Source organism: Diabrotica undecimpunctata, chromosome 2 (assembly GCF_040954645.1).
Source record: "Diabrotica undecimpunctata isolate CICGRU chromosome 2, icDiaUnde3, whole genome shotgun sequence".
NCBI lineage: Eukaryota > Metazoa > Arthropoda > Insecta > Coleoptera > Chrysomelidae > Diabrotica > Diabrotica undecimpunctata.
The window spans coordinates 149,542,156-149,678,443 of record NC_092804.1 but is presented as its reverse complement, the minus strand read 5'-3'; the positions used below and the strand labels follow the sequence as shown (position 1 = coordinate 149,678,443).

Below are 136,288 nucleotides of genomic sequence, written 5' to 3'. Positions count from 1 at the left end.
TACAGACTCCAGAAGTTTTTCATATAACTGAAAAGAAAAAATTTTTTCACTTAAGGCCGATTAAAGGCCTGAGCCCGGGCTGCTGAAGTAGGTTCAGGGTTCCATAAAGATATACCTTTATTTCGTCTTATTTCCATACATTCTTGTCCAGCCTTTTGTTTTTGTGTGTGAAATTTATGAGCAAAGTTGTTTTTCTCAGCAAACTGAAAAGCTAGTTCTTGGACCAAAGCGCGCGTCAACCTAAATAAACGAGATTCACGGAATTTCAAATGCTGCTTGTCTTTCCAGATCACAAGGAAAGGTGCATTGAATATTCACTCCAAGATTGGCGATCAGTCTTACACTTATAATTGCGAGGCATTTTGTTATATCTGTAATAAAATAATACCTAGATTGCATTTTCAGTTCATTACTGTATTCATAGGGATAAAATGGCATACCTAGTCATTATGTCCATTGTTCAACTACGTCGTTTTGTCCATATAGCGTTATGAAAGAAAAAAATGAAAAAATAAATTCAAAGAGTGCTTTTTTTTTGTAGAATAAATTATACCAGAGGCACAACAAATCCATTAATGATAAAATAAATACAAGAAAAATAGGTAAAACAGTGAAAAACTTACCATTTATACATAAAACTTTTCGTCTGTACAAAAACTTATACTGTACAAACACCTATAACACTACTCGATAATATCGAAATGAGTGAGTGAGTGGGCGTGAACCCGTTTTCACTCGCCGTTCAGATTCAGATTCAGAAATTCAAACATATTGTGAAAAAAAGGCCAAATTTTTTTCTATATTATTTAGTAGGTACATAAAACTCAAATACCTACATTACATTAATAATTTTTTATATTTTATATTTTTTATGTTTATTTTATATAATTATTTTACACTTTTTAACATATCGAAAGTTCATATGCAGACAGTCATTCTGGTTTTAATTGTATGTAACGTTTGTTTATGTTTCAGGATTTTCATCAGATGTAAAGCAGCTATATTTATTAAAAAACTACATCTTCGCCGCATGCTGCAGTCACAACTAAAGTAGTTTTCATATATTATGAATTTAGTATAAAATTTAGAAGTCACCAATAAATAGATATATGCAGAATAAATGATTATATGATTAATATTTCATTTTTATCACTTAAGGCTAGTTTTTTAAAACTTAAAATTTTGGAAATTGTTGAAGATGTACTAACTGACATAGAAAAAAGAACGCCCAGTAATACTAAATTTATTACAACAATTTTTTGTATACATATCAGAAAAATCCAAGTGTAAGAAGTAAATAATATCTTGTACCTCCACGATGTGTTCTGCTTTCAAAAATAAGTTTGGGCACAGACGTCCAGACTCCTTGCATCTTGTACCAAAGCGCTGTTTGAATCGGTGGAGAATGAAGGAGTAATCGGAATAATCTTTTTCCCATAATGTCTTAGCATGTCATGGTATGTTCGAGTATCTCTTAGCAATACCGCTTGTTGTATGGTGTAATAAAGATGCTCGTTAATATCAAACTGTTTAATGTTCTGTAGAAGACTCTTCGGAATAAGACTAGTAGTTAAGAAGATTATAGGTATCGTCTGGATACCTACTCTTTATTCTCCATCGAAATATCTAAATATATCTTCTTTCAAGATTTACAATGTCTAGCTAGATATATTGGCATTGTCTGTATATGCCACAAAAATGCAAATATTAGTGAACATTTTTCTTTCTCTATTTATTGGGGTTTTCCTAATATTTTAGTGTTACTTAGACATAGTTTTACCAGCCTAATTAATTTAGAAGATATGCTCAAATCTTGCATTGCCTTCTAAAGCTTGTTCCTGGTTATAAGATCGCACACAATATCTTCCGAATATTGCTTATTATATATCGTCTGATTATTACAAACCTGCGGCTCTGTTTGCTCTATTCACTTGATCTTACACTGCTGTTTCGAGATTTCCGTAGGCTTGAACGCGTATTCAAGATAAGTAATAAGCAACTTTGCTGACTTTATTATCCTCCTGCTGAATGCTTCTTTTAATATTTATTTTATTAGTACGATAGTAAATATTTCCAGCTGTAGCATTTATAGTCTATTCTTTTAGTGCTTTTCGATATCTGAATATCTCTTAAGACATTCAGAGAGATCTCTTGAGAGATTTCTCGAAAGAACTTATGAAAGAAGAAGAGTAAAATAGAAAAAAATTGTAGGTAAGGTTAAGTCATATGACAATCTATCAAATAAAGAAACGAATGCGGAAGAATTAACCACAATCTACGAATGAAAAAAGTTCTAAGGAGATAGTTACAATTATTTCGCAGAAATGAAAAGCCTTGATTACGATTTCTTATTTTTAATTCTTTTTTATGTGATTTATGTGATACAGTGATTTTTTTGAAAAGAAGTAAGTGTCTGGTTAATTTTACGGTGTAATCAGTCATTTTATCATACTTATATTATTTTCCTACTAATAAAACTAAAATCTCCTTTATGTATTTTTACCGGAGTAGTTGAGCAATACGAGTAAAACAACGAGCTATACCCTTTGAAAATAGACGTAAGCATCTCTCGTGATCAGGATTTTTAACATAATTTAGAAGGCGTACACCCATATACGAATGATCTGCTTTTGTAATAAGCAACCCAAAGGAGAAATGCAGACCACTTGAAAGGTTAAATCGTGCCAATTTAAAATTATTCTGTTTATCATAAAAATATGAAATCAAAACAACAAATCAACAGATATTTTGTAATAAATTACTTGATATTTCAGATCAAATTATTGTTGAAATGGAAGCAATGATTAGTTGCTAATATTTTTCCAATCACTTGTATTAGTTACGTTCCTTGGTCATATTAATATTAAGCATAACACAGGGTTGGAACAGCAAGATTTTAACATGTAACATGTACCTATACCAACGCTGCAAAATATTTCGTTCACCTCTCTATCACAATGTTTAATTCCAGAAGAGACTTGAGATTTTGAATTTTGAATAGGTATTTAACCAATATGAAAATGTTATATTATATAAATATCTTTAGTAATGTACAAAATGTGTGAGACAAAAAAGTAAGTTAAAGTTTAAATACACTACCTTACCAAAAAATGAGAATAAAAAAGAAGGCTATCACTCATCATAATACAAGTAATTCCTTGCTTTAATAAAGAAATAGCATGCCTGGCAGTAGAAAATGAAAACTGGTAGTGGTGGAAAGTACTGGAAATTTACTAGCTCTCCATCGATCTACGGAATAATATCTATTGTTATATCTATTGTTGTGCCGTATTTGTAAGAGTATAACTCTGTTTACGATATAAAAAAAACTTTGTGTCTACGCCATTTAAAAGATAGACACTAAATTCCATACTAAATAACACATATTCATTTCTCAGCCTGCCCTGTTTGTATGCACCGACCGAGAAAATAGGCGATTTAATATAAGTCAAGGGTAAACAACCTGCTGCCCGCTGGATGTCTTTTGTCTTTTGGAAACCACCAAAAGAATATTCCAATGCACGTATTTCGTATCATATCTCACAAAAGTATCTTAGTAATAATTCAACTATCGTGACAATGTCTTCCAATGATATATTCGTTTTAAAAATCACGTTAAGCTGATTTTAAAAAGCGCGTCCCCGATCTGCGCGCGCGTGGATAGCTGTGAGCTCATGGGTTGTGTTTGTGTTGCCTGAGCGCAACCTGAGTAGCAAGCTTGCGACGTAGTTTGGCGTGTGATCACTTCCATTGTAAGCGTTATCGCCGTGTGACTTTTAAATACACATTAATAAGTGTACAAGTTGCTATAACCAAATATTCCTGTCTACTTTTTTCAGTGCAGTAAAAGTAAGCAAACTCAGCTTTTATTCTTTTTAATTAGTCTATGATATTTTGTATCAGAAAGTAATGTAATAATGATTTCATTTTATTGATTCTTTTAGTTAAAAATGAGGACGTTGGACTAAAGAAGAGAAGAGTCATTTGCAAAAAAATCGAAGACATATTCTGATAGTGAAATAGTTAAGAAGTGTTTGGAGTGTGCTGTTGAAATTCTGTGCCTAGAAAAGGAAACGGATTTCTCAAAAATAAGCCTGTCTCGTCAAACTATTACTAGGCATGTCGACGACATTGGAAAACATATTGAAGACAATTTGAAAAATCGAGCATCCAAGTTCATATTTTATACTCTATTATTGGACGAAAGCACATATTTAACATATACTGTCCAAGTAGTAATTTTTATCAAGCGTGTTGATATCCATTTCAACATAACAGAATAATTAGCGGCAGTATATCCGCTTAAGGATACTACCTGCTCACGATATTTCTTAGAATCTGTTACGTTGATATCGAATCGCTTTTCGTTAAAACTCGACAATCTGTCTGACTTACTGGAACAGACGGTGCTCCAGTAGTGGTTGAAAAACATGAAGATTTAGTAAAATTGAGTGCAAAAGAGCCCTGCAAATTTGGTAAGAGTTAGATGCTAAATTTTCATTTTATTATTCATCAGGAGAAAAGTACTGTGTAAAGTACCTTAAAGTGGATCATGTCACGAAGGTAATCATCAAAACAGTGAACATTGTTAAGTCGAAAGGGTTGAATCGCCGTCAGTTCCAAGAGTTTCTCAAGTCTTGGAATCTACAGTACATATAATAAGGTTACATTTTATAAACACGTAAGATGGCTGTGCCAAAATGTTAAAAAAAGAGAGAGTTTGATTCGTAGAAAGAAATGCAAGTAAGTCATAAAACATTCTATAATTTAAAGACAAGGAGTGGGTTAGCGACTTGCATTTCTGGTCGATATCCATCTAGATGTGGTTAATACTCGTCTACAAGGGAAAGATCTACTAATTAATAACATGTATGATCTTATTTCCGCATTCCAAATGAAATGTAACTTTGGGAACAACAGATAAGAACAAAAATCTTTACTCACTATCCTACATTGTCGTTGCCGCCAGGCGTTACACAAATGGCGGCGGAAAAATACACTTCGTTAATATCCGACTGGAACTTGGAATTTGAAAACCAATTTTAAGATTTTAAAAAGCATCGTGTGCTTTTTGCTGCATTTGCAGCAAAACACCATTCTCCGTAGACGTTAATTTATTACCAGGAATTTTGGAACATTCTTAATGTGCTATGACACCCAGTTAAAGGATAAATTTAATCAGGTTGATTTAGAAGAGTTTTATAAAACATATTTGGACAAGGAGAAATATCCTGTATTTTACAATAATGGCTTGTTAATGTTTTGTATTTTGAGAATGTTTTGTAAGTCCCACATTTGTTTATAATTACCGTTAAAAATTAATTACAAATGTTTAACATAGAGTAAACAAAGCATGTAAATTCGACAATAGATTGTATATTTGTCCCCCATCTGTTATCAATTTTGCCATTGTATTAATTACAAATGTTTTACACATAGTGTACAAAACATTTAGATTAAGAAAGATATAATAGATTATTGTAGATCCATTTAAGTGAGGTCATAAGACACCTACAGCAAAGGTCATTAGTTAGGTGCAGTACTTGATTTTATTAAAGGTAGTACATTGCACTATAATTACCATATATACGCAATACGTAAAATAGGAAGTGAGTCGGCTGGCAATATGGAATTGGAGTAATTGTAAATACCTACTGAAGTTTCAAAGATATATTCTACAGATATTCTTAGACATTTAGAAAAAAACTAGTTACAATTAAATCTTTTGATCTAAATTTTATGTGCGCCCTGTTATTATTATTTAATTTTATTTATAAAATTTATTGACGAAGACGTAAATATAATATAAACCAAAATTTAAAAATAAAAATTTCACCCCTTTTCTACACTTTACGTAATATGTTTGTACTTTATGTGAAATATAACAATTATCCAACGTAGCGAGCATCATAGAAAAGGCTTTACAAATTTCTTTGCTTTGCAAAAAACTAGCTCCTCGCCCTAGCTTCGCACGGGTGGTGTAAATAATAAAAAAAATAAGACATAATCGTCCAATTAGAAATAGAATTACAATTAAAATACAAAAATTTGATCATACTTAGATACTTTATAGTAATGCCTTATAGTGTACAATATTTTTAGTTTTTCTGTATAAAGAAAAACAAATAGCGCCGGTGGTTTGCGAATCTCCAGCACGCTACGTACAACTACCCGTGCGAAGAACATGGTAATTCCTTGGGATTTATTAATTGACCACATTTCGCACAGAAAACTCGACACTTCTTCTTAAGGTGCCTTCTCCATTACTGAAGGTTGGCTATAACTACAGCAAATTGCTCTCTATCTTGAGCTGTTCTTAATATCGAATGTGTGTCCATGTCTGTCCAGTCTCTTACATTTTTCAGCCAGGAGTATTTTCTTCTTCCTGGACCTCTTCTTCCTTCCACTTTCCCTTCCATTATAAGTCGTAGGAAGTTATATAGGTGTGTCCAGTCGTAGGAAACTGGACACACTTAACTTAAAAAGCAGTCAGTTTGCGTTAGTGGTATTCTTGAAATAAGTCTAGTAGCTCCAATCAAATTATTTATAATTTTTTTAACAGCCAGTCTTCAGATTCAGAGATTCAGTTTTCGTAGCATGATTATCACCGATGCAACCGTGGGCTGTAAATTATGTGGCGGTAATCCTAGTTATTTGCATGAATTTAGGAATTCAGTTATATAATTGATTACCCCGATTGTATATGTGATGGAATCGATCGACTTAAATGAGCGTATTTGTTCATTACTTTGACTCTGAATTTTTATATATCATCTCTGTCCTTATCTTTTGCCGCTAAAATGGTTCGTTCGCTTAACCAAGGCATGAATTTTGTAATATTTCGGAATATTTTCGAAGTTAATTCTTCTTCTGACCTTATGAATTGAAAAAAAAAATGGGGAAAACGACATAAGGCCCGTAGAAGGATATAAAATAATTTTTTTATTGTCACTGTCTAATAGTGACTTTGAGAAAACTTCTGTCGATATAACATTGTGAAATGCCACTTACGTACATATTCATTATGAACTTAAATTAAACCATAAACTGAACTAAATGAACCATAAATTTGATACCTTTAAGTCATCATTTATTTTATCAGCAGCATTTATTTATTATGTTGAAATACGTAAATTGATTGCAGACAATGAAAGTAAACGCCTCGACTTGATAATCAATAAGATATATGACACAGGTAAAATACCATCGGACTGGCTAAAATCAACATTCGCAACATTACCAAAAAAATCCAATGTAAGCATGATGTCTCATGTCCTTAAAGCTTTTTTCAGAATCATTCATACACGAATTTACAAGAAGTGTGAGTTTCAGATGAACGACACTCAATTCGGATTTTGAAATGGATTGGTAATACCAGAAGCTCTTTTTTCCTTATATATGTTAACATATCGATGCAGAGACGTGAATGTAGATGTATATGCATGTTTTATTGATTATCGAAAAGCATTTGACTGCATTAACCATCGAAAGATGATCGAAATTCTGAAAACAACTGGAATTGACAAACAAGACTTGCAAATTATCTCAGAACTATACTGGCACCAAACGGCAACAATTGAAATAGAGCACACAACATCCGAAGATAAACGAATCCGACGAGGAGTGCGACAAGGTTGCGACTTATCACCACTCTTATTTAATCTGTATTCGGAATCTATATTCATAAAAGCATTAGACGAGGTTCAGGGTGGAATCACGATTAACCCAACCAGCATAAACAATATCAGGTACGCTGGTGATAGCGTCCTAATAGCAAGCAACACACAAGAACCACAAAATATAATATATGCGTTAGTTCGTCAGAGCGAAATGTTCGGTTTACATCTAAATGTTTCCAAAACTAAAATTCTAGTATTTTCAAAGATACCAACAAACCTACATTTGTATGCCAAGGACATAAAAAGACAAGAAAGCAAGGACAAAAAAAGAAATCCTATCACAATGGATCAAGTCAATATAGAAACGGCCCTTAGTCCCGGGCACCCCTTAAGTGGGGAGTGGGTGCTAAGAATCCCCTGGTTGCCACAAATATTTAGATCTAAGCATGATAAGAAAATTGGTACATGGAATGTACGAAGTTTATTCCAGGCCGGAAAAGTAAATAACGTAATTAAAAAAATGCAAAGACTCAACATTGACATACTTGGATACAGTGAAGTTAGATGGCCCAATTTAGGCAAGTGCGAAATAGAAAACCACACAATATACTACTGTGGAGATACTATAACAAGAAACAAAAACGGAGTGGCTATAATAGTAAATAAAGAAGTTAACAAATGTGTACTTAGTTTTATAGGAATATCAGATAGAGTTGCAGTACTCAAAATTAATTTATCCAAGCATATACTCGAACTTCGGAAAGCTCAGAGTAGGAAATAGAAATATTCTATGAACACTTTAAAGAATCCCTAAAACATACCAAAAAACAAGAAGTGAATATCCTGCTAGGAGATTTCAACTCCAAAGTAGGCAAACGAGATGTTGGCAATACTGTGGGACACTTTGGACTAGGAACGCGAAATGATAGAGGAGACCGCCTTGTTCAGTTCTGCCAGGAAACGGATAGTGCAATAATGAACACCTTCTTCCAATTACCACCTCGAAGTCTCTACACCTAGAAATCTCCAGCTGAGAGCCCAAAAAAAAATGATTAGAAACCAGATTGACTACATCATCATCAACAAACGATTTCAGAATTCCGTAAAATCCGCAAAAACATATCCGGGAGCAGATGTTCCATCAGACCATAATCTTTTACTAGGACGTTTCAAACTCCACATGAAAAAAGTCTATAAAAGAACAGCACAAAAACGTCCGGACATCCCGAAGTTGAAAGATAAAACCGAAGACACAAGAAACGAAGTCAAAGAGAAGATCAACAACAAAATAAACAGCACGGTAATCTCAGATATTAATCAAGAACACATAATTGTGGATGATATGTGGAATAAAATCAAAAATATCTGTAATTCAGTAGTAGATAATAAACTTAAACCAGAAAACAATATAAAGAGACAGCCGTGAATGAGACAAAAAATATTAGAGCTAATGAAAGAACGAAGAAAACACAGAAATAAGAATGAGGAAAGGTACAAAGAAATAAACAATATCATTAAGAAATCGAATAAAAAACCAAAAGAATCATAGCTACAAGATCAATGCATAGAAATAGAATCCCTAGAACAGAAGCATGACACTTTTAACCTACATAAAAAGATCAAAAACTTAACGGGAGGAAACGGATCACGAAGTGATAACTTAATACTAGACGATCACAACAATCTGCTCTACTAAAATGAGAGAATACTTGAGAGATGGAGGCAATACATGGAAGAATTATTCAAGGAAGAGCAAGAGACAGAATTCAGTGTTTCTGGATGTTCAGGACCAGAAATATCGCTCAGTGAAGTAACATATGCAATAAAAAGACTAAAAACCAACAAAGCACCTGGACCTGATAACATACAAGCTAAAATATTGAAACTATTTGAAAACAACCAACTCAAACTCCTAACGAGTCTACTGAACAAAAGATATGAAACAACAGAATTTCCTACAGATTGGCTAGTTTCCACCTTTATCCCTTTCCCCAAAAAGGCAAATCCCACCAGATGCTCTGATTACAGAATTATAAGCTTAATGAGCCATGCACTCAAAATCCTTCTTTCTGTCATTCACTCTCGCATATATAGAAAACATTAGCAGTGTTTAGTTTGGGTTTAGAAGCGGACTGGGAACACGAGAGGCCCTATTTTTCATACAAGTATTGATACAAAGAGCTCGAGACGTAAATTGCGAAGTCTACGCATGCTTTATAGACTGAAAAAGCATTTGACAAGGTGCAACATCAAAAATTATTTCAGATACTGAAATAATCTAGCATTGATGACAAAGATTTGCGCCTAATTAAAAATTTATACTTACAGCAAAGGGCAACTGTACGAGTAGACAACGAAACCTCACAAGAATTCACGATAAAACGGGAAGTACGTCAGGGCTGCATTTTATCACCGACGTTGTTCAACACTTACTCGGAAATGCTGTTCAGGGAAGCTATTAATGGTTTAAGATAAGGTATAAAAATCAATGGTGAAATCATAAACGATTTAAGATATGCGGACGATACGGTTTTGATTGCTCATAATGCGGAGGATCTGCAAACATTAATAGACCAGTGGAAGCCTGTGACAGATACGGCATGAAATTAAACTGTAAGAAGACCAAAATTCTTGTAGTAAGTAAAAACGACGTAATACAGCACCAATTCACAGCTAATAATGAGTCCTTGAAAATAATCGACAAAATTACGTATCTTGGATGCAGCCTAAATAGGGAATGGGACCACTCACAGGAAATAAGATGTCGTATAGAAAAGGCGAGAGCTGTCTTCAATCGCCTCAGGAAGATTTTAGGTAATATGCACCTGAACATTGATATAAGAACACGAGTCTTGCAAAAGCAGACAAAAGCACGTTGACACGATGGCAAATAATGACCGAGTTTGATGCGAAATAGATAAAAAACGCAGCATCAGCGAGTACGTGAACATCTTCTGTAGTAAATTCAAACGTGACAGTCTTCTTCATGGACGTATAAATAAAGATCTTATCCTATATTAATAAAGATCTTGTCTTATAAATCAATTATTATTTATATGTCCATGGTCTTCTCGATATGTAGCGCACAATATTCATCTTTGCTCGGGTAAACTTAAAAGCATCGATTGATCTGAGGTGCCATCTCTTAGTTAAATTGCTATTTAAAATGATTGCTTTTATGTCATCTCGTACCATTTCTTGATTAATTTTTTTACAATATTTGTCTTATATATGTCGCTTATTTATTTTTATTTATTCTATTTGCATAGATACTGGTTAATATGACGGAAAGGCAAAACTTGTTATTTGACGTATTTTCTTACAGTTTTTTAAAGATTATCTTTTACACACACCTTTTCCTGATAAAACACAACAACAAAAGAATTATCCAATTTAGCGCAGTCCTTTTGAAATTATGTACATACAAACATTTTGGTGATTCATTTTTATTTATATAGATTTGTTATGCCTTTAGTGTTTTAATCCAATCTCGAAAGTTTTTCAGTCAAGAAATTTGTTTTCTGATATATCTCTTCGAACTTTTACTTTTCCTTTAAGATTCTGTTTAGGTCTTTGTAAGCATCTACCAAAATATAGATGATGTAGTTCCCCTAAAAAATGTCTTCACTTCTCTTTTGATCTGTGTTCTTTATTGACCAGCTTAAATGTGAATTCTTGATGTATCAAGTTATCACTTAGTGTAAAAAGAATTGGAGAGTGATCGGAGTGGATATCCCAAGCTTCTTTCATTTGCATATAATAATTTATGGATACATTTCTGATTATAAAAAATAAGATCAGGAATTCAGGTCTGTAGGTCAATATGCTTACTTTCCAGTTAACAGGGTTTGACATTTGAGATTGTTGCAAACTGTTAACAGTTCTTTGCCTTTAGCTGTTGTTAATCTAGATCCTCACTGATATTTATATAATCCCCCAATATAACTCGATAGCCTTGGCTAACCAGAAATTCAGCATATAGTTATCTTTTTATAGCATGTCTTGGTGGACTATATAGAACTGTGAGTGTGACCCATAAGTCTTTATTTTAATTTTAACAGATATTGCTTGTATTTTTATCGTTTCGTAACACTTTTGTTCGTTATGTAATATGAATTCCTATATTATAATAATACAACATTCTCCTTCTTCCTTCTTGTATGTAGGTTTTAAAGCCTGTTTCTTTTTTAATATTAGCCTCCTAAATTGTTTAAATTATCGTACCATCTTTTTCTTGGTCTGCCAATACTTTTTCGTTCATTTGGTAACTTATCTCGTGCTATTCGTACTAACCTATCCTCTGCCATTTTACTAATGTGTTCGTTCCACTCCTGTTTCCGTTTTGTCACCCATCCATTTATGTCTTCTATATTGCATGCTCTTCTTATGTTTTCGCTTCTCTCCGTATCCAACAGACTTTTCCCTAATATTCGTCGGAGTATTTTCATCTCTGTTGTTTTTAGTAGTCGTCTCGTTTTAGTTGGGTCAGGTCTTGTCTCCGTCGTGTATGTTAATATAGGTCTAATTGCTGCTTTATAGATTCTTGTTTTTGTATTTGTCTTAATGTGGAAGAACAAACACCTAACTGTTCTTCCAGATTGTGTCATGAAGAGATCCCGCCGCTTTACTTGCTTTTAAGCTTTGTTGTCGTATTTCTTCTTCAACATCTCCGTAACTAGTTATATCTATTCTCAGATATCTAAACATTGCTTTCTGCTTTATTATTTTCTCATCAATTTCGATTTTACATCGTGGTGGGTATTTAGATGTTGTCATACATTTGGTTTTTTCTGGTGATATCATCATATTGTATTTCTTGGCTGCTGTATTGAAGATGTGTGTTAATCTTTGGAGCTCGTCTTCTGTCTCGGCGATTAATGCTGCGTCGTCTGCATAACATAATATTTGGATTTCTTTGTTCTCCATTCTATAACCATGACCTTTACGTACTGCTTGTATTATTTTGTTTATTATTATATTAAAGAGAAGTGGGCTCAACGAGTCAACCTGTCTGACTTTTGCTTGTATGTATTTATCTTTGCCTGTATTCGATTATGGAAGTAGATGTTTTCGATGGTTTGTGTAATATTGATTGGTATGTTTTTTATACAGTAGGTGTATGACGTCTTTGACTTTTCATGCGATCTAAAGCCTTTGTCAGGTCTATAAAACATAGATATGCTGGTTTACTGTACTCGATGGCCTTTTCTGTGATTTGTCTTAGTACAAATACGGCGTCTACGCAGGATCTTCCAGATCTGAATCCTTGTTGAATGGCTATTGAATTTATGGCTATCTCTACTTCCTGAAAACTGATTTCTATTTCGTGACTTAATTCAGGTACGTTATTGGGTTGATTAATATTTTCTTTTCCTTTAAACAGTTCTGTCAGGTATCTTTCCCATTCGTTTGCTGGTATGTTATTGTATTCCTTCAATTCTGCCATTTCTTTCCGTTGGTTTCTTATGAATCTCCATGTTTGTTTTTGTGTACTGTAAAAGTCGCTTTCCATCCTTTTTGCAAACTGTTCCCAGTGTTCATTTTTTGTTCTTCTTACCAACTGCAACTGTTTTGTTTAATTTTGTATTCTTCTATAGATGTCTCGGTATTCTAGAGTATTATACAACCAATATCCCTTAAATTTAGTAAATGATTCCTTAGTTAAATACGTCTCAGCAATAAGGCATACATTAAATTTTTGTAATTCCAAGATTAAATTTAAATACTAGCATTATTTTTTATATAAAAGCTAATACAATCTAGATAGAGCTTTTTACATATGTATTAAATAAATCAATAGGTACGCGGATATCTGTTATATATAAAACTTACAGGCTCATACATTCTCTGAATAAATTTCATTCACAGTCTAATGTCAACTTGAACTGATTGAAATATCAAGGTTGTTAGACCATGGCTTACTTTGTTGGGTGGTACTACATACTGTATAATGTACTTAGGTTTTCTTAGTTTTAAAAACTGTTTGTCTAATCCGAATAACATATATATTAGATAAGACGATAAGCTAATTACTAGTGTTGGTTCATTTATTATACCGTGGAATCGGTAGCATAATGTTTGATTTCCATACATTTTAATTTTTATTGGTTAGTATATCTGTTACTATGCTCGTAAAATACGGAATTGTTGTTTTAAGCTTCCACTTGCGATTTTCTAGTCGAGGCTAATAAAAAATTGGATTATATAGATTCTAGATTATCTACAAGGTGTTAACTCCAAGATTGATAAGTCGCCTAAAAGAAGCTATTTTTAAATAAATGTAATGAAACTGCTGCATAATTTCCCGAGGAGCTTCTAACAATAAAGTTTTCTAATTTTAACAGTTTTTTATTATCTTAAATTCTTTGCACATTCTGTTTAATATCTCTACACTCATTATTCTACTGATCCGTGATATTCTGTGCCTTCTCCTATGACAATAAATCCCAAAGGGGTTTAATTTTCTTAGTTCTGATTGGTTTGACGTCCATTGTTTCAAGAAATACTGCAACATGTGGACCAAACCATCCAAAAAACAACCACAGAAAGAGAAGTAATAAGAGGACTCACAGGTCGAAAAAGCAAATTAAGACTAAAAACGAAAATAAGACTGATTAACAGCATCATACTTCCAATAATAACAAATACATCTCTATCATGGGAGCACATAAGTAAATCAAACAAAAAGAGGATATAAGCAGCATATATTAACAGCCTCAAAGAAGCGGTAAATATACCCTGATACGTTTCTGAACATTTCCTGTTCAGAGAACTGAAACAAATAATGGTGACAGATACGATGGAAAAAAAAAGCCAGAACACAGTTTGCTGAGCTAGAGAACCACCCAAGCCCGATACTGCGAGAGATAATAAGATATAATGCGTTTTGATCGATGTAAACACAAAAGACCAAAACAGCAAATCCTGGCCAACATTAGAAGTCTAGAAAATCGTAACTCTATCAACAGAAGACAACCCAGCATATAGCACTGTCAATTTTTATGATGTCTAATGATATTACTTTTTAGACATCTCTCAAAAAAAATTACAAAAAACTTAAAAAACTGCTTCGACCACCAAAAAAAATTACAAAACAACTAATAAAAAGGCGAAAGCCACCAAAAAAATTAACAAAAAACCCTAAACCCAGGTACGAGAGGCCCACATCCTCGAGCGCCAAGTCGCCGAACCTGCTTTGATCGGGATAGGTAATCGTGTTGGAGTTCTTGTACCCAGGACTTCCACATGATAAGGACTTTGCTCATAGTTGTGCCCCCATCGCTCATCAGAGTGCTATAGGGGGAAAAGGGATGATCTGGAGCTTTGGGGCGCGGTGGAGTGACTCCTGAGTACAAGAGTTAATCCTCCTCGCCCCAACGAATTGTAACACCCGAGTGTCATTCTTAAGGGGTGTACAAGACTCACAGGCTGCGTAAAATCAAATTGCTTGCTTGTTTGCAATGGAGAAAATACGTAGCATGGTAACATTCTCGTGCGAATCTCTATCTTAAAGTTGCAGTTTTAAACTAACTTCTTCAGTTGTACGCATGCATTTCTTGAAATTTTGGTTCTAGACATTCTAGATTTACATCCTTTTGTCTGGTCTCCATCTTCCGGTAACCATTTTTCAATATATTTATATTCTGTTCCTCGTTCTATATTTCCGGATTGTTTTAAAAATATCATTATCATCAATGGTGTTACAGCTCGTTATGAGCCCAATGATTTTGTTCATTGTCCCTATCTCGGGCAACTTTTCTCCGTATTTGAGTTTCGGTCTTCCTCTGTTTCGTTGTTCCACCAGTCTTCTTCGATCAAAAACTTTTCTGACTGTTGAAAAGTTGTAGTGCCTGCGCTATAATCATTGCTCCTCTCCCTCCCTCCTTCCACCCTCCATATATTCTTCTCATCCTGCTATGCAATTAAATCTGTTTCGAAGGAAATCAATTTAGCATCATCCAAAATGTGCCAGACAAAATAAAAACTATGTTCTTATGAAATTTGTGTACTTGCTTGTCCTTGGTTTACATATGTTTGAAACTATCACACATGTATTTCCTACTTGACGCCATTCATTTTTAACGTGCGACCAAAATTTTTAATTGATCGAAAAGCATAAAAAATCTGAAACCGTCGAAATGCCTAAAGAATGGGAAAATGTAATCAAGAATGCTAGGAGCAAACCATCACCGCTTACCCGAACTGATATTAATCAGTCTATGATATTTACCTAACATTTCAGAAGCAGTAACTCCATTTATTCTTAGATCAGCTCGTCCTCCAGTGAAAACCAAAACTGCGTGAATAATGAGATATTCAGTTGATGAACCTAGGGTTGTTTTAGTAAGACAGACTTATACAGGTAGCTGGGAAAAATCCCTTATAAGAAACAAACGTGGTATACCGAAAAAGTTTGAATTTAAACCGTTATATAGTATGCGTTTAGATATTCCTCAGGGAAAAAAAGAAAACTTAGAGATTTAACCCAATATTTGAAAAAAACAGAGGCTCAAAACTTTAATAACGAAATTCTCACAGAATCTGGTCATCAGTCTGAAAAGATTACCGATTTAGACGAAGACGATAACAGCAGTGGTGTAAGTGATGAAGACTAAATATTTTGTTTCAAATTTCAACAATTTCATATTTAAATTTTTTCACATTTCAAATAAAAGTTTTCGTTCATTTTTATTTTGGTTTATTACTATAAATATCGTTTTTCCTATAAATTAATGAAAATTTCCTGCAAAAACCCCATATGTCAAATGAATAAATGTCCTTCATAAAAAAACCAAATGGAAAAGTAATGTTATTTATATTGTAAACTGTGTGTAATCATCAAAATAATAAATCACTAATTTGAGAATATCCGTAAACTTAATACGGTTCAATTAAATAACTTTTTTTAAATATCTTCAATGTTGTAAATAATGACAAATGGAGTTTTTGCAAAGAACGCCTTATATGCGTCATACTTGTGTTATAAAATTAAAAAATTACCAAAAATAGATACAGAATAACCTAGTTTTAAAACTAATCCATCTAAATGTTTTTATTTTGCCGGAAATCGAAATGTTTCACCTCACTTTTTCTATCAAGGTGAGAGGATATATAATTCGCTTCGACAGCGTCAAAATATGGGTGATTATAAATTGGTTAATCAAGAAAACAAGATAAAGGGCGTGCCACGGTATGCAAATTTGGGTACGCCTACAAATTACTCCCTAAGAAAAAATTTATAAAAAAGCGCAAGTAAAATGGCATAGTATGAGACAGAAGTAGATGGCCTTAATTTTGAAACGTGACTCTAAGGTCAGCACTCTTGATTTAATGTTACTAAGATTGAAATTTCATATGGCTGCTGCTGCCTACCTGCACCAAACCAGATTTGGTTCGAAGCGTGTAATCAGATATCTCATTAAATATGATTTGTTGAATGAGATCTTACAGAAAATAACTTAATTACTAAAGATTTTAATTTATGTAGACTAGATAGTTTTTAATTGATTCTAATACCTACTTAGATGCAATTAACGGTTCAATATGGAATAGCTTAATAAGGGTAGCCACAAATTTATTGGCGAATTATGCAAAAACGAGCAATCATCGTAATTGCCCCAATTTAAAAAACATACACCTTCCCACATATGACATTGCGATTGATTTAAAAATTATAAAAAAAACACTTTATCCACGATATATTTATTTGTGTAATAAAAATACAAAAATAGATTAATGTGTTTTGTCTCTCTTACAGGGATTTAAAAGAAACTAATAAGAATGATTCAATATTCAAAAGTAATTAAATTAAATGTAACTAAAACCATATAATATACATTTAACAAGTGGAGAAAAATATTTTAATTGGTATGAAAGAAATTCTTCAAAAATTAATAAAAAATATATATAGGTACATAGTTTCAACAGGTATACATTACCCAAAATTCTCGTCATAACGTTGACATATATTCTTTGTTTTAAAAGAGATACTGTTTTTTTTTAATATATAAAAAATTAAGAACTAAAAAATTTATTTCTAATTAAAATATATTAAACAATTTTAATATCGTGTATTTTTATCACGGGCATCAATGAAAGCTTGGATTCGAGCCTGAATACTGCTAACAAGTCGATAAATCATTTCCTGTGGCAGATTCTCCCAGTCTTCTCTACAGGCAATAATTGTAAATCAGTGATGGGTTCTAGGAGGACATAACCAGCTCTGGAGAGCATATCCCATGACTGTTCAATGGGGTTCATATCTGGAGACATCGCATGCCACTCCAAACAACGAATACCTTCTGTTTCAAGATGGTCATTAATAATAATCATAAATATGATATATATAATATATATATATATATATATATATATATATATATATATATATATATTCAGGGATTCCACAGTATTTACTGCCTTCACTCGCTCAACCGTTTTCTCTCTCTGTTGTCCCATTCTCTATCGTTTAGGTCTCTCTTACTCATGACGCCGTCTACTTCGTTCCTCCAGGATTTTCGGGGTCGTCCTCTTTTCCTCCTACCTATGGGGCTCCATTCGGTTATTCTCTTTATCCATCTGCTGTCGCTCGTTCTTCTTACATGTCCATACCACTTTAGTCTTTTTTGTTCTGTATATGTTAGTATGTCTGTTTCTATTGATGTTCTTTGCTTTATTTCGTCATTACTTCTCCTATCCATTTTTGTTACTCTGCAGCATCTTCGCAGACATTCCATCTCTGTTGCTACTATCTTACTGCTATTTTTTTTGTTTATGATCAAATTTTCAGCCCCATATGTCATAATACGTCGCACTAATGTTTTATAAATATGTGTTTTTGTCTTTATATTTAAATGTCTATCCCATCATACTGAGTTAAGTTGTCGGATTGCTGTTCTTGTTTGTCCTAATCTTTGCTTAATTTCTTCCTCTGTTGTTGCCTTTTTCGTGACTATAAACCCCAAGTATTTGAATTTATTCTTTACTTTGATTGTTACGTTGTCGTCAAGCTGTAGATCTTCTATGTATTCTTCACTTGTAGATATGTAGGTACTCTGTTTTCGCGAGGTTAATATCTAGGCCAGCCTTGGTATATTCTTCTTGTAGTTTCTTCATCATGTAACTAAGGTCTTCTTCGTCCTGTGCAACCACTACTAGATCGTCTGCAAAACTTAACGTATATAGGTATTCGTTTCGTACCGGTACTCCCATGCCTTCCTTTTTTTTTTCCATGTAGTCAAGGCTTTCTCTAAGTATATTTTGAATATTGTTGAAGATGTGAAACAACCCTACAGGAGCCCTTTTGTTGTGGTGAAGTGTCCTATAATTCTTGTTCCCATTTTAATGAACACTTTATTTGCTTTATACAGAGCTTTTGTAGCTTCTATGAGTTCCGTCTGTATTTCTAATTTGTACATTGCCTCCCATAGTTCTGACCTTGGTACAGAGTCATATGCCTTTCTCAGGTCCACAAATGCCAAATGTATATCTCTATTTTTTGCTTTTTTTCTTTTCAAACAGTTTTTCCAATGTGAATATGTGGTCTATGCATGATCTTCCTGTCGTGAAGCCTGCCTGATCCTCCCCGATTTTGCCTTTTATCGCTTGCTCTATCTTTTCTCGCAGTATCTTCCCGTATATTCTTTCTATTGATGCTACTCCACTTATTCCTCTGTAGTTTTCGCATCGTTTTCTTTAATAGAATTCAGATACGGCAACATCGAAGAAATATACGAGCATATAAAGGCGAGTATAAAACAAGAAGTATTCGAAGCTCTTGGAGAGAAAGAACATATAAAAAATAAACAGCACTATTATGAAATAAATGAATAAACAAAAAGAATAATTGAAGAAAAAAAGCAATTATACAGAAAATGGCTGACTAAAAACAACGATTAAGTTTATAAAGAATATAAAGAAAAATATAGAGAAGTGAAAAAACATATAGCACAACAAAAGAATGAAGAATGGGAAAGAATCTGCTTAAATATTGAAACATACATAGGAGGTACAAGAATTTCGGAATCGTGGAAAGTACTGAGAAGATTGCAACAAAACTCAAACATAGAATAAACATCATCTGAAATTTTTCTTTGGTTTCCGTGTTTTCTACGTTTTTCATCAAGTGAAGTTTTCTCAACAATTTTTTTCTGTAATATTATTACACACTTAACTCCTACTTGATATAAGTTAACAAAAAAGGAACGGCACACGGGCACATCACAACCAGAAGTTTTAAACTTGTATTTCTAGTGATACTGTCTGCTATGGGATTTTCTATCTTTCTATACCTTTCTGGAGTCTCCCCTAATGCCATACAACCTGCTAGACGAGTGTCTTGTTCTTTTTTAACCATTATCATAAAAAGAGTCAAATAAACGCTTTTGATCTTGCGAAGTTATTTTTGCAAAACATTTTTCTACACAACACTTACAGACAACAGAAAATCCCTTACTCTGTACAGTTTTTCCCGTAAATTTTGACACATAAGTACGCCTGTCCACTCTGTCTCTTAGATTTTGCCACGTTTTCAGAAATTCACCAAAACAGAGTTGATTTAGAGGCACAAATCTTTCTAAGTTGTGCCAACACTTCACTAAAAAATTGTGGTAGCAACGTATAAAACCGTAATATCGTAGAAAAAATTGTTAGACTGACAGAGAACAACATAAAAAGTTCAATTCTGTGTTCTCCGGAAGAAATCCGGATATAAATAAATTCGGACTTTTTGGGTTTTGTACACTAAGCCTATGTTAAAATAAAGACACTTTCTAGAGCGATCTTCTTACATGTATATGTCGTGTTGGAAGATCTTTACCTCAAGAGGCTGCGAAAGAAAAGTATCGTTCGAAAATCATCGAATGAGTTAGTAAATTTTCCAAGTACTGTTAAACTTATTTAAACAAAAATTATTATGTGGCGTTGATTTTAAACTTTTTTTTTATTAAAAGAATTATCTAATACCCAAATTCTAAGAATTGTACGACTAGTAATAGAAACATTCCCAAATAGATCTTTTTTAAAAAGTTAACAAAACACGCAAATTAATATAACTGGAACAGACACTAATCTTCTCATTAATTTTGTTGAAATGTCAGAACATAAATCAAATGAATTTTAAAAATGATCTATACTTCATGCACGTCCATAAACGGTGTGTGGGTTGAAAAATGATTAATGTACTGATCAAGACAAATTAAAATACAAGGTAGTCCTAGGGAAGCAAAAACCGTGTATTATTATAAATATCGTGTAATGTACTACTGCACTAAATAAAAAAAATATCTTGTATATTTTGTATTTAATTTCGATGACTTTATTTAAGCTTAGATAACTTCACGATGGTAAAAATGTTTTACTTTTTTTAAAGATAATAAAATATTAAAAAAACTTATGTAATTTGGAATATGTTGTTAATAAATGGAATAATTTATTATTAACTCCAATTATAATTCTTCTTCTTCTTCTTCAAGTGCCATCTCCGCGGCGGAGGTCGGCAATCATCATAGCTATTCGGACTTACTGCTGCTCTGAAAAGTTCATTTGATGTACATCCGTACCACTCTCTCAGGTTGCGCAGCCATGACATTCTACGCCTCCCTATGCTTCTATTTCCTTGTATCTTTCCCTGCATAATCAGTTGGAGCAAGGTGTATTTCTCTCCACGTGTAATATGTCCGAGATATTCCAATTTTCTTGTTTTATTTGTATTTAAAATTTCTATTTCTTTATTCATCCTTCTCAGAACCTCTTTATTTGTGACGTGTTCTGACAATTATAATTCAACTCACCAAACTAGGATTGTGACTAAGAACAGGAAAGATTTAAGGACATTGACCAACTCAAAGAAGAACACAATGAATTTATGGAATGTGGGAAGCAGGCTTCGAATCGTTATTGGAAATATAAAATCCTTAAACGTAAAAGAACAAGAAATAATAAAGAACTGATAGAAACAGATTATCTCAGTGCTTTCTGTACCCTTTACGCAATGAGGTATTTTTTGACACAAATTGCTTTTTAACCAATTTGCTAAACCTTTTATATTGCAAACAATATGATATCTTTTTAGCAACACGTGGTGCTTCGAAAACAACACTTACGTGCAGTAGAGGTTTAAATTAGAAACGGTTTTTTGCTGAATGTTTGTTTTAAATTCTAAATACCTGTGATATCACGCCCTAAGTTTCTTATTTTCGACAGATATAACAGTTCTCACTCCCTGATCTGCCTATCTTATGGAATTGATATCTCAGAGAGTAGTGTTCAGTAAGACAAGAGCAGTGTTGCATTTAAATATGTCGTACGGTCGTAACAATAACAGAGGTATTTTCTGTATCTGGATGTGATTCGACTGCTGCTCGTGAAGCAGAGCGAAGGTTCTTCGCCTCCATCCTTGACCTCATGGTTACCTGTGTGTACTTGTACCACACTCCACGAGAAGTTCACCGGTGGCTCTGTAGTCACCGAAGGCTCACCAACAATTCAAAATACTTTAACAGTTCGATGGTTCTTACTTGACAGTGGATTTCTCTTACATGTAATGAATACGAGTATTCTAATTGCGGTGTACGCCTTGGATCTCACAGAGATGCCAGCTCTTCATGTTTCGACGTGTGGTCGAGCACACACCCCACGAGGTGTATAGGAATACCGTCGGAGTGGCGACTTCGACGTTGTTGCTACGCCTCACACGTTAAAATTCCGCGGAAACAATCTTATGTCTTGTAAAGACGTTGATTATTTCCGTCGAGAAGGTTTCTAACGGCGAAGCGCAACTTCAGCTCGACCACCGAGTGAGGAGTAATTTTAAGTCCACCTGGGATTTTTACTTACTCCTAACCGTCGGTGGTTCAGTGGAACACTGTGCCACTTCGGCACAATCTAAAATAGGTATAAGGCACACTGTTTTTTCTATCTCTAAGATCGATGCCTACCCAGGCAGGGAATATTCGCTCCGAGCTGATAGTTTCCATCATGAGGTGACAAGTTTACTATTAAACTTTTTTTTCACCTCGACGAAAGAATGACCAACAGTCGCTACTCCGGTTCCTATACCTTCCTGCGAATACTTCGTAGCCGATGAGACTTCGTATGTATTCACTACGAAAGCGTTCTGACTCTTCTTTAAACGAGGTCTTCTCACAAGGGTTCACTCTTGGATAATAATAATAAACGTTGAATTTTCAAGACGCACTCGGCCAACAAGGTCTAGCAGAGGCTAGTGGTGTAAGACGATTACATCCCGATCATGCAAGTAAGCAATTTAATTAAACCCAACCTGTGAGACATGTTCACCCCTAAGAATTTCGTTTGGGTGTAACAATTCATTGGAGCGAGGTGTATTAACTCGAATAAAAACAGTTTCGACTCGACAGACTCGAGTCACTCCACCGCGCTCAAATGCTCCAGACCATCCCTTTCCCCCCTATAGCACTCTGATGCGCAATAGGGGCACAACTATCAACCAAATGCTCTTCATGTGGGAGTCCTGGGTAATAGAACTCCAACATGGTTTTCTAACCGAAATCAAACTCAGGACAACGCATTGTCGCTATGATCCTGTTATCTTAATTTGGCTTATTCGCGAACTAAAAATTGCTTACTTGGGCCTTAAGTCTCCGCTCTGAGCTAGGCTCAGTATATAACTAGGTTAACTGTAGCATAAGTGGTGGTGGGCAGTATAAAGAATTATTATAGACTGTATATATTTGATTAGGTGTTAAAGTTGTTGTTAAGACTAAATATTTCAATTATTGCCTGCTTTTTTTCCCGTTCAGCAAAAAAAGTATGCAGGATTACAAAATACCTTGGAAGGTATATGTTAATACTTTTCTGGCACCCACTCACATCTTAGAGCAACTTCCACATTCTATCATTTACATTTACATCTATTCATATTTTTTTTATTACCTTGTCATTTATTTTCTTATTCTACGGTCTCTGTAGGGCATGCAAATTGGCCGAATCCTCTTTTGAGTATCAAGTAGTCACTCTTCGGCACAGTCCGCTAGCCAGCCTTCAATTTAGTTATATTTTTATATTTCAATCTGGTTACATTTTTTCTACATTTCAATTTTGGTATATTTCAAATTCATATTTTACATTTTCCTATGTTTATCATATTGATTTAATCTCTTCCTTTGTGAGGATTAGTAGTTTCTTTAGTGTATCAAGGTACACTTTACAGTTGACCCTTAGTTGTGCACGAAGCCAACCTTCCTTAATTCATTTGTTTTTTGGTACATTGATTTTGTTCACAGCTGAAGGTGTTGGAAGTTGAAATAATCTGTTTCGAGAACACAAGTGGATTTTAGAGTCTTTTGGTCTTTTTATCGTTAGTTTCGACCATCAGAAATGCCCCCGTCAATGCCGTTGTTTACGCTCTTTTACGGGATCCAGCCTAAGCATTTGTCAATACTAGTTAGCTTTTCTATATGAGGCGTGAAATCGATCCTATAACTAAGATATTATATAAGCTAATTTTGATCAGAACAGTGTTGGCTGTAAGAGAAGTCAGACATGACCCTTCTTGTTGGTAGCAAAAGTTGGTCTTTGTAGTCAGTGGTTACAAAACAGAGATCAAGGTTACATTATCTTTTCCAGATACAGAACGAAAAGTGCCTCTGTCCTTGGTGATGAATAGAAGGTGGATACCATATTCCACTAACCACTTCAAAAGGGAAGTGCCATTCTTATCATTGTCAGAATACCTTTACATTTTGAGTCAGAGTATGCACAATTTCCATGTCCCGTTTATGTGCTGTTGAGGATCGTCTATGATTTTCGGGAAGGTTAAAACCTCGTGTAGTCTCTGTGATGGATGGTATGTTTCTTATTATTGGATTATTATATCTGAAATTGGCATATTATTGCCAGGTTTATACTTAAAAGAAACTCAAACATTGTCACAAAGCCACTCTTTCTTGAGCTATATGAAGACATTCTAATAAAAATACAATAGTTTATTATTATTTTAAAGTACATATATGGATATTAAAGACTCAGAAGTATCAAATTGACACCCTGTAAAACAACCGCTCTTAATCTTAGAATATTGTCGCAAGTGTAGGCATTTTTAATGTAACCAGATTACCTTCACAGAACATTTTCTTTTAGTCTTGTATGTATTTACTTAACACGTCACTTCTTATCTCGAACGATTTCCTTATTCGCGTATAAGTACGTCTAAAATAAAAGACTGGTAATTAATCTTACAGTAAAAGTTGATTTAAAAATGGAATCATTTGTTAACCATGCAGTAGAAAAATTTTATAATAAAATTGACAAAAATACATTTAATTAGTGAATTCACTTAGGGGATTGATTGTACTTTAAGGAAATTGATGTTCAGTAATATAATCTAAACCTTAAAACTGTTTTTAATTTACATGGAATGTGAATTCCCCAAAATATGTAGGGAATATTAATTTATGGGACATGTTTTAAAAAAAATGTATCTAAAAATTGCAATTAGATTTTGATATCTGATCTAGTGGTCAGTACAACAACAAACAAATCATGGTTTGTTTTTATTGGTAGGTACAAATAAACAAATTTGAAATATTTATAAAATGTCTGTTGTCGTGTTGGATGATTCCCAAATAATCAGCTAATGATTTAATTTGTATTTCAAGTCGAAATCTGAGGTGCCATTTTGGAATGTCATACTAGATACGAAGATGTCATGCAGAGGATACGATTTCAACAAAATATACCTATTGGCCGACTTCGGAGAGAAGCTTTAGTTCCATGACCGTGGAATCTCCTGAAGATACAACGAATAGAGTAATCTGCAATAAAATTGACTTTGTCCTCATTAGAAAGAGATTTCGTAAGTGTATACTTTCTGACAAAACTTACCCTGGGGTAGATATCGGTTCAGACCATAACCCTATTTGTATCTGTAGAATAGGGAAAGCGAGTTAAGTTCCACAGCACTTAAACCACAATTGACCCATTGTACATCCTCCCAGGGAGCTGTCGTCCTTAGCTTATTGTTCATCCTGCCATATCTAGGAAGGTGGACAAGTCACCAGGAGACATCTCCCTTATGTGGGCAGATGTGGGCCAGGACTCGCCGAACGCGTACTCTCATATTAACGATAAATCCGAGCATTCACATAGGACATGCTTTCCAGTTTCTTTCTGTTTACACTTCCTGCATAGAGGTGTGTCTACTAGCCCCAGTGTATGGAGGTGTTTACTTAGTTGACAATGACCACTTAAAAAACCAACTGTCAAGCGTAGGTTTTTCCTGTTCATTCCCAAGTACTTCTTTGATGCTGACTTTTTAAGTTTACTTGGTTACTTAGTGTTATCATGGCAAGTCTACATCCTTGCCCTTTTTCCCATCTTTTCACGGTTTCCCTAGGAAGTGACATTTAACAATTTTCGAAATTGTTGTAGTTGACCAACAAAAAAAATCCGCAGGTCCTAAGAGTCTTAGGCCTGCCGCCTTCCTATTGGTCAGAAATGCGGTTGCCTTTATTCCTATGGTGTCCTTTAACCCACCTCAGGATGATGGTATTACCATCCAAAGCTTGAGTTAGTGACTCGTGATACTCCATTACTAACCCACGTGGTCCCACTTTATTCTTAGGTTCAGTGATCTGGAGTATATCCCGCATCCTGAGCCTTCTTCCATTTTGGAGCCATCGGTGTATATGCAATACGCATTTGTCACGTTTGTCTCCCTATACTGTCTTGTTTCAATTTTGTAGGGTTTATCAAAGACAAACTGGTTTAATTGAGTCGAAGCCTGTCTGTAGCAGGGGTAGCGCATTCAGCACTCCCCTCCAGAAACGAGTTCTCAATTGTCCCTTTCCTACATCAAAGTTTGCACCAGCTGAGCGCAGTCGCAGTTGGTGTTTTTTTTTTTTTTCATTTCACCTATTATATCCGCAAGCCATCCGCTGAATATGATTTAGTTTGTTAATCGCTGTTGGCTGTAGCACTTTTGATACCCAAGCAATAGCTCCGTAAGTTAGCATGAGCCTAATGACAGCAGTGTAGACTCAGGGGATCACCCTAGGCGAAAGACCCCTGGTGTATCCGACCGTTCGTCGACACTGCTCATAGGCAATATATGCTCTTTTAGCTCTACCATGTAAGTGTGAGTTCCATGTTAACTTCCTATTAAGGGTAATACCAAGGTATTTCACTTCGTTAGAAAAGTTTAGACTGTAGTTTAGAATCTGTGGGGTATTAAGCCAGTGATTTTTCTTTTTCTGATGAAGAGGACCATCTTTGTCTTCGAAGGATTTATAGATAGTGAGTGTTCCTTGCACTATGTTTCTATTAGAAAGTTCGTAGAGCAACTTGTAAACTCTCACATGGTGTGTTCTCAGACCATAGCCCCAATGACGAACCAAATTGAAGCTGCCCCTCTCATATAATACTCCTTCTTTTTGCTTTCACAAGTCTGTTTAAACTCTCTCTTTCTCTGCAAATACATATACCTCACATAATCTCCACCCATATTCCTAAATATTTTTATGAAACTCATTACTTTCTATCTCAAATTCCCACATTCTCTATCACACCATACTTTTTGCAGTTCCTAAACAAAACTTTTTGGCCTCATAATGTTCACGTCCAACCCCTGAATACGTTCCCCTATATTATTTTCAAAATTTCTTTTATATTTTTTGTCCACTTAAGTTTTGGTAGTAACGGTAAAATGTCCTCATTATGCATCTACCCCTGATCCCTCACTATCTTAAGCTCCAGGATTATTGGCTGATGATCTGAAAAGTATTTGCAACCTACTGAGAAATCCCCTGAATCTCTGCACTAATCCTCTTAAAATGTAAGGCTAATCTATTACAGAGCTACCATAAGTACCTACAAAACTAAATTCTCCCTTATGGTCTCCTAGAGTCCTGCCATTCAAAACTACCATAAATTTTCCTCACAAAGTACTATAATCCTACTTCCATGAGCATTGGATATCTTGTCCTTAGAAGTTCTTACCGGTTCAATATACCAAAGAACTTTCCTCCTTCTATCCCTATATCTAGACTAGACTCTTCCCTTATTCGTCCGCTCCGTGATGTCAATAACAACTCTTTCTAAATTAAAAAAATCTCTCTCACTATTCTCCTTAGATATACTGGTACTATATCGACATCATGAGTTAATATATATGGTCAGTTGAATTACCATTTGTCCCTCTATTTCTATATACCTAGTTTTAAATTCCGGCTTTATCTCACAGATCATTCTCTGCCCTACCAAATGTACTTGTCCTAGTGGCATGCACAACAAATATCCTAAAACTATAAAATAAATTATTATATACAGATCTAGAGACCTCCTCAACATGAGTTACACTTAATATAAATATATGAAAACTACTTACATAATTATTAAATTCTGGTGCCCTGAGTAATGTCTTAATCCCTCATCCATTCAAAATGTTTCAATAGTATCCCTAGACCCTAAGTATCTCTCCCTGTCTCCTACACTGGTACTTCCCTTAACATATGTTGCAGAGCAACTTTGTTGCTCTTCTGCTTGTTGCCTTATCTTCATATTTAAGTCTAAACTGATGCTCCAGTATTTTACTAACTTTTCAGACCCATTTTCTGTACGGCACATTAAGCCCAACTGATCATCCCAAGAATATCTTATTGACTTTACCAATAGTTTATCAAATATGAGTTTCACCATATCTCTGTTGTTTTGTTTAATGTGCAGTTCTTCATCAACGCATGAATCAAGCACAATGAGGGTAGAGCTAAAGAGATAATAAACTTATGACGCTGAACATATTGTTGTGCTGTTAGTATACCCTTTACACTGGACTAACAGAGACAAAATTAAGCATCCTACTGCCCAAACAATGCAAGGTATAACGGTATCCTCATCAGATAGACAGAGAAATAAATTTGGAAGTTTGAAAAAGTCCACATAAACTGTTACAATGGATTGATACAATGTTTAGCAAGAAAAATTGTCAATCTCTCAGGACATGAACCCTCAATATCACATCAGAAGTGAGTGTTTTATCTAAAGGTGAAAACTAATTGGCTATCATGTAAAACACAATATTAGTTGACGACATAATCGCTGTCTTCGTAAGATTCTCAGGTTCCACCACCACCTCAACTTTACGGCATTCCCAAAATTCAAAAGGAAAATGTCCTTTAAGACTATTTGTCAATGCAATTGGCTCTCCTATATACCATGTCGCAAAATAACTAGAGACGTTGCTACAGCCATCTATTGGCCAGTCTGAAACTTACGCTATAACGCTGTCTAAGGCATCCTAATTATGCCAGTCTGAAACATATATTCAATATTTATCATAGTGCTGGTTAATAAGTAATGAGAATATATTATTCAGAAGTTTCCAAAAGGGTCATCTTTGAATTAATAGGAAAGTACTACCAAATTTCAAGGTTCTAGGGCTTTGTCTTCATAAGTTATTGCACAAAATAATATCCCTTGCATCCTTAATATTTTCAATAATTAATGATAATTAATTTCAATTAATAATTTCTGAAAATATCACAAATTAAATAAATACATAATTCATTTTTATAATTAAATTATCGCCGTGTTGAGAGATTTGCGCCAAATATATGCAATTTACATTGCATTATTAATCGATTTGAAGTGACGTCGAGTAGATATTTTTCTTAGTCTAAAAATGTATGTATTTCTCAAATTTGTCTTTAGAAGTTTGCACTTAAAAACTACCCTCGATAAACAATTCAGTAGCTTTAAAAAATATATTGAAGAAAACATGTCCTACATCTGCAAACATATGAACAAATTAAACAGTTAGTAAGGCAGATGGATTTCGAATTATTGGAACCAAGATAAAAGCAAGGATTCTCAAAGATTTTTATGAGTGTATATGCTTTACCGTACCATGTATTGGTTTGAGTCAATGTGTGTCTCTTAGATTCTGACAAATATTCATATTCTAATGAGTAACTTTAAATAAAAAATAAGCTGAAGTTATGAATGTTTATAATTATTTAAAATGTAATTTCATAATCATTCAATATTATAGGTATTGTGGCTTTATCCCATATAAAAATAATATTTTTAATTATATGTGTATACAAAAATGTTTTCAAATTTATCGTAAACCCCTCGTACTCGCTAGAAAATTTTAATTTAAAGTTCCCGCTATCTCTAGCGTTAGAATGTTGAACTAGTATAAAATATGTGTAGACGTCATTTGAATTTTATTTTTGACAGTTGAGTAATCAAACTACTAATATGGTAAGAAAAAACATTTTTTTCGAAAAATTCAATACTATAATATGACAAAAAAATATTTCTATTTATAATGAGACGTGTTTTTATTTCAGGCAAATTATTCTGAAGATCAGATGGCCGGTAAGTGTAATTTAAACAAAAAACTAGGTTAAGTTGCCCCACCTTAGAGAGCAATTCCATGTTTCTTGGACAATCATTAATATTTTTATCACTAATTACTACAATTAGAGTTTATAATTTAACCCTAACAATATTTCGTATTATTATGTGTGTATATAGAGCCAAATAAAATTGAACAAAATTGGGTTCTTACCTAGTATTTATTGTTTTAAATGATTCAGAAACAAGATACAGAGAATGCAGTAGATGTCTAAAATTGGCAATGAATCATGTTCAACAATTTTTCCCATAAAAGGAATGATTTTGAAAGTTTATGTAAGGTCTTCAATTACTTCATTCTTGGCTTTATTCAGTATATATCTGCTCATTATTGTGTTACCAAGTCAACATCATCATGTACCTGTATGACATTCCCAGTAAACTTACCCTGACTTCAGTTGAAGGTGGGTCATATATTGTTTAATATTTAACCCTTTTTTAAACTGTAATTTATTTGCTTTTATAATTGATTTTAGTCGATTTTGAAGAAAAAATGCAGTGTTTAAAATGTTGTTTTCTCAATTAATACACTTTGATGTTGGTTAGATCTAAATATAGATTGTAAAAAGTATGTTTCTTCTACTCTCCACATAACTTTAAGATTTTTTATTTGCTATAATTTACTCCTTGATATCCATAACATTGTTTCCTAAAAGATAACACTTTTCCAATTTAACTTTTTTTACATCAGCTTTGAAACTTGTAAAGTTAAATTACTTAAAAAATACATTAACTGTTTTATGTACGTGAATTATATCAAAAATTTGTTCAAAACAAAGCCAGTTACTAATTTCTGTTACTAATGTTGATAATTATTTATTCCTACTTAGTATTTACACAAACTTCTATAATTTATTATTGATTTTTTGTATATGCCACATTTCACCAATAGACTAAACTGAGTCAGAGTTTTAAGTGTATACAGTTCCATATAATTTCAATTTTTATAAACATATTAATTAAATGAATATCTACCAACAGAAATACTACTTTTACTACAGACTTTAATAGGTCTTTTATCATAAGACAAGGATATTCGGGAAAATTTTGAGGACAGTAAACCATGGGATATGTAAGAATATGAATAGCTAACTTAAGAAACTTTCTGAGATAAACAGTCAATCAACTGTTATGTGAGGTAGCTAAAAAATATCTTAAAATGTCACAGTTACAGTACTATACTATAGTAGATTTTCATAATACAAAGCCAACCATATGTTTTTATTCATTTAAGAAATTGCATACATAAGCATTTCAAAACCTATTTTCTTTGACATCTGTTTTTTAAAACATCTTTTATAATAAGTTTATTGTAAGAAGAAAATGTAACCTTCTTCTTCTTCTTCACGTGCCATCTCCGCGACGGAGGTTGGCAATCATCATGGCTATTCTGATCGTTGTATGTAATCATCATTTGAAATGTAACCTACAGTGTATAAATGAATGGACACAAAATAGAAAAAAAGAATGGAATAACCACAATAATAAGCCTAATAACAAGAGATAAGTCACCATAAGGCAGAAGAAGTATCGGAGGGCCGTGCAAAATATAGTCACAACCTTCTATAGAGGTATTAATCTGCCAATGAACAAGCAGAATTGCTTATAAAGAGAAAGAAGAAGTTTATTACAGTCTGTAGAGTATTTCTCTCCAAATATATTTTTGAAATAGATACATATGTACATATATTACCTAGGCCTTCCCTTTTTACAGTTGTATTATTTTTTTACTGTTTAATACAGTAAAGGTTATATACAGTAAAGGTTATGGCATATTATCGTGCACGTTGCGTTTCCAGCACATAGCGTTTAATTTACGAAAAATATAATTTAAATGGTTTTAAATATGAACAACGCACACTGTCCGGAACATAGTGTTTCAGACACTTAACGTTTCCGTTCAGTATATTTGAAAACAATATTTTACTGATGCCGACGGCTACGTAACGAGTCGTAACCGGTTGGTAAGGATAATGTGAATTAGATGTCCATCGTTTTCCCCCCGTTGTGTATTTAGGTATTTGTTTGATTTTGATACAGAGTATTTAAAAAAATAATTTTCGAGGCTATTTTGTCATTTATGCATGTGTTTTTATTGCTTTGTGACAATTAATCACGGAAGTGATAAACAATTAGGACTTTTGTACGGAAGTGATACCTCTTCTTTTTAAAAATACTTTTTGGTTTGTTATGTATAGCTTCGTTAAATGTAGTATTTTGTTTTTAACTAAAGGTGAAATTAAATTTAAAACATATTTAAACTGAATCCTATTCATTCTAAAATATCCATAATATTTTTCATCGTCATCAATTAATTCTCTGTATAAAGTCCAGTATTCACATTCCTTCTTCCTTTCTCTTAGCATTGGATGTACTTCAAACCTTCTTTTTTACACAGTTTTTCATTCTTCATCGTTAAGTAGAAGAGCAATTGTACATAATTTTTGTCGAGAAAAGCGAGATCATATCTTCACTGAACCAAACTGAAACATTCTATGCTTTGCTGGAGTGAAAACGCTACATGCACGATAATATGCCACGACCTTAACACTGGATCAGCCTGATATTGATTTTTTTGTGCATCAAGTAAAACAATCACATAGTGTTGATAAAAGTGATTAATTGAATAAAATTGCACTATTCAATAGTGCTAGTATATTTAGTTTCAAATTAATCTTTTGACCCTTTCGCTGAGTAAAGCACACTTACCCTCAAGTTCCTTTGTAAAATGTATATGGTGCTCTTGAGCTTCCTATGTATATTGTGATCTGTCCAATATTTAAAAGATGCTGCAATTTCAGGAGATAAGGGAAACTTCATCCACATTTTGTTAAAGATAACTTCTGTTCATAGATACCATTGAGGCACTGTGACTTACACAATTAGTTTGGAAAAGTGTTGTTGTTGTTTCAAGTATGTTCAGTGTGGAGTGTGATTATAATTTAAATTGTTTGCAAGTAAAAAATAAAAAAAATTTGACTGTTGAAGTGATACAGATTTTATATAATTCAGATTCTGATGATGACTATGAGGATGAATATGATGTAGATGAAAGTAAGCCAATAAATGTAATCATAAATGTGTGGTTTGAAATTAATAAGTATAGTTTGAATTGAAAATGTTTTGGAAAGTGGCCCTTCAGGAAGTGAGACTGAGGATGTACAGAAAGAGTTAAATAATACAGTTCTAGATAACCCTGACTTACAGACTACAGAAAATGAATGGACCGAAACAACTAGACATATGAGACAAATTTCGTTTACAAAGTTAGACAGATTTTTAGTCAATAGTCTTGGTGATAGTGTGTACAATTGATTTAGGCTGTTGGTTGATAAATATATGTATACTAACTAACAATTAGGCAATTGAAGCCCTTGTACCAGCAGAGGATGTGATAGTGCAAGGATACATCTATGGAAGGAATTGACAACATCGGAATTGCTAATATTTATTGGATTAACCTTCTTTACAGGAACCGCACAATTGCCGAAAGATTCAAAACTACTGGAAGAAGAAAAGATTATTCTAAACTTGTTTTTCCACATACATGAGTAGGGACTACTATTTGCTTATAAGGAGATGCCTTCATTTTACCAAAAATGAAAATGAACCATGTCCAGTAGATCAACTTTATACAATAAGTCCCTTCCTAGATCATTTTAATAATAAAATAAAGACAGTGTACTATCCAGGAAAGTATTTATCTCTCGATTATGATTTTGTGGAAAGGAAAACAATTATTCAAGAAATATCTCGCTAAGGAAAGACAATAATATAGAGTAAAACTTTATATACTGACTGAAGCTGATTCAACAATTTTAGATGCCCATATACTACATTAACAAATAAATTACTGTTGAAAAAATAGAATACCAATATAATTTATATATACTCTAGCAGAAAAAGTTGTGGAAAAATCAGCAGAAATTTTAGAATGAAAAATCTATGTTACTGTAAACATCTGTTGTTTTTTTAACTTTCATCTTGAAAAATCTATTATGTGTATGACACACGATTAATAATAATATAAAATTATTCGAAAAAAAAAAAATGTGGTTACCCAATTAGTAAAAATAAATTTCAGTACATAAAAGCGATAATTCGCAAAAAAAGTTGTAAAATCATTGTTTAACAATTTGTTAAAAAATTATATCAATATTTACACATAATATTTCGTCATCATTCTCTTGGGCTAAATTTCCTGCCTAAGCAAAGATGACCTCAAGTCCCCTACTTCTAATTCTAGGAACTAGCAGATCAGTAATTCTTCATATTAGTGATTAGCATCTCAACATTGAACATGCCTTAACCATCTTAACCTATGCTCTCTCTGTTTAGCATCAAATGGTGCTCCCCATAGACTTCTCCTAATATACCCATTAATTGTATCTCACACCACTCATCCGTCTAAGCATTCTCATTTCTGCCACATGCATTCATTGTTCCTTATTCTTTTTAACTGTCCAACATTTAGCTCTGTACTATATCTGTAGTTCTATCATCCATTTTTTGACATAGGCCTCTCTCAACTTCTGTCTATTTCTATTCTGAGCAACATACTTCCAATATATTCTGGCTATTTTTTTGATGTCATCTACTCATCTTATCTGTGGTCGTCTACCTTAGTAAGTAATGTTGTATTGTGGAGTTCGAACATTGGTCTTTTTGTCAAGCAGTATGGTCTGTAAAGTAATTTATATGACAAAGAATTTTCGAAGTAGGAGTGTTATTCATAATAGATAAAATGACATTAATTAAATTGTAATTGGGGAATCAGATTCTGAGTTAATAAAATAAATAATATCCATATAACATGACGTAATATATGTTTTAATTGAATACTGATGAGTAATAATTTTTATTAGATAAGACTATTTGAGACATTCGTTAATAAACATATGTATTGACAAAAAATTAGCGAAGCCAACCACGCATAGAGATAAAGGCAAAGAAAATGATAATGATATCACATGTTAAGTTGGTCATTAGCTAAGAGAAGTATTATAAAACTCTAAATTCCAGTATTTGCCATATAGAAAAAATTAAATCTTTAACTTTCAAAATATGAGATTGAAGTGTTTTTCTTTTTCAGAATTCCAAGAGGCCTTCCAACTATTCGACAATCGGGGAGATGGAAAAATTCATGTTGCCCAAATTGGTGATGCTTTAAGAGCTTTAGGACAGAATCCCACAGAATCTGATGTAAAGAAATACACCCAACAACACAAACCAGATGAGCGAGTCTCATTTGAAGTCTTCCTTCCCATTTATCAGGTATGTTTAACAATTATCACCCCTTATTTTAGAATTGTAGAATTTGTACGCCGACGACACCGATAATAACAGACAACGAACATGATATGCAGTTGATGTTAAATAAAATAAACACTGTAGGAAAAATATATGGCTTGAAGATAAATGCTGGAAAAAATAAATACATGGCAATAAGAAAAAAGGCACTTTTAAGAATACAACTGCAAGTAGACAATGCTCCAATCGATCAATTGAAAGCATTTAAATACTTGGGAATGATGATGAATGACCAATGGGATCCTCAACAAGAAATAAAAGGCCGTACCGAACAAGCAAGACAAGCTTTTATCAAATTTAAACCGCCACTATGTAACCGCAATCTTTCCTTCAATCTCTACTACAGAATGGTTAAATGCTATGTATGATCCATATTGTTATCCGGCATGGAAACATGGACGTTAAGAATACCTTTCATTAATAAGTTGGAGGCCTTCGAAATGTGGACGTTGCGAAGAATGTTCCACATACCATGGACAGATAGGGTGAGAAACAAGGAAGTCTTAAGAAAGACAAATACTGAGAGAGAACTACTGAATTTGATCAAGGTACGGAAAATTGGATACCTCGGCCATATCCTGAGAGGAAAAAAATATGCAATCCCTCGACTAATCATTCAGGGAAAGATTGAAGGCAAGAGAGGAGTAGGTCGCAAACAAATGTCGTGGCTACGGAACATAAAGAACTGGACAGGCATAAATAACACTGGCGATCTTTTGCATGCCGCAAAAGACAGACGTCTGGCCTTAAGATAATTCGCCAATGCACTATAGGTGCACGGCACTATAAGAAGAAGAAGAAGAATTTGTAATATTTATTTTTTGTTCTTTTAGTTTTATAACGTTTGCATATTCTATCATTTTTAATGGTTTTCTTTTCTGTGATCTCATATAACGATATTGTATTTATTTTCTCGTTTCTATTGCCCAGAGTGCAATTCTATCGAAAGTTTTTTTCAAAATGTGTTGTTAAAATCGTATTAATGTACTCCTTATCATGTTTTTCTATCTCATTGTGTAATTGCAAGTGGTACATCTCGTTAGCCCTCATTTTGTTTTTATTTTTGAGCTATGATTTAATTAGCACCTGTTTTTTTTATTTTTATAAATTCTTCTGTTCATTTCTAATGTGTTGGCAATAATAGTTATTTTTAAGTTCATTATTTTCTGCAGCAAAATGTTATTACAACCTCATTTCAAATGTAATTAGTTGAATGTTTATAAATATCAATTTAAATAACATTTAGTTAATTATAACATTAAGAAAGCTTTCTGTATTATTATTTTCAAAATAAATATCGTTTAGTAAGCATTTACACATAAATAATTGTTGAATATTGGTTAAAAGTTCCATAAATATATTTACATTTTAAATCTTATCGAAATATTTGGTAATTTTAAATTCTTTTTTGTAAAGTGAATCATTAAAAATACGTTGCTGGGGTAGATAAGGATATTATCTATTCAAGAAAATATATTATATTTTGTATGTATGCATTAGAACTGTTCATCGTATATAAATAATAATATAATATAAAATTCATAACAAACCTAAATTTAGATACACAAAAAGTGTTTGTTTTTTCTATCCAAAAAAATTAGTGCTAACTCTTGTATAAGAAAAAGTTTAAAGAAAATTGATTTTTGATTTTCTGAAGTCTTGTTACATTAGCATTGGAAACCACGTTTAAAAAACTGTGCCGTAAAGCTAGGATGTCAATATAAATCGAAAGAATTAGGACAGTCAGGCGTTCAGAGTTCTGCATTCTTTTAATATGAGCTTAAAACTACCTCATAATATGGCAATGTAATGCAATTATTCTTTAGTAATACTGATTCATTGCTGTCTTGCCAGTCCCATTACATTGGTGCAATTCAAGGTGACTAGAAATCACATTTAGTTTAGTTTGTAAAATATTTATAATAAAAGTGATTAATTTTTACATAAAAGGTAAAGAAATACAAAAAAAATCGAAGATGCTTTAAAACTTTATTCACAGAGAGACAAAGAGCGCGTGAACTATGTGTTTATATCATCCTCTCTTTGTCATATCAGGCGGTGAAAGGAAAAGTGGTGTAAGTCATCTGAGCATCATTTTGAGATACAAAAGGTTTTATTAGAAATGTTGTAATTAAATCTTCGTAACATTTATAAACGTGCTTGAGGTATTTTTTATTTATTAAGAAATATGTAACTCTACTAACATTTTTGTACAAATAAAACTATGTTAAGGGTAGTTTGTAAGAGGTGAAATGACACACCACTTTTCCTTTAAGGAAAATAGAACATGAATCACGACCGGCTTAAACGAGTTTTGGGAAATTTAAGTTAGTATTGAAAATGCTTAATAATTATGTTTATATTATACTGAAATAACATCAGCACACATGGATATAAAAAATTTACATATTATTTTGTTAACAGCAAATTTCGAAAACCCGGAGCGCTGACACCGCTGAGGACTTTATCGAAGGGTTACGTCATTTTGATAAAGACGGAAATGGTTACATCAGTTCCGCGGAACTTCGACATCTTCTGACATCACTAGGTGAAAAACTTGGCGATGATGAGGTAAGTTTATCATTATTATTTATTTTTTGAGTAATAATTGAAGTTATGTGCATTTTATATTTGCTAAGAGTACTTATTAGTCAGTGGCGGCTCGTACATAAGTATTGAAGAGCTGCAAAATTAGCAAAATTATTTCAAAAATAAATAACAAAATACTAAGTTTTTTAATGGCATAGATTAGGTGTCAATTAGCCAGTCACAAAATGACTAATACATCAAACAAAAATTTAATGAACGTAAAGTCCATAAAATAGCTATTAGGAAGAGTTGAATAATATAAAAATTAAGATAAAAGTTAAATATAGCTTCTTTTCAACATCATCGGTGTCTTCAAAAAAACGATATACATAATATAATAAAAAATACTTTTCTTTGTTGTGTTTGTTTTGTTTTTTTTTATTTATTTTTTTTTACAAAACACCAAAGTAAAAATGCGAATATTTCTTGGTTGACGAAACCAAATTTCAGATTTTTTGCTTTAATCTGTGCCTTCTATAAATTGCAGGGCAAAACAGATGATGAAAAAGATGTAAAAAGAGACATTTTTTATTTATTTATATTTATAACCTCCTGGACAAAATTAACGCACTACTTTAATTAATCTAAATATTAAGAATATGAACACAAAATAAAACTAAGTTACATTGAAATAATAACACCTACAAATAAGTCCAACATGACTTTATCATGACCTTAATTTGCCTTATTGTTTTTTTTTTTAATTTGTTTTTGTCGGAAATGCGTAAATAAGCTAGCATAACTCCAAATTGCAAAAAGAAAAAAAAAACAGTAAAGTAACACAATAAAATGCATCTGGGACAACACTAATACCGTGTAGGCCATCCTCTACTTCTTATGACTGAATTTATGCGTCGAGGCATGCTTGATATCAAATGTTCAACAAAAGCTTGCGGAATATTCTCCCCATTCTTCAATAACAGCCTCAATGAGACGGTTGTAATTGGCAATAGGCGGTCTACGACTTCGAATCTTTTTTTGAGATATTTCCATAGATGCTCTATAGGATTCATGTCCGGACTGTTAGGTGGCCACTCTAATAATGGAATATGAACATCATTTAGGTAGTCAATAACCTGTCGAGCCACATGAGGACGAGCGTTGTCTTGCATGAATAAAAAATTAGGTCCAAGAAACGGAGCAAAAGGCATTACATGTTCGACAATAATGTTGTCTAAGTAATATTGGGCATTCATAGACCTCGTACGTATGGGGACCAACTCCGTACGAGCTTCAAAACAAATTTTCCTCCAAAACATTTTAGAGCCACCACCAAAAGGTACTTTAGGAGAGATATTGCAGCTGGCAAACCTTTCTCCTCGCCTTCGCCAGACACGCTCACGACCATCTGGAGCTTTTAGGCTTACTCTAGTCTCATGGAGAAATCGATGGTCAAATTTTGATGCAATCTTGCAAAATTCAATCTCTGAATCCTGTGTTCTCTGGTAAGCAAGGGTTTTTTGGCCGGTTTCCTGTTGCTCAATTCTGCTTCATGTAAACGTCTTCTAACTGTTCGAGACGATATCGCGACATTTCGGACATCTGCTAGTTCATTTTTTAGCAAATTGCTGGTGACTCTCCTATCTGAGACAAGTTTTCTCAAAAAACGATCATCTATTTGATTAGAGCAACGTTTTCGCCCTTGCCCCGTTCTTCGATGGTACGACCCTGTTTTATTAAATCGCCTCACCTTGCGACTGATGCTAGAATGATGTGTTCCTAACAAACCTGCAACGTATCGCATTGAATATCCTTCATCTAAGAGAGTCGATGCTTGCACTGCCTCCTCCATTGACAAATTTCTTTGGCGTTCATTTTTTTTTATTTGATTTTTATGCAAATAAACTTCCAAACATGCATGTGATTTAAAATATCACAATAAAAAGCTTGTTTCTCACAAGCTTCTTCTTCTTCTTCTAATGGCGCTACAACCCTTTGTGAGTCTTGGCCTGCTTAACAATGTTCTTCCATTCTGCCCTGTCGGATACTTTACTACGAAGCTTGTTTCTCAAAAGCACTTTGCTTTAATCGGCACTTTTTATGAAAAGTTTAACTCACTTTTAGTCTAAAACGAAGTTTAATACAAATTATTGTCAAAACAAAACTATTATTAGCTTACATAACAACTGTCACTGTCAAACAAGGTCCATAGGCAACTTGTCGTACAGTAAATTATCAATAAATAAAGATTGAGTGGTGCGTTAATTTTGTCCAGGAGTTTATATATTAACAAGACGGTGAGGTCCTCAGAGTTCCACAGCAAACTCTTGTGCAGCTATCTACTCAATCCCATAGCTGCTGTGCTTTGGACTGTCGTCAAGTTGCTCACCACATTTTTTTATATATTTTTTTGATAGTTGTCAGTACAAGACTATTTTGATACTTGACAGAGACTTTACAAATGCGTTATAAATTCTCTCATTTTATATTAGCTGAAATATATAATACCACATTGGACGGGTTTAAATTATGAAGAACTAATAGACACAACAGAGAATAGAGGAAAATTTGCTGAAATAAGCGTCAACATTCATTAATTGAATAGGGCAATGTAAGAAGAAAAGAGTTCAGAACAACTTATTTTTTTATCATTAACTGATGAGATTGTCTTATCCATAATATTCAAAAAATAGTCGTGGAAATATTTGAAATTATTCTCATTAGTTTTAAAATGATGCATCATAATATTTTCCATCCCTTTTAGGCTATTATTCGTTCTAATGTTTTGTTTTTTTTTTAGGTTGAACAGTTGCTTATGGGCCACGAGGACTCACACGGAAATGTAAATTATGAAGATTTTGTCAAAGCGATTATGTCAGGTTAAAATAAATACTGCAGCTGTCATCCACATTTTATAAATTATATAAATTTAATTTAAAATATCGCATTTAATCATTTTTTATAAATTTTTGTATAAGCAACTCCATTCCAATTTTATACCCTCTTACTAAAATCGGTTTGACAACTTAACGCATTATTTTATAGTCATTATTCCTTAAGTTAATAAAATATTTACAATTTCACGGCATTTTTGAAAATGTCAGGTGTATAGACTGAAAACTTTTCAGTGTTGACCGTTTTGGTCGTATTATTGTTTTTACAGTTATAAGTATTATTTGGTATAGAATAATAAAAATTACTTCCTTATATGTGTGTTATTTTAGCTAACTCTACATATCCCAGTTAAGTTTATACTTAATGTGTACATCCAAATGAACTACATATGTTTTGGTTTGGAGGTACGTCTGTGATATAATTCTAGTATACATTTAGGATGTCCTTCATTCCTGTTTATGAGGAGGTAACATGCAAACAGCCGTAAGTCGCACAATAATCAAAGTTGAGTTACATGTGCTAATGCATTGTTCTGTTGTAGCCAAAAGGGTTTATTTGATCTGATTCATGCAAAAAATATTACCAATGATAAAAGCATATTAAAATCCACCTTTACATGCAAAACAACTTATTTCCACTATACTGGTCCATGCTAACCAGCTTATTTCCAACCAACCAATAGGAGCTCTGCAACTGCCATTCAACTGACCTAGTGAGTCTTACAAATTTGGGGTTATGTAAGGGTTTATTGTCAACGTATTTAAAAATAATTATTAATTACTTTATTATTTAAAAATATGATGGAAGTGTAAAAACAGAAGAGTTACAAGAGGAAAAATGAACAAATTGCCAGGTATGCAGCTCCTAATAGAGCCCTAGTTTTTGTACCGTTTAAGCACAACAATAAACGTTTTAGGTGCGTAAAAATAAGGTCCATTTACATCAACGCTTTCAAAGAAGAGTTATATAAAGCTTCAGACACGAAAACCAACTGTCTCTGGTGCTAAAACTTCTGTATATTTAAAGCTTTTTCGTACTGTTATTGGTATTCGAGAAACTACAATAAAAACATAGCCAAAAAAGTGCATTTTGGGTTTGTTGTTGAAGGGAAAAGAAGAGGTGACTTTACTAAAAATAAGAGCTATCTGAAGAAGGAAAGTGTTGAAAGTATATGAAAGCTCAGAGAAACTGAATCACATTACAGAAGATAGGAGTGCAAAAGATTATATCTAAGTAGTAAGTTAAGTATTAGTAAACTAAGTAACCTGCCTCTGATGATTACAGTATGTGCTGGCTTCTCAAAGAACAAATTAAAAGTGCATCAGCACAGTCTGCTGAAAAGGCACGGTACTTAATGGTTGAAAAGCGGATTCATTCAAAAAGAGCAAAGGCATTTTATAAGTACATGGAAATGGATGTTTCTCATTCTGTTAGCCTTTGCTCTGATCTTCAACAAATTCAGTCACAACCGAAAAGTCCATTTCAAGAAGCTTATTACGCAAGACAAATTTGGTTTTATAACTTTTGTATTACCGATCTAAAAACTCAAAACCACATTCTACACTTGGACAGAGAAAGCAGGCAGGAAAAGGCAGTGTGTAAATATCATCGGCTGTAAATAATTGATGGATTCGACCGTTACTTGATGAAAATTCATTTTATGTAACAATAAAACACTGAAAACTTTGTTTTCAGAAACTTACAAAAAATTTATTATAAACTCTTATCACGACAGCTGTTTCGGCTGCTTGCCTTTCTCAACTAATTGTAGTTGGACATATCAAGGCAAACCGAATAAGATGGGCAGGTCACGTGGTACGATCAGAGGATGACAGAGTGTTAAAAACAGTGTTTTTTGAAAGACCAGATGGTAGAAGATCAGTAGGCCGACCGAGAAAAAGATGGAAGGATGATGTTGAAGCCGATTTATCTAGAATTGGGGTACAACAATGGGAAATAGAAGAGCAAGATCGTAGAGGATGGAGAGCGATAATGGATGCGGCTAAGACTCACCCCGAGGTGTAAAGCCAGTGAAGAAGATATATAAACCTTTCAGTTTTTGCCTCTATTTCCATTATTATATCTATTATACAGTCTTATTTACTATATTATGTTCATTCCCCAGATAAGCTTGAGGTCACACTGATCGGTGAGTGTCATGTCGTTGCAGCTTGTCGTTGGTTCAAAATTAATTTTAACTAAATTAAATTAATTTCTAATCAATGACAAGCTGCGACGACAGCACACCCACCGATGAGTGCGACCTCGAATTTATCTTGGGAATGAACGAAGTAGGTATAAGTTGTTTTCTGTATTCCACTATTTTTTTTATTTTGTTGTATATAATAAAACGTTATGTATCTCGTGTATACTTTCGATTTCGCTGTATTTTTCGTTCAACCAGTTTTCTTTCGTTTTCCTTAACTTCCTTTGTACTTGTTAATATATTTGACTGTATCACTGCTTACCTGATTTTTATCTCTCTCCTTTCATCGATTAGTTCGAGTATTTCGCCTACAAAAGTGACAAGGACCTGGAAATCGATCTTGCAATTTAAATCAGTGGTAACTGTTGCCGATACTTTCTTCTTTTATTGCGTACACAGAAAAAAAATAAAACTACATAGTAAATATCCCACAATTTTTATTTATTTTAAACTTTCATATTATTATATTACATTATAAAAGTGGGGATCCTATTATATTTGAAAATAAGTAACCATTACACTGAAGGAAAAGGCACGTATATAAACTAATAACCGAACATTGAATAAAACAATTTATGGCAGTGAGAACCCAACATGTTGAATATCTTTGGTGGTGTAATAATTCTTAGGAATGAACTTAAAAACTAAAAGCAATTATTTTAAAATCAACTACAATACTGAAACATAAATAAATTGTACTCATTAGTAAAAGAAATTATTCTGTAAGTCCCTCCTTTTTGAACCTCGCAAGTTCTCTTAGAAGCTCCTAAAAATAAAAAAAAATGTATATATCAGTGAAGAGACATGAATAAAATCATTGCTAATAAATATAAAGTGTCAAAAGTAATTCTTCCTTGGTAATAGACACTATTTTTAAATGAAAAATATACACACAACCAAAATTATATGAAATCATCTGGTATTTCCTATTATTTCAAGCGAATTTAAAAAAAAACAACATACGAAGTGAAACAATATTTATTTTAAAGCAATTTAATCACCAATACATAACAATTAAAGAAAGCAGTTTGTACTAGTAGTGCAGTGTTTGGTGGATTCGCCCGGTGAGCTCTAATTATTCTTTTAAGCATATCCCACAATTGCTCTATAGGGTTAAGTTCGGGTGAGCAAGCAGATTCAAGGAAGTCTATAAACACTCTGCTGGTATTTGCAGGCGCATTATTATGCATGAAACTTAAATTTTTTCCATTTCACCTCTCCAGAGCCTAACTACAGTTTCTAGAACCAAATCAAAATATCTACGAGCCGTCAAAGTTGGTTGGATGAAAAGTAGAGAAGTTTTTTTACTAATGACAATGACTCAGAATATGACACTTTCTCCTTTATGTCTGTGAACAGATGGTAATTTTCGTTTTTGCTTGTCTGCTTCGCTCTCTAAGTACACGCATTCGTCGATCATCTGATTTTTCACAAATCCTAGTTTCGACTGAAAATAGCACATTTGGCCAATTTCTAATGTTCCAGTTTTGGCGATATAGGCGATCCAAGAATTAGCCGATGAACTGCTCCATAGCCTAAATGCAGCGAGACAACAAAAATGGTCTGAAACTGTAGAAAGTCTTAATTTTTAAACATCAAGTAGGCAAACATGGACACTACTAAGAAAATTAGGAAGCGGAATTCCTATAACAAGGAACAAAACAACAATTAACCCAAACTCTATTGCCTCACATCTGTTATCGACGTCTAGGGACCCGAAAGACAAGCCACACACAATCAACGTAAAATGAGAGCTTAAAACTTTAAAATTCCAATCTACAGAAACCGAATACTCCCGCCCTTTCACTTGCGAAGAAGTCACTATAGCTCTCAAGGATGTAAAGCCAGGAAAAGCCTCAGGTTTTGACAATATTCATCTCGAATTCTTAATTAACAGCGGCAAATATGCGAGAGAATGGATGGCACACAGATATTATGAAAATCGGTACCAGTAAAACCAGGGAAACCAAATGATAACAGCCCTAAGAACTAGAGACCAATAGCCCTACCATCGGCGACGTTCAAGCTCCTAGAACGACTTATCTACAACAGAATTAGTCAAAAGATACTTGAATCAATACCGGTTGATCAGGCAGGTTTCCGACCAAAAAGAAGCTGCGCAGATCAGGTCCTCACTTACCACATTTATTGAGGCAGAGTTCCAGTCTGGAGAGAAGGCATGATATACAAGCTCATCCGTACAATCTCCTGTAAATCCACTGCTCGAATAATCAACAGCATACTAGCCGACCGAACTATTCAAGTAGTCATGGGAACCGACATCAGCACTCCAAGAAAACTGAAGAATGGACCGACTCAGGGATCTGTCCTAGCTCCTCTCCTCTTTAGCCTATACAACGCTGATATTCCAGAAACAAGATCAAGGAAGTTTGATTATGTCGATGACTGGGTCCTTGCAACAAGGTGTAAGTCATTTGAAGAAACAAAAGAAATCCTCACGGCGGACACAGAGTGGGAAAGTATTTCCGTAAATGGGGGCTCCAACCAAACGCTGCCAAAATAGAGGTTTCCAGTTTCCACCTAAATAACAAGCTTGAAGGAGAAACACTCAACATCCAATTTGAAAACACCACACTCGCCTGCAATAAAACACCAAAGTACCTTGGGGTAACTCTTGACAGAACCCTATTTTTCAAGGAACATCTGTCAAAAACAGCGGAAAACTTAAATCCAGAAACAACATCATCCAGAAGCTGTGCGGCATAACATGGGGAGCATCGGCTTCCACCTTGCGATCAGCTGCCTTGACTTTTCAACCGCGGAATACTGCTTTTCAGCTTGGCTTGACAGCCCACTTATACACAAAGTAGATGCCCAATTGAACAATATAATGAGAATGATTGCTGGCGTTATCAAATCCACCCCTACGCAATGGCTCCCAGTACTAAGCCACATTATACCACCCAAACTATGGCGCATACCATCAAGATATAGATACTGTCCATCAAGATATAGATACTGCCAACGGTAACCGTCTACGCTCCAATAAAAATAGCTGCTGTGAAAAATGAGGTCAACGTAAGGACCACTTGGACTTGAGAATAGATGGAACAACAAAATAGCAGCTTACCCTGCATCACACAAAAACCACTGGGTTTTGACTTACCACGCAACACATGGACTATGCTGAACCGAATCAGAACCCAACACAGCAGATGCTGTTAATTGATGCACAAATGGGGTAAACGGCCATCCCCATTCTGTGGCTGCGGATAACCACAAACCATCTCTCACATCACAGAACAGTAAGATCCTATCATGGCAGGCCAGACGATTTCCTAAAGGCGACTCCAGAGTCGATCGACTATATAAATAGGTTAGATGTTCGTTTGTAAACATATGTATTATGTTTTATACAAAATATATGTAAATTTAAATGTAAATGTGTCAAGTGCATTACGATAAATAAATTTAAAAAATAGCTTACAGACAATACACGGATCTGCACCGACGGAAAATTAGGCCGACGAGGAAGCTGAATCATTTTAAAAGATCTGACAAACAGCAAGAAAATAAGAGAAAGCACATTTCGTCATAGTCACAGGACATTTTAATGCAAAAATCCGAACAAAAGAAGAGGGAAACTTATAATATATGGGTCGCTTTGAGCTGGACAACAGGAATGAGACGTTGTACAACTATTTAAACAATGGAAATTTTTCCAAATCCTCCCCCTTTTTTAAATTTAATGTCTGTTTCATCCCCCTTTTTTTAAGTGTTTTCTGTATGTTTTCTGTGTGTCTTAAAGTGTCTCAATTTTAATTTTTAACTTTATATAGTGGACTTTACAACCATTTGCCACATATTACAACATAACTTTATCAAAGAAATTTGATAATTACAAGCTGATATAATTGCACACCCACACAATCTGTACGTCTATTCTTATTCATTGTCTCACAACTGTCACCTTCCAAAACAAAAATAAAAATCTCAATAAATAACACACATTTCATAAATATATCTCCAGAATAAATATAAATAACTTTTAAAGAACTTAATGGTATAGAACATTACTTTCATCAAACAAACAATTACATTTCACCTATCTCTACTTCATTGGATAAAATCTGTCTCCTCAAGAACTTCCCTGTTTACTGTTAAACAATTACAATAGTTGACTTGAGTTCTCCAATCAACAATACAAGATAGTTTGAACCATGTTCTTTCAACCATCAATTAATAGAGTACCGGCATGTAAGTAATGTTTTATTTATTTGTTTATTTATTAATTCATTACAGTTTAATAGACTATTTTACCAATTTGTGGGTCTTACCTTGTCTGCTTAAACATTTTATTCATTTTGAAAAACCACAGACATGTAATATTGGCATAATTACTGTAATTTATATAACTTATATCATCTATCTTTGTTTTATCTTTATTAGACAACACCCTAATATGGGTTTATTATTTTCAGCATTTATTTAACTTTGTATCGTGACCTGAAGATGCTTTGCATATTGTAGAAAGCGAAACCGGTCGTCTGATTAGTTAAATTAAATTGATTGTGAGTAAGTCTAATTTATTATTTCTTTTACCTAATGGAAATTTATTTTACCTCAATACTTTCTTTAAAATACCTAAACAACCTGATAAAAATTCTCTATTTTCGACTACGAAATCTAATGTCTATTTCGTTTCTGATCTAAATAAGTCACACAATATTCTCTCTGTGTTATGTACATTATCACAGCAAATAATCTGTTACTACTCACCTTTGGTAACGTGGTCCTTATGGGCGTCCTCGAAAACTTTTTTACTACCCTGCTCAGTTGATTGTAAAGATCCAGAAGAGAAATTAACGATAAGCCTTCCGTTATTTTCACTGCCATCTCTAAAGTTTTTTCTAATTCCGAATGGGAAATTTCTATCGATTTGCTATTAGATGTACTGCCACCTACTACAAATTAAATCATAGCTAAGCATTTTTTACTATACTATTAAACAAAAATCATTTACCTGATTCATTCAATGCTTCATCTACATCATCAAAATCTAATGGGTTGTCTAATAGTTCGGAAGGGCTTAAGATATCACTCAGTCTTCTTTTTGGGGATCTGCAAATACATATCAAAATAAAATTTGTTGCAATTACACCTACTTTGGTAAAATAGACAGGGAAACTAGTTTAAATTAAGAAACTACGATACAAGAACACACAGTACAAAGTGGATACGTTGCTAATATAATTTGTGACTCGGAATCTACGTAATAAAATCCACATTTAACAGCAATCCCAAAAACCAAGTTTTAATCCCGTTTAGTACGGACATTCACAACATTTATTATTATATACCTTAAATGTGATTAAGTCGTGCGAATACAATAATTTAGATAATAAGTGATTTAAGAACAGGAAAGACATTGTTTTGCATACAAAGTAAATCTAAGAAAACAATTGCGTCAAAAAATCACAACAAATTATGCAAAATTTTCCATGAAGCGTATTTAGAAGATAAAGAAATTTTAAATAAATTATATCGATTAAATACTTACTGTAAATGACCAGACATGTCTGCTTTCATACTACTATTCATATCACAGTTAACAGTGAGCGGGGCAGTGGAATTGCCAGATGTTCTTCCGGTGGGAGTGTCTTTTATTCCTGAAGTGGCATTATCACTAGTTCTGGCAGGATGATATTGGGCTGTTTTGGTTTCCGTTTCATCATTAGACTCATCCGATGTTACTGCTTTGTCTTCATTCTAAAATGATTTTATTTATATATTACGTAATATGGTCTAGTTAACATAAAAACGATACTCTCAACATTACTCTTTTCTGTTAAAAATTTTCACAAGATTTATTAAGAAACTAAGGACAACTGCTTTGGAGACAATTCAGAAACATATACTTCCACATATCAGCTTGATGATCTAGCCTCTGAAATCATCAGTTGTCAGTGTATCAGAAATACATGACCCAGCTGATTCATCGGTCTTGAACAGTTAGTTAACTTATATCTCATTATTACTACTGACATTTTATTAAATCAGTCTGGAAACCTATTTCCAAACTCTCCTAGGGATGCAAGAAAATGAAGAGCATATGGACATGCATCATATTGAGGGAGACACAGAAAATATAGAACATATAGACAGAATAACCTATCGAGGAGACTCAATGTTAGTTTGGGCTCGTATAAGTTCCGTACTGAAAATTTTTGTGGATGTAGGTTCTATGACAGGAGCAAGGTATATATCAGCCTTTTTATATGAGCATGTAGTACCTATGAGCCATTCATAGGAAATTATTTTATTGTTATAGACGACAACACATGTCCCCACCGTTCTATAATCGTCGGTTAATACTTAGAATACGTCGTGATTGTCTGTGTGGATTGGCCAGCTTATATCCCCGACCTCAATCCAATCAAACATCTCTGAGATGAATTTAAGTTCGGCTACCCCGCCCAAACAACTTGATTCAGACAATATGGGACGAATTGGACCAACTTCATGTTCAAAATTTAATTACAACAGTGTCAAGAGGTATGCAAGATGTTATAAGGACCCGATAAGGAAATACTAGGTATTAATAACAAATAAAAAACATGATTTTGTTATAACTGTTTTTTATTAACAAAGCTACTTTCCATTTTTGCAATATTCGAATAATGCCATATGTTTTTATAAATATTTTCACATAAATTGTGACTCATATTTACATTCAATGTTTCTCCGAATCTACCTAAATACAATATTGATGCACTGCAAAACGACTCGACATCATTCTTATATAAGCTGCGACTCAGCCAAAAATTGGCAAACCTGATCTACTCCTCAGCCCAGAATACCTATAAACAGATAATCAATAAAATCAATGAAGCTGCTTACGAAGCGATCGGCACAATCCAAAAGAACAAAAAGAATACTCCATTGTGGTGGACAAATGACATCGCCAATGCAGTACACAACAAGAAACAAGCATATCAAAAGTGGCTACAAACAAATGATCCAGATGATAGACGAACATATGCAAGATCAAACAGAGAAGTAAAAAATTTAGTAACTAAAGCAAAAAATATTTCCTGGGAAAGTAAATGCGAAGAACTCAACAAATATATAGGGTCAACAAGATCAAGAGAAGCATGGAAAACGGTAAAAAATCTGAGAACAAACAGAAAAGAAACGAGTAGAATAGATTTAATAGAAGAAAGATCTTGGATCGAACACTACTCACAACTTTTGACTGAAACAAGACCTCAATTCACGAACATCAGTTCAACAACATATGAACTGGAATTCAGTGAAGACGATGAAATAACAGTACAGGAAGTCGAGAATGCAATACAAACTCTAAAAAATTGGAAGTCATGCGGACCACAAGGTATACCAAATGAATTATTAAAACATAGCCCACAAGTATTACGGGAATTACTGGCGTATGTCTTCACCTTATTCTATAATGGACACGACTTACCACCGGAGTGGACAAAAGCATGATACTATGACTAACAAGATCTACAGGATCTTCCCGTAGCACAAAATCGGTCGTGTTCGCGCATGCCGTCATTGGAGAGCAGAATTTGAATTCTTGTTAAAGTTAAATGGGATTTTTATGCATTCTGTGATAAAATTATTCAATTAGCAAAATAATAATATTAAATAAAGGTTTAATAATTACAGTAATCGTACACAAAAGGATATCTCCAAACTATTTATTAAAGATTATTTATTGACACATACAAAAAATTGACATTACGAACGTGCAAGTCTCCAATTACGTCACGACTTATGCGCAATATCTTATCTTCTTAATCATAGTATCATGGACAAAAGCACATATTAACAACATCTACAAAAAAGGAGATAGAAAGAATTGTTCAAACTACAGGGGGCTAAGTGTCATAGATTCACTCTCAAGACTGTATGGAAAAATAATAAAAAACAAAATTTGAAAAAGAGATGACAGATGTTGAAGAACAGAATGGCTTTCGTGCAGGCAGATCCTGTATGGACAGTATATTCTCTCTAAAGCAAGTTATCGAGAAAAGATTAGCCCACAACCTTTCAACTCATATAGTCTTTATAGATCTGACAAAGGCATACGATAGTGTACCACTTTCAATGCTTTGGGTAGCAATGGAAAAACAAGGAATAAGCAAAAAAATATACAAGCAGTACAACAGCTCTACAAAAATATGACGGCAAACATTAAAACTGGAAATAAATTAACTAGAGAAATTCCTATTAGTAAGGGCCTTAAGCAAGGCTGCTGCATAGCACCTACACTCTTCAAAACATATCTAAATGAGGCACTCTCAGTGTGGAGAAGAAAGTGCTGCAATATGGGCATCCCAATCGGACATGATAGATTGTACACGATACACTTCGCTGACGACCAAGCCATTCTAGCTGAAGACGAGAGTGATGTAGGCTACATGCTTAGAAAACTGGAAGATGAGTATACCAAATGCGGCCTCACAATTAATATACAAAAAACTGAGTACTTAGTTGTAGGAGAAAAACCAGAAAGCCTACAAATCGAAATGGGAACTATAAAACCAACAGACAATTTCAAATACTTGGGAGTCCAAATAACATCAAAAGCAGGAAGTAGCGAAGAAATACACTCCAGGATTGGCCAAGCAAGATCAGCCACCAGACAGCTACACAGACTATTATGGAATAAAAAAATAACAAAAGAAAATAAAAGAAGAATCTATAAAACAATAATAGAAAGTATTGGGCTGTACGGCGCCGAACTCTGGGAAATAAACCAAAGAAACAAATCAAAAATTAAGGCCATGGAAATGAACTACTGGAGACGATGTTGCCAGCTCACTAGACTTGATAGGGTGAGAAACGAAGATATTCGGAGAGAAATGGAAATCGATCTAGACATAATAGACACAATCGAAGCCAAAAGACTTAACTGGTATGGACACCTTCAGAGAATGCCTGAAAATAGATGGCCAAAAAAAATAGAAGAATGGACTCCGCCAACTAGAAGAAAACGAGGTAGACCAAGACGATCCTGGAGAGACGATGTCGACGATGCAATGACCGCCAGAGATTTAACAACTGAAGATTGCTTCGACAGAAAACGCTGGAAATTAGGATGCGAGAAGCGGCGCCAGCTGTAGAAGACTCGCTTGTTATATATATATATATATATATATATATATATATATATATATATATATATATATATATATATATATATATATATATATATATATATATGTTCCTCCGTAAATATATGCACAATCTATAAGTGGCATGTAAAAAAATAGACATGGATCGAACTTTTTGCGCCGAAGGTGTATATAAATCTCAATAATTACTCCCATCACATCACATTACTAGATCGGGAGCTTCTTTTCCTATTTTCTTTAACAAATTTTGAAGAGTTTTCTCACAGAAGTTCATGTTCCAACTGGTTGTTTCCCATTTCTTTCTTATTATTTCTATTGTCGGTATTTCATTGCTTCTGTAGCAATCGTACATTGTGGTTTTCAATAGTTTTATAAGTGAAGCATCTACAGGTCTTAAACATTTGTAGTCAGATCGCTTCTTGTGATGATAGAGTTCATTTTTAACTATTTTGTATACAAAATTTTTGAAAGTAAAATTTCAGTTAAATTAGAAGTTACTTGTACCAACAGTAGATTTTTGTACGCATTGAGATATAGTTACTGTGTTTCAGCATTTAAATGCATTCGAATCTTCTTTATGAGTACTTTTTTCAAGAATTACATTCAAACCGGCACTGGCACTGTCACTTTCTACAAAATCAGTGTTGTTATCGTACGAAACAGTTTCAACCACATTGTCCCACGGACGGCACATCACTATTCAAAATAAGTAAATTTCAGTAAACAGCACTCTACACTCTACTAACGAACTGCTTTTCAACTAAAACGCTTCGCACAGGTATCAGCTCGGTTGTAAAGGACACGTGATTAAACGCCGCCTCATTTAACAGTTAGTCTTCCACGATGTTTAGAGTATTTTGACAGTTACTTTCCAACGGTACTTTTAAGTCCGCCTTATTTTATTGGTCATAAATTTTTACAATAAGCTAAAAGCGTTGTTTATTGAGGACGATCCTTTTGAGAACCTACAAATCTTATTGTGTATTTAAAACAAAATCGTTTGAATAACATTCGAAGTTTTAAACATCAGCTGAAAACTATGGTTGTGAGTGTAATTGTATGTGGTAAGTATTATTAAATTTTATGCCTGGGATATAAGGGTACCAGAATTTGATGGCACTCAAAAGTATCGTTGGGAGACTAAGGGTTAAAGCGTTCTACAATATATGTTACCGCGACTATACCTAAAATCGAACGTACGGCATGTAGACCACTTTTTTTCCTATTATTAACGGGTTGGAACGGTATCAAGTAATCTTCTACAATAGCTTATTAACTTAATAACTTCATAACCATTAACCTCAGTGCAAGCAATTTTTTGGCAACTGCTGAGCAAAAATTTTTAAATTATGCTACCATTAGTGGTACAATTAAACGCCCTTTAAAACGCTTGACCCCCTTTCTCATTTAAAATTGTAAGGGTAACATTTAACCTTGCTAGAAAGTTTAAACTTAAACTCTAAAAATATTCTCAGAAATTCTTCCATTTGAAAATAAAATTGATCTATCTTTACGATTTTTCATATTTATGGGAATGAAGATATTAACAGTGGAAATTTTCAAATTATCACCCTGTATTTGTTTTACTATTGTAACTATCTATCAGCGGTATAAGTCATAGTATTTTATTATAACCTATAAAATGTAATACGCCTGTCACATTGTCAGAAACAAATGTTTTATCCAATCAATGCACAATTTCTTTCTTGTATAATGTAATATGTTAAAAACCTTACCTGCGAATTATCTAACGTTCTCCTCTTCTTATTTTTCCCTAATTCACCTCTTTGCCATCTAGACTTTTTTCTTTTTCTATTAGATTTACTATCCACTTTGCCGTCATCTTTCAAATCTGGTTGTGCATTTCCTTCTGGATCATTTTGTACATCTTCATCCATCAATTCTAAAAACGATGAAATTTTGATTATTTATATTGAAATAGGTAAAAATCGAAGTACAGACCTGGAGTATAAATGTAAGGAGGCAGGTACTTCAAGGGGCAATGCTTTCTTTTACGTCGTTTCTGTGATATTTCTTGACATCGATCCTCAAAATCGGTATCCATTTCAGTTTTTATTAAAGTATACGCATAATCTCGAAGAGAACATGCTCTATGCCTAATTTGTTTATCTGCAGATGTTCTGTAAATGAAAGTACTTGTAAGATAAAGTAAGCGTCATATACAAAGATCCAGCACAGATCCTCATTTTCGTATCGAATCGAGCCGACCGCCTTGTTTACTTAATTATCCACTTCGTCAGTAGCGCAGAGATACCGTTAGGTACTTAGTATCGTCACTTAGATACATGTTGTTATAATTCTTATAATTTCTATTTAAAGTACTTTACACGTTTTAAAGTGAGTATTTTGTACAAAAAATGAGTGGAAAAAACGCGCTGAAGTAACAGAACAATCACGAAAAATGATTAAAATTATAATAAAGTATTCTTTTACGACTGTAAAAAGAATCATTCGCCAAGGTCAACAGTCGTTATATTCTAAAGGTGAAATGAGTCTCAACAAGCAAAAAACGTACCAAAAAGGCATCTGTTACATATATACCACAATATTTGATTACGGATGTTCGTCGAATAATTCATTATATCTATAAAACTGACCAATAATTTTTTTGATGAGATGTTGGACAGATGACTCGACAAAAGATGAGTATTACAGAAGGCCAATAAGTATATATGGTATATACGGTTAGTAGTACATGCAGCTGGTGAAATAGGATTCATTACCATTACGAAATGAACTCTACCACGTAGGCCAAATGGGTACAGGAAAATTGATTCAGAATCTTCCTGTCAACTCGGTAAGTGTAGTTGATATGTATGCTCCTTATCTTCATGTACAGGATAGTCCAGCTCCTAACGACAATTCTAAGATAAAATGATCAAATGGCTAATACAAAAGAACATATCTTTGTCCTAACATCCTAAAACCGGGATTGTATGAGGTAATCAAATTTCATAAGGACTCTCCATAGTATATATACTAAGTAACATAGAAATCCGAACACCCAGTTTAAATGATTTTATTTCAATAAAATTTGGTGTAATTTATTTATCTTACTGAAAAAAAAACAAGTGATAAAGTTTTTAGATTTATCAGTTGGAGATTCCGGTTTTTATACTTTTTGTTTTTAAATTCACTAACAATCTAAAAATGAATATTTCAGCCGCAGTAAAGATCCAAATTTGGCGGATTGTGGTTCTTGACATTCTTTACGATTGGTTACGATGCCTAGAGTACGGAGACCTGTACGATTTCGTCAACTTAGTGAGTTTGATAGGGGCCGTATAGTGGGACTTCGGGAAGTTGCAGTTAGAGTGCAAAGAAGTGTAGACACCGTGGTTAGGTGTTGTCAGGCATGGCTTCAAGAAGGCCGTACGCAAAGAGCAAGGGGCACTGGACGCCGCCGTAGAACAACAGACCGTGAAGATCGCCGCCTAAGATTATTGGCCTTAAGAGACCGTTTCTCCACTACCAGCTCCATTGCAAATGAATGGTTTGCAGAACACGGAAGACCTATTAGCATGCGAAGTGTTTACCAACGAATGAGAAGTTTTGGCCTGTTTTCATACCGACCACACTGGGTCCTCCCTTTAACTCCAGAACACCGCCGTAATCGCCTTCAGTGGTGCAGAGAACGGTCACTTTGGAATCAGGAATGGAACAGTATAGTCTTTAGTGACGAGTCTCGATTTTGTTTAGGCATGCACGATGGTCGAGCGAGGGTTGAAAGGCGACGTGGTGAAAGGAGGAATCCACAGTATTTTGTTGAAAGACATGTTCATCACACTGTTGGAGTTATGGTTTGGGGTGCTATAGCTTATGGTTCCAGGTCACCTTTAATCTTCATTAGAGGTAACATGAACGCGCAGCGTTATATCCAAGAAGTTCTAGAACCCCACCTTTTACCCTATCTTGACCCCCTGGCAAATCCAACTTTCCAACAAGATAATGCACCACATGTTGCAAGAGTCACAATAGACTTCTTTCAACATAATGATGTCACATTGTTAGCATGGCCACCAAGATCTCCCGACTTATCCCCAATTGAGCACGTGTGGGATATGATGGGTAGGAGATTGCTCAATTTGCAACGTCCTCCTCAGACTCTACAAGCACTTCGAGAGGAGTTGGTGGTTGCCTGGAATGAGATACCACAAGAGGACATTGACCACCTGATCAGAAGCATGCCTAGGCGCGTTGGAGAATGCGTAACACATCGGGGTGCATCCACACATTATTAAAGGTAAAAGGGCTTTAAAGCAATGCAATCATTTTGAAATTTTAATCATTTACTTATTATGCTTCATTAAGTACTTATACAAAATTTTATTAAAATAAAATCATTTAAACTGGGTGTTCGGATTTCTATGTCACTTAGTATATATAATTGAAAAAGACTATATTTTTGTACACATATTGAAAAATGAATGAATGGAAAAGAAAAGTATTTCTGAAGCGTGTAGATTATTTAATTCCTAGCTTAGCGCTTTCGGTTTACAAAGCCAAAAATACTTTTCTTTTCCATTCATTCATTCATAGTATGTATATAAGTTCAATAACCTTTTTACAACATGGTCACACCATTTTACGCTTACTACCATATCACCCCGAATTAAACCACATAGAACTCGTATGGGCGACTAGAAAAAAGGACATCAGGCAAGGGAATGTCACATTTAAATTGAACGATGTAAAAAAAATATTAAAGTATCTAGATGGTCCCAGAACTACCCGGCCCCGTCCAAGATGGTGGTAGTTGTGTGCAAAATTTCACTGAGTTAGAAAGTACACAATCTATAAAGCATATATTTCAACTTTGAAGACGCCACGTTGTTAGTATGTGTCTGGCAGCCATCCATGGTGAAAATTTCCAGTGAATTTGTGAAAATGGAAAAAATCGGTCATCGGTATGTACAATACTTTTATTTGAAAGCCCAAAGCCCGAACAATATAAAAGCTAAACTGGATTCTACTCTAGGTGAGTCTGCTCGTTTGCTCGTCTGCTTCGTTTACAACAATAAGATATTGGATAGCCGAGTTTAAACGGGGTCGTACGAGTTGCCAAGACGAGCATCGCAAATAAGATGGCTCTGGATGAACTCCAGAAACGGTGAATAAAACCTATAAGGTGGTACTGGATGATCTTCGACTGAAAGTACGCGAACTGCAGACTTAATAGGCAATTCAAAAAATGCGGTAGATCGGATATTAACTGAAACTTTGGACATCAGAAAGCTGTGACTCAAACAAAAACAGTGTCGTGAAGATAGTTCAATTGAGTTTTTAATAAAGTTTCACAGCAACAAAGCAGAATTTTTATGCCATTTCATAATCATGGTTGAAACATGGGCCCATCAAAAAATTTTAGTAAAAAAACTCTTTATAAAAGCTATATTTATTTAAAAAACCTTTCGAGCTAAATCACAGAACGTTTTCGGAATAAAAATTCCATCTTCAGTGTTGTTATAAAGGTATATATGTTTAAAGCAACTAAATACATAGGTGAAAACCCTTTAAATGTTATTAAATTACATGATTGCTGCTAATTTTGCAAGATGTTTAAAATTTAAGCAGATTCACTTCATGGCAACGTAAACTCCGATTGGAGAATACGTCTCCGGACCAATAAATCACGTGAAAGTTTACGTTGCCATAAAGTGAATCTGCTTAAATTTTAAACATTCTATAAAATTAGCAGCAATGATGTCATGATTGCAATACCCATTTAATAACATTTAAAACGTTTTCACCCATTTATTTAGTGGCTTTAAACATGTATACCTTTGTAGCAGCACTGAATATGGAATATTTATTCGGAAAACGGTCTGTGATTTAGCATGAAAGGGGTTTTTAAATAAATATAGCTTTTATAAAGGGTTTTTTACTAAAAATTTTTGTGATCTATGGTATAGATACAGCTGACTACTGGAAATTAACTTTTCCTTGTGGATGGGTCCATCACTTCACACCCTAGATGAAAGAGCAATCAAAACAATGGACTCAAAAGGGAAAACCGGTTCCAAAGGAGGTGAACACCGTTTCATCTGCAGGCAAGGTCATAGAGTCGATTTTTTAGGATGCGCATGGGATAATTTTTTTGACTATTTTGAAAAATAAAAATCAACAGCGAGTATTAGGCTAACTTATTGCAACGTTTGAGCAAATAAATTAAGCAAAAACGGCCTCATTTGGCTAGAAGAAAGTGTTGTTTTATCAAGTTGATGCACCAGCTCATAGATCCGAAATTGCAATGGCCAAAATTCACGAATTAAAGTTTAAATTGCTACCTCATATGTCCTATTTGTCAGATTTAGCCCCCTAGGATTATTTTCTGTTCGAAAACTAGAAAAAATGGATCAGTGGTCAAAGATTTTCCAGGCGTGAAGAAGTGATGTCGGAAGTTAATAGCTATTTTGAGAAGCAAGATAGTTCTTTTAAAAAAGGATATCGAACTTATTAAACATCGCTGGAAAAGTGTAGAGAACTGAAATAAGATTATGTTGAAAAATAAATACATTTTCTTCTAAAAGTTTTGTGTTTTATTTGTTGGTTCGGCTACTTCTCACATACAGTTTAGTAAATTCAACGCAAACAAATGAAAAGAGGGTGTGACCACATTGTCAAACTAGAAGACAAATATTTAAAAAATGAAATACAAATAGATATTAATGAAGATGTTAATCCATTAATAATTAATTTGGAGGACAACTTTATGTGTGATGACAGTGAATCTGAGTGGCTTTTCTCAGAACGAAGATGTTTAAGAAAAGTTTTCTATATACGTCAAACGCATTATACCAGTTAGGTATGACCTATGACATGGAAATCATGATACCTACGAGCTATGTTCTGTGGGATGGAAAATTCAAGTAACTCAAAATCGTTATAACATGATGGTGTTAAAAAATATTTCGAATGCGAAAATGATAAAACCTTGCGTTTCCAAGGTATAGACTGCCCAAGATATAATTACTGGCATTCTGTATGTGCTGATGTAGTGAAAGTAAAGATGTAGTTTTTATGGTTTTGAATTTCAAAGTCTTTTACAATTTTCTAATCACTCTAACATGTTTTCAATGAAGTAAAAATATTAAAACACTGCAACTTGACTTAAAATATACTTTTCAGTATACTTATTTTATCGATTTATCTTTAAAATCATCGAAAATTCATTCTATAACACAATAGCCCGTAAAATGAACATTCGATTTATAAGAGTTACTTACTTGGCAGGATTATATTCTAAAGCATTTTGACATATTAATTCGATGTCTGTTAAAAAATCCTTAGCACATTCGTAACGATGAAAATCAACTTTAGTCATCATTGTTTCTAAATCCATGGGTTGTTTAATAATGTTGGTATAATCAGGTACTTCTTCGGTATCTACGGGTTTGGTGAACATAAAAAATCTAAAAAGTTAAGTATTATTAAATTCCACTTTTTAACTTAAAAGTTATTGTTGAAAGTGACAATAACTAAGTATTTTAGGAGAATATAAAAAGGATTTATTTAATATAATTTAACAAGAAAATATTTATATTAAAATTAATTGAGTTCCAAAGAAAGATCTTGAATCTGTAAATGACATCTGCCTGCAAACGGAACACCGAAATGATATGCAAATAAAAATTGACAAGTTGACACAGTACTCCGACATCTGACTGATCTGACTCCGAATAAACAAGGAGAAAACCAAAATCTTAAAAAATAACCACCCAAATAATAAAACAAATAAGAAAATTATAAGGGATAAAGGATAAGTAAGTAAAAAGAAGTACAAGTGCAATAGAAGGGAATGGAATGAATTGCTCCAGAGAATGAACAAGAAGATGCAATAACCCAGCTGAAGCCAGCGATCTTACAATTTTGACCTAGAAACGCACAAGCGCCCAATAATTCACAAGAACGGATGACACTAGAGAGAAAAAGAGTTAATGGAAAGAAAACCTAAACTGGAGAAAAAGGTTTTACAAAAACAATTACTCAAAAACACGTTGACATCACACGAATGTAACATATTAATAAATGCCAATACTGCCGAGATCAGATACTGGAAGGAAACCCAAGAAAAATAAGTTTACAGATCACTTGTATGGTTTAAAGGGTTAGAAAAATAAATTGTAAGAATTTTTAGTTGATTTCAGGAGTTTTTGACAGTTTTAATATTCTAAAAGCGTCACAAACACTCACAGATATGTTAAAAAAGAATTTACTTAAGATAAGTGTTATGCATTATACAGATTTGGAATTTATTTTACGGAACATAGGCTTTTTAATACAATAACTCAGGTTCCCTGATTTGCAATTAACCAGTGTAAATTTCAATATAACGTCGCGATGTTTTATAATTAATTCATTTGTACGACTGGACTCCCTCTCCAGTCGATATCCTACTACCGCAGCGCACCTTACCAAACGCAGCGATCATCGTATAATTAAAATTAAATCTAGCCGCCAGTGTAAAAACGGAACACAGGTAGATTGGATGACAATTCGTCAAAAACATACAATTTTACGTAGATATGGAATTAAAAATATTATTTAACTAAAAAAATTTTGATGTTCTTGGCAAAATGGCTTAAAATAAGTAGATTTCTAAAAATAAAAAGGAATTAGAAAAATAACATAATAATATTAAAAACAAAAATTTAACGTAATAGAGGTTCAAATAATCCACCTCTTTCTGCAGAGCAAAAACCAAATGAGATACTCTCATATCCCTGAGCAGTTCCGGTCTAATGCTTCCACAAAGATGAATTATTTTGTACCCCAATTCGGCTAAATTTCGGGCTCTTTTAAAATCATGTCGATGAACACTCGCTTTCAAATATCCCCAAAGAAAAAAAATCATTTGGCGATAAGTCCGGTGATCTTAGAGTCCATTTTATCGTACCACGAGAAGAAATTAATTTATATCCAAAAATGGTTTCTAAATAATTTTGAACTGTTCGTGTATTGTGAGCAGGACAGCCGTCTTGCTGAAACTAAATATCGTCAAAGATAACAGGAAGTAATTGAACTGCTGGAATAATTCTAAATATATTTCCCGTTAATTTTCCATCAATAAAAAATGGACCGACCATATAGTACCTCAAAATACCTGTCCAAACATTAAGTTTTTGGGGATATTGTGTTCGTACTGGAATACTCAAGTGTTTGTTATGCCGAGACCAATATCGTACGACAGAAGGATTATGTTTTCGATGTAACGAAAATGTCGATTCATCGGTAAAAAAAATGTTTTTTAAAAAATGTTCATTTTCATTTTGATTATCCATCATGAGTTCACAAAATTCCATGCGTTTGAAATTGTCCTCGGCTAATAACTCTTGAGTAGTTGAAACTTTAAAACAACGGAAACTGTTTCGTTTCAAAATATTCCTGACAGTCCTATCATTCATATCCATTTCTTCAGCAATATTTTTGCTTCAACAAGGATCACTACTTTCAGCAACACTACAAACATCAATTTCCCTATTTTGTCGAACTTCGTTGATTATTTTCTCTCATTGTAGATCCGTATATTTTCGACAGTTTTGTACACAACCAAACGATTCAATTTTTTTAATAATACGACTAATAGTTGATTGTGTCGGTATTGACCTATCTTAGGCTAGGACCTATAGGCACAAGTAAATAAATTTATGTCACGGTACAAGTTGCTCCCATAATACCATTTTAAAATTTGCACTTTCTCTTCGTTTGTATATATGGTTAGAAACACTACTTTAATTTCAGCTTATGGCATTATAATGAGAAGCAAAGGTATTTAATTTGCTCGGCCAGTGATGTTCCTTGGGACTGTTGCCAAATCGGTAGAATAATAAATGTATTAAAGTATAAATTAACCAATTCAAATAATACCTAATGAACACAAACAAAGTTGTTGTTAATAAAACGTTATTATCTGCACAGAAATACAGAATTACCAATATTCCAAACGGAATTTCAGGAAAATATCGGTAGACGGAACAGCACTGTCGGTGTACGCGTGCCAAATGCGCTGCTACTAATCGCGAAAGAGCAGCAATCCAGTAGAATAAACATATTAATTATAAAACATCACCACGTTATATTGAAATTTACACTGGTTAATTGCAAATCAGGGAATCTGACTTATTGTATTAAAAAGCCTATGTTCCGTAAAATAAATTCCAAATGTGTATACATTAATATTAAATAAATGTATCAATCTAAAAAGTTTGTATACTTACAACCTATTATTCGCTAATTTTTTACACATATCCCTTAGAAATATTCTAAGTTCCCGTAACGTATGTTCTTCCTCTTCATACAATTTTTTGGTTTCTTTTGCGTCAAGTGGTAATGGTGGCGGAGTTGGTGCCCTAGGAAGAGGCGGCGGAGTTTTCGGTAATTCCCTTGCATTTTTGACAGGCTTCAAACTACTATCAATTATAAGAGGTTTATAGAAAAGTCTCCTTAAGTCAGCAGTAGGAGCTTCGACTTCTATCACTTCCTTTCGATAATATGAAAACAGTTTTTGGACCTGAGAAAATATTTGTCATTAGATAAAATAGTTCTTTCCACACAAGTGTATGTTAATGTCTACAACTACATACATTCTCTTTCTGATGGATCCTCTGTGAAAAGTCTTGATTCTGGACTGATTTGTACACAATCTCCAGTGTCTACAACTACATACATTCTCTTTCTGACGGATCCTCTGTGAAAAGTCTTGGACTGATTTGTACACAATCTCCAGCTGACATTTTGTTAAAATTTAAGCGCCCATTAGTTTTAAGAAACCCAGCAGAGCGTCAACCTACTGAGCGTACAGACTCGGAGGCCGTAAGTTCAAATCCGGTCGAGCTCTTCTTTGTAAACACAATGCAGTCGACTTTACTTAATAACAAGGCAATTGCTTAACACATACACAACTCCAAGTTAACCTTATAAGACATACCGAGAATATAATTGGAGAAGAAGATTGGTGACTTAAACGTTTCGTAAGGAGTATAAGAATGTTTTTGGCCACGATAACTCTAGCTTTAACTTACCTAAAGGCGAAAATCAGTAGTCGGATTACAGATTCACGAAACTCAAATACTCAATGTACTGTATTAACCTCTTGATACGTTGAATATTTACCGCGTGAATTTTTCCCCGGCTGTTGATTTTCGCCTGTAGGTACGTTGATACTCGAGTCTAAAAAGAACACGGTTCAAATTCAAATTAGTCAATTCTGACTCTGATTTTCATGGAAACTTCAGATTTTGGAAAGACTAGCTATTATCCCCCACAAACACTCCGTCACAATAGACTCGACTCACGGTAACAGCAACCCCACCATCTGAGGGAACAAGACAATAGTCAACGACTCAAAAAATCAATTACATAAGAGCCACTGCATAGTGGTTTCAGCGAACGTTAACTTATTGCGCATATTTTTGAGAAAAGAGTCCACAAATTTTTGAGAAAAAGATCTATGAAATAAATTTTTATATGGCAATGTATGCAATGAAAGCATAAAGTATTGTTATACATATAAATAATCGTACCTACCTCTTCAGGTAATGATTCATATAAATTTTCTGCTGTAGCCAAAAAAAGTATAGGAATATTAGGTTCCAAAGATGTTAGCTGTGAATTAAATATTGCTCGTACGGTATCAGACACAAGTGACCACCATGTATCTATATTGGGAATATAAACTATGCTGGGTACATTCTTCCTCGCTTCTATGAATACCTAAAAATTGTTTGTATTATTAAAATATGAGACAGGTTTAAAAATTGATAACGATTTTACCATAACGTTTAACAATATTTTACGCGCAGTGTGTGCTACAGATATTAATCATATAATCATCCCACCACGCATATATTATGATGTCCACATTATGTGGCAAATTTGTTACTATATATACGAGGATAGATTGATATTAAACTAGCCTTTGATAGATAGCGCTACTTGATACCGAATTGGTTTCGGTGTTAGTTTGGTTTTACAGCCGTCAAAAGCAAGCATTTTGTGTTTTCGGAGAAATGGAAAAAGTCGAGTATCGTTCGGTGATTAAGTTCCTCCACAAAAAGGATAAAACGAATATGCAAATCAAAGCCGACCTGGACGAAGTTTATGGTGAGGTTTCACCTTCGTTAGCAACAGTAAAATTTTGGAAAGCTGAATTTGTTCGTGGTCGTACGAGTGTTTTTGATGATGAGCGTCCCGGGAGGCCAAATGAACTCACCACGCCGGAAATGATCAACAAAGTCCATGACATGATTATAGCAGATCGTCGAATTAAGCTCCGCGAGTTAATAGAGGTCCTAAACATTTCCTACGAACGCGTACACAACATCATTCACCATCATTTGGACATGAAAAAGCTATCCGCGCGTTGGGTGTCGCGTCTGCTGACAATTGATCAAATGCAAAAACGTGTGACCACTTCGGAGACGCTTTTGGAGATGATACGGCGCGATCCGAAGGATTTTTTTCGCCGATTATCACCGTTTATGAAACCTGGGTGTCGCCGAGCCGTCGAGGAAGGCAAAGTGATAGCAAGTGTTTTCTGGAATGCGAAGGGCATCATCCACATCGACTACTTGGAAAAAGGAAAAACAATCAATGGTGAGTACTACGCAGCATTATTGGATCGATTCGTTGCCGAATTGCGTCGAAAACGCCCCGGTTTGGAACGCAAAAAAGTGCTCTTTCACCAAGACAATGCACCGACTCATCACCGATTGGCTGTCGCCATGGCAAAATTAAAAGGGGACTATGTTGAGAAATAAATCTATTTATTTATATTGTTCTGAAGCTATTTTCTTGTGGCATTTTTAAATTAATTACTATTTAAATGGGAATCATCATTCAATCTTCGCTTATCCACTGCTGGACATAGATCACCCTCATAATTTTCCATCTATTTCGATCTTGTGCCTCTTGCATCCAATTCCTATGACAACGTTTTAGATCGTCAGTCCAACGTGTTGGTGGACGACCTCTACTTCGGTAGGCATCATCTCTTGGTCTCCATTCCAGTATCCGCTTTGTCCATCTATTGTCTGTCATTCGAGCCACGTGACCTGCCCAGTTCCATTTTAGTGTTGCTACTCTCTCTACTGCATCAGCCACTCCTGTTCTTTGTCGTAGCTGGCGATTTGGGATCTTGTCTTGTAGTGAAACGCCCAACATAGCACGCTCCATCGCCCTTTGACACACACGGATCGGAATTCGGATTCCACTTCGGAAATCCGAAGTGGAAATTGAAACGTCAATAAACGTATTTTAATCTTTAATTGTGGCTTATTCCCATTTAAATAGTAATTAAATCTATTTAATTCCAAAAAACTTGTTTTTTATATCAAAGGCTAGTTTTATATCAATCCACCCTCGTACGTTAATCAATAATTATTATTATTGAAATGCAGAAGCCGTTATCCTGCCATATTCGTTTTATATATTTTGTAAGTTTGAACGTCGTGACTTTTATTTTATTGAACCAATCTCCAACATCGTCCGAAATTATCCTGCAATCTATGTTTAGATTCCGACTTATAATTTTTACAGTGTGTTGTAATAATAGGAAAACTAAAAACCCGAAAAGAACTAATCTTTACATTTATCGACTTTAACGCTGCGTTTGACATAGTTATTTGGATAATATATGAAAATATCTACAACAGCTCCAGTATCAAAAGTCTGTATAAAAGTGTGAAGGATCGTGCTCTTAAAAAATCTAAGATTAAGCCACTTAAAAATGGTGGCAGGAGTAGAACAAGGAAATAATGTTCATACCATCCAAAAACGGATAATAGTAAGGAATAAAAGATTAAAAATCAAACAACCTTTTCTATGCAGTTAATATATTCTTAATAGGAGATTCAAAAACAAAACATGTAAGAACAGTCCTACATTTGGTCAGTTATTCTGCATGGAATTGAAGCCTGGGCATTAAAATTAAATACCATAAGACGACTAAAAAGCTTTGAAATTTGGCTTTATTGCAGAATGCTTAGAATGTCATGAACACAACACATAACGAATCCAACGGTAATAAACACGATAAACAGATAGTTCTAACTTATAACAACGATTTAGGAAAGACACGCTTCGTATCTAGGCCATAGTAATGAAAAATGGCAAATATACTATGAATAATAATTGAACCGAAGATAGAAGGCATAAAAAACAATGTTCAATTCATCGCAATATCAGAGCTTAAACGGGCATGAACGTTCAACAATTACTAGGAGCGGCGCAGAATAAAGAAGAGTTTGATAGAACGGAAATAACAAGAAAAATACTGTGGGAGGAACAGAAAAATAACGGTATTAGAACAAAAAAGTATAAGGAAGTGGTTAAAACTAAAAGAATGTACAAAATGGGAAAACAAAGACCAAGGAAAATCTGGGAAAATGGAAGACGCGAATAGGAGATAAAATAGACAGATAGGTTGATAGTCCGCTCCAGGACCAGACTACGACGCTGGTGGAGGACCTCATGCCCCATTTTCGTTTCTTGTCTTTGTGAAAAGCAAACGCGACGGTCCAAGCTAAGGACTAGCAACAATAATTTAAACAATGGTGGTCCTTTTTTAAACGAATCATAAAGTTCCATAAAATAACCGCCACTTCCATAAATAGTTTAAAATTAAAAAGGTTTTAAATTTATATTACCTGTATACAAGCCTCTTCACAAGATCTACCGGTTTCTTGGTAGAGCATTACCAAATTTAACATGTAGGCATGAATATGTTCCATTTTATATAGGAGGGCAGGAGCGATGTGGGACGTCGGGCCATGGCCAGGTCCATCGCCAGTAATAAGTAATTGTGCCGGTCGTAAGTTGGGGGATAATTTAACTCTAAAAATATAATCAATTTTAAAATATAACAAGCTATATTTAACCCTTCAACGGTTTTTTAATGGTTCAAAATATCTGAAAATGATATTTAATTCTGTCTCAAAATTGTATTTTGACTGTGGCGACTGCCTGAAATGTGGCGACTGCCCAAAAACTTACATCGGTCAAACTGGTAGAAATTTTAATAAACGAATAACAGAACATACAAGGGCTTTCAATAATAGAAAAACAGATTCTACATACGCACTTCACCTTCTAGATCATAATCACTGTTCTAATGATGAATTTAAAATTCTTCACATTCAACATAAAGGCCTTAAGCTATCTTTGTTAGAAGCTATGGAAATCAACAAATTAAAAAACACAGATATAATTCTGAATGACCAACTTGAGACAAACAGTTCTCCTCTCCTCATTAGAGACTATAAAGTGTAAACGCATGCCAAAAATAGATCACTTGAGAAAGGCAATCAGCCGAAACAGCTGCAGTGATAAGAGTTTAAAATAAATTTTGTGGAAGTTTTGAAAACAAAGTTTTCAGAGTTTTATTGTTACATAAAAAAAATTTCCATCAAGTAACGGTCGAATCCATCAATTATTTAAAGTACTACATTTAATGAATTTGTCAATATTTTCTAAATTATTCGTACACTATTATTAATTATAGAACATACGTTTTAATTAAGTATACAACTTAAAGGTGGCCACACTGGAATCCTATAGATATCACATTCAAACGCTAAAAGCAACTGTTGAAATAAAATCAATATTTTTAAAACCCTAGCCGATCATAAATTAATGAAGAGCTGAAGAAGAAGTCCTATTTAGAGTCTATAGAGCTTTGTCCGCTCCAAATTAGATTACGGAAGTATTCTCCACATGTCTATTGCAATACTTATCTATATATATATATATATATATATATATATATATATATATATATATATATATATATATATATATATATATATATATATATATATATATATATATATATATATATATATATATATATATATATATATATATATATATATATATACCCGGTATTTAGGCGTTCCACGCCCTTCCGGTAGGGATCTATGGAGGAGTATCACCTAGCCGCAAGCCCTTATCTCTTGCCGTACTGCTCCACCATAGGCCGATCAGATACCAGCATATTCTAGACTAAGCCGCAGATTCATTTTAGAATTTTAAACTACTGCGTTAGCCTTTTTGGTTTCTGTTCACCGAGCCGGGGATTTGAACTGACATCTCTCGCATTGAAGCGAAGGAGAAGCCAGCCGCCCAGCCCGCTTGGCTATCCGATCGACTGCAATACTTATCTAAAATCTCTAAATACAACACAAACCACCGCTTTGCATACATTACTGTTCAATTATTATTTATCTATGTTACAATTTTAATTCCCCGTTATTCTTGGTATAGGTTCAGTCATTCTATTTTAAATTATTGTATATTGGTGTGATACTATTGACACCTATCGACGAGGCTCTCCCCACTTTCTGGTAGACAACAGAAAGTAGGTTGGATGTGAAAATATTTAAATGGTCCCTTTATAAATAATACTTAATTAAATACATTTGTTACAAAATAAGAGAACATTTAAAAAAATATCTACGTACTTTGCCAATGAAGTACTCAAGCCGTGGGGAAAAGTTTGTTGAAGCAAATCCAAACATTTTTTTATCGGCTCTTGTAAAAGAGGTTCTAATATCGGGAATAGTTTTCTACCTAATCCTTGAGTAATTCTATGTTGTGCAGGAACCAATAAGGATTTTGCTCGAATAAAGTCAACTTTTTCTACCTAAAATCAATATTAATAACATGTTATTATGCTAAAAAGGGATATTAGTGCGAGAAAAACTTACCTTGACATTTTCTGGTTGTAACATGAGCCTGTGTTCTGAATTATAAACTTGCGGATACGTTCGTCTGAAACTCTGTATGACTGCCTCAGAACAAAGAGCTCTTAAATCTGAACCACAATAACCAACAGTATTTTCCGATAAATAGTCTAAAAGTTGTCTACTTGGAGGATTTTTCCAAGAAGATGTATGCACATTTAGTATTTCTTCTCTTTCCTAAAATTGGATAAATTGTATTTACCTGTTTTTAATTAGAACAAACAAGTAATACGTGATAATATATTTATTTTATTTTTTACATCTATATTTTACTATGCCATACCTATTTATATACTATTTTTATTTTACTTAATACAACAGCGCTAAAAAGAATACTAAACGAAAACAAAGCTTATTTTTCAGTCGCCCATGTGTTCCGCTCCAAAAACACACACTAGAGAAAACTATTATCAGACCAATAGTATGTTATACATGCGAGAAAGCTGAAAGTCTTTGAAAGAAAAGTCCTAAGGAAGATATTTGGACTTATGAACGAAGAATGGAGATGGATATAAAGTGGATGCAATTTATACAGAAACTATTTTCCGAGTTAACCTAGATAACGACAGCATTGCGGATAATTCCAACCTACGAATGGATATAGTTTTTAAAGACAGATTTTGAACTTATTAATGTACAACTTACAGTGTTACTTTCGTATGCAGTACGAAAATATAATACGATAGTCTGGACCCTTATCGAAGCCGTGAATTGAATCAGAAAAGCTGTGAATTTCTATTGTGATTTTTTATTTTGAAATAAATAACGGGGTATTTTGCAATAATTTACTAAAGCAATATCAGAGACGAAATTTTTCCATTCGTTATTGGGAGTGTCAGACACAGGATCATCCAATTGAGTTCTTGGAGCCACAATTTGTGTATAAATTTTTTCTAATGAATATAAATGCGCCAAGAAGACCAATAGGGTCAAACATTTAGATGAACACGACAAAAATAATAGAGCCGTTCTTTTAGTGTATAGATATGTGTGTTCTGGAGAAATTATGACCGAAATAATAAAGCGGTCTTCATTATTCTGCTAGGAGAGGTCTAGTATCTTGCTACTTGTATTTTCAACATTTAGTTCATAATTTAGGAGGGTGGCTTATATGTTTTGCTGAATTGAGTATATGGAGTTGAGTTGGAAACCCATCTGTGCAGACGAATTCCATGATGGTGTAACATTTAATTAAACTCATAGTGTATGGTTTCAAGAGTAAAAAATAATTGGTTCCATAGAGAATATCATCAATATAGGTTTGATTAAAGAGAGCGTCAGCACAGAGTGGGAATTTCCCTTTATATAAATTTGCAATTTCGTTTAAACAACGAGTTGCCAAGAAACTGGAGCAAGTTACTCCATAAGTAACAGAAGTAAGTTCGAAGCATTTTAAAGGTTTATTTGGGCTGTCTCTCCAAAGAATATTTTGGAGAAAGGTTTGTTCGAAGTTGACATTAATTTGTCTGTACATTTTCTCAATGTCTGCGATAAAAACGATATTAAATGGTCGAAAACGACAAATAATATCAAACAAATCGGGCTGTACCTGATATTAGGTGAGTAAAATATCATTAAGGAAGCACACAGAAGTGAATACCGTTGAAAACTACGTGAAGTTTTGTACTAGCAGAATCTTTTAGCACTCAGTGATGGGGCAAGAAGTATTTATTTAGAGAGTGAGAATTGTGCAGAGATAAAGATACATATTTAGCATGGTTTAAGTTTTTATATTCATCGATGAATTTTTTGTAATCATTAGAGTCTTCTTCTTAGAGTGCCGTCTCCCTATGGAGGTTGGCAATCATACTGGCTATTTTTATTTTTGAACTTGCTGCTCTAAACAAATCAATCGATCTGCATTGATACCAATCAATGAAAGAGAGTACTTAATTAAAGAGAGTAGCTATTCAATATTCTTTCAAGTAATTCAAACCGTTTCCTTGCTACATAACATGAGTTACCTAGCTTAAGGTATTAGGAAGGGGACTTCAATGGTAAATCAGCTTCTTCCATCTCACGGAGCATGGAGATCTAGGTACAAACATTAACTTTACCAACTACTCAAAGAGACACCGTTCTCAGAATTCGTTTAACTTCAATAGGCTGTGATGTAGTGAGAATGGAGACCGAAAGATTGTCGAAAAGGTCCCTTTTCGCCGATTGTCGAAGAGAGAGAGCGAGAGAGAGAGAGAGAGAGCTGTTTTGATAAATAAAAAATATTTTCTTTGGTAAGAAGCAAAAAATATGTATAGTAGTGGGTAGTAAAAATGTAATGAATGTAACAGTTATAAATATAGATATCCATAATTATTATTGATGGAATATCTCAATAACCTAATCCTGAACACTGCAGTACGGTTTTTTCATCATTCAGCTCGTGGATTCTTCATAATAACTGCCATTCGAATTAACAACACGTTTCTGTCTAGGGTTTTCAATGCGTAGCAAATCAATTAAGCAGTTCTGAAATTAAATTTTCCTCATGACCTTCAGTGCCATCATCGCATTCGTTTCAAATATCTTGACGCTACTCTAGCCATCAGAGAAGAAAATGCCAGTGATTCATTTCAAAATTCAGCATCAACAAGCTGAATTTTGCAAGAATCTATACGGCGTACAAATTCTTGGTATTGGATGCGTACAGATTCTTGTTATTGGATATTGTCCGTTTTTCCCCTCTACGAGGCGCATGGGTTTAGGGGGAAACCCAGGAGTAGGAGTGACAAACTTTTTTGCATCTTTTTGGGGTTCCAAAATTGACATTCTCAGCAAAATTCTGCTTTTTCATGATTTTTAGAGGTCACACCTCTGACGACTGGACTATGTCGTCAAAAAGAAAAAGATGCAGATGCGGGACTGTATGAAGACCGTTGTGGCGGAGTTATGTAAGCTTGTGATTTGCCAAAAACAATTGCACAAAGTTCTATAAATGTGCTTACGTATTATCGTGATGAAGAACCCAGTCCCGCTTGCCACAGGCGCTGTTTTCTTTTGATTTCATTGTAACGGTTCAAATGTATAAAATTTTAATTATTGTATTTCAAACTCCCTTTTTAAAAAAAATTACTTCACATATTTTAAATTCCGTTTGATTCATTAAGTAGTATCTTTTATTCGACCCTGTATAAAGTTTGAATTTGCTGGTTGCAATTATATATTCGAAAAAATGTTTTGTTATAAACATCTCAAAACATCCCAATCGGAGAGCCTTAGGTCTCTGGGAATAGAATAAACAAAATTTAAAAGCGGAGACAAACTGGAAACACTCATGAGGATATGAATTCTGAAATTGTTGAAAAGTGTTTTCGTCTGTGTTGTTGGATCATGGAGCAAGGATCGATCATCATTATGTACAATGCGCAGAAATATTACGGACTTCCGCATGAAAAAAAGGCTGGATATATTAAAAAAATATAGAATACGTGTCGAAGCTTAAAGGACAACTAGTGGATATTGTAAGATTGCCTAAAATCCGATATGTTGTATTGACTGTTACGAGCATTGTGAATAAAAATGTGCTTAGTATGTTTTTCGTAGTGAAAGAAAATTTTGATTGGTATGAGTTGAATATCTACCAAAATTTAAACAATAATGTTAACAATTATTATATTTTTGTAAATTGACTTGTCTATAAATGGACACATTTTATAAAATCAAAAATTAACCAAAATTCTACTGCTTAACGGTAATATCGCACCCTCAGTGCAAGATTGCAGTAACTCAAAATTTTATGAAAATGAAGTAATCATGGAATTCGATTGTAAACATGGATATCTATCCCCTGTAAAACTTTAGTAACTTTCAAATGCTTAACCGGCCAAATATTACAACAACAACAGTTTAACTATTTTACGTTTTTGTACATAAGTTCAGTGCAAAACTGTTGTAATTCTAATGTAACAGAGTTACAACAGTTTTGCACGGAACATTGCAATGGTTTCGATGACAAGCAACGAAAGGCACGAAAATAGTAAGATATTTGTTATTTTAATATCTATCTCTGTGGTGTTTAATTTTAATGTACAGCGTGTTTACGTAATCCATTAACGGCCGAGACAATAAACAAAGATTTGCGACACCAATATATTCATGTAAGTTTTATGTCCTTTGTGTGCCATTATATTTTTCATAAAATGTGTGCGATGTCGTTCGACCATTTATTTATTAGATTGGATTAAAAACACATAAATTAAGACTAATTATTTACAGCCAAAAAGTATTTTTTCTTGTGAAAGGAAATACAGTTATCTTAAAACTTGTGTATTAACAATACTGACAGATTAAAAATATCTATTCTCAGAAAAATTGTTCTATAAAAACTTAATACCAAATTGTATTAAATCTTCTTGTAACCTTCCGGGGCGATTTTCTTATCATATGGTTCCCCCGTAATTCCCAACTTTTACTAAGGTAGTGAATTTCATTCCCTTTGTTAATCACTGTACTCAAGGTAGCCTGATTTGCATATTTTTATTATAGTTTTTATAAAAATATTTTGGCCAAAGATGATATACGAGAAGAGGACAACAACTAACAGAAAATGTGTCTACACTTTTTACAATTTTCCATGCAAAAGTGTTGTAACTTTAAATTTCTAATACTAAATGTGTAGTGATTAACAATTTTCTCCGTGCAAAAGTGTTTGTAACTTTGAAATTCCTAATTTTTTTGCATTAATATTATTTTATTTAAATTTCTATTTTTGGTTAATGTAACATAGGCTGAAAAGCATACAAAATCATAATTAAATGTTAATTTTTCTTAAAACTTGTGTCTTATTTCACCGACATTATCACGAAAAGAAACAAAATCGTCTTTATCTCAAAACTTACTTATTCTGACTTACTGCAGTCTTGCACTGAGGGTGCGATATAGTTTTAAGTTGCAGAAAATATTTAAACATACATATACTTACAGTTTTAGATGGCAGTGTAAAAAGTAATTCTCTATCAAATCTGCCAGGTCGACGAAGAGCCGGATCGATAGCATCGATTCTATTCGTTGCCCCTATAACTATTACTTCCCCTCGATCTGCTAATCCGTCCATTAACGCTAATAAAGTTGATACTATACTTGCATGGACTTGATCTTGCCTTGACGATCTTACCGGAGCCAGTCCATCGAGTTCATCAAAAAATATAATGGAAGGTTTCATTTCGGCAGCCTAAAACAAATTTTAACAGTTAATTTTATGTTTTTTTATCATATATTTAACATATTTTTCATGTATAAAACTAAATTTCATTCCTTAAAAATTGCTTTCGTGTATAATTGGTACAATGGGTAATGTAATAACTTCAAATAAATATTTACCTGCTCAAATAACTGTCGTAATTGCTTCTCCGACTCTCCAATCCATTTACTTAATAAATCTGCACCTTTCCTGAGGAAAAACGACACCTTCCTTTTTCCAAAACTACATTCATTAGCTAAAGCTCTAGCAATTAATGTTTTACCAGTTCCTAAAAAAAGTGGTTATACAATAATATTTCATTAAATATATATTTAATTGGATATTATTCATAGATAAATGATATTGAAAGGCAATTGTTGCTAGTTTTCTTACCTGGAGGCCCATGGAAGAGTACACCTCTTGGTGGTTGAATGCTAAACTGCTTAAAGACTTCTGGGTACATCATGGGAAGAAGTATCATTTCTTTTAAACATTGTATATGGTTATCCAGTCCGCCAATGCTGTTAAACTTTATGCTGTTATCCAATGTTTCCGGTTTGATTGGAACAATCTTGTTAATTCCTCCAGCCCCAGATTTCATTCGTTCAGTTTTGGAATGATGGGGACTTTTAGGTGGCTTACTAAAAAACATACACAAAAGACATCATTTAAAAGGGTAAAACATAAAAAAACATAAAAAAACGTCAAAAATGACAAAGTTTTCATACGCTTTCAAAGTTCCTCGCGATTTTTTTTTAAGATTTTAACCGTAATCAACAGACAAATTCCAATAAAATTTTGTTTATAAACAGTTTATAGTCACGAATATATGTTATATACTTTTAAGTTATTTTCAGTTATTTTAAATGTAATTGACAAAAATATTAAAGAAGTAATAATAAAAAGGGAGACATTCCTGATTTCTGTATTAACAATTCATTTTGGGATCTTATCAGGTTTACATTGAAAATAATTCAGTTGAATGTCAGGGAGTAATTAATGCGAATAAAGAATAGGAGATATTATTTCAAATTACGTAAAAATTGATAAAAAAAAAAGTCAATTATCGATAACATAGGTAGAAATATAAATAGTCCGTGGGGAGTTGTCTGTCTCCCATCGGACGCGTCCCCAGGTGGTGAATGGGGGAACGCCCTAACCGGTTATAGGACCGGTGGGTAGTTGGGAAATAAAAATACCAGCCGCGAACCAAAACAGACTAAGGTATGGCAAACCTAACAGAAGAGTCCCGAGCCCTCCAGGTTGGGGGTTGGGCTAGAGACTGACAACCTATTCCTGTAAAAAAACATATGTTACGGAATCTCAGGAACTATTAGCTGGACGGAACTCACGACGTCGACCCTGCAAACGCAAAATGGAACTGAGATTAGGAACATGGAATACCCGAACCCTGTACCGAACTGGAGCTCTCTCACATCTTTACTAGACATAGTGAACACATACAAAGTAGATGTTTTAGCACTGCAGGAAATGCCGTGGACGGGAACTGGCACTCTTGACAAGAGAACACATTCCATATATTACAGCTGCAATGAAAACACATATATGGGGTAGGATTTATTGTAAACCGAAGGATACAAGGCCTTATTATTGACTTTAAAGCATACAGTCAAAGAATGTGCTATTTGCGCTTAAAGGAAAAAATCTTTAATTACACTTTGATCAATACACATGCCCCAACTGATGGCAAAAAATAGGAAATAAATATTAAAGATTATACTAGGTGACATGAATGCAAGAATAGGACGAGAGCGAGTTTTCATGCCCACGATAGGACAACATGACAGATTATGAAGATTTAAACTATATGGCACGAAAATTAATTGAAGAGTATAGTCTAGAAGTAAATAAAAAGAAAACCGAATACCTGTGCATTGGAGCAGAACGAAAAGATCTCATATTAGACAATAACACTACGATAAAACACTGCTGTGACTACAAATACCTAGGTATCACTATTTCACAAGATGGAACATTAGACAAAGCCATAAGAGAGAGAAATACGTCAGGGAGAAAAGCCATCACAATGTTAAACACCATTTTATGGGACCAATCCATCAGCAAAGAAAATAAAAAGAGGATATATGAGACTATAGTAAAAGTATCACTTTATACAGCTGTGAGGTATGGCCACTGAAAGAAAGAACACTGTCAACGCTGAAAGCGACGGAAATGGATTTTTGGAAAGAGCCGCAGGAAGATCTAGAAGAGAAAGGATTACCAACGAACGCATTAGAGAAATAATGGGAATCAAACGAACAATCACAGATGACCTAACAACAAAACAACTTATCTGGTTCGGACACATACAAAGAATGGACGAACAACGAATGCCAAAAGAAATACTAAAGTGGCAACCAGAAGGAAAGAGAAAACTAGGTAGACCGAGAAAAAGTTGGAGCGAAGGAATAAATAAAGAACTGAGAGAGAGGGCCATAGAAGAAGATCTATGGAACAACCGGTCTAAGTGGCAATTGGAAGTCGGAAAACGGCGGAGAACGTTATAAACCGACAAGTAGTAGTAGATAGGAAAACATAGGCTACACAACATCAGTAGCAATAATGGATTACGACTGATACACTTAGCAGCAGCACTCAATATAACAGTCGCTAGCATCTATTTTGAACACCAGAACATATACAAGGTAAACTGGACCTCTCCTGATGGAACAACAACAAGTCAGATTGATAACATCTTAATAGATTCAAGGCATGGAACAGACGTTCCATGCCTTGGAACTCGAATAAAATAAACTTGGAATATAGACTCAAATAATTGCCTAGTGATCTCAACATTGAGGGCTAGAATTTCAAATACTAGTAAAGAAAATAAAATGGATACAAAAAAAATGGAATGCGCAAAAGCTGAGAAAAGCGTAATTGCAGAACGGTACATGGAAAACATCAGCAACGGGCTAAGGAATCAAAATGTGAATGAAGAATGCCAGACAGATATAGACTCCTACTGGGCCAGAATAAAGGAAGACATTGAAGCAGCAGCGAAAGAGGAAATAGGAACAGAAATTTGTGCCCGCAGAAATCATTGGTTTGACGATGAATGCAAGAATACAACAAAAGAAAAAAATGAAGCCTACAGAAAGATGCTTACCCGACGAACTAGAACAATTGTAGAGAATTACCAGACAAAGAGAAGAAAAAAGGATACACAAAAGACAAAAACGAAACCACCTAAATGCGGAACTTAAATATATAGAAAACCTCAATAGTTAACATCAACAGAAAAGAATTCAAGGCAACCACAAGACAATGCAGAAGTCAGAATCGCGACCTATTAACAACAAGAAAAGATCTATTGAATAGATGGGTGGAATACTTTAACCAAGCACTTAATATAGATGAAGAAGAAGAAAACCTGGAAGACGAAAGAGATGAGTTAAGGGGAACGGACGAGAGAGAAGAGGAATTACCAACGATTCCTGAAGTTAAAAATGCAGTAAAAAACTAGCCAGAAACAAATTACCCGGAATAGATAATCTCCCGGCTGAACTATATAAAGAAGGTGGCCATGATACCATAATGGCATTACAGCAGCTTATAAAAGAAATATGGATAAAGACATATGAATGATTGGAATATTGGAATACTTTACACCATACACAAAAAAGAAGATATCTTTGAATGCTCTAACCACAGAGGAATTACGCTTCTAAATGCAGCATATAAAATATTTTCTACAGTACTATGTCATCGTATGGCACCATATGCAGAACGGATAGTAGGAAAATACTAGGCTGGTTTCAAAGGTGATAAATCGACAATTCATCAGATTGCAACCCTGAAACAAATTTTGAAAAAACACTGGATTATGGCATTGATCACATATTTATAGACTACAAAGCAACCTACGACTCTGTGAATGGAAGAGAAATGTTCAAAGCAATGAAAGAGCTAGGAATACCAAATCAGTTGGTAAATTTAACAAAAACAACTCCTGAAAAATTTGAATGTAGAGTACGAATTCAGGGAGAACTGTCTGAACTTTTTAAAACAAATAAAGGGCTGCGCCAGGGAAACCCTCTCTCCTGTATAATGTTCAATCTGGCTCTGGAAAAAGTAATACATATGTCACAAATCACAACCACTGGTTCAATATATAATAAATCAGTGCAAATCCTGGCCTATGCTGATGATATCGATATTATTGGGAGAAAGAAAAACGCTGTACGGGAGGCGTATGTAGCATTAAAAGAATCAGCTACAAAAATGGGTTTAATAATAAACACCAACAAAACGAAGTTTATGAAAATAAGCACGCAACCACAAATGCCACGACCACTTGTTATAGAAAACGACGTCATCGAAGCAATGAACGAATTTATATACCTGGGTGCGCTCCTTAACACTGAAAATAATACTACAGCAGAGATAAACCGCAGAATTTGCACGGCCAACAGATGCTATTTTGGGCTCAATCCCCCCCTTAAATTCACAATTATATCGAGAAATACAAAAATAAAACTCTACAAAACAATAATACGCCCAGTCCTAACATATGGTTCAGAGACCTGGACTCTAACAAAAAATAATGAAAACATGTTAGGATGTCAGTGAATGACAATGGAGTGTGGAGAAGTCTATACAACTTCGAACTTTATAGAATATACCGGGAACCTGATATCGTAAATCATATTAAGATAGGACGTCTGAGGTGGATAGGGCATGTAATGTGGATGGAACAAAATGAGCCAATTAGAAAAACGCTCCTTGATAGACCCATTGGTCAGAGAAGACGAGGAAGACTCAGAACAAGGTTCTTTGATAACATCGATGAAGACATGAGAAATATGGGAATACGTGCTTGGCGGAGAAAGGCGATGGATAGGGACGACTGGAAAGAAATTCTTGAGGAGCCTAGGACCCACGTAGGGTAAAGCCAAAATAATGATGATATAATTGCTGGTACAGAAGTGAAAGATTATGGTAAAAGTTTGTAAGAATAAATTATACGGTACGTAAGTTTAATTTGTGCGCTAGAAAAGTTTTCTATGTCTATAAAAAGATATTGCATATTTTAGAATAGGATAATAAGACATTTTAGAAACCTCTATGTATCATAACCTACTGAGAATTTTTTTGTTTAGTGTGTGTGTGTCTGTGTTAAGGAAATGCCTTGTAGCCATACAAAGGCTTCACTGTCTTTAAAAAGAATCGTTTTATATCCAAACAACTGCGGTACCTCGGAGTACCTATCCAATGGAAACAGAATTTCTCTTTCTTCCATTTAATAGATATAGTCCAGTGCCGGGCGGATTCAAACCCACGAACAAACGAGCGAAAAACTTGCTAGGTTACAGATCTCTCCACAGTTCAGCCGAGGTGGTAGTTACAGTGTTATATATTTACGCGCGTATTTTAAGTATGTTTTTTACGCGAGGATACTTTTTTCGGACGTTCGAATCAACTATCTAATCAAGGGCAATAAAAAAATAAGTGTGTTCGACTCAGTAAGCATTTGTAATATTGTTTGAAACATATTTGACGTGGAGGTATAAAATTGATCGCCATAACTTAGTGTGCACGTCATCACGTCGCATTGTCGCGAACCTAGGGAACCGCAGATTGTATTTACTTAAAAAGGGCTAATTAAAAAAATATTGGTCTAGTGTATAAAATTTCCGAAACAGTATTTATAGAGCTATTTATTATACATACCCACGTCGAACATCTGATGAAGATGAATCACTAGAACTGGAAGATACTTCCCGGATTCTGGGTCTAAACATTCTTGGTCTCATATCACGTGTTCGTAGGTCTCTAGTTCTTATGTCCCTTGTTCTCAGGACTGACTGTTGCACTAAAATAAAGTAAGTTAAAACGATTGTTGATTAATATTTAATAGACAAAATAGAGGAAGAACAAGTGACATAAAGCGATTTAATTAAGGTATGTAAATTTCCACGATTTTTTTATATTATTGTAATATTGCATGTATCTTCTTTAGTTTATCAAATGAGAATACAGTAATTAGAACTAAAGAAACTGTTTGGAATTGGAATCCCCGAACTAAGAAACTAAGTGACAAAATTGGACCGTCGCACCTGCCAGCGGGGAGAAGTCGAGGTTCTACCATAGATGATAAAACAAGACACACATTGCCTTTCGTTAATTTTTATTTTAATATTTGTTTCATGTGTATATACGAATTGGAAATAAAGTTTAAAGTTTATAAAAAAAGTTCATGACAGATTAATTTTACAACAATAATGGTAGCAGAGTCACAGAGTGTGGTTAGAAGATTTTAGTGATTAAAGAATAAATACAAGTTTTTCCCCGACAATTTAAAACCCGTCATTTTTATCGATATGATGTCCAGTGGAATTTTATGAACAGGTTCTCTCAACGAAAACAGGCAACGAACTTGGAATGCTCTGTGAGTAATATTTCATTATCTAACCTTGAATACATAAACATTTTTGTTGATTTTTAAATTGTTTGGATATCTTTTGATTGATTACTGCTTAATCAATTAAATTAATTATATGTGGCTAAATCAACACGACTGATTTAGCAACATATAACCGTAAAAGAGGTGCTTTAAAAACGCTTAGATGCAAAAAGAAATGAGAGGCTTAAACCTTTAACACGTTAACTGCCGATCTATTCTGGGTAGGTTTTCACCAAGAGCCGCTTACTGTTTTTGATACATAAACGTTTATTTATTTGTTTTTGGAAAAGTTAGAATAAAGTAAGTATTTTTAAACTAAACGCACATATATACAAGAAGGGCTGTTGGTGAATGCGCCAGAGCGTCAGTGGCGCTCGGGTGTAGTATTAATACTGGTATTACTGTAGTGTATTAGTACTTAGAACTGTTCAAAGACAATAGAACAGAACAGATAGAGATAGAAGTAGAAGAGGATATGATTTTAAAGATATTAAAAGAAGAAATTAAAACGGCATTAAAAAACAGCAAAAATGGTAAAGCAGTATGTGCAAATCCCTATAGAAACCTTAAAATGCATAAATGATGAAACCTTAGACATTATAGTAGACTTATTTAATTCAGTATACAAAACAGGACACATACCGAAACAATGGTTAATCTCCACCTTTTGTGCTATCCCTAAAATACAAACACTAAATATTGCAGTGCTTACAGGACAATATCACTAATAAATCACATTCTCAAATTATTCCTGAAAATAATACATGGTCGTATAAATAAAAAACTGGAAGAAGGAATAGATGATAGTCACTTTGGGTTCAGAAACGGACTAGGAACCAGAGAAGCGTTATTTGCTTTTAATGTGTTAGCTCAAAGACGCATGGATATGAATGTTGATGTGCATGTCTGTTACGTTGATTTTGAAAAGGCATTTGACAAAGTAAGACAAGAAAAATTAGTCCAAATTCTAAAGACAAAAAACATAGAAAATAGGGACTTACGAATAATAACAAACCTCTACTGAAATCAAAGAGCACAAATCGTAATAGATAACGAACCCAGTCCAGAAATTGAAATCAGGAGAGGAGTTAGGCAGGGATGTATTATGTCCCCATTACTATTTAACCCTCCTTCCCACGGGTGGGGTCTATCAGTACAACTATAAATGAAATTGTTTAATTTTTTTAATTTTTTTTTGTATTTTTTTCCTAGACTTGGTGTACCTTTTAATAGCACTGAATAGTACATTTTAGCATAATTTGGTGAAATTGTATGAATCCCTTCAATCGCTACCTGCAAAAGTATCCTGACAGATCCCACCCGTGGGTGGGCGTTTCTTGTTTTGTACTATGGCTTGGTTAATATTGCAGCTATAAATGCATTTATTATATACTGAGATCCAATAATACGAATGCAGAATTTCGGTTTTCTCGTCGATTGTTTCTTTAGGAAGTCTTTGGGAATTGCGTTAGTCCAGAAAAATATGAAAATACGAGCCCTAAATATGCGTATATAGAGAACATCACAGTTACTTGCTGCACAATTTTCTGAAATTGAGCAAATGACGAGGGATGACCCAGCCCCACGAAAACAGGGATGTATAAGTATTATATAAAAAGAAAAACTAGGTATTTCTGCCAATTGTACAAAAACTGGTTATGTATGGAACATATAAAAGCATTTTGTGCTGATCATGTAGAAAGAAAATTTACATAATTTAACCCCCTCTATTTTCTGTTTCTAATTGTAATTTTGGATGTATCCTTTTTACTTGTATTACTGTAAGTATATAGAATAATAATATTGTCTTCTTTTATATTTTTCTTTTGTATTTTGCCGTTCATGATTTTTTTAATAAACTCTTGTAAAAAAATAATGGTGTTAGTTATTTCGCAGTAAACTATAAAAATATGTATTGATAGACATATTATATGTACATTTAGGTAGTACAACGTTACATCAGTAAGTTTCCTTAAAAATATTGAAAAAAAAAATTTTTTTTAATAAGAATATTGTTTTAAATTTGGTCCTGATAGACCCCACCCGTGTATTTGTGTCACAAGAAAGTCACCCGTGGAATGGAGGGTTAATGTATATAGGGAAGCCATTTTTGAAGAAGCATTACTATATCAAAGTGAAGGAATAATAATTAACTGCAGATGACACTTCTTCCATTGTATTATTGAAAAAGTTTATCATTAATCTAATTTTATATATTTTGTCTTCAGGTACTTGTTCTCCATCTTGTAGATTTAAACTAAAATGCAAACATCGCATTGTGGCCCATAAAAGTGGAAAAAATTGCATTAACAAAAACAGTATCTTTATTTTTCCAATAATTCTTAATCCTAGGCAATAAAATGTGACCCATATGTAAAAAAATCCTAAAAAGACCTAGCAGTTCTTCGAGAGTCAAAATTTTCAAAGCGAACATTTTAGAATATGCCGCTTGTGCACTAAACAAGAAAACGTACTGAGCATACTTGCTAGTCTTATCACATATTTTTAAACACGAACGCTCGTATTTAAAATAATGCATTTATTTTACCTGGCGATCGACAATATGGTACGATCCTATGGTCGGAGCGAGAGTCGGCGCCTCGTTGTGAGCGCCCACTAAGTAGCATTAGAAAAAAGTGAACTGGATTATTATCGGAAAATTGTACTAGTAACTCCTCCTTCCAATGGCGCTGGAGCCCAAATCGAGCCTTGGACTCCACAAAACTATGCTTCCAAGCTTGCCGGTCACGCGCCGATCTTCTCTACTGTTACTAATATTAACAATTATTACAAAGCCAAACAATATAGACATTCTATCAGGACAAAAAGTCGTAAGTCGAAATTCCAAGAACAAAATTAGAGAATCTAAACCTCTAGTTACTTTCCTTTGAAATATATAAGGCCCTGTTCTAGCGCCAGTGAAATAATCCAAGATCATAATCAATAAAAGTCTGAACGCGCGAGAGCGTCGTCGGTGTCTAGCTAAAGTCATGTAGCGACAGGCCAGCGCGTTACCGGCAATGAACGTGTTAAATGAAATAAAGAGAGAATTCAATTATATACAAGGGACAATTGAATCTATGGTTGACGAGGAATTACTAAAGGACGAATTCGAAGTACGAAACAAATTCGATGATGAAATTTATGATAAGGTCTCCATTGCAAAAGAATTTTTAAGTAAACAAAGATAATCATGACAGTTCTCATAGCAATCGAAGTTTAAATGTTGAGGCTGCAAATACAGGTGTAGCTTTAAATACAACAATTAATTTACCTAAATTATGGCTTGTACCAAACTAGCTTTAATTCAGGGACGTATTTAAGTCGTTAATTCAAGAGAATGATTTAGTAACTGACGTACAAAAATTGCATTATTTAAGAGCATCTTTAGAAGGCGATGCTTCTTTGGTAACTAAACGTCTTGAAATATATTCTGCAAATTATTGTGTTGCTTGGAATGCATTGCTAGAACAATATGATAATAAAAAATTATTAATTCATACTGGTAAATCATGTTAAGGCATTATTTATTAGCGAATCGGTAAGTAAAGAATCTGCAAGTGGTTTAAGAACACTTATTGACGATTTTTCTAAAAATATTAGATCTCTTCATCAGTTAAACCAACCTTTCTCGCACTAGGACACACTTTTACTTTACTTAATAACCTCCAAATTGGACAGTGTTACTTTAAGGGAATGTGAAAATGTGAAAGCTGATTTAAATGAACCGAAATTTAACAATATAAAATCTTTTTTAAATGCTATGACTGATACGTTTGAAATGATTAAGAAATCAGACGGAGAAACCAAAAAGTTCTAGGGGTTTTCTCACAATTGACAATTCGACTGATAGCCGATCATGCATCATATGCTGAGGCAATCACTATTTACAAAATTGCGATCAATTTTTAAACTTATCCGTGCTTGATCGCGACAGAAAGGTAAGAAAGTTGAAACTGCGGATAAATTGTTTAAAAAAGGATCAAAAAAATAGAATATACTGGATGCTTTAGAAACCAAAATCCTTCGAAGTTATTTATATTATTTTAATCTTTCTTTTTTGTCCCTTTAGCTGCAGATCATAATCGACAGTAGTCTTTTTACTTTGGTTATCACTACTCTGACCATTTCGGATGCTAGTTGATACAATGGTGTTATCCACATACAAGATTTGTGCTTTTACTTCTAATGAAATATTCTCATTAGCTTTTTAAATTTGCTGTACATGTCTCAAGGGAGGTTAGCATTGTATGAACGAGTTATAATGATTCAGTTGAATGCGAAACCCAGAAACATAAATTTATTATAAATGTATGCAGCGACAGCGGGAAGTGAACTGGAAGAACTTGAAAAGTTCTATGCAGATGTAAAAACTGTTACTGACCAACTCAATACTAGAGATCTCACCATTCTGATAAGTGATCTTAATGTTAAGATAGGAAAAGGTGGACAAAATAACATTATTGGTGATTTTGGACTGAGAAATAGAAATGAAAGGGGGGACTATTCCGCAGATTTTTGGAAAGAATATAATCGAGTAGGGCAGAAATAAGGCAGCCACAAAATATAACAATAGGAGAATACAACATAGAGGAGGTAAAAAAACTTTATATACTTGGGATCCCTAGTCACGTCTGATAATAACGTTACGGAGGAAGTGAAGAGGCGAATATTTATTGCAAATAAATGTTACCATGGCTTAATTAGACACCTAAGATCAGATAACGTCGCAAGAAAGACAAAATGCCAAATATATAAAATCCTAATAAGACCGGTACTCACATATGGCTCAGAAACCTGGACACTTACTAAAAGAGAGGAAACGTTGTTAGCCACCTTCGAAAGAAAAATCTTGCGACACATATATAAGGGCACAAAAGAAAACGGAATATGGCGAAGACGATACAACTCTGAACTATACAAAATATACCAGGATCCGGATATTGTAACATTCATCAAAATAGGACGGCTGCGTTGGATAGGACATGTAGAAAGAATGGAAGAAGGCGAAATACCAAACAAAATATTCAAACAGATGCCAGTAGGAAAAAGAACAAGAGGAAGACCGAAACTGAGATACTTAGAACAAATAGAAAATGATATAACAACCTTAAAAATAAAAAACTGGAGAAAAAAAGCACGAAACAGATCGGAATGGAGAAGAATCCTAGAACAGGCCAAGACCCAAAAAGGGTTGTCGAGCCAGTGATGATGATGATAATCGAGTAGGGCACAGAAAGGCACATGTACGGCAGAATAATATAAATCTTGTCTATACCCAACATCACTTGTAGCGTTTTTAAATTTGTGTCTATATATAATATTTAATATCTATATAATAATATAAATTCTGTATAAAGTTTTGTAGCCCGCCCCTATTTTGTTTATCTCGTTAGTACGCATTAAAAATTACCAGGAAATCTGCGTTTGTCTTTTAAAAGGGAATGTAAAAACGATCGATAATATAACAAGTTTTGTATCCAGTTTTCAAGTTTTTTTTGTCTTTATTTACATTCAAATCCCCCAAATCTCTGAATACATTGTGAGGTAGAAAAATCAACATAATGCGTGTTATTTCTTCATATTTGGAAGTAGTTTGTTTGAAGGTCGCTTTGTAACATAATTGAGGCCTGTTTTAAAAACAAGAAATTTATGTTATGTACATAAGAAGGGTCGCCCACACCAGTATTAGATTTAGGTCAAGAGAGGAATTCAAGTTAGGTTGAGAAGAGCAACGAATAGAGTAGAGTATTTATTTAACTACATAACAATACAAATCTGTGACTGAGGTGAGTAAGCACATAAGTCAAATTTTCCGAATTTTTTTTTTTTGATAAAAATGTGTAGGTGATTTGTAATACTATCATCGGCTCTAAGCACTTTAGTCTACTATGCATTTTTACAGCTGTTATTGCGAAGTGTGCATAATAACCATACTGAGAAAATACCGACTTGAGTTTGTGAATAAACACTTAAGTCGACTTATGTGAAGAGAGCCAGTTGGAACTTGCTGTCTCTTGTTGTCCCGTCGGTGACTTATGTTACTAGGCGCTAATGAAACATTACATGCAGAAAATAATTTAGCCCAAAACAGTTCAGTTTGGTTTGATATTGCGAATAACACATGTCCAGAAGTTTTTTGTTTAAAGTGTCTGTTGATGATGAGTTGATAGCAGATACATTCCTAAAAGCAATTCTGTTTTGATGACAAAATAATACTATAAGCAATTTTACTTAGAGCGTAAAAATCACGTCAAAAGCTGCAAAAACCACCGGACACAAGAAAGGCTAGATAATTACGAAAAAAAAAAGTAATTCGGGAAGTCAAATATTACAAAAAATGGTAAAATAATTCCAGAAAGACCATTTCAACCTCTGCCACTATGCCGAGCAAAGTGCAAAACAAAAATCACTGAAAATCAGCTGAAAGAAATTTTTCCTGAATATTGGAGTTTGGGCAGTTACGACAAGAGAGTAGCTTATATAGCCAGTCTTTTCACAATACATGACAAAAAATCGCAGAGGCCTCATACAGACGATCCAGACAAAGAAAAATTTCGCCTCAAAACCTACAAATATTTTTTATGAATAAATGGTAGCCATATTTCTGTTTGCCGTAAATGCTTTCTTTTGACTTTCAATGAAACAGACAATTTCATAAAAGTTATCGCTTTAATAAAAAGAGCATAACCTGCGGAAACAAAGACTGATTCTGCACAATGAAAGAATATTCCACCAAACAAGTGGTCTGAAGAAAAATTAGAAGAACTCGATAAGCATATTTTGAGTTTCCTGAGTTACGAAAGCCACTACTCACGCGTCCAAACAAATAAAAGATTTCTACCATCATATTTGACCCTAGAAGCAATGTATTCCCTGTAGAAGGAATCATACCAAAACTTTGTGTCGTATCCATATTATAGATCTAAATTTCATAAATTGAATCTGTCGTTTACCTCAAACGGATATTTGCCATAAATACGACAAGTAAAAGGGGCCATTGGTGTCTAGGAAAAAAGACGATCAAGACGATCGGTCCTTTTCGCTGGCATGACGTGCAATGGCTAAATTATATAAAATGGGATAATGGAAAATATTTTTCAAAAAATCCTTAAATGCAGAGAAGCCATTTAAGGAAATTTCTTTTATTAGACGAAATGGGTTGGGAAATTTAGTTCCCCCGTTGAAATATAAGGCGGATGTGCCAATAAATAAAGAAAAAAAGAAGGATCTTCTTGATTTGCTTCCCTTAACCCCTACAACTTTTCATGGGTTCTATGAAAATCTTTCATCGATCGAAACAGCGTTGCTGGACTATTCAGGTATCGACGAAGATATTGATTAAATAGTTATTATGTTTAAGTGGTTCATTCTTTTTTTTAGATTTATTTTTTTTTATCAAACTTCCTTTTTTATAACAAATAAAAAATACTTTGTTTAATAATATTATTTTCATAACCATTTTCTGTAAGTGCAATAACACATAAGTCATGGACACACTTAGGATCAAATGACATAAGTCACGAATTTCATTTTTGACATATTATTAATTTCATGGGTGGTGGAAAATTTGGGGAATAGTCTATATTAGTATAAGACATTTATATAGATAATTATAAAAACAACAATTAAAACCAAATAAAGTAAGTAACACGTAATTTTGGGCTATAAAACGGATTTAGAGGTAACCGGTGAATATTAAATCGCTTCTACTGCAAAACTAGGCAAAATGACTTACGTGCTTTCTCACCACGGTCAAAGAAATATTGTTTGTAGCAAGTCAAAAAGAACATACATAGTATTAAAAAAAACGAATATAAAACGTAACTTAAATAATAATATACAAACAAGAGCATATAATAAACAGAAAAACATTTATGGCAAAGTTACGGTAAGCAGTTCAGTCGATGTTCTGCATGAGTCATATATTCTTCTGAGCAGTAGAAACAATGTTTTAGAAGATATTTTTTTATAACTTTATCGAAACTATTACAGCTTAGCTGTTTTATACTTTTTGGTAAAATATTGTAATAATTATAATTAAGACTATTTTTTTCTGAAAGACTTAATCTACAGCGATTTGTTCGTAGGTAGTGACAGTTTCGCGTATTGTGAACATGGACATCAGACTGCTTTATTAAATGAGCACGTTTTCTGTGAATTTCAGTTAAAACTTGAAATATCAACAGAGTAGGTAGCGGCATAATTTTGAATTTTATAAAGAAAGGTCGGCAGTGTTCTAGATAACTAACCCCTGCTAACATCCTGATAGCTTTCTTTTGCATTCTAAAAATTTGAAGTGCATTTGTTGAATTGCCCCATATAATTACACCATAGTTTAGATGAGAGTGAAATAAGGAAAAATATGTCATTTTTAATGTTTCAAAGTTGACAACCCTTGCTAGTTGGCGAATAACAAATAATGAACTTGATAGTTTTTTCTTAAGTTGTGAGATATGAGCCGACCAGTTAAGTCGATTATCTATGGTTATTCCCAATAGTTTAATAGTCTCTTTGTTAACTAGATAATTGTGTAAATTACTTGCAGATATAACCAAATTTTGCGTTTTATCAGAGTTAAGTTTTAGTTTGTTTGCAGCAAACCATGAGCTAGATTTAGTAGAAACTTCCTCATGAGACATTTTTAAATCATCATTATTTTTTCCTGATATAACGTATGTCGTATCATTTGCGAATTGTATGGTTTTGTACGGAGATATGAATTTAGGCAGATCGTTGACATAAATAATAAACAAAAGAGGTCCTAAGACCGAACCTTGTGGGACTCCATGTTTTACTGATAGAAAATCGGAGAGATGACCTTTAGACACTACCGCCTGGTGTCTACCACATAGATAAGAAGTTATAAGCTTAAGAGGGATACCTCAGATTCCATAGTAATTTATAGATGCGATTGCCGCGTTCAAGCCCCTCAATCACCTCGCTCACAACATTAAATGCCGCGTTCGTAGTAGAACAAGCACTTCTGAATCCATATTGTGAGTTGCTAAAGTAATTATTTGACTCAAAATAGGAATAAAATTGTTGTTTGATAACTTTTTCAATCACTTTCCCAAAGGTAGAAACAATGCTTATGGGTCTGTAATTGTCAGTTTTTGAGGAATCACCTTTTTTGTAGATTGGTAGTACTTTTGAGTATTTTAGTATTTCTGGAAATACTCCAGTTGATAGAATTAAATTAATAAGATGAGTGAAAGGTGTTAAAATTATTTGGTAAGTTTCTTTTAAAATTTTGCTATTAATTTCGTGAACGTCCCTACAATTAGAATTACTAAGAGACTTTATTATTTGAGAGACCTCTTCTTCCAGAACGGGACGAAAAAAAAGACTTGCTCGGAGAAGGATAATTTCTGTAATTGACGAGGACATCGACGTTAATACTGGGAAGAGATGTAATTATATTCTCTGCAATTGTAGTAAAAAATTGATTCATTTCGTCTGGAGGTAGATCAGGTTGTACAGAACTGGATCTTGTGTAGTTTCTTTCAAAATTTACTATTTTCCAGCAGTCTCTAGGTTTATTATTGGAATTAGTAATAAAATTACAGTAAGCTGACTTTTTAGCAATTTTTAATTGCCGATTATATTCAACTTTTTGTTGTTTATATACTTTGAACAAATCGGGATCCTTAGTGGCATCTGCAATGTGTTTAACAAGAGAAAGATTGGATCTGTAAGACCTTAATTCGTTATTAAACCATTGCACAGGTGTTTTTTCAGCCATTTGTAAAATGCTTTAATATTAAATTGTTATAAGTTTCGGTAAGAAAGACTGGATCATTATTAATATCACAGAAAAAGTCCATATTTGTACTAGCTAGCGCACGTTTAAGCTTCTGTAAACCAGAAGAAGTAATAAACCGCTGAAATGTTTGATAAGTGTCAACAACTTTATGCTCAGAGTCAATAAATAAAAACTGAGCTCGATGGTCAGAAAAACAAGGTTCAAATACGCCCACTCTGTAGATAGTTTCAGAAAAATTTGTCATAATGTTGTCGATGCAACTACTGGACTGGGATGTGATTCTAGTATAATCGTTTATAGTTGTTTTTAAACCAAAAGATGTTAATAGATTTTGAATATCAAAAAAAGGTTCTGATTCAAGTTTAAAATTTATATTAAAATCACCAAGTATGATAAGTTTGTCTGCTTTACTAAGCAAGGATGTTATGACATTTTCAAAATTCACCAAAAATAAGTCAAAGTCACCCTTACCCGATCTGTATACAGTTAAAATATTGGTTTTTATTGAAGGTAGATAAATTGCACAAAACTCAGAACTTTGCTCTACATTATATTCATTTATATTAAGAGAGGAATACATAAGATTTTCTTTTACATAAATTGCAACTCCAATGAAGCAGGCAGGTTGTATAGGGCAGCTCGAGTTGAACATAGCCGGTAATTGTGTGTAATGAGTTAAGTTTCAAGACCGGTAAAAAGTGGAAATCTACTCTCTGTAATATGACAGATTTATAAAAGAGTAACCACTTGAATAGTATGAGGATTTGTGTAGTATACCAGAACATGGTAAAATTTTAAATCAGTACATAGCGTGTGCCACCAGCTTCGTTTGTCGTTTGTTTGCCCCAACCTCGTTCCAGGTTATAGAAATCGTCTTCCTTCTTTCCCGTTGAGAATTTGTCCAAGTAACTTTCCCATAGATGTCTAGCAAGTTTCAAAGTTAAGTGTAAAAAATGTGAATTATAAGGTAACATTCAGTATATTAGTTTTAAAGTAAAGACAGACATTTTTTTGCTAAAGTAATAATTGCTTTCATAACAATTTAAAAATTGTAATATGTATGGTTATGCTGTCAATATATTTGTTCTTTGTCATCAAAATTAAATGTGACATCTGAGAGCTAGGTTTCATTTGTTTTTTTGTTGTGACAATTTTTAATTTGCTTGTATAGAAAGATGTTTTATAGAAAAAGTTAAATCTTATATATTTTCATGAACAAGGATATCTTTAATTTTTAATTTAGCCATATTAATAAGATAACCTAGGAACCATTTCGAAGAATTTTGTAGCAATCTCCTTTGTAAACAGGCAACACATGTAAGTTTTTTTATTCTGTATTTGGCAACTATTTATATAGTATATTTTTTGTGCCATTTATATGTTTGATAACTGTTTGTATGAGACAAAAATAAACGTTTGATTTGTTTCTCTGATCCATTTTTTTTATTTATTTTAGAAAAATCTCCTAACCTGTTTGTGTTTCTTTATTTTAGGAAGGAACTTTCTTTCCTCCAGCAGGAAGTTTTCTCGAAGCGGCGTCCCATTTAAATAGCTAGAGGTATTTCTTCTTTTCTTTATTCGCCATTTGTCCAGGATATTTATGTAAGTACCCCTTTATTTCATTTTTTTTGTAGCTGCCCCAATCCGACCCCTTGTCTTTTACTTACCCACGACCCCAGCTCTCCAGCAACCCCCTGAGTGCCGTTCGCATAGTAGCGTTTATTTTGCTTGCCCTATCTTCGCCCCCATAGTTTCTGTCCCCAATTTTCTACCCCCATAATATTACCCTAAGGTAGGCAAAATAATATCGTTACAATTGTAATATCGTAATATCGACATGCCTTGAAAAGACCTCACAAACCATAGAAAAAAACTGCTGTTTTATTCATAAGGTTCTTTCATACTTGTCTTATGTTTTTTAGGTAATGCTAATGGTACATAGTTTTTTACTTGTTGTTTTTCCACCGATCCCTTTATAACTTGCGAAAATATGAAACGTTTCAGTCTAGAAACGCCGTGAAAGCATGGGAGTCTAGAATAATTTAAAAATCTTGTCGTAATTTTTGTTTTCTGAACTCATTAAATTGGGCACAGTAGCGTTTCCTGTAACGTTGGCATAAACGTATGGATAAAAAACTTAAAACGAGGGGTTTTAAACCATAGACAAGAGAAGTAATTTAAACTGCGTAAAGAAATTTCGTATAAATTTGTAGAAATATGATGTTGCAATAAATAAATTAAATATATTACAAAATGTTATTAGTACATTTGTTTCTGATGGACAAAGCATCATCAGGGATTGAAAAATAAATGCATGGAGTTGTCTTTAATGCAATTCCAAAATTTGTAATAATTATAAACAAATCAACTTACTTGCTTTGGGAGCCTGTTTGGGTCTTCTGTCCCTTAGTAAATATTTTCTTCCTTCTTCTTCGGATTCTGAACTGGTATCTAAAAGATAAACATAGCGTAATTTTTTTTGTAAATGCAAATACTTTCCAGTAAGCCTACTTTCCTATTCTACGACATCAGCGAACATTGCTTTCGTTATTTTTTCTTCAATATTTATCAGAAGTTGTTTTCAAGAAGTTTTAAAAGATGTAAATGAAGTATTGTGGTGTAAATATACGGTATGCGCCAAAATATAAAGAATCTATGATGCATTGTCAGTTGTGTAACGAGCGCTGTGCTCTGTGCTTAGAAGTAACAATGGGTCTCGCGGCGGACGAAAAAGTGTTGGTAGTATTACTTTGGCTCGTACGGAAATGGTTATCAAGGCGGGTCGAGTTTAAAGTTGGTCGCGGAATTATGTAGTTACAAAATCTCATCGTACGTGTACTATCTTGCGTCAGCGTAAGAATGGATGTATTCTCATTCAAGTATTGGTGTCACCAAAACTCGTCTTGAACGAGTAGTCCTGTAATTAAGTATCAAAAATACGTCACTTCGACGACTGTTTAAAGGCATATGTGGATTTTACATAGGTAGATTAAATGCTGTGACATAAATAAAAGCATTTCTTAATTTCTATTTTATTTTAATTTCACCCAAGTATGTTGTAGCAAATATTATTTATGTTTTAGAACCACTGACAGAAGGAAACCAGGCAGTGTCGTTAGTGGGCATTAGTACTTAAGCTACCCTCAACACAAGAGATGGATTAGGCTAAGTAGTAAGAAGTGACGTTTATTTTAATACAAGTTTGCAAAGAAGTATGGCATCGATGTTGTGCATTTACCCTGTACAGACTAGTCACTTTGAGACAATCTATAGGTCCATCTTGGAATACAATGAGTGGAGGATATAACCGATCAGATATTATCCTATTACCCATGTGAACGTAAAACCTTGCGATGGAATCAAAAATTTGGGATTCTGGGATTCAAACATTCCAGCTAATTTTACTAAATTCTTATTTGTTATATAACAAATATTCTTCACAAAAGAATGTCACTGTACGACTATCGCCTAAAAATTATTTATTACTTATTGTCCCACAACAGTGATGCAAAGAGATCAAGTAAAATAAATAAATCTACACATTCTGTATATACGCCTAAATTTAATAAAAAAAGAAGGCAGTAAAAGTCTATACAAAGACAATGTAAACTGTGTTACAAGAGTAAACGTAAGGAAACGTAAGGATGCAACATATTACTGTTCTGAATGTACTGAGCAACCTGCACTGTGCCTAGAACGTTTTCCAGTATTTCATAAAGAAAATAAAGACGATATTTGAGAATAAGAAGCCATGTGAACGTTTTTTGCTAGATATAAGTTCCTTTTTTCTGTATTTTTGTTCATAAGTGAAATATAATTTTTTGTTCCAAGTTATATAAAATTTTTGTTTACATTTAATAATAAAATCAATTTTAGTTTTAGGAATAAAATATAGCGAATTTTATTTGTTTTAATGCGCAAAATATCGACATTACCTGACTAAATTCTCTAAATAAAATTTTAATTTTACCAGACACCGATGAAGCGGTTGGCGCGCATTGAAAAACCCCAGATTATGGTGCGGCATCAAATGTGTTAAGTAAAGGCGAATATACTAATAGTGATGGCTTTGTATTACAGACATTTATAATATTACGACTAGAGAAAGATATTTACCTATTGCACCCACTGGCGAAGATCTGACTTGCCTTACATTACGTCTCCTTGAAGGATAATTGGAATTAAGTATTAAATTATTATTTCTACTGGATCGAGTTCTGGTAGTCCTAAGTCTAGGGGCTGGTTCTATCTGGCTTGTTTCCCTCTCTTCTTCTTCTTCCTCCTCCTCATCCCCCTCTTCACTATCCGAAGATTGTTCAGTTTTACCATTAGCTGGTTTTTCATCCTCCGCTACAACATTTGCATTAAATTAATGAATACAACTTTTTTGTCGAATTAATTTCAAAAACGTACTCAATTTTTAAAATCTTCTATTGATCAATAATTATTTTTTATTTTTACGGTTACTAAAATAAAAAAAATGAGAATATCGCACGCAATCTGACAAATATAAAAACAATAAATTAAAAAAATATATTACTAATATTTCCATTAACGTTTGGTTCTTCTTTTATCACTGGTTTTTTATCTTCTTCGTGTGGTTCCTCTGTGTCATTATCTTCGCCATAATTCATAGTTTTCGATCTTCTTAACCTGCCCATGAATCTATTTTCAACATTTTCTGCTTTTTTGTTTTCTTTGTCGTTCGATGTCCTCCTGGTTGCTACTATTCTGTAACACAAAAATAATTATCATTTTATCTAAAACACATTAAAAAAGATATCTCCGAATTAGAAATTAATCAGCTAAAAAAAGTTTTATACGTTTTTATAAGTGCAGCATGTTCTAAAATGACATGTTTCCCATGTGAAAAAAATACAGAGAAGGAAAAACATAAAATAGAAAACTAAATTGGAAAACGGGAAAAAAGATAAAGGACTGAGAAAAATCAGTATTGCAATACTAAACATAGGCTTCCAACCATCTGCCCTGCGCCGCTGATATCCAGTTTTTGCGCCTGATATTTAATTACGTAGTTTCCATTCTATTAAACTTAGGTCTATCGATTGTCCTTTATTCAAGGTAAAGATCCTGTTCACCTTCATTTTTGTCTAGAAATTCTCTCTACGACGCCGCCCACCTTAGTTTTTCTTAATTCTTCATTTGTGATTTTATTTTGCAAAATAATTCCAAATGTGGATCGCTCTATTTTTACTGGCCGTAGGAATATGCTTTTTTTATGTAATTGAGTTTTATTCCATAAGATTCGCTTACATCAAGTACTTAATCCTCCTCCTGCAAACAGTTATTCATCGATTGATCTAAGACGGAAGGTTGTCTAGCATCTGCCTTTGTAACAAAGGATGAAATGAATATTGTTCTGAACCTATTTTCTTGTGGCATGTTAAAGTAATTACTATTTAAATGGGAATAAGCCACAATTAAAGGTTAAATACATTTTATTGACGTTTCAATTTCCACTTCGGAAATCGTTGGATCATGGATAAACTGGCTCTATGTAGAATGTTTTCCAACCTTCTGCTTGAATATGCTGGACGTAACTTCAAGCCCTTTGGTATTAGGTTGTTGTCTCTACATATTCGTAAAAATTTGATGGAACTTTGACAATGTGCCAGTTTCTTGTAAAGAATTTCCAATCTCCGAAAATTTTGAATAACGCTGGGCCCATAACGGTTTCTTAATATTGTTCTGAAGCTAATTACTATTTAAATGGGAATAATCCACAATTAAAGGTTAAAGTACGTTTATTGACGTTTCAATTTCCACTTCGGAAATCGTTTAAAAAACGATTTCCGAAGTGGAAATTAATTTAACCTTTAATGGTGACTTATTCCCATTTAAATGAAACGAAATATAAACTAGCGGAGACCAATACTATCTTAACAGGAGAACTCTTTGCTATATATAAAGCCATATGTCACGTTACAAAAGTTCTGAAATTACCTTCCTAATAATTACAGACTCACTAAATTCTCTAGAAATCATCTCTAAAATATATTCTTCCCATCCTGTAGCCAAACTCATTGGACAAGAATTGCACATCATAGATCACAGAAACATTGCTTTCCTGTGGGTGCCATCTCATATAGGAATCACGGGAAACGATCTACCAGATAAATATGCACGAGAAGCATTAGAGGACGCAACTAATGAGATCTATCCAAAAACTCCAGCGACATATCTCAAATCATATTTCCATAGCAAAATAGTTGAAACATGGAATAACAGATGGCACAGAAAACAGGCGAAAGTCATCATCATCAGTAGTGCTACAGCCCTACAAAAGAGCCTCGACCTTCCCAAGTCTATTACGACAGTCAGTTCTATCCATTGCCAACTGTTGCGAGTTTGCTGCGCCTATTTGTCTACCATCCTCATCTACACCATCCCTCCATCTGAGTTTTGGCCTACCCCTACTTCTACTTCCCACAGGTTGTTACATAAAGATTCTTCTAGGAGGGTTGTTCTGCTGTGATCTTGCCAGATGTCCTGCCCATCTTAGTCTTCCTATTTTTATAAAGGATACTACGTCTTTACCACTAAATATATGTTTATATCTGTGATATATCGTAGTTGTACCTCCTTCTCCAAACACCATTTTCACAGATGCCACCGAATATTCTTCTCAGGATCCTTCGTTCAAATATAAGCAGGAGATTTTCATCTGCCTTGGAAATGGTCCATGTCTCCGACCCATATGCCAACACTGGTTGTATAAGGGTTTTGTATTTGGTTATTTTTGTTTTTTGTGCTTAAGTTTCTGCTTCTCATATGTCTACTCAGTCCAAAATAGTATTCGTTTGTTAGGATTATTTTTCGCTTGATTTCTTCCGTCATGACGTTCTCCTTGGTGATCAGGGAGCCTAAGTATGTGAATTTGTCCACCACTTCAAAGGTAGAGTTATCAACCGTGAATTGGTGGCCGATGTTTCTGGCTCTATTGTTGGGTGTTGATGCCATTATCTTAGTTTTCTCCTTATTTACTTGCAGGCCCATATTTTTTGAGGCGTTTGACAAGGTGGTATACATTTCTTCTAGCTTGCCTGTTGTGCGGGCAACTAAGTCAATATCATCTGCGTATGCCAACATTTGGGATGATTTATTAAAAATGTCTATTTGGGTAACCCTGGCCGCCTTTTCCAGAGCTATGTTGAAAAGGAGACCCGCCAGCGCATCTCCTGTCGCAGCCCAACATGCGTTTCAAATGCCTGTGATTGTTCGCCCTGTATTTCGACTTTGCAGACAACTTTACGCATTGCAGCCTTAACCAATCTTATCAGTTTATCGGGGATGTGAAATTCATCCATGGCTTCATACAATTTATTTCTTAGGACACTATCATATGCCGATTTAAAATCTAAGAAAAGATGGTATGTGTCGATATTGAATTCATTGGTTTTTTCCAGTATTTGCCTTAGCACAAAGATCTGGTCTGTTGTTGATCGACCAGGCCTAAAACCACTTTGATATTCACCAAGAAGCTCCTCTGAATATGCACTCAAACGACCATATAAAATACTCGAATATATTTTGTATGCTGTATTAAGGAGGGTTATTCCCCTATAGTTTCTACATTCCAATTGATCGCCCTTTTTGTGTAGCGGGCAAACGATCCCAATACACCACTCTTCTGGGATTTGTTCCTCATTCCAGGCTTTCAGTATGATTTTATATATATGATTAGTCAGAGTAGCACCTCCACATTTAATAAGTTCCGCGGGTATACCATCACTTCTTGGATATTTATTATTTTTTAGGTGTTTTATTGCATACCGTACTTCCTGAATTGATGGAGGTTCCAATGGTGTATTGTTGTTTTCTCCTGGGGGTGGTTGATTTGGATCTTCTACTTCGATAGTAAGTAGTTCTTTATAGTGTTCCACCCACCTTTTCAATACTTCTTCTTTTGTATTGAGTATATGCCCCTCCTTATCCTTACATAGTCCGATCCTTGGTATAAATTCTTTTTTTGTTTTATTTAGATTTTTATAGAATTTTCTTGTTTGATTTTCCTTTTTTAATGCCTCAAGTTCTTCCAATATTCTATTTTCATAAAAATTACTTGAAACAGGCGAAATTATTTGAAATAAAACCAACATTTCAACCATGGCCTGATTGTTCCACCAATCGTTTTTCTCAGGTGATCATCACGCGACTGCGACTTGGTTATAGTCGCCTCACGCATGGACATCTAATGACACGAGATCCCCAACCGGAGTATTATGCTTGTGAGACCCCGCTAACAATAAAATACCTGGTGAAGTGCCTGTTACAATTCGGAATCCCGGAGGATTAAAAAAAAACTATTAACTTAAAGTACGGTGCTTCTTCTTCTTCTTCCTTCTTTAATGTAGGCTTTAAAGCCTGTTTCTTCTTCAATATTAGCCTCCTAAATTGTTTAAATTATCGCACCATCTTTTATTTTTTTTTTTTGGTCTGCCAATACTTCTTCGTCTATTTGGTGACTTATCTCGTGCCACGTGCACAGACTGCATAACGAGAGACTTATAAAACTGTTATGAGAGGAGATTCCCACAGGCAAAAGACCACTCGGACGTCCCAGAATGCGATGGAGAGATAACATCCAAGCAGATCTCCGGAAAATGAACATTCCATTTGACCCTAGGTTGATGGAAGACCGAACAAATTGGAAAAAAGTTGTACAGTCAGCCAAGACCCACCCAGCGTCGTAGCGCTACGTGATGATGATGATGATTGTCTATTCATCTACCTGGCGCTGTGATACAACAAAAGTCTAACTCTGTTGACTTTTAAAAACAATTAGAAAATTTTATTATACTATATTGGCCCGGTGGACTATTACAGTGTAGCATACTCAGCTCTGTACGTCATCATACGTGTATTCAAGACACTGAAAGAATGTAGCGGCATCAAAGCGTATAATGTACTTAAATTACACTCCAGCAGTGAATGTGTTGAAAAACAAAATAAAAAATTACTTTCAGAAAATAATTTAAAATGTCTTGTAAAAATTGTTTCAAATTTAATTTTTAAAATCCTGTTTCATGCAGTGATAAAAACTTTAATTTGGTGATCATTATACAAGTCCAAGTAGGAACTAAACATTTTATACCACTGAAAAAAGATCTATCTGGGACAATAAAACGAAAATCAGAGGCAATATTAAATTAATATTCGCAAAAGCACCTGGCCATAACTGAGATCAACAAAAATAAGGAATTCGAGGGTTCGGATAGACCATCTGAAAAGAAAATAAAAAAAACTTACTCTTCTTTGATTTCAACATCCTTTTCAATATTCCTCTTACGTCTTTTCGAAGCATCTTGTACACCATAATCATACAGATATTTTGGAGTTTTGATTTCGTGTCTAAGTCTTACATCGTTGTTTCGCCTTGTGATTCGACCGGCAATTTCAATTTTATTGTGAGCATCAGCGGCGTATCGACTGTCTTCCTCTGAGTAGCCGGCATGCAGGTTCGGATAACCGACTTTATGCATTTGACTATCGTCTAACCAAGAAATGTTATTTGCTTGTTTTCTGGTACTTTTTCTTACCCTACCTAAATAAATGAAAATACATTTAATAAATGTATTACATATATCATTTGCTACTATTTGATAAACTAGGATTTATATATTCACATATATTACTTGTGCTGGATATCGGAAGTAAAAAAGCGAAATTAACGCAAAATATCGGAAAGGACCACAAAAATCAAGTGATGGATGTCAAAAATTAAAAATTCTTTTCCTTGGGGAATCATAAAAAACTAGATATCTATGAATAAGTGAAATACTGAGAAGTATTTGTCTTTAAAACCAAACGAATAAAAATTGCAATGGGTATAAGTACCTCGGGAAATATCATCCCTAAAGACAAAAACATTTATATAGCCCAGTCGTCAGACAGTTGACCCCTAAAAATCATACGAACAAGTTGAATTTTGCCGAGTATATTAATTTTGGGACTCCGAAAAAAGATTCAAAAATGTGTTTATAACTTTTACCCCCTGGCTTCTCCACAAAACCCCCGTCGTTGTGGGGTAAAAACGCAAAAAAACATGTCAGTTACGCGCGCGAAATCAAAGTTCAATAAAATTTGTATCAGCTCAACGGTAAAAATTCGATATCAAGGTAAAGAGTGCAGCTTTCGTATGCAGTTTCCGTATTTTGACGAGAATAAACTTAGTTTTTATAAAGGTGTTAAGTAAACAAACGTGGCGCGACTTTTGCCATTTTTTACGATTTTGCCTCGTGAGATCAATAAAATTGATCACTTTCATTGACCATTCGTAGTAAAATTTGCATTTTTAGAGATCAATCTTTAAAACCTATGACATGAAATTTCAATTTTAAGTTGTGGCAATAAATTTGAAATATGAACAAAAAACGCAGAATTTAATGTTTTACATTACAAATGGATTGCATCTAAAGAGAAGGATCAAAGAAGCCAAACAGAAAAAACTGGTGAAAAAATGCCAAGAGTAAGTAAACTTGTTAATGACAACGAAGAGGTAATCGAACGAAGAGGTAATGAGAGGGAGAACCAGTCCCCAATACCTACGGAAACAGGACCACCTATACAAGTGGCAGAAATAAGAGAACCATAATATCACTAAAAGAAGGGAGAGCTCCAGACGGAGTACAGTCTTAATTTCTTAAACTTCTTGATGATGAATCTGTAAGAATACTATGTAAAATCTTCAATAATATCTATGACACAGGCAATATTCCAAAAGATTGGATAGTTTCAGAATTTATTACGTTACCAGCGAAAAGTGTGGAGAATATAGCCTAATAAATCTAATGAACCATACACTAAAACTTTTTCTTAAAATTATACATCGCAGAATATACAAGCTATCCGAAGAGAGAATACAAGACACACAGTTTGGATTCATGAAAGGCGTAGATACGAGAGACGCACTGTTTAGTCTACAGGTATTATTCCAAAGATGCAGAGATATGACTTGCGATATCTACACCTGCTTTGTGGACTACCAAAAAGCATTGGACACAGTTCTATACCGAAAAATAATGGATGTTCTAACAAAAGCCCAAATAGGTGATAAAGACCGGCGTATAATACAAAATTTGTACTGGAACCAATCAGCCACAATAAGAACAAATCTTGGAGATGAACCGACAGAAGCGATCCAGATTCTGCGAGGCGTTAGACAAGGATGTATACTTTCACCTATATTATTCAATCTATATTCAGAGAAAATATTTAGTGAAGTTTTGGAAAATTGCGACAGACAGTTTACAGCAACTAGTAAACAAAGTAAATGAAGTAAGTGAAAGATTTATACTACAAGTAAACATATCAAAAACCAAATTTATGGTAGCAAAAATAAAATTAGAGACTACTACTAGAGAAAATTAGAATTCAACTGCTTATCAAGAATACACCAGTGGACCAAGTAAAACAGTTTGCCTAAATTGGAACAATAGTAAACGAACAATGGGATCACTCACAAGAAGTAAAACGTAGAATAGAGAAGGCTAGGAAGTGCATTCAACAACATGGCCAAACTCTTTAAAAACCACAACCTTAATCTGGAGATAAAAGTAAGGCACCTACGATGTTATATCTTCTCGATATTATACTACGGAGCTGAATCCTAGACATTCACTGAAGCGATAGAGAAATAACTTGAAGCCTTCGAGATGTGGCTGTACAGAAGAATCCTAAGGATATCATAGACGGACAAAATAACCAACGAGACTGTACTACGAAGAATGGGGAAAGAAAGGGAAGTGATGTATACGACTAAAAGGAGAAAATTAGAATATCTCGGACACATAATGAGAAACAGCACTAAATACAGATTACTGAAAATATTCCTTCATGGCAAAGTATTCGGAAAGCGAGGAATTGGTAGAAGAATATCATGGTTAAAAAAACCTGAGGAAATGATTCTCCACAACAACAACTAAACTATTTAAAGCATCAGTTAATAAAATAATTATAGCCAGAATGATCGCCATTATTCGAAACTAATAGGCACCAAAAGAAGAAGACATTGCAAACTATCGCAAGTCACGGGAAATACCTCCAAGACTACGGTTTTGGGTGTAGTTTACAGCAGAAGTTTGGTTCTCTTGAAAAACGTACTAGAGTAATTGAAAAAAAAAAGTTTTAAACGTTTTAGGTAGTTTGTTATGTGAAAGTTTAAATCAAGCGTTTTTAAGCATATTTTAAATGCCTAAAACTAAAATTTTGAAATTTTAAAATTTATAAATTAATAATAGTTATAATATATCTGATGGTAATATATCCAAGTTTAGAAATTTATGTAATCAAAACTTAGAGAAAATCAAAACTAATCTTATCATGTGTCACTTTAATTTAGATTCTGTTGATGTTAATATCATTTACCAGGAAATTTTGAAAAATTGTGAAAGTGTAATCAATGGCATAATACCAATTGTAACATGCCAGTTTCAATCAAAATTATCTTGGTTTGATTATGAGGTGTTTAAACAAATTAAACAACGTGATAGGGCTTATAAAGATTTTAAAAAATGTATTGATGGATTGAAAAACAACATAAATGGCAGGTTTTTAAGAGACATAGAAATGAGGTAGTAAGTATGTTAAAGCTAAAAAAGAGCGGTTCTATTTTAACAAAATAGACAGGTATAAAAACAATCCAAAACAAATGTGGAAAACTTTAAAAAAAATAATCAATGATAATAGTCGAGAAATGCCAGACACTGTAATCTTTGAAACTATTACTGGCCTAAAACGGTTAACAAACAGCGTAGAAATAGCTAGCAGTTTTAATGAGTATTTTGTTAAAAGCATTGAAAGTATTGTTCAAAGTATTGATAATTCTGAAACATGGTGTAATGTAAATAGTGATCTATATTTAAATTTTGGAAAATTTGAAGAGCTCAATATGCAGGATTTGCGAAAAATTGTTGGCAATTTAGATAATAAATTCTCACTATATGAAACGTTAAATTGCAGAATGGTAAAGGAAGTTTTTATAACCATTGGGCACGTTATGTTAATTTTAATTAATACATCTCTTACTACGGGTAGAATTCCTGATGTATTAAAAATAAGTACTATCACCCCCATTCAAAAAATACCCAACACTATCAAAGCTGAAGAATTCCGACCCATCAATACTTTACCTCCTATGGAGAAAATATTAGAAATTGCTGTTTATGAACAATTATTAGAACATGTAACGAAAAATAAAATTTTAATTAATAATCAATCAGGTTTTCGAAAGCAATTCTCTTGTGAAGGAGTTACAAGTTACATTGTGTCACATAAAGAGTAATTTAGATAAAAATAAGTACGTAGTCTGTGTATTTCTTAATTTAAAAAGAGCTTTTGAGACCATTGACAGGACAATAATGATTTCTAAAAACAGTATGGTATAGGAGGTACAGTAAGTGCGTGGTTAAAAAATTATTTACAAGATCGCAAACAGAAAGTTCGATTTAAAGACCAATTGTCATCTGAAATGAATAGTAATACAGGGTTTCCTCAAGGCAGTGTATTAGACCACCTTTTATTTATTCTGTACATTAACGATATCGATATTTTTGTAAGTTGTGAATTTATTAATTTTTTTGCCGATGATACTCTAATCTGTTGTAGTGATGAAAATTTTGATGTAGCTATTCAAAAAATAAACACTATTTTAGATATAATTAATAAATATTTAAAAATAAATAAACTGAAGTTGAATGTGAAAAAAACAAAGGCAATGGTTTTCACAACCAAACATAAATATAGCTTGCTTGATTCTGAAATCATAAATTTAAATATTAATAATGAAAAAATTGAAATTGCCAGAACAGTTAAATATTTGGGATTCCAACTTGACAATATTCTGAATTTTGAGAGTCACTTCGAGTACGTTCATAAAAAAATATCAAAAAAAACTTTATTTTCTGAGTAGAATATCTCAAACGTTGTCAATGGAGACAAAAATAACAGTATATAAAACAATTATTCAACCTCATTTTGACTATTGCTCATCAATCTTATATTTACTTACCCTCAACAAACTTAACATGCTACAAAAATTACAGAACCGTGGAATGAGAATAATTCTAAACTATGTATAAAAGTACGATGAATTCGCTCTTTTTTAAAAGCTTCCTTAAATTGAATCAGTTACCTACATCTGTAAAAAAATTTACTAGTCTCGATAATTTCAAAATGTTACTTAAACAGTATATCAAAAATTTATAATGTACTTTCTTTATATTGTATGTATATTAGGTTTTTCTATTTAAATAAAGATCTATCTATAGAAGTTGATCACGATTTTATTTCCTTATTTGTACCACTAGGGAGCGGTCACGTCAGCGCTATTACTGCTTCTAAAATAAGAAGGAGTGGGGCAACAAATGCAATCTTAGATATTTTTATATGTAGATGCCGCGTGGTCGTAGAATAGCATTAAATTTTTGCGTTTTATAACATTTTTAGAAGAAAATAAAATATTTTAACTTTTAATAAATGAATCTTTTTAGAAAAAATATTATGATTCAAATTTTTAATTGAAATATGTACAAATCTACAAAAAATATAATTAAAACTCTCTTCTTATAAACTATAAATAAACTTAATTAAAAGTCAATCACCGGGAGAGAAAACTCAAAAAATCGTAAGATGTTTCGATTGTTAGTACGCTAGAATTGTTTTTTAGCACATACACCAAAGAATTATTATTTAGAATTATTTTTTACAATTTGAAAATTCGAAATTGAAGTATAATTTTGGATTTTTAAATTAAAAAATAGTCTTAAATAACACCTCACTAGAGCTCAACAAAGAAAGATTTGAAAAAAGGCAAAAATCGCTGCTGGGACATGGACCATAGCAAATCCCAAGAAAACCAAATCAGCAACACATGACGATAAAAAGAGACTTCGGGAGAATACCATCACACCCCTCGTAACAGAGTTGCTAAGAAACCAAGGCTCTAACGCACAAACTAGGTAATAAAGCACCCTGACAAAAGTATTTAGAATGGTGGTAGCACACAGACACCATCCTGATACTCAACTAGATCGGGCTCAAGCAAATTTGATCCTTAACAAACGAGCAAGCAGTTGATGAGGCTCCTATCTGAGGTCAAAACGAACTTCTGCAGTTCCATAAAACATCGATTAGCGAAGGGACCCTGTGGATGAACTGTGTTAACGAGTATACAAAAAAAATGGACGACTGAAGTGGTGAAGACTATTGAGGGCCTATGGGAGGTAGTAAACTTAAATATAATTGATCCAAATAATATGCCCAAGCGCCCCATGGTCCTCACCCGCGTCTGGGAGAAAAACTTGATGAAAAAACCATCAGGACCCGTCTAATCAAGGCAAAATCAAGACCTTAACACAGAAGACTGGTTGTAATCCTTGTTCCACAGACTGAATAGTAAAGATAAAGGTTATAGAGGGAGGAGTTATGAAGGAGATAGTTCTCAGATCAGCATACCTCCGATATGATGATCCCAAACAACCATCAAGGGAGTTGGAACAGTTAGTGAGAGACTGCATGAAAAATTAACTGCAATTAATCATTGGCTATGATATGAATGCCTACCATCTGACCTGAGGCAGTACAAACAGCAAACTGTTAAAAAATGGCATGCCTTAGATGAGGTGTCTTGTTCAGACCATCGAGACAGGCAATGAGCATATCAAGAAAACTTATCATAATCTTCGTAAAACAAATTGGGAAGCATATCAAGCAGACCTGGAATATTGTTTAGGTAAGATTAAAGGGACGATAAGGCATACATTGGACGTAGACATGGCCGCCGTACAATTTCATTGTCATATCAGCGCTTAAAGATAACTGTTCGGAGATAGTGAGGAATTTCAACGGGAAAGTACCCTGGTGGAATGACAATCTTGCAAATTAAAGGACAGAAGTCAAATGAAAATTTAATTGCTCCAAAAGATCTTGAGAGTGGGGCGATTATTGCAAAGCATGGATTGAATATACAACAACTTAGAAGGACAAAAAGAGAACCATGGAGGGCATTTCTAGGACATAGAACAGACTGCAGAAATGTCAAGGTTTCATAAAGTTCTCTCAAAAGACCCTTAGATAAGTATTTCCTCAATCCAAAATAAGTCGGGTGAATACACTCTAAATTGTGAAGAGACTCTGAAATATCTTTTCAGAGTGCACTTTCCTGAGTCTCAAACAAAACTGATACCACTAGACCCGTGACAGCAACTGGAATGGATATCATAGCTTATGGTTCTGGGGAAAACTGGCCTGATGCAAAACAAGTGGTGAGCTAGGACAAAATCAAATTGGCAATAAACTAGTTTGTACCGTATAAATTGTCAGGTAGAGAGGGGATTTAAGCAATTTTTTTACAGAAGGAAAATGACCTTCTCTACAAAAAAATATGTAAGATACTGCAGGGTAGCCTACGACTAGAAAACATATAAAAAGTATGGTTGCTAATAAGGGTGACTTTTATACCTAAACCTGGGAAAGTCAGACATGAGTAAATTAAGTCCCTGAGGCCGATAAGTTTAATGGTATTCGTACTGAAGACTAGGGAAAACTGCTCGATGTGCATATTAGGAATGGTGTATTGGTTGGCATCAGGGACAGTATGTGTATCAAGGAAGAGTCTCTACAAAAACGGCACTGCACCATCTCGTAAAAAGAATCGAGTACGTTCTAGAAAGCCAAGATGTGATGTTAAGTGCATTTCTCGATATAAAGAGACAATATTCGGCAACACCTACTTTGCAATCACAAGGGCGATTCGTTTAAAAGGAATAGACAAAGGAAGCTGCAGATGGATAGACTACATGCTGAGGGGTCCGTAATCCGTTTTCTTCAATGTCTTTGAACCTGTCTTTAATTTGATATCAATAAAAATATCTTTGAAACCGAAACATTTTTTGAATTGAATACCACCACTCTCTCATAAAATACCACATTACGAAACATCAACTATACGTGATCAAAATAATTTGCCTGCTGAAAATCCTACAACACACTAAATTATGGTTCCTCCAAAACAACCAGTCGACAGTATCTCAAACACTTTCAAAACAAAAAAGAAAACAAAGCAAAGTTCATTCGAAGCAGAATATACATAAGTTACATGGTCGATGGATGACATATGAATCTGATCGTATTTATAAAAAATACAGGAACACTAGACGCACTTATCTCAATGGATAACTACTAGGTTTGCAGCCTAGTCTTACTGAAATCATCAAACATATTGATATGAGAAAAATTAGAGAGGGAAAACGAAATTTATAGACTAATTATTTACACAGACTAAATTATGGTTCCTCCAAAACAACCAGTCCACAGTTTCTTAAGCACTTTCAAAACAAAGAAGATGCATGGTCGATGGATGGCACTTTAATATGATCGTATTTATAAAAAATACAGAAACACTAGACGCACTCAACATAACTACTAGGTTTGCGACATTCTTGCTTATTTATACAATGACAAACGTAAGTTTGTCAAACATGGAAAAGAAAATGCGAAGGCATGGGAGTACCGGTACGGAACGAATACCTATATACATTAAGTTTTGCAGACGATCAAGTAGTGATTGCACAAGACCAAGACGACCTCAGCTACATGATGAAGAAACTACAAGAAGAATATACCAAGTCGGGCCTAGATATTAACCTCGCGAAAACAGAGTACCTATCTACAAGTGAAGAAGACATAGAAGATCTACCGATTGATGACAACGTAACAATCAAAGGAAAGGATAAATTCAAATACCTGGGGTTTATAATCACGAAAAAGGCAACAACAGAGGAAGAAATTACACAAAGATTAGGACAAACAAGAACAGCAATCAGACAACTTAACTCAGTATGGTGGGATAGACACCTAAATATGAAGACAAAAACGCAGATTTATAAAACATTAGTGCGAAGTATTATGACATATGGGGCTGAAAATTGGATCATAAACAAGAAAACCAGCAGTAAGATAGTAGCAACGGAGATGGAATGCCTGCGAAGATGCTGCAGAGTAACAAGAATGGATAGGAGAAGTAATGACGAAATAAAGCAAAGAACATCAATAGAAACAGACATACTAACATATATAGAACAAAAAAGACTAAAGTGGTATGGACATGTAAGAAGAACTAGCGACAGCAGATGGATAAAGAAAATAACCGAATGGAGCCCCATAGGAAGGAGGAAAAGAGGACGACCCCGAAAATCCTGGAGGAACGAAGTAGACGACGCCATGAGTAAGAGAGGACTAAACGATGGAGAAGACAGAGAGATGGAAACGGTTGAGCGAGGAAATGCAGTGAATACTGTAGAATCCCTAAATATATATATACAAACGTAAGTACCAAATTTAACAAACTGAATCATGCCACCACCTAGTAGTTGCGGAAATGAGATAAAGCTTTAAATAACATAAAAACAAAAAAATTTATTTAAAAATCCTTTATAAAAGGTATATAATTAATATCCTTAATAATTATACACCTTTTATAAAGGATTTTTAAATAAATTTTTTGTGATACATGGTATACAGCCCGCTACAGAAACTTAGTTTTCTTGTGGATTTTAACATAAAAACCGTATTCAATACCACAGCTTTCTCATAAAAAACCACATTACGAAACATAAACTATTTGCAATCAAAGTAATTTGCCTGCGGAAAATCCTACAACAGACCTGACGTTCAAAATAGACGGTCACTTCAAGCGTTGTTTGTGAGAGAACGGTGCATTCTACACAAAAAGTGCTAATAAACATTTTTGTTTAAAATTATTTTAATTTTGTTCAAAATCGACGGTCGCTTCAAGCGTTGTTTGTGAGAGAACAGTTCATTCTACACAAAAAGTGCTAATAAACATTTTTGTTTAAAATTATCTCAGCTACACTTTTTATTCTACGGCGTACAGATTTTTACCCCCCTACGAGGGGAGTTTTATGGGGAAGTCCGTGGGTAAAAGTGGTAAACTTTTTTGCATCTTTTTTGGGGTCCCAAAATTAATATTCTCGGTAAAACTCAGCTTGTTAGTATGATTTTTAGAGGTTCAGTGGCATTTTTTTCTCTGACGACTGGAGTATATAGTAAAATAACAAAAGACAAACATTCGGAAATGTAACTCACTACATTGGTCCAATAATTTAAATTTATGAAATCTACTTTTTTCTTTACAACATTGCCGAGATCATGAAACTCCCGACATTAAATTGAATTTAAAGAGAGTTAATAAAAAAATTTACCTTCACTGTCAGAGTTAAAATGTGATGGTGAAAGTGAATCAGCATAGCATTTTTGTCTTATTGGTCGAAGCGACAAAGCTGTACGTCTTTGCATTCGATTCATTCGAATTAGATGCCTAGTTCTGCTACCCCTAAAAATAAATAACGATAAGTACCTAATTTATGTTATGAAATATATCAAAAATACCTTCAGTGTCCTGTGAGGATCACTAAACATTGATTTTTTAATGTAATGTAGAAGTATTGTAAAATAAAAATACAACTTGCAATCACTGCGTTGTCTGCAGTATTGACACATTATACTAATATTTTTAGGTAGCCTTACCTACAGTTCTTAAACGAACCTCAACACATGCAAATTTTAAAATGATTACATCAATCTTTGGTTAAGAATCCATCGGTTTCAAACGAAGTTGTTTGGTTTGAATTTTAACTGAATAAGTTTTAACCGGCCTACATACCGTCGCCAGAAGTGACCAATCAGGACGCAGATTGTCACTCTGGCTGGCCAATAACAAACAGTTTTATTAAATGCTGTGTTATTGGCCTCCCGGCGGAAGATCACTGCTGAATTCCAAACACGAAGTGTCTAAAAAAGGCATCGCAAATTCCGATCGGGATCTAGGCGTCTTACATCACTAGCCCCTGCAGGACCTTGTTGACCGAGTGCCTCTTGAAAATTCAACGTTTATTATTACCCAAGAGTGAGTCCGAACGTCTTCGTAGTGAATACGTACGAAGTCTTATCGGCTACGAAGTATTCACAGGAAGGTATAGGAACCGGAGTAGCGACTGTTGGTAATTCTTTCGTCGAGGTAAAGAAAAGTTTAATAGGAAACTAGGTCACCTCACGAAAGAAACATCAGCTCAGAGTGAACATTCCCTGCCCAAGTATTCATCGATCTTTGAGATAGAAAAGACAGTGTGCCTTATACCTATCTCAGATCGTGCCGAACTAACAGTGTTCCACTGGACCACCGACGCCGACGCGACGGTTAGGAGAGAATAAAAGTTCCAGGTGGACTTAGAATTACTCCTCACTCGGTGGCCAAGCTGAAGTCGCGCTTCGTCGTGAGAACCCTTTTCGACGGAAATAATCAACGTTTTTACAAGACATAAGATTGTTTCTGCAAAAGGTAACGTGTGAAACGTAGCGCCGACGTTGAAGTCGCCACTCCGACGGTGTTCCTATACACGTGGAGTGGAGTGTGTGCTGTGTGCTCGACCACACCTCGAAACGTGAATGGCCGGCATCTTTGTTAAATCCAAGGCGTACACCGCGTACATAATTATTACATGTAAGAGAAATCCACCGTCAAGTAAGAACTATCGAACTGTTAAGCTATTCTGAATTATTGGCGGGCCTTCGAGGACTACAGAGCCACCTGTACACACTTCTAGTGGAGTGTGGTGCGAGTACATACAGATAACCACGAGGTCGAGGGTGGAGGCGAAGAACCTTCGCTCCGCCTCACGAGCGGCGGTCGAATCACATCCAGGCAGGAAATACCTCTGTGGATGCTCCGACTATACGACATGACACCCAACGTGAGGTGCCATGTCGTCTCAGAGGAGTTAGGCTTCTAACATCGTCTACTCGCCCTGTACGCTCTGCTTAGGGGCTTCACGTGTAGCTTGTGAAGTACCTCTAGCACTTATCCATATGTAGAATTAGGATGTTGTTAAATTCAGACAAGTCTTGACAAAGACTATCGAATTTAAAGAAAGCAAAAATATTTAGAAATAAAACAACTTCTTGATTGTAGACAAAGACCAGCTACAGAGTTTAAGGTAGAAATGGGGCAGAGTCCCGACTGGAGACCCCCTAGAGCGTACGATGCTATAGGTAAGGCCGTGGTCGAAGAATCTGCTTTGGGCTCACTGGTGATGAGCTTCGGTGGCTATTGTCCTGCGGAGGAGGTGGAATCCAGGGTGGTCAGAGGTTCGTTGTTGAGCTAAAACGGTCCTTTCCAGAATTCTATTGGTATAAATTATATGGTTATGAATTGTGACTCAATTTAATTAGTAAGTATATATAAGTTATGAATCGCGGAGAGTGCAGCTGTGGCTGTACAATAGACAGGTATAATTGTGCAATGAGATCGGAAATCCACAGAAAACCGATCCCTCCCTGCCATAGCAAGCTCGAAGTGAACAATTTAATAATTGTGGCGATAATAGAGTGGAGTTGCTTCCAGAATATCAATGTATTCATCAGGGAGTTCGTTGCTGGCAAGGGTCAACAATTTAGTGGGTGGGAGTTTGCGTTTCGGGTGTCTGTTGAATACATTGCCGAAGGATGAGCAGGTAGTTTTGATGATATTTTGGGCTCTGAAGTTTTGGCCACGGATGGTTTTGATTGTATAACTCCTGCTCAAAGAGAAGAGCCTCTCATTGATGGGCTGGATATTCGACAGTTGATGAACGTGGGTGGAGGGGTAGTCGTGCCGTTTGCTAAGCAGGATTCCCCGTTCCAATAAGCAATTATATATTGTTACAAGTGACACCCAACGTGGTAGGTAAATATAAATTATTACAATAAAAAGGATATGAACTAACAGCGCTTTTATGTACTTTCGAATGTACACAAAATGGTTAAAATAAATAAATAAATTTTGTAAATCGATGATTGTAAAAAGATTGTAAAATAAAAAAAAAATATTCAAATTACTTTATTAAATTTTAAAATTAGTTAAAATTTAAAAATATAGAAAACGTTTAAATACAACAAATAGTATGAAGATTTGCGGTAGTCCACAGTACCGCCTACTGCACCACTTTTTTATACAGAATGTCATTTCCCTTCTGTAGAAGTATTGGATATATTCCGTTAGAATCCGGTAATTTATATTACTCAAATGAGTTTATTGCCTGTCTGACTTTGTTCTGATGTACCACTTCTTTTGCCACATGCCAGTTTTCCTCAGAGCCAAAGTTATGGTCCCCAGTCCACTCCAGTCTGCTGCCATGGGTCTGGTGGTATCAGTTTTGTTTTGTACTCAACAAATTGCATCCTGAAAAATTCTATTTCGTTAAAAAAATTCCAACCTGAGTGTATTCACCTGACTCCTTTTGGGTTTCATACAGTATAATTATCAATTAAGACTACAATCTATTCCATCTACAGTTGGATCTTTCGTCAATTGCAAATTCAACAACATATCCTTGCCAAACACCCGATATTACATATATTAAAATCTAAAACACCCTCAACAAATTTTCAACGTATTTTTCAATCGGACTTACCTAACATCATATATTCTTTCTTCAGAATCGTGGCCCCTTTCATAAACATCGGTATCACGGTGCATCTTATGCGAAAACAACGTTAAAGTTCTTCTATCATCTAAAGATATTCTCTTATGACTACTACGTACTGGACGGGCTAAAATATAACACAAAATAAATATAAACCAACGCGTATACATCCATAGTGGGATTGAGTAAACACATTGTAATGGACGAGTGAATACTTAAGGATGAGTACCAAAAATATGTACCAAAAAATCAATACCTCATACTCTCTTAAACAATCTTATCTCTATTTTTGCCTTCGTCGCACAGCTTCGAATTTTCTAGCAAACTCTGGTGCAGATGTATCCGTTTTGAAGCGACAAGATGGATGGAAATGTTCCCCCCATGCCGAAATATATGTAGAAGATTCGATAAAATCATAAACAAAATTTCCAGAATAGTACAAAGTTGAGAAAACTTCTGTCTTGTAAGAAAAATACAGCCAAATTTTTCGGCCTTGCGTTGGATAGTGCGTAGACTATTTGCAAGAGTACCACCACCTTACTGTTGCAATTAACGTGCAGTCAACCAAGTTAACCAAACGTCATTACCCGCTCAACCTAAGGAAACAATGTGATAATGGGCAATCAAGATCACTTCTTTTTGTACATTAAAAATAGGGTGAAAAAAGTAATTCGAAGGGTACTGTAATTAATACTTGCTTTTATATTTGCTCGGGGGATAAAATCTGCTCCTTAATTGTCTGGGAGGTAAGTTGGTCGGTGGGTTTAAAGATGATTTTGGTTCTTCTTCGGCATTGCACGATGATTCTCTACCGCCCGATTCATCACTATCGCTCTCGTGACTGCTTGAAGTACCACTTCTCTCTTGTTTCGGTTTACTGAGACGAAGGCTACCCTACAATTATTATTAGAGAAATCTGTTTTAGTTCTCAATTCATATATAACATACGAGTCCCTTCCCATATCAGTTCCCATATTAATTAATATGGCATTTTTATTAATTTTATTAAAAATTACCCTTATGGTTTTTTATTTATTTTCAACAATAAAAAAAAAATTCACTAAACCCTGGCTATGCATTCATTTATGTCAACATACGCCGATTTTTTCATAATTACGTTAAATCCAGACGTAGCTATGGAAAAATGACATCAAAACAATAATATAGTCAGTTAATGTCAAATGTATTTTGTAGTATTGTAAGACTTTTTGTCGTTGGATTGTACAATGGGTCGAGGTAAAGTTATCGATGAGAAAATTTGTTCAATCATTATTAGATTTTTTTAATTCTGGAAAATCCATTTCGGAAATCGCGAATATGTTGCAGTTGTCACGCTACAGTGTTAGCAATATAGTCAGAAGATACAAAACTACAGGTTCGGTCGTCACAAAACCTACAAATGTACGAAAAAGTAAAATAACCGAAGCAGATCGAAGGGCATTAAGCGTTTTATGAAGTGACGTTATTGGAAGACCCGTTTCTAGATCAACATGTCACCGAGAGGCCCACGAATTAGGAATTGGTATTTACAAAGTAAGTTCTATAGTTGAAAAAATTAGTACGAATTGTTTATAATTAGTTTCATTTTAATTTAATTAGGCTAAGGAAAAGCCACTTTTAACATTACAACAACAAATATAGACTAAGATCGTCAAAAGAGCATTAAGATTGTACTAAGTCGCAATAGGATTCAATACAATGGAGTGATGAGTCCAGATTTGAAGTGTGTGTTGGAGACTGTATGAGTCGCGTCATTCGCAGGAAAAATTAAGCTTTCCATCCCGACTGTCTGAAGAGAAAAGTCAAATTTCCTGCATCTGTCATTATCTAGGGCAGCATGTCGTCTAAAGGTGTGGAAAAGTTACATTTTATCGATGGGATTGTAAACACGGACAAATATTTGAATATTTTAGAAGAATCTCTTTCACCGATTATGGAACACCGTTTAACATCAGCGGAAGATTTAGTCTTCCAACAGGACGACGCAGGTTGTCATACCTCACAAAAGATTGAAGACCATGGCATACCAGTTCTGGAATGGGTTTCTAACAGTCCCGACTTGTCCCCGATAGAGACTTTGTGGCGCGAAATGAAAAAAGTTTTGAGAAAACATCCTACCAGGTCGTCAACGAATTAAAGGAAAAATTGCAAGAAATATGGGATTCGTTTACATTAGAATTTTGTCAGAACTTGGTAAAAACTATGCCTCGAAGAATTGTGGATGTCATTAAAAATAAAGGGGATGTAACTCAGTGGTAAACTTTCACATTTTTTTGTTAATTGTACATATTCTACGCGTTTTTTTAAATTCATTATTATTTTGTTTAATCAATAGCTTTCGTTACATTATAAAATATTTTCTATAATTAGGAAATTCAAAAATGTTCAATGCATTAAAACTTCTAAAATTTACGTTGCGCTTTTATTTTTGTTCTCTAAAATTTAATTTTCTTATCAATCTAACGTTAGGCCAACTGGTATGGGAAGGGGCTCGTATAAAGGGAATAATAATCACTTAATATAATTTGTATTGTATGCATGTCATATTTTTACGTAAACTAAACTTAACTCGTAATTTTGGGACATTGGATATCCTTTATCAAGTATATTCAGCAAAATCTTAAAGATGCACTTGCATCATGGTAAAAACATTTAGCAGCTTATAAATTTGTTTTTCTTTGCACGATAATAAGTAGATGACACCTTTGTTAAGAGAGACGTTTATTGGTTTTTCGTGTTTGATTCAGCACTCGCGTGAGATGTGAACATGGGAGGTAGAAATGACTTCATTACGCGGTGTTGTTTACCAATTCAATACACTGATAAATCGTGCTCCTACGATATATACCTACTGGCTTCAAAGCGATAGCAAGCTTTTGCTAGAAGATGTAAACTTGTTACAATATTACTACTACTACTAAGGATTTCCACAGTTTTCACTGTCTTCCTTCACTCAACCGTTTTCTCCAATTTTCCCTGTCATTCCAGTCTCCATCTCGCAGGGTTCTTTTCTCCATAGCCTCGTCGATTTCATCTCTGAATGACCTTCGGGATCTTCCTCTCTTTCTTCTTACAATCGGGCTCCATTCTGTGATTTTGTTTATCCAGCGTCCTCATGTCCGCGTCAGTTCTGGAATGGGTTTCTAACAGTCCCGACTTGTCCCCGATAGAGACTTTGTGGCGCGAAATGAAAAAAGTTTTGAGAAAACATCCTACCAGGTCGTCAACGAATTAAAGGAAAAATTGCAAGAAATATGGGATTCGTTTACATTAGAATTTTGTCAGAACTTGGTAAAAACTATGCCTCGAAGAATTGTGGATGTCATTAAAAATAAAGGGGATGTAACTCAGTGGTAAACTTTCACATTTTTTTGTTAATTGTACATATTCTACGCGTTTTTTTAAATTCATTATTATTTTGTTTAATCAATAGCTTTCGTTACATTATAAAATATTTTCTATAATTAGGAAATTCAAAAATGTTCAATGCATTAAAACTTCTAAAATTTACGTTGCGCTTTTATTTTTGTTCTCTAAAATTTAATTTTCTTATCAATCTAACGTTAGGCCAACTGGTATGGGAAGGGGCTCGTATAAAGGGAATAATAATCACTTAATATAATTTGTATTGTATGCATGTCATATTTTTACGTAAACTAAACTTAACTCGTAATTTTGGGACATTGGATATCCTTTATCAAGTATATTCAGCAAAATCTTAAAGATGCACTTGCATCATGGTAAAAACATTTAGCAGCTTATAAATTTGTTTTTCTTTGCACGATAATAAGTAGATGACACCTTTGTTAAGAGAGACGTTTATTGGTTTTTCGTGTTTGATTCAGCACTCGCGTGAGATGTGAACATGGGAGGTAGAAATGACTTCATTACGCGGTGTTGTTTACCAATTCAATACACTGATAAATCGTGCTCCTACGATATATACCTACTGGCTTCAAAGCGATAGCAAGCTTTTGCTAGAAGATGTAAACTTGTTACAATATTACTACTACTACTAAGGATTTCCACAGTTTTCACTGTCTTCCTTCACTCAACCGTTTTCTCCAATTTTCCCTGTCATTCCAGTCTCCATCTCGCAGGGTTCTTTTCTCCATAGCCTCGTCGATTTCATCTCTGAATGACCTTCGGGATCTTCCTCTCTTTCTTCTTACAATCGGGCTCCATTCTGTGATTTTGTTTATCCAGCGTCCTCATGTCCGCTCTTCTGACGTGGCCGTACCAGGATAGTCTCTTCTCCTCTATATAGTCGATTATGTCTGATTGCACTCCCATTCTCCGCTTAATCTCTGCGTTTTCAATTCTGTCTCTTTTTGTAAGTCTACAGCTTCTCCTCAGGAACTCCATTTCTACTGCTCTTATTCTACCTCTATTTCTCTTGTTTATTGTCCAGTTTTCGGACCCATATGTCAGGATACTTCTTGTCAGGGTGTTATATATTCTCTTTTTTGTCTTTATCGTAATGTTCTTATCCCACAACACTGAGTTTAGTTGTCTTATACAGTTTCTTGTTTGTCTCAGTCTGTTGTTTATATCTTCTTCTGTTGTTCCCTGGTTCGATATTATGGTTCCTAAATACTTGAATTTATCTGTTCCATTTATTTGTCTTCCCTCGTCTACAATATTACATCAAATAAACAGAAGACTTAATGACAGAGCCCGATTTTAATCGGAACATTTCATTGGAAGCAGCAACAATGCAACAAAATATAAGATTATTAATCTCCTCTCTCCAATGGCGTCCACAGTCCAAATAGAGCCTTGGCCTCCAACAAACTATGCCTACAACCTCGCCGGTCCCGCGCCGATTTTCTCCAATCTTTCATTCTCCATTCTCACTACATGACCAGCCCATCGAAGTCTCTGAAGTTTAACGAATCGGTGCCTCTTTGAACAGTTGGTAAAGTTCATGGTTGTACATGGAACATATCTTTTAGGGATCTTTCCGCTAGGGATTTTTTCATCATTCTAAATCTTGTTAATAAGCATATGCATTTGTCTTACTAACCGAAGCCTTGTTATTCTTCTGTGCTCGTATTGCTTGTTTTACCTCTTCCATCGTCGGGGGTTCTATATTTTCTGTGTATTCCTTAAGAGCGTAGGCGCAAAATTTCGGGCCAATGCTTTTTAAATGTATTCATTTTTTTTTCGAATCCTGAGAAAACCAACAAATATTTTTGAAAAATTTAAACGCAGAATGCAAGATTACATTATTACCGAGGGCCGAAAGTCCCTTAGAATAAACAAAAAGTTTTTTTGAATGAGATATTTGAAATTAAAAATCACAGTAAATTTTCTCTTTTGTTTCGCCTGTAACTTATTAAAATAAACATTATAGAAGTTTTCAGAGACTTTCGGCCCTCAGTAACAATGTATTCTTTCATTCTGCGTTTAAATTTTTTTAAAGTACTTATTAGTTTTCTCAGGATTCGAAAAAAATGAATGCATTTAAAAAGCTTTGGCCCGAAATTTTGCGCCTACGCTCTTAATGCGATGCATGTTCATATGCTCGTCATTTTCTTGCGTTCCTAGGAGAGTTTGGAAATAGGTTTTCCAGACTGATTTTATTTCTTTTGGATCACTGGTTATTTTCCCTTCTTGATTTCTGCATAGATTTGTTTGGAGTTTGTATCCTTCTCTTAAATTGCGTAGATATCTATACGCTTCCTCTACATCGTTGCTTTGGAGATTTTCTTCCATTTTCTGTATATTATCGTTCTTATATTTTCTTTTCTCTGTTCGGCATATTTTATCGGCCCTCCGTCTTGCACCTTCGTAGCTTGCTCTTCTTTCTCTGGTTTTTCTTTCCATATTTTCTTGTGTTCTTCATCTCTTTTCTGTATGGCCTTTTTAGCCTTGTCATTTATCCATTTTCTTTTTGTTGGTTTCTTTTTTTATAAATTATTTTATTTATTTAATTAATTTTTATTAATTAAGATCATTAATACCAATTTATTATTTAGTATTGCTCCTCTAGCTGCTAAAATAGCCTCCATCCTCTTAGGCATGCTTCACAAAAGTTCTTGAATAGCTGCTGGCGGAATTCGAACATAGTAATTCGTAATTCAGTGATCTAGTTAGAAGCTGAGTTTGGTTTTCGTAAACGTCGCTTTAGGCTAAAGCCGAGGAAAGAGTTTTTAATCAAAATCATCCACAGAAAAATGCTATCTACCAATACGTACAACACTTCATTGACAGGTTTTAAACGACGCGACGGGGTCAGACAACATCAAATGAGAAGTAAGTCATCCAGTTCGAAATAAAGTTATTGAAAATGCAGCTTTGAGTCATATGTAAATGCTTCTGGTGTTTTACACACTAGCGTTCATTGAATTTTAAAAATAAATAAATTTCATGCATCAATCCCAGGTATTGAAAATGCAGTTTTGGGTCATGTTTAAATGCTTCTGGTGTTTCACGTACCAGTCTTCATAGAATTTTAAAAACAAATAAAATCGTTGAACTCGATAGCACAGTTACGAATTGCCGCACAGGAAGAATGTTTTCGATTTCCACAAGCAACCATTTAAAAACTTCTCAGCAGCATTCATAGTAGGCTGGAAGCTATTGTAAGAGCTAGAGGAGGCCTTACTAAATACTAAATTAAGTATTTTTAATTGTATATACAGGGTGGGTCACCACTAACGGGACGGAAGATTACAGCGAAAGGGTAGAAGATTTAAAAAAAATTACAGTAATAGTTTTTAAGTTGATAAATAGGTACATTTTAAAATTATTCTGAAATATACAGAATGTCCCAATAAATTGCAGCGTTTAAACTTATATCTTTTTTTGAGACATCCTATATTTTATTGCATTTTCTAATTGTCCGCAAAAAATAATATAGTTTCATAAGAGTTCCCTATACCTAAGAGTATTCTAAGTACTTTTCTTAAAATGTAAAGTTTTAGAAGAAGATTCATTCTCAACTTATTTAATCAATATAACAAATTTAGTCTTACATCTAAATAGTTGGATATTAATTGAATGTATTCCATGATTGATTCTTAAACATCTCTTTGCAGGGTGTTCAAAATTTACACTTTCATTATTGGATTATTCAATGTGTAATATGAGGCTTACCAGGAGAAGTATGTACCATCTTAAAATCTGGTCACCACCTATACCAGAAAAACTTCGTAGAAAATCATCACATAGGCGGTGTAGCGTTCCTGATAAATAAACGAGCTCCCTATAAAGTAACGAAGTTCTGTGAAGTATCAAACAGAGTCATATATCTTGTCATCGCTTTGAACAGCAGATACAGCTTACAGATAATACATGGATATGCACCGACAGGAAACTCAACAGACGAGGAAGCTGAATCATTTTACGAGGATCTGACAACAGCAAGGAACCAAGAAAAATCACACTTCGTAATAATCACAGGAGATTTTAATGCAAAACTTGGAACAAAAGAAGAGGGTGACACACAATATATCGGTCGCTTTGGGCTGGACAACAGGAACGAAAGGGGTGAGATGTTGTACAACTACTTAAACAACGAAAATTTATTTTGTCTCAACACTTTCTTTAAAAAATATAAACAACGTAAATGGACATGGATCAGCCCAGACAAGAAAACTAAGAACGAAATAGACTATATACTCTCCAATAACAAAAACATATGCACCGACGTGACAGTACTAAACAAATTCTATACCGGAAGTGACCATAGATTGGTTAGAGAGAATATTAAAATACAGACGAGAGTAGAACGAAACAAACTTATTAAACGAGAACGATACCCAACCACCGATGTCCTATTTCAAAAACAAACGGAATACCAAAAAGAGCTAAGCACAAGACTAAAATCAGTAGAGACACTGAAACAAATGGATATAAACAGACTAGCCAATAAAATAAAAGTAACTGTAACAACATCGGTTAAGAAAATATGCTCAAACACGAAAACAGCCAAAACATCTAAACTTCAACCTAATACAATTAAATTACTAAAAGAAAGACGAAACAGAACAGATCGAACTTCGGACAGCTTCAAAAGTTTAAACAAAAACGTGAAGAAAGAAATTAGGAACGATCATAGAAACTATAGTAACAATCTAATAAAAAATATAATACAAGATAACTGCAATATGAAAGTACTCAAAGCAAAAAACTCAAACGGCACAGGAAAATCATAGAAATAAAAAATGAGAAAAACGTCACCGTCCGAGACAGAAAGGAAATAAGCGAGGCCATTGAAAAATTCTAAACTAAATTATACTCAGCAAATACACAACCACAACAACGACGTACTGAACGAACAATAATTAACACCGGCTCAGAAGAAATACCGGACATAACCGACTATGAAATAAGAATGGCCCTAAATCAACTAAAAAACGAATAAATGTCCGGGAGAGGATAAAATTACAGTCGAAATGTTGAAAATCGGTGGAAGAAAAATAGAACAGGTATTAAATATTTTATTTAATAAAGTAATTGATGAAGGAAAGACTCCTCAAGAATGGTACAACTCCGAAGTCATTTTACTATTCAAGAAAGGAGACAAAGCAAACATCGAGAATTACTGACCAATATCCTTGCTCTCACATCTGTATATAAATTACTAACTAAAATCATAACCAACCGCCTAACACATAAGCTCGATTTCTATCAACCTATCGAGCAGGCTGGATTCAGAAAACATTTTAGTACCATAGACCACTTGCACACCGTAAGAACACTGATAGAAAAATGTACCGAGTATAATGTTCCAATTCATATGGCGTTCGTCGATTTCCATAAAGCATTCGATTCCATCGAATTATGGGCAGTGCTTGAATCTCTAGAAAATGCACGTATAGATAGATTCAAGATACACTAACATAATTAAAAACATATATGAAAATGCCACCATGCAGATAAAGCTGGACGAAAGCACAAAAACTAATCCCATAAGACTACAACGGGGAGTAAGACAAGGAGACACCATCTCTCCCGAACTATTTACCCTTGCTCTAGAAGACATTTTTAAGAAACTAGAATGGAACAATAAGGGTATCAACGTCGACGGATCATACTTAAACCACTTGCGATTCGCAGATGACATAGTTTTAATAGCCGATAATATCCAAGAACTAAATGATATGTTACAACAATTAAATGCAGTTTCAGGAGCGGTAGGCTTAAAAATGAACTACAGCAAAACAAAAATACTAAGCCGAGACCAGACAAATATAACAATACAAAATCATACCATAGAAAATGTTGAACGTTATGTATATCTAGGTCATGTTATCAAACTAGGAAAACCAAATCAAGATGCTGAAATTAAAAGAAGAACACAACTGGCATGGGGCGCTTTCGGCAAATTAGCATATATCTTAAAAAACACCTCCATTCCTGTAAACTTAAAGAAAAAGGTGTATAACACATGCATACTACCAGTTTGTACTTACGGCTTGGAGACAGTAGCCCTTACCAAAAATCTGCTAAAAAATTAGAAACAACGCAAAGAGCAATGGAACGAATCATGCTTGGAATATCACTAAGAGACAAGATTAGAAACACGTAGACATGTTCACATAAGACGTAGAACGAAAATTAGGGATATTGTGGAAGAAATTGCAAAAATGAAATGGCGCTGGGCAGGTCACGTAGCCCGATATAATGACAACAGGTGCACATGGAGAATTCTAGAATGGAGACCAAGGACGACAACAAGAAGCATGGGAAGACCTCAAAAAAGATGGGTAGATGACATAAGAACAGTGGCAGGCAAACAGTGGATTAGATTGGCGCAAGATAGAGAAAGATGGAAGCAATTAGGAGAGACCCACATTCAGGAGTGGATGGAAAATGGTTCACAAAGAAGAAGAATATGAGGCTTATTTTAAATGCAACACGATATATATTAATCAATAGTAATATTAAACAAAGTATTCTCTTTTTATTGGCATAAACATATCAATGTATCTAGGTGTTATAGCTTTTGCGTAATTTACGATTATTTATATTCTTAATCGGTAAATCGATTTTAAAACAAACCAATGTAGTTAGTTAATGTCATTGTATGACATTGTCATTTTATGGCATTACGGTCTGATAATTGTCAAAAATATAAACATTCACGTATTATCTTTAAATTTAATTGATCGTAAAAATGAAGAATTACGCTATCTACGAAAGAGTCGACACGGTACTTTGCGTTGGGGAATGTTTGGAAAATTATGGCATAGCTTCTAAAGTTTACGCTTAAAAGTATCCTGATAGAAAACACTCAAAAAATGAAGTTTTTGAGAGATTGCTCAATAGATTCCGTGCTACTGGTAATGTTGCATACGAAAAGGTAAATAAAAATAAACCAGTTAGTAGTGACAACGTCAACGAACTGAATATCCTGCTTTCTGTTACGAAAACCCCAAATATTAGTACTAAAAAAATTTTCTGGTGAATTAGAAATAAGTCAAACTAGTGTATGTAGAATACTTGTAGAATACTTGTAGACAAGTCACTATTATCCGTATCACATTCAACTACAGAGCATTTGACAGAACAGGATTGTGATAAACGATAAAATTTTTGTTTATGGACTTGAGATAAAGTTGGTCACAACAATGGTCTAGTAAATAGACATAATTTTCATTATTATGATAAAGTAAACAAACATTTTATATTGAATCTGGTTCAATACAACATCTGTGCAGTTTTTCCGCGCTGCTGCAGATAAGATAAAGATTGCCATGATGATCGCCAACATTCGTAACGGATAGGCACATCAAGAAGAAAAAAACAAACATTTATTTCGTATTATTGATTGCCAACAACAATGGAGTGTTAACATTTGGGGCGGCATTATGGGTGAGTATGTTATCGGTCCGTATTTTTTTGACGGAAATCTCAATGGAATATATTTTTTCAATTTCGTAAAACAATATTTTTGGATCTTTCTTGAATATCTCCTACTTAGCGTCCAAACAAAACTGTGGTTCTAATTGAACGGAACTTCTGCTCATTTTTCGGTTTTTCATAACAGTTTTTTCCAACCGGATTTTACTTCCAACACAAACTTAACTGAGATGATCAAATGACAGAAAATTGCAGAATTACAACCTAAAAATATAATTATTTAATTGTAACAAGACGCTCCAACAACACAAACCAAATTATTCCATTTCGTATAACCATCTTCATAAATATCTAAAAATTTGAATGTGAATGAAATCATCCGTGAAGAAAAACAGAAAAGCATCAAAAACTAAAAGATTATTAATCAATCACTACAGTTGTTGCTACAACCTACAACAAACTACTCAGACGAAGCATGGTATTGGATCTACTAGACTGGATAATCTCATTACAAAGAATTATCAGCGTTTATTATCAATTATCAAGTTTCTACCAATAACATACGCTCTTAATAAAACAGTTAAAAAGTACTTGTTTATTTCACTGTTTATTGAAAATAAACCCGTACTAAAAATGGTATAAACCCAACAGTGAATTCGCTTGTTTTAACAAGCCAAATTCTAGGAATTCACACTCTGAGGAGTGTGCTCCTCCTTGGTAAAATTACTACTCCGTGGTTTTACGATAAAATAGCAATCATCGAATAGAGGACCTTTACAATATTTTTAGAATTTTCTGTTTGAAGTGGACCATACTTCTGTTTATCATTCAAACAGTTTCCACGATTCAGTTTTGCGTGCCTTGGCTTTTCACCAATTTAAGACATCTTTTGGGAGTTCTACCTGAAGATTTTTTAGTGTCTGGATTATTATATTTCTATCAATTTTTCAATTTCTGTGTTTCTATCAACCTATATATCTATATCTGAGGTTGGCTGCTACAATTGAAAACTCCTCTCTGTCTTCAGATGTTCTTATTAGCTATTCTAAATTTAGCCCTGTCCATTGTCCAACATGTTTAAATGCAGTTCTATAGAACTCTTCAGAGCAGCAGTAGATAGAGTAAAGATAGTGATGATGATATCCAACCTCCGATCGGGAGACGGCACTTAAAGATGAAAATTGTCCAACGTTGTAGATGTTCCTTAGCCTTAGAGTATTTTCCTTCCTAGTCATCTCTTTCCCTCGACCTTCCATTCTCTATTAGTTAAGCATATCGGTACTTATTATTTCTCAGATGTGGCCTAAGTATGATGTTTTCCTAACTTTTGTGTGTTTTCCTAACTTTCATTGTGTTGACAAGTTTTCGTTCCTCTCTGCAGTACTTCTTCGTTTGAGATATGCGATGTCCATGAAAATTTGAGGATCCTCCGGTAGATCCACATTTTAAAGACTTCTAATTTATTTACGGTTGATGTTTAAGTACAGAGTAATAAACAATCAGAATGCCCACTCTGCTTGAAAAAATAAGTACGCGCATCTCGTTCGCACAGACGGAATCAGCCATGTTATAGTCGGAACCATGATACTATGACTAACAAGATAGGATCTTCCCGTAGCACAAAATCGGTCGTGTTCGCGCATGCCGTCATTGGAGAGTAGAATTTGAATTCTTGTTAAAGTTAAATGGGATTTTTATGCATTCTGTGATAAAATTATTCGATTAGCAAAATAATAATATTAAATAAAGGTTTAATAATTACAATAATCGTACACAAAAGGATATCTCCAAACTATTTATTAAAGATTATTCATTGACACATACAAAAAACTGACATTACACACGTGCAACTCTCCAATTACGTCACGACTTATGCGCAATATCTTATCTTCTTAATCATAGTATCATGGTCGGAACCAGTGCTGTTGAGTGACATTTTATCTTGTGTGCATAGAAAAATTAACCAGGTTTAATTTATTTACGGCCACTATAGACATAATATGCACTATTTTATTCATAATTTTAGTTGAAGAATAGATTAAATTATTTCAAATGTACTAAATTATTAATCTCTAAAAATTTAAATTACAGTTCTGTCGTAGCTTGTCACAAATTTCTCAATTCGAGTCTATGTTTCTGTTTCAAATATGGCGATCGCGTGCTGACAAACTTCAAAGGCGGCATCTGAGAGTAGGCATTCTGATTGTTATTTAGTCTGTGGTTTAAGCGTCCACGTTTAACTGCGTAGAGGAGAGTCGGCCAGAAATTTTGAAAAACGTAGTTTTGTTTTGAGTTTTATTCGAGAATAACGTAGGAAGGAGTCTTTTAATTCTTTTCAAATGATTTTTTGGTCTATTCTATTCTTGATCTTATTTCTAGATCAGGATCTGACATCGACACCCATGAAGAAGGTTCTCGAAGAAGTTGATTTGAAGAGAGAAACAGGAAGAAGGCAGCTGGTACAACGAAAAATGTTGCCTTAAAAATCAGCCCATGTCAAAAAGATTAAATGTCAAAATAGTGAAATGGACGAATCGGAATATGACGAGAAAAGCATCTTGATGATGATCAAATAGACGATGTGGATCCGACTAGACGATGTGAGTTCGGGAAGAACAGATAATTGTATCAATGTGTATCTTGTTTAGGTTGGGCCCATGCCGATTGCACTGCGAGAAAAGGTTTGAATGACTATATATATGACATATGCGTTGAATAAATACTCAGTTTAAACAATATTTTTTGTAATGAAAAAATCAAGCTGTATAAGTTTTTAATTTGCGTAAAATTTACCGATACACTGCGTAAAATTACCCACGTACCTAGATGGTTAATTTACGCAGCAGTCAAGAAAATATAACTGATAATTTCAGAATGTGTATTTACCGTTTGACTATATGTGTGTTATATATGTTTAGAATAAATATTCGCAGTTAACTATATTAATTTGAATAGGCTCTTCTTCTTTTTATGGAGACATGACTCTGTTTTTCAATGTGCCTTCAGTAAGTTGTCGTTCCATCGTTTTCGTGGTCTTCCTACTGATCGTCTTCCTATTGGAGAACCGTCTCTTGTCATCTTTACTTCTCTATTTGTTGTCATTCGGCTTATATAATCGGTTCATTTTACTCTTCTATTTCTTAACCAATTCTTCATGTTCTCCACCTTGCATCTACGTGGTATATCTGTACTTCTAGCTCTGTCCCATAGTGTCTTACCATCAGTGTTTTTATCTCTGCTGTTTCTTACATCCTTTTTGTCGTCTCAGTGTCAGGTCGTGTTTCTGTCGCGTATGTCATTATTGGTCTGATGACTGTTTTGTAAATTTTGTCTTTCATTTCTTTCCCGATATTTTAATTTCTTCATGTCGTTTCATTCAGGCAACTTGCGGCTCTGTTTCCTCTATTCTCTTGATCTTCCACTTCAGTTCCGAGCTTTCCGTAGCTAGATAATGTGATGCCTAGATTTTTAAACTTCATCACTTGTTTTATTATCTGACCTTCCAGTTCCAATTTACATCTTAGTAAATTTGCTGTTGTAAACACGCATTTTGTCTTTTTTGGGGAAATTAACATGTTAAATTTTCTGGCGGTTATATCAAATTGGTGAAGCATACTTTGAGAGAGTATTATTGCGTCGTCTGCATAGCAGAGAACACTGCCTGGGGTGATTGCCGGGTGGATTTAGTAGCTCTGCGGTTACCACAGGCGGTCCCAAGCCCGGATAAAATGTGGAGGGTGATTGGCAAGGTTAGCAACCTACCAATCGTAAAAACGAATACTTTGAATAGGTTTAATAACTTAATAAACAATAATAAAAAGAGATGCTTAAGTGCGTAGATTTCCCCCACCTTCCCTTATTAAATTCTAAATTTCACTTTTGAGTTTATAATTGGTGCTAAGAGTTTCTCACACTAAATGTGTTTTTCTGAAATTTAAGATATACATTCCCTAAAACAAAATAAATGTGTAAGGACCTACCCTAGTCCGATGTTTCGGGCCTTCTGGAGAGCCGTTCGACTCCTTTCGTCGAGTATTGACCATAACACTTAACAACTGTGACAATTTATTTAGTTAGATATTTATTATTTACAAATTGATTTAAAAACAAAAATGGAGAACTCCAATACTGATAAAATATATTACATAAAATTAGTACAATATATAGTAAAAATTTATTACTCTAAAACAAGGCATTTCGCAATTTAGATATGGACAGATATTGCACAAGTTAAAATGTTACATACTTAAAATGATGGATTTAATCTATATTTACTATTTTATAAAATATATTTATTTTAAAATTTTAGCTATTTTTCTATTGTTTATATAGCGTCAAATTTATTTAATTAATCTCTTAGAAGGAATGCACAATCAATTGACAAGTGATAGCTGCTAACACAATAATTGCTACCGTATTAGATAATTATTATTGGGAAATTAGTTTTGCAACATATTTTATGGCACATTCCACGAACATAAATCACTAATAACACGTTCAGCTCCAGTGTTATAATTTGTTTTTTTTTCCATAGGTTAAGTTTTTTTTTGTAAATAATAGTCGTGGATGCCTTTCCGGATTTCTCATTCATTAAAAAATTTACAAAATTTAGTTATCGCACAACATTTTTGAGGCATCACACCGATGCCTCGCTTTCCGAGCTCTATAATTTTTTTTGTCTGGACAGCGTGGCATTTACGCGATACCTCAAACTTGTTGATTTTTGTATGAAGCGACCGTGGTATTTGACGTAATATTCTGATTCATTCTTTGTTCGGTACTCTTCGCGTACGGTTATTGTATGAGTGTACAATAAAATATTGGATTACACGAATTTTTTCGATACGTTCCTGAACGGAAAAGAGTTTATACGAAGAGCTTATGTCAGATGAAGACGTAGCAGTGGACGACCCATATGCAAATTATGGATCATCAGATGACTATATACCCAGCGACACAAAAACCTCGGATTCTTCCGAAGAAATTCATAGGAAACTGAGAAAATTACATGACATCAGTGAAGTACCGGACGAACGCAATCTTGCAGTGCGAGGGTCTAGCAATATACCAAAACTAATTTCTTTCTAGGATGACCTGACACAACAGACAATGGAAACTGTAATTTCTGCATTTACTGTTGTCACAGAAAATGAAGGCTAGAGTTCAGATTTATTATGAAGCAAAATTGACACTTCCAAGTTGAAAAATGTTCCGCATGCTAGTCAGAATGCTGGGGTACTGAAGTATTACAACAATTTTACAGAAACTCCTTATTTCTTTTACAAACTATTTGTGACTGATGACTTGATCAATTATGTAATTGACCAAACGAATTTATATGCAGATCAACACATAAATGGCCGACCTGTTGTAGCCAAATCTAAATATGTATAAACGTTGGATATAAACTACTAGAAAAGAAATGGAAATATTCTTTTGGGTAACTGTATGGGTGGGATTGCTAAACGTCACAGGATTAAGCGATTATTGGAGCAGAAGTTAATTATTTATTACCAATATAAGACACAAAATGTCTAGATATCGTTTTGAGCAATTACTTTCAAATATTCACTTCAACAATAATGAAACAGCGGCACAACCAAACTCACTGGATTTTGATCGGCTTCACAAAATATCTCCGATGGTTCAAACACTTATTTCTAGATTTCAGCAAATTGTTACTCCTGGAGAAAACGTCTGTATTGGCGAGACGATGGTACCTTATCGTGGTCGCTTGAAATTCAAGCAATATATCAAAAATAAAAAAGACAAATTTGGTATCTAATTGTATAAGCTTTGCTTATAAAACGGCTACACTTATGACCTCAAAATTTACTGCGAAAAAGATAGTCAAGGTGGTCAAAATGCCTCTTTAGCTGTTGTTCGATCACTTAAGGAAGGGTTTTTAGATAGTGGTCGTACTATCTTCACAGATAATTATTATACAAGTGTCACCCTCGCTCTCACACAGCTCAGCCGTAAAACTCACCTTGTTGACACTGTTCGGTCAAAAAAAGAAATGAAATGCCGAGGTTTTCAAGAACAAAACCTAAAAAAAAATGAAAAAATTTCCATACAAAGTAATTCTGCAGTTGTAATGTTAAAATGGTGTGACAAAAGGGAAGTCGTGATGATTAGTACAAAACACGGAGATGAAATGTTAAAATGTCTATATAAAGGCAAAAAAATAGAAAATCCCAGAATGAGTGTTGATTACAATGATTCAAAATTCTTTATTGATCTCTCAGATCAGAAAAAACGTATTCACATTGATTTTGATGAGAAAATAAATGGTACACAAACTAAAGTGACTAAAACAGAGTTCAAAACAGAAGTCGCTATAGAACTACTGGGTGAAATGTCCGCTATTTAGACTAATCTCAACGACAACACCGATGTTAGTCACGGGTTTGTAGAAGGAAGAAAAAATAGATGTGTGGTTTGCTATGTCAGAATGAAGAATGAATTGGTGCGGAAGGAAGCTCAAAACAAGTGTTCTCGTTATAAATTTTTGTGCAAAGAATGCAAAAAAACCTTATTGTATTTCTTGTTTTTTCTTAACAATTAATGCTGTTTTAAAATAATAAGATGTTATATTATTTTTGCATATTCTGAATAAAATCCTTAATTTGTTTCATAAAGTTTTATAATTTCCACATCTTTCATAAAAACCGTCTCATGTCCAATCAGGAAATATTATTTTGCTCCTTGGACCATCCTGTCCAACATACAATGTAATTTATATAGCTGTGTGGGCTATAGTTGATGCCACGGTGTCCTGAATACAAAACAGTAGTGTGGCATTATACTGATGCCTCACTGTCCAAAGAGTACGGCATAGTAAGACATCACATTGATACCACCCGGAAACGTGTTAAAAACATATATAATTGCAGCATCAGGTGTAAGATTACATAAAAACAAGAAAATAAACGTCGACTCATAGGGTGAGACCCATGTGTGGTTGCTAGATCCACCATCGGGCGCCTCCCCAGGTGGCAAATAGGAGAATGCCTCTCAGATATAGGTGGTGCCGAGGAACCGAAATACTCGGTGTGGACCAAACTAGCACATGGAAATGGGAAGCAGACGATAATGGGCTACGGAAATAAAGAGCCGGCAGGGTGAGAAATACACAATTAAACTAAAGAACATTCCAAATCACTAGCCAGGAAATTCTCTGGGAACAAAAGATCACCAGACATAAGATGAAAATGATGAACAGCTATATGGAATGTGAAGTGAAGCTGGCAAGTTGAGCAATCCACTTTCTGAGATATCAAACTAAATGATACTATCATGGGGGTGAGTCAAATAAGGCCAAATACAGTTAATTTCAAAGCAAACAGTTACACCGTTCATTTTTATGGAAACCAACAACTTTCCTTTTATGGTAACTTCCACAAGGAAAATGAAATTCGTGTGTTAACTTAGTAAATTGCATGACAACGCAGGACTCCCAGTGGTTACTAACCCAAGAGATGTGTGTATGTGTGCTCGATAGGCAATACAAGTAATATAACGCCAGTATCGACGCTTCGCTTCAAAATATTATTGCAGTAGAATAGAGAAAATTATGAAGATAAATTGTATGTATGTATATATATATACTAAATTATGATTGGTGTTCTCCACTTGAAAAAGACATTAAAACTATGTTTTTATAGTAGTAAAAGTATGCATGCACAATATTATTAAGCATTTCTTACAGATATAAAGTAATGATTTATTTTTAATTAACTTTTAATGTCTAGTGCATCAACAGCTTTTATACACGAACTTTAATGTTAAGAAAATTCTATGGTTAATACTACAACTACTGCTACAAGGATTCTAATCAAAGCTAACATTATTATTATTTATTGAATGATTTAAAAATGAAATCATTATTACTCAAATCAAAGCACATTCATAAAAAAGCATTAGTATATGAATAAAGCTAAGTGACAGACATGATTAATCAATAATAAACACTTTTTTAAATGAATGAAAACTTTATTATATTGTATTACCACAAAAAATATTATAGCAGTATGAATACTATTCTTTATGTGCCATCTCCTCTCAGAAGGTTGACAATCATCAAGCCAATTTCTATTTTTGATAGCTGTAAACAGGCCAACGAAACTACAACTAAATCAGGAGCTCACATTGCTCAACCCACTCCTAAGTATTCTCCCTTACTTTATTATTTGAAGTAAATATATATCAAGGGGTTCCACAGCTTCTGCTGCATCCCTCATCTCAAACCCCATCCTCTCCTATCCTATCAATTGTTTTCTTCCAAGTTTCTTTCCCTCAATACATCTTCGATTCCTTTTTTCCATATTATTTTTCATTTGTGTTTTCTTCCATTTGCAGGATGATATTTTAACGTTCCGTTTGGTCACTTTTCCATGTGTCCATACCATATAAGCTGTTAGGTCGTTAGTATCAGGTGATTTTTTCTGCTACTCCCATCTGTTGTCTAACATCTTCATTTCTTCTATGTCTGAACTTTAATATTCTCTCTGTTCGACTGAGGAATTTTATTTCCACTGTCTTAATTTTTTTCTTATTTGTCTTGATTGTTCTATTTTTGTTAGGAGCTAATTTTCCAATGCATAGATGTTCAGTTTTTGGAAAATTTATTTTCAAATGTAACATTGTTTCCTCATCATAAGTGAGATATCTTCCTCATTGTTGCCTACAACTACTTGATCATCGGCAAAAAGTAAGGTGTGTAGAGTGTCTTGCTCCTTATCTGTACTCATTCTGTAACACTTCCTATGTCAGGTATCTAGTACCTCCTGAATATATTTTAAATAGAGTTGAGGATAATGGACCTATCTCATTGGCCTTGTGCAGACTTTTATAACTGTTATGTTAATTTTATCTAGTGTAGACTCCACTAAGGAAAGTTGGGTACAACCATTGCAAATTTATCTCTATCTTCTGCTTTCCTTAAAAGTGTCTGTGTGTTTAATATGGTCCAGTCACGAATGTTTTTTAGCCAGGATATTTGTCGACTACCAGAACCCCTTTTTCCTTTGATTTTAACCTTCATAATCAGCTGCAACAACTCATAGTTCTCATTTCTAAGTATGTGTCCCAAATATGCTGTCTTTCTCTTTTTAATGCTGGTCAAAAGTTCAGTCTCTTCCCAGTTTGTGCAACACCACTTAGTTTGTAATAATGATCAGTCCACGGTATTTTCAAAATGCTTATAAAAAGCCACATCCCAAAAGCTTCCAGGGGTCTCATTAAGTCAACCAGCTTTGGCATCATAAATAAGTGGATAATCATATATTATAAACAGCTCTTAAAACTTCAAATAGTTTTATTACAGGCACATTATCACATTATTATATTATTTGAAGTAAGTTATTAAGTAGTAAGGATCCCCCTTAACAAGCTCTGTGTAACTTTACCAACTAATGGAACCGCTACCAAAACTAACATTTTGTGCTACAGCAAATTCTGTGAAATGTTCTCCAAGTATCTGTCTGACTTCCACAGTTGAATTCTTATTTCATCCATGCACAGAATTCGCCTTTGCTGCTCATTCCAGTTAGCATGGATTTGTGCAAATTGTAACTGTCTAGTTTTGTGATATGCGAAAGGAAGTCTAGGAACTTTGGCGGGGAATTTTAGATTTAAACCAGTTTCTTTCAGTCTTCTTATTACTACTAGTTTTACTAACATTGACTTGCATTGTCATCGGCAATTGCTTTTTCAGCAGAACTGTAAGTGTGTGATTTCATAAGGACTAAATTCGTAAATATTTCTAGGTATTGTACTTATTTTTTGTCATTGACTGTCCTTGTCTTTTGTACTCTGCAGTTTTGTTGTGTCACTTTAATAAGAATATAAAATCACTTCAGAATGATCATGAATAAGTGTATATTCATTAAAAACTTTCCATTTGCAAATGCTACTCTATAAACAACTAAAAATTTTTAAAAATAAATGTTTGTTTGAATTGATGCTGTTTTAGTTTGTGAATATTTTTAACAGCAAGTGAATAGTTTTTTTGTTTGACTATGAGCTAGAAGGATGTATGCTTGATTGCAAAGTAATTTCCAGCCACTGTCAGGTGGTTAAAATTAAACCAAAATAGCAAAAAGTAATACGAGTAACATAGCGTCCAAGTATATGATCATAAATCAGTGAAATATAGGTACTCAGCAGGATAGCTACCTCGCTTTAATCATCTAATGTGACTAATAGTACTATTTTTTATCAACTATACAACTGTGTCATATAGACTTTTATAAATTTAGAAAAATAAGTCCATATTCTATTTTTTGTAAACTTGTTTTATTATAAATAAATTATTTACACATTCACTCAATTACACCTTCACAGCTGTCAACCATTTTAATGTTTAATTTTATAAGCTGGTCTATTTTAATTTTCCTTATACCACTGTGGTTTTTACATCTTATATAAATAAAGGAAAATATGATTCCCTTATTGAAATAAATCACATAATAAATGTTATATATGCATAAATTAGAAGTCAATAAACATTAGATCTGGGAGATAAATAAGTATCTTTCATGCATTTAAAAGTAATGGAGGCTCTAACATGAATAAGAAGCTACATGTCTAATGAATGCATACATAATATACAATATTGAATAATGTGATCCGATTTTAATAAAAAACATCTAATATGAGGACAAAAGTTGTTCTGTTTACTTGAATGGAACATTAATAAAAGGTATCTCTTCTTTACTGGTTTAAAAATTAAGACAATGGGAGTTTACCATATTAACCTCAATGTCTGTTTTATTTAACAATATCTATAATACTGTTTTACTTTTACTTCAGAATGTAAGGAAAATCAATTTGACTACAGTTAGAAAAAAAATCAGATAGAAGGTCGATTCCATTATAGAAATAGTAATGACTAAAAGAGCAGAATATAAAATCTGTATTCATATTTCCTTCTGTAGATTTAAGTTTGCGGTAAACCATTTGTTATTTAACGGTTATAGATAAAAACAATAATAAAATACCAGACTATGGCGTTATTTGAAAATGCAAAAGCAAATAATCACATCATGCAATCACTTTGTTAAAGCATATTTAGGTGCTTTTTAAAAGTATTATCAATAAAAACTTACCCAAAATGTAAAATAAAAATTTAAAAACTGTTTTTAATGTTAAGATAGAACAAAAGATACCTAATTCGTTTACTTCGGCTCTTTTAACAACTATATAAAAAGCTTTCACTTTGACTTTGTCGTCCTATAACGAACAGAACAGAACACTTCTGTACAAAATAAAAATACTTGTCAACTGTCAACCGTCTATAAGCCGTGATTTAATCACAATTGCATTGTACATTATCACAGAATACTAACAATTATTCATATGTGAAATTTTTAAATACGAATATAAATAATTATAAGTATAAATTTTGCAAAAGGTAATCTGGAATCGCTTTTTATAATATAATTCTGTCAAAATTACAATTTTATGTCACCAAATTGCGCCAAATTTTAAATGGTTACTCGTTACAGCGTTGCCATTATTTTCTTCCGCAAAAGATTCAAAGTTTGTCGGATTGGTAGAAAGGATTCGAAGTCTGCCGGATTGGTAGATACTGTTTATCCGAAGTACCACAGTCGTTAAAAATAAAATAACCATTTCTTTGTAAACACAATGAAGCCGACTTTACTTAGATATACACAATGTCTGACACAATACAATGTACCTACAATAAGCAAATTGACTGCAGTACTTAAAAAAGGAGAAATTAAACTAAAATAATATACTATTAAAACTAAACGAAATCAAGTACGAACATCATTAAACATTTATGTAGAATAATAACTAGACTTCGGCAAATATGCATATTGCATATTTTGCATATTGTGCATATTTTATGCAAATATTTCATATTTTGGCATATTTGTATAAAAGTTTGCATAAAGTGCATAAAAGTTCAGATTTTTATACTGTATTTGAAAATTTTTAAACATACCAATTTATTTCAATTCTTGTATAAAATTTTGTAGTCATTTTAATCAAGAAATGATCTAAGTACGTAATCTCTACAGGTACAAAACATTTACAATTTCAAAGAAGATCAATTTAAGTAGCCCTCAACATTCTTAGAAAGTCTCGGTCACTGAGGCATTCAGTTATTGGATAATCGCTAAGGGTTCGCTCATTTGCATTTTATGATCTAATCCCCAAATCTATCTACAATTTATTGTATCTTAACAGCAGGTAAACGGCTAATAGTTTTGTTCCTAATTTAGGGATTTTCCAAAATCTCCCAGTTTATTGAATTAGGTACCTAAACATTTCTAATTTGATGCTCAGATTTGTAAATCATTTTTGTTTTGATATTCAAAGCGTAAACACTCGTTGTGCGTAACAAAAAGGAAGATTGTGATTTTATAATGCCTAAAACAACCAGTGCTTCAACTTGGATTAAACCTTATAAAGAGCTGTCTATGGATATGGGAAAAATCTACTGTTCAGTCTGTGGCAAAATTGTAAGTATCTAATATTTTCTATTAAATATCTAATATTTCATACATACCGGGTGTTTCCAAATGACACTTACAACGTTTGACTGTAGATACTTCTCGAAAAATTGAACAAAACGATATAGTTAATGAGGGGTCAAACTTATTTACTTTTCGAGATACAGGGTGTTAAAATTAAAAAAAAATTAAATTCTTTTAGTTAATAACAACAATAACTAAAACCAATAAACGTATTTACTTGAAATTTAGTACTCGTAGGTTGTTTTTAAATGAAAAATAGC

The 136,288-nt window shown here is 34.0% G+C and overlaps 2 protein-coding genes across 6 annotated transcripts; one reads left to right on the top strand and one right to left on the bottom strand.

The window, feature by feature from the left end:
* Window positions 1-29,764: 29,764 nt before the first annotated feature.
* Mlc-c (Myosin light chain cytoplasmic) lies at window positions 29,765-41,062 on the top strand. 2 transcript variants are annotated; one of them, XM_072523731.1, is made up of 5 exons: window positions 29,765-29,858; window positions 29,948-29,975; window positions 35,107-35,288; window positions 37,749-37,895; window positions 40,654-41,062. In XM_072523731.1, exons 1-5 carry the CDS (start codon window positions 29,856-29,858, stop codon window positions 40,735-40,737), a joined length of 444 nt encoding a protein of 147 aa, XP_072379832.1. In that variant the 5' UTR covers window positions 29,765-29,855; the 3' UTR covers window positions 40,738-41,062. The 2 variants fall into 2 exon arrangements, with proteins under 2 accessions (XP_072379832.1, XP_072379831.1); XM_072523730.1 differs by lacking the exons at window positions 29,765-29,858; window positions 29,948-29,975 and adding an exon at window positions 30,279-30,418.
* Window positions 41,063-43,374: 2,312 nt separating this feature from the next.
* Window positions 43,375-134,782, bottom strand: LOC140435042 (ATPase family AAA domain-containing protein 2-like). Of its 4 annotated transcripts, none has more exons than XM_072523726.1 (25): window positions 134,631-134,776; window positions 127,500-127,574; window positions 113,406-113,601; window positions 112,696-112,834; window positions 109,450-109,580; window positions 99,479-99,773; window positions 94,749-94,939; window positions 94,325-94,558; window positions 92,582-92,659; window positions 79,710-79,851; window positions 74,409-74,656; window positions 74,156-74,304; window positions 73,758-74,006; window positions 68,804-69,016; window positions 68,558-68,739; window positions 66,746-66,932; window positions 63,627-63,812; window positions 62,318-62,610; window positions 59,327-59,512; window positions 54,042-54,220; window positions 53,816-53,982; window positions 48,476-48,684; window positions 47,939-48,036; window positions 47,695-47,879; window positions 43,375-43,720 (listed from the first exon to the last, which is right to left on the bottom strand). In XM_072523726.1, exons 2-25 carry the CDS (start codon window positions 127,560-127,562, stop codon window positions 43,670-43,672), a joined length of 4,251 nt encoding a protein of 1,416 aa, XP_072379827.1. In that variant the 5' UTR covers window positions 127,563-127,574; window positions 134,631-134,776; the 3' UTR covers window positions 43,375-43,669. The 4 variants fall into 4 exon arrangements, with proteins under 4 accessions (XP_072379827.1, XP_072379828.1, XP_072379830.1 ...); XM_072523727.1 differs by having other exon boundaries at window positions 134,691-134,729; XM_072523729.1 differs by lacking the exon at window positions 127,500-127,574 and having other exon boundaries at window positions 134,691-134,782.
* Between the last annotated feature and the right edge of the window lie 1,506 nt (window positions 134,783-136,288).

What these genes read in the sequence shown, in the direction of transcription:
- Mlc-c (XM_072523730.1), top strand. Translation starts at nt 30,370, where the DNA reads ATGTACCTGTATGACATTCCCAGTAAACTTACCCTGACTTCAGTTGAA. An exon ending in TACCCTGACTTCAGTTGAAG is followed by an intron (nt 30,419 to 35,106) that starts GTGGGTCATATA and finishes TTTCTTTTTCAG; the next exon opens with AATTCCAAGAGGCCTTCCAA. An exon ending in TCTTCCTTCCCATTTATCAG is followed by an intron (nt 35,289 to 37,748) that starts GTATGTTTAACA and finishes TTTTGTTAACAG; the next exon opens with CAAATTTCGAAAACCCGGAG.
- LOC140435042 (XM_072523726.1), bottom strand. Translation starts at nt 127,562, where the DNA reads ATGGTCAATACTCGACGAAAGGAGTCGAACGGCTCTCCAGAAGGCCCG. An exon ending in TTACACTGCCATCTAAAACT is followed by an intron (nt 69,017 to 73,757) that starts GTAAGTATATGT and finishes ATCCAATTTTAG; the next exon opens with GAAAGAGAAGAAATACTAAA. An exon ending in AAATTAGCGAATAATAGGTT is followed by an intron (nt 59,513 to 62,317) that starts GTAAGTATACAA and finishes TTAACTTTTTAG; the next exon opens with ATTTTTTATGTTCACCAAAC.